Source organism: Coregonus clupeaformis, unplaced genomic scaffold (genome assembly GCF_020615455.1).
Source record: "Coregonus clupeaformis isolate EN_2021a unplaced genomic scaffold, ASM2061545v1 scaf0989, whole genome shotgun sequence".
Lineage (NCBI taxonomy): Eukaryota > Metazoa > Chordata > Actinopteri > Salmoniformes > Salmonidae > Coregonus > Coregonus clupeaformis.
In genome coordinates this window covers 87,501-200,552 of record NW_025534443.1, presented here as the reverse complement: position 1 = coordinate 200,552, position 113,052 = coordinate 87,501, and the positions used below count along the sequence as shown (strand labels likewise).

Genomic DNA, 113,052 nt, shown 5'->3' with positions numbered 1-113,052 from the left:
AAGTAGAATGGGTAAGAAAGGAATTGTAGACCTGCACAAGGCTGGGATGGGCTACAGGACAATAGGCAAGCAGCTTGGTGAGAAGGCAACAACTGTTGGCGCAATTATTAGAAAATGGAAGAAGTTCAAGATGACAGTCAATCACCCTCGGTCTGGGGCTCCATGCAAGATCTCACCTCGTGGGGCATCAATGATCATGAGGAAGGTGAGGGATCAGCCCAGAACTACACGGCAGGACCTGGTCAATGACCTAAAGAGAGCTGGGACCACAGTCTCAAAGAAAACCATTAGTAACACACTACGCCGTCATGGGTTAAAATCCTGTAGCGCACGCAAGGTCCCCCTGCTCAAGCCAGCGCATGTCCAGGCCCGTCTGAAGTTTGCCAATGACCATCTGGATGATCCAGAGGAGGAATGGGAGAAGGTCATGTGGTCTGATGAGACAAAAATAGAGCTTTTTGGTCTAAACTCCACTCGCCGTGTTTGGAGGAAGAAGAAGGATGAGTACAACCTCAAGAACACCATCCCAACCGTGAAGCATGGAGGTGGAAACATCATTCTTTGGGGATGCTTTTCTGCAAAGGGGACAGGACAACTGCACCGTATTGAGGGGAGGATGGATGGGGCCATGTATCGCAAGATCTTGGCCAACAACCTCCTTCCCTCAGTAAGAGCATTGAAGATGGGTCGTGGCTGGGTCTTCCAGCATGACAACGACCCGAAACACACAGCCAGGGCAACTAAGGAGTGGCTCCGTAAGAAGCATCTCAAGGTCCTGGAGTGGCCTAGCCAGTCTCCAGACCTTAACCCAATAGAAAATCTTTGGAGGGAGCTGAAAGTCCGTATTGCCCAGCGACAGCCCCGAAACCTGAAGGATCTGGAGAAGGTCTGTATGGAGGAGTGGGCCAAAATCCCTGCTGCAGTGTGTGCAAACCTGGTCAAGACCTACAGGAATCGTATGATCTCTGTAATTGCAAACAAAGGTTTCTGTAGCAAATATTAAGTTCTGCTTCCACTTAAAAATCATACAATGTGATTTTCTGGATTTCTGTTTTAGATTCCGTCTCTCACAGTTGAAGTGTACCTATGAAAAAAATTACAGACCTCTACATGCTTTGTAAATAGGAAAACCTGCAAAATCGGCAGTGTATCAAATACTTGTTCTCCCCACTGTATTTCCTTTAATTTGTTTTACTTAACAATTTTTTTATTTTACTTTTTTTCTTTAAGAAACTGCATTGTTGGTTAAGGGCTTGTAAGTAAGCATTTCACTGTAATGTCTACACCTGTTGTATTCGGCACATGTGGCAAAAAAAAATTGATTTAATTTGTTAGCTAGCTGGCTATGGCTATCCAACACTCCAACTCTTCCAAGTCAAAGTAAGCTTTTGGTTTTATTAATTTATTGCCACCGGGGCCCGGCGGTGTAACTGCTAAACTGATTGCTGCTGACTACATTATACTGCATGATTGTTTACTAACGCGTTAGTTATAGTAGCTATGTTGACTGTGACTTGACAAACAATGTAGGCTGTGTGTAGCAGTTAGCGGTCATGACATGACGGTTTGGCTTGGAACGTTTTTTCGCCTGGTCACACACACGCTGATGTGTTGTGCACTGAAGTCCACAAGCGAAGGGGAAAAGGTGAGAGAAGGAGAGAACGTAGATAGATGCGAAAGGAATGATATATACAACAAGCTGTTTGTATGTGTTTGGTTTGAAAGTGAACTGTGTTTGTGTGTGATCAGGGGTGTATTCATTACGCCAATTGTGTTGAAAAACATTTCTTAAATGGAAGCAAACGGAACAAAACAAGGATACACATACCTGAATTTGTTAAATAGAAACTCTCATTTGCAACTGTTGGACTAAAGATTACACCCTAGAGCAACTAGATGCAGGCAAGAGTGTGCAAGGCGGTATTGAATGTGTCACTGTCTGTCACCTTGATTACAAAAAATTCTGTTGACCTGTGCACCCACATACTGTAGTAAACTTTCATTCATATGCTAAGTTGTAGCAACCTCATGATGGGTACAGGGAACATTTTAGTATCATAGTAGTAGCCTAACCCTATCGATGTTACAGCTGGGTGAATGGAATATGAATGACAGTCATCCAATATGCTGTAATAGAAATAAGGCCATGTTCATTAAAAAAAGCATCATCCTCCCTCATCTTAAACGGCACCGACCGCCACTGCTAAATACTATATACTGTATGTGCCGTATCAATTCATAGTGCTGATTGAACAGATCGGAATGTTTAGCTTAAAATGTTGATAAACTATTATTTCTTCACATTTTAGGCACAGCAATGTACACATGGCAGTAGGCCTACACGTGAATGTTCCAAAATGCAATTTGCGGGAAAACACTGTTCTAAAATGCACACGCACATGCAAGTGATTTAATGGACAGAGACGGAAATACTGTTAGAAAGAAGGAGGAATTTAATGAAGTGATAATGCCCTCGAAGCCGGTGTTTGGAGGATATATTGGCACGGTTGTTTTTAGGCACGAAACGAAGTCGAGTGCCGGCAAACCGTGCCAATATATTCTACAAACACCGGCTTCGAAAGGCATTATCCCTTTTATACAACGGGCTACCAGCATATTAAAATAATGATTGACATATTTTCATTTGCATTTGTTTAAGCTGTTTTCTAGAGACATTTATTTGGATACATCCATAACAATGAGCTAATGAGGCGCGATTTCACCTGGCATAGAAAATGTGCTCACTCATCAGGACACTGTTGTTCAGAGGAGCTAGCCAATAACACAGCAAACGCAATCACTTCAAACTGAAGCTGGAAAGACTGCAAACTAGCTGCACTTAATTTCATTTTACCTTTTTTAAATTGACATTTCACACCCTGATCTGTTTCACCTGTCTTTGTGATTGTTGCCACCCCCCTCCAGGTGTCGCCCATCTTCCCCATTGTCCCCAGTGTATTTATACCTGTGTTCTCTGTTTGTCTGTTGCCAGTTTGTCTCATCTTGCCTACCAGCGGATTTCCCATTCCCATGGTTTTCTCTAGTTCCTGTTTTCCCAGTTTTGACCATTCTCCCTGCCCTGACCCTGAGCCTGCCTGCCGTTCTGTACCTTGTGACACTGCCTTGGAATACTGACCTCTGCCTGCCCTGACCCTGAGCCTGCCTGCCGTTCTGTACCTTTTGGACTCTGTTTTGGATTACTGACCTCTGCCTGCCCTTGACCTGTAGTTTGCCGGCCCCCCTGTTTTTGTAATAAACTTTTGTTACTTCGAAACTGTCTGCATCAGGGTCCTCCTGAGCCGTGATAGTATATATCCATAAAAATGATGCCAGCTGATTCATAATTTCGACTGGCTGAGAAATGCTGCCTGTCTGTCTGTCTCGTCCCGACTCCCGACACGTTCATTACTATGGGACAGCTGGAGATCGAATTTGAATATTGAAACAATGTTGCAAATGTCGGAGAGACAGACAGTAAGGTTTATACAAATCTCCGCTGTTGAAAACTAAATATTAGTCTAAAATAAATGTGAGAATGTCTAGATGCTTTTTATAGTGGAGATCAAGTTCATAAATTGCCTGGCTGGGCTGATGAGACAGTGGATTGCGCAGTCAGATGGAACAGAGTAAATAGGCATTTTAACTTCATAGATTTAGACAGTGGTAACTTGTGGAATAGACCGGCTGGAATGCGGTTTTAACCTATCAGCATTCAGGATTAGACCCACCCGTTGTATAAAGATGCAACAACTATCATGGTTTGCTAATATGATTAGGATAATGCCTTTGGCTGCTACACAATGAAAGAAAGTTCAAAGAAAACCAATAGAACAGGAGAACGCGTATGAGTAAGTCTTTATCAAAATAATTGCCTCCACGTTTCTATGGTGGGATTTTGCCTACAGGCTACGTTAAAGAAAGGTAAGACATGCCTCATAATATGAAATAAAACATCCAGGTTTCAAACAATTAAGGAACAGGACAAATATAGCGATGCTAATGATAGGCCTAAGTGTCTTCTGGTAGATGGAAAGGCTTTCCCAAAAACCTTCTCTATTAAATGTTAACTAGCTACAAAGTAGCCCATGCCTACCTGTCAGAATGATATCATGATGATTATTTGCATCAATCCAGTGCCCATTTCTTTTGCAAACTCCATCTCATGTGCTACAGAAATGCTAATCAAACAATACTGCTAGGTGCCTGCACAATTGAATTAAAGGGTAACTATCCTCAAAAATCTAAATTTCTTAGATTTTTCCCAGACCTCAAAAGTGGTCTCCTGATTTGGTTTAAGCATTGTTATGGACTTAGAAAATACAATTGTGTGTGTATGTATGTAGGTATGCACATGTATATATGTGTGTGTGTGGATGTGTATATGTGTATGTGTGCATATATGTATATATAAATCACTATTTTTTAAAATTATTTTAAAATAACTTATTATTATTTTATTTTAATTTTAATTTTTACATTTTTATTTTTTTGATTGGGTGGTACGTTCAATTTATCAAAATCCTTGTTCCCATCTCCTAACCCACAATATGTAACTGTACTGCTGTCTATGTCGGTTACTGATGGTTTATGTTTAGACCGTATTGCTTAGCAATAGAATATTGTGATGATACATCTTGCTTATCTCAGGGATTGACCCAAGATTAACCTTAAGTGCGCAAAATGTTTAAGTTGCAACTTATTCTGTTTAGGTTTATTAGATGCTAATTGAACACCTTAAGTGCGGGAGCCTCCTCAGTTCATATGTTAGTAGAAGTTCTCGGATAGTGAGAGGTGAGCGTATAGTTGGTATTTTATTTTAGTTTTACCTCTTGTTCGAGGTCGCGCCGTGCTTTTTTTGGCATCGGCCAGACAATGTGTTTGTTATTTTTATTTTCATATTTTTTTCTCTCCTATGTGTGTATGCTTGTTAAATGTGGGTTGATGGGGGGGGTAAAGGTTGGGGAAAGTAGGGGAACAGGGTGGAGAGTAAAGGTGCTTGCGGGGGGTGAGGGGTGGCTTGGATACTGCTCGGGTGTAGGTGCTACATATGCTGATCGTGATGGTTTGGTGCGCTTTCTTACCTTTTTAGTGAGTTACATGTTATGCAGGCCACCATAGGAACTACAAATGAGAGGAGGGCGGGACTTACATTCACTTCCTGGAATGTCAAGGGTTTAAACGAACCAATTAAGAGAGGCAGGGTCCTAGCCCACTTGAAAGCACTTTCGTCTGATATTATATTTTTGCAAGAAACCCATCTGAAAAACAAATCTCATAACAGACTTAAATGTAAGTGGGTGGGGCAAGTGTATCACTCTAACTTCTCTGCCAAAACGAAAGGAACAGCGATTCTTGTACGGAAAGGAATTCACTTTCTACATAAAACCACTATTGTGGATAAAGAGGGTCGTTATGTGATCGTAATAGGAGAGATCCATTCTACTTCTGTAACTCTACTAAATATCTATGGGCCAAACATTGATAACCCCTCTTTTTTCAAAAGAGTCCTTGCCCTGATTCCAGATATCTCCCATACTAATCTGGTCATTGGAGGGGACCTTAACTGTGTACTAGACCAATATTTGGATAGATCCTCTACCCGGCGAACCCCTACCTCCTATTCAAGCGAATTCCGAATACCTACATAAAAAATTCGAACATATTTGATATATGGAGGATCTCTAATCCTACGGGTAGGGAATACTCCTTTTACTCTCATGTTCACAATGTATATACTCAAATTGACTACTTTTGGTTGATGCTAAACTACTCCCCCTATACCTGTAATGTGAGATATCATGATATTATAATCTCTGACCACAGTCCACTCACCTTCTCCCTGAGATTGGGTGACATCGTACCAAACGAGAGGGTCTGGAGGTTGAATCCTCAGCTCCTCACAGAACCAACATTCTGTGAACATCTTAAAGACCAAATTACATTTTTCTTTGATACCAACGACAACACAGAGACTTCCCCAGCATTAGTGTGGGAAACGCTGAAGGCTTATTTGAGAGGCTGTATCATCTCCTTTCAGACTGCCAGGAGTAGGCAAAACAGAAAAAAATTGGTAGAACTGATTCACTTACTGGACAGGGAGAATGCTAGACATCCATCTATGGAGAAACATAAAATAATTATGTCTTTAAAATTTAAATACAATCAGATCCTCTCGGCTAAAATTGCTAAATCCTTTCTCTATGCCAAGCAAAAATATTTTGAGTTTGGTGACAAACCACACAAATTACTCGCCAGACAACTTCGAAAAGATGTGAGTGACCAAATGATTCACAAAGTTAAATCTGCATCTGGGGAATTACTCTCCTCCCCCAAAGACATCAATGACAGATTCCGTCAGTTTTATGAGACTCTATATACATCTAAAGCGGATCCTAACCCCTTAATTATGCAAAACTTTTTGGAGGACTGTAATCTTCCTGCCCTGAACCAGGAAGACTCTAACTTCCTGAATAAGGAAATATCTCTTGAAGAAATTAGAGAAACAATTACATCTCTAAAGAGTGGCAAGACCCCAGGCCCAGATGGATACCCTGGTGAATTCCTATAAAACATTCAGCAACATGCTCTCTCCCTACCTGCACAAAATGTTGGTTCGGGCCATACAGACCAATATCCCTCCTTAATACAGACCAAAAGATTTTAGCAAAAAACTCTGGCTAACAGGCTTAGCACTTTAATTGGCAAATTGGTCCATTCGGACCAGGCCGGCTTTATCCCTAATAGAAACTCATTCTTCAATCTCAGGCGCCTCTTCAACATTATGTATTCTCAGAGGTTACCTAACGTGGACCTTGCCGTTATATCTCTTGACGCCGAAAAGGCCTTTGACCAAGTTGAGTGGCCCTATCGATTCAAGGTCCTACAGAAATGTAATATTGGAGATGGGTTCATTACATTTACATTTTACATTTTAGTCATTTAGCAGACGCTCTTATCCAGAGCGACTTACAGGAGCATTTAGGGTTAAGTGCCTTGCTCAAGGGCACATTTACGTCATTTAGCAGACGCTCTTATCCAGAGCGACTACAAATTGGTGCATTCACCCCTATAGCCAGTGGGATAACCACTTTACAATTATACAAATTATTATTTTTTTTGGGGGGTAGAAGGATTACTTTATCCTATCCCAGGTGTTCCTTAAAGAGGTGGGGTTTCAAATGTCTCCGAAGGTGGTGAGTGACTCCGCTGTCCTGGCGTCGTGAGGGAGCTTGTTCCACCATTGGGGTGCCAGAGCAGCGAACAGCTTTGACTGGGCTGAGCGGGAACTATGCTTCCACAGAGGAAGGGAGCCAGCAGGCCAGAGGTGGATGAAACGCAATGCCCTCGCCTGGGTGTAGGGACTGATCAGAGCCTGAAGGTACGGAGGTGCCGTTCCCCTCACTGCTCCATAGGCAAGCACCATGGTCTTGTAACGGATGCGAGCTTCAACTGGAAGCCAGTGGAGTGTGCGGAGGAGGGGGTGACGTGAGAGAACTTGGGAAGGTTGAACACCAGACGGGCTGCGGCATTCTGGATGAGTTGTAGGGTTTAATGGCACAGCCAGGGAGCCCAGCCAACAGCGAGTTGCAGTAATCCAGACGGGAGATGACAAGTGCCTGGATTAGGACCTGTGCCGCTTCCTGTGTAAGGCAGGGTCGTACTCTCCGAATGTTGTAGAGCATGAACCTGCAGGATCGGGTCACCGCCTTGATGTTAGCGGAGAACGACAGGGTGTTGTCCAGGGTCACGCCAAGGCTCTTCGCACTCTGGGAGGAGGACACAACGGAGTTGTCAACCGTGATGGCGAGATCATGGAACGGGCAGTCCTTCCCCGGGAGGAAGAGCAGCTCCGTCTTGCCAGGGGTTCAGCTTGAGGTGGTGATCCGTCATCCATACTGATATGTCGGCCAGACATGCAGAGATGCGATTCGCCACCTGGTTATCAGAAGGGGGAAGGGTTCATAAATTGGATCCAGCTTTTATATAGGAACCCCTGTGCGAGAATACTCACTAACCAATCAATGTCGCCCGATTTAACCTTCACAGAGGGACAAGGCAGGGTTGTGCGCTGTCGCCCTATGCTCTTCGCCCTAATTATTGAACCTCTCGCTCAAGCGATCAGATCTCATTCAGCAATACACGGCTATAATACAAAAAGATACTCTAAATAAGATTTCCCTATACGCAGATGATATTCTCCTCTATGTAACAGAACCCCAAGCTAGTATTCCAGCTATTCTTGAGGTGAATAATTTGTTTGGTACCTTCTCGGGATACAGAATAAATTGGAACAAGAGTGAATTAATGCCCATATGGTTGCAAAACACCTCCTGGCTAGAACATCTTCCAGTTAAGTTATCTTCAGAAAAATGTATCTACCTTGGAATTGTAGTTACCAAACAATACTCCTTACTATTTAAAGATAATTTCCCTTCTCTGATGCAAAATCTCAAGGCAAACATACAATTTTGGAGAACTCTCCCAATTTCTCTGCTCGGAAGAATTAATGCCATTAAAATGGTCTTCCTCCCACAACTGCTTTATCTATACCAGAACATCCCAGTATTCATACCTAAATCCTTTCATAAACAACTGGACTCTATTATCAATCCTTTCATCTGGGATTATAAAACACACAAGATAGGTAAAAAACACCTATGTAAATCCAAGATGGAAGGAGGATTGTCTCTCCCAAATTTTATATTTTACTATTGGGCCGCTAACCTCCGCGCTGTTACGTTTTTGCTGGATGACACACCCCCGCCATCCAGCTGGCTTAGCATGGAGCGGGAGGAGTGTCACCCCTTCTCTATTGGTGCTGTGATTTTGTCACCTGTCAATCTGGAGATGTCACTTTACCGTAACATGCCTATTATACATAGCACAGTCCGAATCTGGAAGCAAATTAAAGTCCACTTTGAGCTTAGACCAATATCATTCATGCTCCCTGTTGCCAGGAATCCCTCCTTTGCCCCCTCTAACCTTGATAACACCTTTGAGCGATGGGGAGAGTTGGGGATAAGTACCATAGGGGATTTATATATAGGAGGGACCTTTGCTTCCTTTGAATCGCTGAGGGAAACTTATAACCTTCCCAGAAGTAACTTTTTCAGATACCTACAAATTAGAGACTATGTTAGAAAACACCTCCCAACATTTGAGAATGCTAAACCTTCCATGTTTGACGGATGCATAAAAATATGCCCCACCTCAGACAAACTGATATCTCGTCTATATGACGCTTTTCAATCTGTTAGCGCACCTTCTACTGATGCCATTAAGGCAAAATGGGAGGAAGAACTAGGGACTGATATTTCGGTGGCAGACTGGGAGGATAGCTTGGAGTATATCCACACCTGCTCCATTAACTCCAGACATCGTCTCATACAATTTAAGGTATTACACAGATTACACTATTCCAAAACTAAACTGCATAGGATATTTTCTGATACATCCCCTATGTGTGATAAATGTCAGGCTGAGCAGGGTACACTACTCCACTGCTTTGCCCTATGCTCTAGTCTGTATGGTTATTGGTGTGGAATTTTTGGGGTCCTCTCTGAAGTTCTGGAGACTTCAATAGACCCAGACCCGCTTCTGATAATCCTGGGAGTGTCCGATTCCCTAAACGGATTAACCAACTCCCAAAAACAACTAATCTCTTACAGTCTCATTTCGGCAAAAAAAATAATCTTGTTGTTTTGGAAAAGGAGGGAAGCGCCCTCTACCAAATTATGGCTCAGCGAATTGGCAAACACTGTACACTTAGAAATAATTAGATATATTCTGAACAATAAATTATCAACATTTGATCAAATCTGGCAGCCTTTCCTCTCTTACCTGGACCAGTCGGCGCTGTGAATTTGTACTTTTTAACGCACTCTCAATTGTCATATTGTAATCTACTTTTGGGCAGCGTGTGCTGGCCCCGACATTCGAGCAGTCAGGAGGGTAATAGGGTGGAATGGGGGGGGGGTAACGAGGAGTATAAGTGGGGGGGTTACATCTACCCTTTTTCTTTCTACCTGTCCCTGTTCTGTATGTCGTGTTTTGTAATATTTGTTTTGTGTCCAGAACTCTGGGTCTTGTTGTTCATGTCTGTTCTCTTATGTTTAGATAAGAACTGTACACATGTCTTTCATACCTATACACCATTCTTGTGTGTGTTCAATAAAAATATTTGAACAGAAAAGTGTGACTTTGAGAACAAAAACCTGAAGAAATTGAAACAATCAGAAACCTGTGAATTTCTGTTTCAATAGTAGGCCTACTATTAGCCTACTGCACAGTACAACTTGGGTTGGCCTGACTGTGAAAGACTAATATGGGATTTATCATTTTAGGTCATTCAGAGTGTATGTCACTGTTTCTCAAATAATTCTTCACACATGATGCCTTTCCTTCGCTGGGTGGGCCTTTTGGAAAAATGTTGGCAAAATTATACCCACTTCTCCAGGCACCACTACACCACTGGTAGCCCCAGATTCAACTAATTGAAGGGTTTGATGATTAGTTAACAAGTTGAATCCAGTGTTCTTGTCCAGGGCTTCAATACAAATGTATATTGTTTGTGGACTGGAGGACTGGAGTTAAGAAGCACTGCTCTAGATGCACTATGTGGTTGACCTTGGGCTGCTCTTGATTTAGTTTGCCCAGTACAGTAGAACCAACAGAATAGTCCCAGAAGTGCAGTGTGTGGTGGTGGTGGTGGTGGTGGTGGGATGGTCATGTGGTTATGTGTGTCTGGGCAGACAGACAGACTCCTCTATAGGCATTTCCCTCCCATCCTCCTCACCATGCTGTCCTGCATCATCGTGTTGCGGCCAGTTGAGATGGCGTCAGCGTCCTTATTTTAGCACCCCCGCCGTATCTGCCTTTCCAACTTGCCACTTAAACAAAGGGCTGGACTAGACTGGAGTCTGAGCCAGGTACCGCTGCCTGCTGGATGGGGCTTTCTGGGGGATTTGGACACTGGCACGCTGCTATTTTTAGCCCATTGAATATGAGGGAGCCGGAATTGCCTCTACTCTATAGGCCTACCTCTCATGTCATTATGTGTAGCTAGCTTAGAGCATGTATTAAGTTGTGTGTGTCCACGTCTCTCTCTGCAGTTGTACATGTACCAGCTGTGAGGGAAAAATCTCTGTTAAACTCTTTAAAATTACAAAGCAGATGTTCTTTGTTGCTTATGAGTCTAAAAAATACATTTGTACCCTGGGGGTGTGACGGACAGAATGTTCCAGGCCTGAACTTGACTGGAAGAAGAATACAACTGTGTGTTACATGCAAGCCAACTTACAACTAGTTCTCTTTAAGAACCACATTGTATCAGCAATACAATGACTGTCATGCTGTTTGCCATGTCTCTTTCTATAAAAGCTGAGACACAACTTAGTTATTTGGGTTGACCAGCTCCATTATTTCATTAATATTACTAAAGTTTGATTGTTTGAAAAAATGTAAAAGTCTCTCTCATTTGGTTAGAATTTCCATGGCAATACTTGGCGACGGGGATGGGATACCGACCTCCATTTGTTTTCTCCTAAAGACCAAGGTTAACTGTGTACGGGGCAGCATTAGATGCAGCTCGGGGAACCACACCACCAGATGGAGCAGATTGGACCAGACTGGCTGGGAGCTTCAGCTGATGGATACGGTATCCCGAACAAAGACAAATTGATTAGGGTGAGACTGAATTTCTTACAAACAATCATGTTAATGGATTAAATGAATGATGTGTTCTGTGTGAACACCTGACAAAATCTGTGTGAATTGTCAGTAGAGAAAAATTTGGTCAATGATTAAATCTGTGTGAATTGTCATATGGTAAAATCTGTGTGAATTGCCATAAATAGACCTGCTGTGTGAACTGGTCTGACCTGCTGTGTGAACTGGTCTGACCTGCTGTGTGAACTGGTCGTAAAACCTGCTGTGTGAACTGGTTATAAAGAAACCCAATAGGGATTGATATTCTGTATAGAATGTCCGACCAAATCTGTGTGAATGGTCATTAAACAAAGAATATGTTATGAATAATGATATGGTATATAATGTGTGGGTGATCATTAAGGTTCTGTGTGAGCCTGAGATAAATAATAATTAGTAGATAAGTTAATGATATGCGATGGTTTAAAATAGTTAGGTGCACATGTGAAAGCTATAAACCAACTCCACCTATAGAAGTAAGAAAATATTCCTACAGGTTATAAAAAATATTGTAGAAAACAACTAATTGATTATTGTGTTTTGGGAACAGTACTGTGTGAATGTGATATGAGAGTTGCTGAAGTTTGGATAATAAGATATAGAAATTTGCATAATAAGATTGAAATTTGGATAATAAGAGATTGGAATTTGAATATTAAGTTTCAATATATAATGTTATCTTGGGGTCAGTGGCGGCTCCTGAAAAAATTCTCAGGGGGGGCAATTTTTCTGATGATTTAGGTGACCTACACACATTTAAAAAAAGATATGTCCAGCAACAACATGAAGACAGGGGCAGCATATAAGTCAATACCAGAAGCATTTATTGACTGATCTCAAAAGTGTTGGCTTACCAGGGTTGGTGGAGCCCTCAGTTTCATCTTTGCCTCGCAAAGCTAACTCAAACACTCCGCAAAACTTCACACACTGGATTAGCCGGCTGAGGATGTGGCGGTTCTTGCTAATGTCGTAGTAAATATATTTGTTATAGTGAATATGGAATATGATATGTTGAGTAAAATGTTGTGCTAAGATCTATTTAGGTCAGGAGCTGGTTATAAGTTCTGTTCCTATCCAATAACAATGGACAAAAGGGTCCTATCTTGTCAGCCTTGTCAGTTTCAGTTCTCCAGTAAACTTGTGATTATCAACACTAACCTCATCGTTGTGGCGGCGGACAGCTAGCCTGTATCCCTCATCCAGTTGAGTAGCAATGTTCACTCTCCCCAAAGCAGACAATCTCAAACAGCTATCCATGTGGGTCTTTGACAGCTCATGTTTCTTAATCTTTCCTGAAAGATGGTGCATGTCCGTTACACACCAGTCGCTGTCCAAGCGGTGCTGTCTGCCGTGCCGCCTTCAGGGTGAAAGAGTAAGCAGGGGGTAGCAGAAGACTGCATTAGCTACATCGCAGCCTGCTAGCCAGGTTTTTCGTTCGTACCAATTTTTGGAAAATCCTTGGGTGTAGGACTTCCCCCCTTTAGTAGAAACCTGTTGAATTATTAAATTTGGTCTGGGAGGTCCTAATTGTTTCGTTGCCAATTTATCTTGATTTGTTCGCCGACAAAAAGTAACTTATTTCAAAGAGACAATCGAGTTGCACTGAACGCTATAGCCATCTTGATAGTAGTACGTGAATTGATTGATGAGGCTACCCGCTCTTTTCTTAGTTACGTTCATGGTTACGTTACGTATGACGAAAGCGCGTAAGTGCAAGCCCTCAGAAACCCATAGAGATTGTATTGAAAGCTCTGATATTTAAAAAAAATAGATTTTACATGGGAGTCTATGAGAGACTTCTGGGCGATTTTCAACCTGACTGAAATCGCCCCAAAAGGGGGGCATTTGAAGCACGACTTTAGCCTGATTGGACATTTAGTGGCACTGTGGCAGATCAGACGTCTAGATTACAACACTGATAACTACTGTTGCCGTGATATAATTGATTAGAAAAAAAAATCCCTTCCTTTTCCCCGTTTGGCAGTGCGTCGCCCATATCGCCCTATTGAACACACCGCCCCTGCTTGGGGTTCTGTCCACCAATGCCCATCATAGTCTGGGACTACTAGTAATATCACGGGGTAATATTTTATATGTATAGAAAATAGCGGCAAGTCTATGGGCATTTCTGTGAGGCTAGACTGTACTGTGGTTTCTGGGAGGCTAGAGTGCCGTTGAGGATAGTGTGGCACATTATTGACCAGCTGGGCAGCATCCAGGAAACCAAAGTCTTTGGGTTCCGGGGTGGAGTATGGTTGCAAAGTTGCTTTGTAGCAGCGGAGAGTCATTGGAGATGCACATGGAGTGGTGTTGACGTGAGTACCTAAGACTTATAACGTTATATATGGATTCTGTGAAGATATGAAAAAAAATTAGAAATGCTATGTGTGTATAATCGATTACTGGAGATTTGATGAATTAATAATGGAAATAATAATAATATACAAACTTGCACACCCAAACGTTGACGTACGTAAGGTGTGGGAAAAGTATTCTGAATGGTTCAGAGTGGTCCCTTTATGGATCATTTGATAAAGATAAGGTTAAGCATTGTATGACTGTCTAAAGGGTCTGGGAAATAGTCTCAGAAAAAGATTGGCGTATGTCCACTTTTGGTAAAAGTATGGGGAATTGGCTTACCCCTAACCAATAAAACTATAAATGCTTATGGGATTTTCTAGTTTGCTTAGATAGCCTGCAGTAGCCTGAGTAAGATGTCGGCGGGATGTGGCAGCTTGTTTAGTTCAAATTGACAGACTCATTTGTTCAACATGAGTGGTGAGGCGATTTAGAGGTAAGAAGTTCTTGTGTTGCCCAATAGCCTGCTGGAATAGGCTACTGAGAATGGGGTCGTAATTTCAATCACTGAACAAATATTAATAATATGGATATGAAATGAATATATGCTTGTCAACAACAGCCAGTGTTTGTTTTATTACCTGTAGCCTAATCTGACGAACTGTTACCTAAATCTAATGCATTCTAACAATAGCTGATCGGCAATTGCGATAGAGCTGTGACCATGATCACAATTGATAACTTCCAATTTAATTAACTAAACATGGCCAATTAATTGTTGCATAATAAAACAAGGCTACAACAACATTACATTGAAGTTATAAGCAGAAAGTAAGCTCCCTCCAAAGCTATTTTTTTCTGAATTGGCTGATGTATTTAATAAATGTGGCGCATTACATGTTAATCTTAAAATAATATTTTTCCTATTTTGTTGCCTTACAACCTGGAATTAAAATGGATTTTTTTTTGGGGGGGGGGTTGCATCCTTTGATTTACACAACATGCCTACCACTTTGAAGATGCAAAATATTTTTTATAGTGAAACAAACAAGAAATAAGACAAATAAACAGAAAACTTGAGCGTGCATAACTATTCACCCCCCCTAAAGTCAATACTTTGTAGAGCCACCTTTTGCAGCAATTACAGCTGCATGTCTCTTGGGGTATGTCTCTATAAGCTTGGCACATCTAGCCACTGGGATTTTTGCCCATTCTTCAAGGCAAAACTGCTCCAGCTCCTACAAGTTGGATGGGTTCCGCTGGTGTACAGCAATCTTTAAGTCATACCACAGATTCACAATTTGATTGAGGTCTGGGCTTTGACTAGGCCATTCCAAGACATTTAAATGTTTCTAATTAAACCACTCGAGTGTGGCTTTAGCAGTATGCTTAGGGTCATTGTCCTGCTGGAAGGTGAACCTTCGTCCCAGTCTCAAATCTCTGGAAGACTGAAACAGGTTTCCCTCAATAGTTTCCCTGTATTTAGCGCATCCATTATTCCTTCAATTCTGACCAGTTTCCCAGTCCCTGCCGATGAAAAACATGGTGTTCTCTGCTTGATGAGAGGTGCTGGGTTTGCGCCAGACATAGTGTTTTCCTTGATGGCCAAAAAAGCTCAATTTTAGTCTCATCTGACCAGCGTACCTTCTTCCATATGTTTGGGGAGTCTCCCACATGCCTTTTTGGCGAACACCAAACGTGTTTGCTTATTTTTTTCTTTAAGCAATGGCTTTTTTCTGGCCACTCTTCCGTAAAGCCCAGCTCTGTGGAGTGTACCGCTTAAAGTGGTCCTATGGACAGATACTCCAATCTCCGCTGTGGAGCTTTGCAGCTCCTTCAGGGTTATCTTTGGTGTTTTTATTGCCTCTCTGATCAATGCCCTCCTTACCTGGTCCATGAGTTTTGGTGGGCGGCCCTCTCTTGGCAGGTTTGTTGTGGTGCCATATTCTTTCAATTTTTTTATAATGGATTTAATGGTGCTCCGTGGGATGTTCAAAGTTTCTGATCTTTTTTTATAACAAAACCCTGATCTGTACTTCTCCACAACTTTGTACCTGACCTGTTTGGAGAGCTCCTTGGTCTTCATGGTGCCGCTTGCTTGGTGGTGCCCCTTGCTTAGTGGTGTTGCAGACTCTGGTGTCTTTCAGAACAGGTGTATATATACTGAGATCATTTGACAGATCATGTAAAACTTAGATTGCACACAGGTGTACTTTATTTAACTAATTATGTGACTTCTGAAGGTAATTGGTTGCACCAGATCTTATTTATGGGCTTCATAGCAAAGGGGGGAACACATATGCATGCACCACTTTTCCGTTATTTATTTTTAGAATTTTTTTAGTTTTTAGTTATTTCTTTCATTTCACTTCACCAATTTGGGCTATTTTGTGTATGTCCATTACATGAAATCCAAATAAAAATCATTTAAATTACAGGTTGTAATGCAACAAAATATTAAAAACGCCAAGGGGGGATGAATTTTGCAAGGCACTGTATCCTTTGCAAACAATGTATAAAATATAAAAAAATATTGATAACCAGGTGGCGAATCGCATCTCTGCATGTCTGGCAGACATATCAGTATGGATGACGGATCACCACCTCAAGCTGAACCTTGGCAAGACGGAGCTGATCTTCCTCCCGGGGAAGGACTGCCTGTTCCATGATCTCGCTATCACGTTTGACAACTCCGTTGTGTCCTCCTCCCAGAGTGCAAAGAGCCTTGGCGTGACCCTGGACAACACCCTGTCATTCTCCGCTAACATCAAGGTGGTGACCCGATCCTGTAGGTTCATGCTCTACAACATTCGGAGAGTACGACCCTGCCTTACACAGGAAGCGGCACAGGTCCTAATCCAGGCACTTGTCATCTCCCGTCTGGATTACTGCAACTCGCTGTTGGCTGGGCTCCCTGCCTGTGCCATTAAACCCCTACAACTCATCCAGAATGCCGCAGCCCGTCTGGTGTTCAACCTTCCCAAGTTCTCTCACGTCACCCCGCTCCTCCGCACACTCCACTGGCTTCCAGTTGAAGCTCGCATCTGCTACAAGACCATGGTGCTTGCCTACGGAGCTGTGAGGGGAACGGCACCTCCGTACCTTCAGGCTCTGATCAGTCCCTACACCCAAACGAGGGCATTGCGTTCATCCACCTCTGGCCTGCTGGCTCCCTACCTCTGCGGAAGCATAGTTCCCGCTCAGCCCAGTCAAAACTGTTCGCTGCTCTGGCACCCCAATGGTGGAACAAGCTCCCTCACGACGCCAGGACAGCGGAGTCACTCACCACCTTCCGGAGACATTTGAAACCCCACCTCTTTAAGGACTACCTGGGATAGGATAAAGTAATCCTTCTACCCCCCCCTTTACCCCAACCCAAACCCCAACCCAAAAAAAATTAATAAAAAAAAACATTGTAAAGTGGTGATCCCACTGGCTATAAGGTGAATGCACCTATTTGTAAGTCGCTCTGGATAAGAGTGTCTGCTAAATGACTTAAATGTAAAATGTAATGTTATTAAAGCCGCATACAAACATTCAAGCCCCTTGGGTGCTGTCATAGAGTTACATTAGAAGTGCCCATCCGAGAAGGCTCAAGTCATTGGCCACAGATAAAATCACGTTTTATGTACAGTGTGTTTTGATTGGACTGATCATGTCAACATCATACTTTCAAAATCTTAGCTAGCAGTCATCATCAGGAATCAAGTCGACAATCTACTCGCAAATCCTTTTTAATCTTTGTCATATGAAGAGAAATTATAGATAAAACATATCGGTGCTCATCAGCCATTGGACATAAACATTACACAACAAGTTGGAAATCGCAAATTCAACAATGAGTGGTTTGGAAGGAATCAGTGGCTAACTGCAAGCATTGCAAAGCAATCACTAGCCTGCTATTCAGTGGCGTGGCTGTGTGGTCCCAAGTCTGGGATTAAGGGTCTATTTTCCAAGCTTAAAATGATAAACATTCAACATTGGCCATGCTGTCAATGAAGCATGATTTGTGCCGCGCTCAAAACAACTGTTAACTCGGAACTGCGAAATCTGACTTCAGTGAGTTCAATACAACTGGGAACTCGGGGAAAAAACTAGCTCCGACTGGGAAAATACGTTTTGAAAGGTCATCCAACTCGGAATTGTAAATCGGGAACTCGGGCCTCTTTCTAGAACTACGACCTGAAGATCACTGACGTCATCATGATTCGACCTTGTTTTTTTTAAGAGTTCCCAGTTGTCTTGAAAGCACCATAAATCTAGAGAATGCCAGACTTTGATGACTAAGTTTGATGACAAAATTTGGCTGCCGTTTTACGGCTCCTAACCAAGTGTGCTATTTTGTTAGTTTTTTGCGTTGTTTGTAACTTATGTTTTAACTTATTGTGTATATAATGTTGCTGCTACCGTCTCTTATGACCGAAAATAACTCTGGACATCAGAACAGCGATTACTCACCTCGAACTGGATGAAGACTTTTTTTTTTATGAGTCTGACGCGAAGGATATACTGCTTTCTCGGGAACGGGCCCAAATCCCCGTCATTTGCATGAAGAAAAGACGGAGGAAAAGGGGGCAGAGGTCGGCTGCCTTCTGAGAATTCGTAGGCGAGTGAGTAAACCTCCACTACTATCCGTTCTATTGGCCAACGTGCAATCATTGGGAAACAAGGAGCGATGGGGTGAGGTTGTGTTCCTCTAAGCGGGGAGGTAAGCTTGGCTTCTTCTTTATATGTGTCGAGTTAAGCTTAAACCATGCATTTAGATTGTAGGTAGGTATTGTAGTTAGGTATTGTAGGTAGTTTATCCAGGTAGTTATTGTAGGTAGTTATTGGTAAGTATTGTAGTGTATTCGACTGAGCCAGGTGAAGCACGAGGCTAGCTAGCTAACCCACTACCTGGACCATTAAAGTTAGCTAGCTAGCGGGTAGCAACACCGCAGCCACTGCTAGCTGGCCAACTATACCAGCTAGCAGTACTGTAGCAACTAAATACATTTCAACGGAACGATTTGATTAGTGTAAAGTTAGCTAGCTACATAGTTGTCTTGGTATCAAAGACAAAGTTGTAGTATAGAGAAACTATCGAGGTTAGCTAGCCAGCTACATTTTCAAACAGTCAACACCGCAGCCACTGCTAGCTAGCCAACATTACCCGCTAGTAGTACTGTATCATTTTAGTCAATGAGAATTTTGCAACTTAAGCTTCACTTTCTGAACATTCGAGATGTGTAGTCCACTTGTGTAGCTAGCATGACTGACTTTGTGCTAGCTAGCCAACGTTTAATTACTTCTGCGTTATGAAAGGAACTAGACACGGACATGAATGATCCATTGGTAGTTTGTTGTAACCAAGTATTGGTGCTAAACCGTGTGTTATTGGATTCTAGCATGCTAGTTAGCTATGGCGTCATAGGATACGGTGCCCTGGGCGGTTTTCACAGAATAATATTGTACCAAGTTAGCTAGCTGAATAAACTAAGTTAGTCTATTCCTGGAAACATTGAACTACTGTACATTACAGCAATTATAATTTCTAAAGTGGAAGTTGGAAGAGTTGTATTTGAGTGTTTCAGTGAAAGGTTAGTGAGGGAGGCCCCGTTTCCCCAGATGTTTAGTTAATTTCATTCCAATCTCCTTTGCATTAGTGTAGCCTTTTCTGTAGCCTGTCAACTATGTGTCTGTCTATCCCTGTTCTCTCCTCTCCGCACAGGCCATACAAACGCCTCACACCGCGTGGCTGCTGCCTCTCTAACCTGGTGGTCCCTGCACGCACGACCCACGTGGAGTTCCAGGTCTCCGGCAGCCTCTGGAACTGCCGTTCTGTGGCCAACAAGGCAGAGTTAATCTCAGCCTATGCTACCCTCCAGTCCCTCGACTTCTTGGCGCTGACGGAAACATGGATTACCACAGAAAACACTGCTACTCCTACTGCTCTCTCCTCGTCTGACCATGTGTTCTCGCATACCCCGAGAGCATCTGGTCAGCGGGGCGGTGGCACAGGAATCCTCATCTCTCCCAAGTGGACATTCTCTCTTTCTCCCCTGGCCCATCTGTCTATCTCCTCATTTGAATTCCATGCTGTCACAGTCACTAGCCCATTCAAGCTTAACATCCTTATCATTTATCGCCCTCCAGGTTCCCTTGGAGAGTTCATCAATGAGCTTGACGCCTTGATAAGTTCCTTTCCTGAGGATGGCTCACCCCTCACAGTTCTGGGTGACTTTAACCTCCCCTACGTCTACCTTTGACTAATTTCTCTCTGCCTCCTTCTTTCCACTCCTCTCCTCTTTTGACCTCACCCTCTCACTGTCTCCCCCTACTCACAAGGCAGGCAACATCTTTACTAGATGCTGTTCTTCTACTAATCTCACTGCAACTCCCCTCCAAGTCTCCGACCACTACTTTGTATCCTTTTCTCTCTCGCTCTCCTCCAACAATACTCACTCTGCCCCTACTCAGATGGTAATGCGGCGTCGCGACCTTCGCTCTCTCTCTCCCGCTACTCTCTCCTCTTCCATCTTATCATCTCTTCCCTCTGCTCAAACCTTCTCCCTCCAATCTCCTGATTCTGCCTCCTCAACCCTCCTCTCTCCTCCCTTTCTGCATATTTTGACTCTCTATGTCCCCTATCCTCCCGGCCGGCTCGGTCCTCCACTCCTGCTCCGTGGCTTGACGACTCATTGCGAGCTCACAGAACAGGGCTGGAAATGGAGGAAAACTAGACTCCCTGCCGACCTGTCATCTTTTCACTCCCTCCTCTCTACATTTTCTTCCTCTGTTTCTGCTGCTAAAGCCACTTTCTACCACTCTCAATTTCAAGCCTCTGCCTCTAACACTAGGAAGCTCTTTGCCACCTTCTCCTCCCTGCTGAATCCTCCTCCTCCTCCCACTCCCTCCTCCCTCTCTGTGGATGACTTCGTCAACCATTTTGAAAAGAAGGATGACGACATCCGATCCTCATTTATTAAGTCAAATGACACCGCTGGTCCTGCTCACACTGCCCTACCCTATGCTTTGACTTCTTTCTCCCCTCTCTCTCCAGATGAAATCTTGCGACTTGTGACGGCCGGCCGCCCAACAACCTGCCCGCTTGACCCTATCCCCTCCTCTCTTCTCCAGACCATTTCCGGAGACCTTCTCCCTTACCTCACCTCGCTCATCAACTCATCCTTGACCACTGGCTATGTCCCTTCCGTCTTCAAGAGAGCGAGAGTAGCACCCATTCTCAAAAACCAACACTCGATCCCTCCGATGTCAACAACTACAGACCAGTATCCCTTCTTTCTTTTCTCTCCAAAACTCTTGAGCGTGCCGTCTTTAGCCAACTCTCTTGTTATCTCTCTCAGAATGACCTTCTTGATCCAAACCAGTCAGGTTTCAAGACTGGTCATTCAACTGAGACTGCTCTTCTCTGTGTCACGGAGGCTCTCCGCACTGCTAAAGCTAACTATCTCTCCTCTGCTCTCATCCTTCTAGACCTATCTGCTGCCTTTGATACTGTGAACCATCAGATCCTCCTCTCCATCCTCTCCGAGTTGGGCATCTCCGGCGCGGCTCACTCTTGGATTGCGTCCTACCTCACAGGTCGCTCCTACCAGGTGGCGTGGCGAGAATCTGTCTCCGCACCACGTGCTCTCACCACTGGTGTACCCCAGGGCTCAGTTCTAGGCCCTCTCCTATTCTCTCTATACACCAAGTCACTTGGCTCTGTCATATCCTCACATGGTCTCTCCTATCATTGCTACGCAGACGACACACAATTAATCTTCTCCTTTCCCCCTTCTGATAACCAGGTGGCGAATCGCATCTCTGCATGTCTGGCAGACATATCAGTGTGGATGACGGATCACCACCTCAACCTGAACCTTGGCAAGACGGAGCTGCTCTTCCTCCCAGGGAAGGACTGCCCGCTCCATGATCTCGCCATCACGGTTGACAACTCTGTTGTGTCCTCCTCCCAGAGTGCAAAGAACCTTGGCGTGACCCTGGACAACACCCTGTCGTTCTCCGCTAACATCAAAGCAGTGACCCGATCCTGTAGGTTCATGCTCTACAACATTCACAGAGTACGAACCTACCTTACACAGGAAGCGGCACAGGTCCTAATCCTGGCACTTGTCATCTCCCGTCTGGATTACTGCAACTCGCTGTTGGCTGGGCTCCCTGCCTGGGCCTCCCGAGTGGCGCAGTGGTCTAAGGCTCTGCATCGCAGTGCTAGCTGTGCCACTAGAGATCCTGATTCGAATCCAGGCTCTGTCGTAGCCGGCCGCGACCGGGAGACCCACGGGGCGGCGCACAATTGGCCCAGGGTAGGGGAGGGAATGGCCGGGAGGGATGTAGCTCAGTTGGTAGAGCATGGCGTTTGCAACGCCAGGGTTGTGGGTTCGTTTCCCACGGGGGGCCAGTATGAAAAAAAACTCACTAACTGTAAGTCGCTCTGGATAAGAGCGTCTGCTAAATGACTTAAATGTAAAATTAAACCCCTACAACTCATCCAGAACGCTGCAGCCCGTCTGGTGTTCAACCTTCCCAAGTTCTCTCACGTCACCCCGCTCCTCCGCACACTCCACTGGCTTCCAGTTGAAGCCCGCATCTGCTACAAGACCATGGTGCTTGTCTACGGAGCTGTGAGGGAAACGGCACCTCCGTACCTTCAGGCTCTGATCAGTCCCTACACCCAAACGAGGGCATTGCATTCATCCACCTCTGGCCTGCTGGCCCCCCTACCTCTGCGGAAGCACAGTTCCCGCTCAGCCCAGTCAAAACGGTTCGCTGCTCTGGCACCCCAATGGTAGAACAAGCTCCCTCACGACGCCAGGACAGCGGAGTCACTCACCACCTTCCGGAGACACTTGAAACCCCACCTCTTTAAGGAATACCTTTTTTTTTTATATATATTGTAAAGTGGTTGTCCCACTGGCTATCATAAGGTGAATGCACCAATTTGTAAGTCGCTCTGGATAAGAGCGTCTGCTAAATGACGAAAATGTAAATGTAAAAGCAGAGAGATATGTGATGCTGTAGCATATAGTAAATTATATATATATAAAAAAGTGATCTTGTACAATGTTGCAACTTGCATAGGGCACAGCACACAATGGCTAATATAGCCCATTGTTTTACAGGGCTACTGTGGCAAGTTATGTAAAGCATTTCAGTAAAGAAGTATTGGTGTATTGCGGTGTAAATTAGGCCTACACCAATACTTTTTTGATGGAACTGCTTTACATAACTTGCCACAATGGCCCTGTATCTGAGGATTTTTTCTATGTATAAGGATACTGAAAGTGTAAGACATGCTTATGTTCCAACCTTACATTGGATCCCTGTCAGATTCCCACCACCTAAGAGCCTCATGCTCACCTACAAGTTTCTCCAGGGCTTGCCCCCTCTGACCTGCTCTATGCACACACCCCCTCCTGCTGTCTCTGTTCCTCAGACTCTGGACTTCTCACCCTTCATATATAAAAGTTATGAGTTTGATAAAATTGCATGTGATTTTGTAGCAGTAAGGAAACACATCGAGGATCAGTCAATTGATACCGTACAGGCTTATAGTAGTCAAATCAGGTCGTGTAGGTGTTTCATTTGAGACAGCCCAAAAACCTTTGAGTTTCTCTTCGCACAAATACTTCACTGACCACCAAAACAGAGAACAGACACATTAAAACATAGGTATATTTATTTTCAAATGTATAATACATACATATGATTAGTTTAAATAATTAATCTGAATACAATCAGTGGTGCTGAACTCCAATGGAATAATTTACATCCACATTGAAAAATTTGATTTCAGTGACCCATGACTGTTCAAAGAAAAATAATCACCAGACAATTCCCAAAGTCATTATTTATTTGTGAGAGTGATTGATGCATCCGTCCCTTCCAGCTATTTGCCGTTAAATAATATATAAAAATAATAATAAGACAAAAATAAATACAGCTAAGATGTGTACATAGACGAGCACTGATATCACTAGTCTTCATATATCATAGTTTCTTATTTCATCGTTTTTCCAACCAGTTAGACACCCTCGCACACGCAGAGGACACGTGGATGTTGCAAAGACAGGCCCATGTTGCTGTAGGTTCGGGCATGTACGTTTTGTACGTGGAGTCTGATGGTTACGCTTTCATTAAGATGGCCAGACTGACGGAACTAGCCTTCTGCCTTTGGTCCTGGCGGTGAGCACTACATTCTGTTTGTGAGATTCTGCTTGGTACAAGCCCAGAGGTGGAGGAATACAGGACATGAGTATAGCTGGGTGGGTGTGCTTAGGCCTCAGGCCCAAAGCCCTCATAGGCCTCCAGTAGATACCTACCGACCGACCACCCGACCGACCAACCAACCAACCGACAGACACAGAGCAACAACCTGAACTTGCCTGGCAACAGTACAAAAATAGAGGTCAATGAACAAACATCGCATTTACACAAGCGAATTTCCCCTCCTTCTAAATTGTTGTTGTTTTTATTAAAGAATTGTGCCATGATAAAGTGCTGTTCCTGACACAGTTACCGTAGCAACAGCGAATGTCTGAGACAATAAAAAAGGTTGGACACCACATTTACTAAACATAGAATTTACCTGCTCAGCATTCAAGTAAACCACGAAGTCAGACAGAACAAATGATTGTAACACTTTGAACAGACGGTCACTTTCAGCCAAAAAGTATCTGAAAACAACCAAGTACAATTTCATCCCATTGTTCTCAGATTTCGCCAATACTTGAATAAGTCAATTTTGGTGAACCTTAAAACATAAACAAAAGAATAAGGCAAAAATAGGTCCTCTTCCAGAGCCAAAAGCATGTGTTCATTAGTACTCGGATTAAGTGCGCCTCACACCTGCTGGAAAACAAAAAGTATATTTTTCTCTAACATATTCCTTCGAGACAATTTGTTTTTGGTGCAGCCTTTGCACAGTCAGTCAGTACAGTGATTCCTCTGGAATAATATGTACTTATTGAACAGTTTGTACAGTGGCCAGAGGGTGGCGCTATGGCTATAGCAAAGGAAAGAGGATTCAGCAGGGTTTGGGGGCAAGGGGGCTGGAAGTGAGTGAGGTGGAAAAGTGGGGTAGATATTGCTAACACACACACACAGGATTAACTGGCCCCGCTCTTTCCCTTCATCCATCACAACTTGCCATGTCATGCACAGACAGTGACACACACGAACCAATACAAACACAACCACACACCGTTGCAACCCTGTCCAAACACACGTTAGTGTGTGCATGTGTGCCTCATACAGCAGGTTTTGTGTTGATGATCAGTGGAAACAGCAAGCAGATCACAGGTGTGTGGGGGTTCTAAGCAGAACAGTTCTGGGAACAGTTCTAAGTGGTTTACTGTGTCCACGGAGCAGGAACCAATAAGAGAGCTAGTTTTACAGGTACACCAAACCCTCTTCTCTGACAGTGGGGGAGGGGTATTTTCATATGAGAATTCAATGAATGCTGAAAAAGATTGACAAGAAGATAAAAATACAGCAGATGGATCTCTCAGGCCAGAACAGGAGCAGGGAGGAGGGCCAGTGGCCGGCCAGCAATGAGTCCTGAGAGGAGAGCCAGTGTCAGTTCCCTGCCGCCAGGCCATCTCCCGGTTCCAGAACCACAGCCAGGAACCAAACCACAGAGGTCCAGGCGTGGTGGGAGCACGGCAGGGGGAGCTGCAGTGGCCCACAGGGGTCATGTGATGTTAACCTCCATCACATGGTCGTCAGTAACAGGGAAGCACCAGCACCTGCCGCCCCCTGGCTCCAATTGAACACCTGTCCCGGACTGAAGGGTTCCAGGCGGGGCATGGGCAGACCCCTCTGCTGCTCCCCCGCTGCCCACCGAGTGGACACTGCCCCGGCTACGGATGCTGGCTGTGTCGCCCTGGTCGTCCAGGCCTTTGTCCAGCAGGGATATGTTGTCGTTCTCTAAGCAGCTGTCTGTGAGCGGCCAGAGAGAGAGAGGGAGATGAGTGTGAATGCATGTGACTGAGTGTGTGTGAGTGAGAGTACAACACGTGCTGTAATAATGCCTATGAGCAAATAATCTAAACTTGTTAAGTAATGGGAGACATGCCTACTGACTTAGCTTAAGTACCGTTCTGGAGCTGCGGGTTACATACCTGTGTCGGGCTGAATGGCTGGGACGGCACTGTGGGGCAGGTACTTGAACACTTTGATGTTGGGGAAGGGCAGGTGCCCGGCGAACAGGGGCATGACCTCCATCTGAACCCTGTGTGTGGCGCTGGAAGCCACGGGCATGGACACCACCCCCGAGCTCTTGCCACACACCGCCCAGTTACTGCTGTTGTCCACCACTGCAGACAACACACACCAGAGTAGACAGGTAAATAACGGACATGGGCACACACACACACACACACACACACACACACACCTTCCCGTGTCCTACCTTCATACATGAGCTTGGTGGTCCTCAGGCCCTCTATTTCTGTAGACTCCTCCTCCTCCCCTTCAGTCTCGCTGGGCTCCGCCTGCCGTGTGATGGACACCTCGAGGCCACAGAGGGCGCCGGTGCGACAGTGCTGGTCGCCGGACGGCGGCAAGATCTCGGCCTTCAAGCTGTAAAGGGTCTGGGGAGGAGGGTTGGCAGAGTCCACAGTTAGCAACATCGAGCGTAGTTCGAGCCCAGAACGGCGTTTGTTTGTGATGAGAACAGGGTTGTGTTAATTCGTTTTGCAACGGAAAACAAAAATATGCATTTTTTATTGGACCAAATCCCATCCTGTTTGAATGTGTTTTCTTCCACGTGGTCCCTAATGATGGGACCCAGAGGTGGGTCTTGAGTATACTCACAGAGACCCGGTCCAGCTGGAACTCGTAGCGATAGGGTTTGAAGGCTGTGCGTGTGTCCGAGGCGGAGACGGGCGCGAAGCTGGCGGAGAACACACACTGCAGGCACAGCGGCAGGTGTTTGGCCCACCGCATCTCCCACAGGCAGAACACCGACTGCTGACTGCACACCGGCTGAGGCAAAGAGGATCAGAACAGATGAGTGTGTGTGAGTGTGAGAGAGAGAGAGAGATGGAGTGTGTGTGTGTGTGTGTGTGTGTGTACGGTCAGCTACTCACCTGTTGTGTTTTAGCATTGAGTGAAAGTAGCTCCACGGAGGTTGTGGGCTGGCGCTCTGTGAGGACCGGGTCCGCCAGATGGAAGTTTGTGTCGGACACGTTCTGGAGACACACCTGTATGTACTTCCTGTGTGACCAGTCAGGAGTCAGATCAATATTTCGATTCTCAACATCGCCATAGATTCCTTGACTGAGCAGACACTTCACTGAATAGACACTGAGGGCAACGTTTTATTTGCATTTAAAATCCTATAGAGGAGAAGGCATATTACCCAATGCAGGTTCCAAATACTACAATTGGAATTTGCATTGCGTGCATCACTCAGTAAATAATTGCCTCCTTATAACACACATTTTTTAAGAAAAATTTCAAATTAAATCAAGCTGTATATTTCAAGTATTTTTTGCACACATCTGTGACTGTGCGTGACAAAAATGTCCCCCATACAGTAAAAGCAGATGGAGTGTGTCCCCCTACCTTTTCCCAGCAGAGAGTATTGAGTGCTTGGCTTTGAAGGGGACATAGAAGGTTAGGGATATGTGCGTGGAGTAGATGGACCAAGGACAGTCGATGGAAACCTACGAAGAGAGAAAGAACACACACACGGCTGTAAACATCTGATAGGCATGGTCATGTTCATTAGGGCACACCGTAACAAAATGCTTTCAAACATTGAGGCGGAATATTCATTGGACAAATCCAGGTAGTCCCTCCGTTTCAGTCTGTTGTCTTCCGTTGGGTGCCTAATGAACATGACCCTAATAAATTATATAAAAGGTGGTCCTGGGGCTAACTCTATAGGACAAGCGGTCTTCTAACCTTCTGGTCGATGTTGATCATGGCACTGTCTGAATGGCTGTGGCTCTTGGGCCGGTGGCGGACCTCGCCGTTGGTGAGACGCTCGCTGTCGGGCTTGAAGGGCGTGGAGGGGATGTGGCACAGCACCTCCAGCTGGAACTCCAGGGTGTGGTAGGGAGGGGTGGGGGGCAGGGAGATGCTGGTCACCTTCTCCGATGATTGGATGGAAAGACCACTCTCCCCCACGTGCTCTGAGGAGAGAAAATATAAAGGAAAAGAGTTAACACCAGATTTAGGGAAAGGCAGTAAGCATGGAAAGCTAAAGGTGTCTCCCCTTATGGACCCCGGAGGTCACTGATCTCTACGGTAACCATCAGACCTGCCTGGGTTCAAATAGTATTTGTTTTCTTTCCAAAAAAAGGTAACCAAGTCATTGAGCTACACAAATTTGTTAATTTGTCATTTGGTTGAACAATCCCTTTAACCTCTCTGACTCTTGACCTCTGACCCAGAGTGGATGGAAGGAAGGCTGACCTCCCGTGCTGGACAGGATGGTAGCAGAGCAGCAGCTTGAGTGGAGGATGGGCATGGAGTCTGTGTTGCTAAGCTGCAGCGCGTCACCCTTCTTCACACTGTAGTGGCCCGTTGCTATGGTGAACTTCACCTTCTGGGGAATGCCTGCCAACAGGTTGTCTGGGGGGCAAACACAGATACACACAGTTATACACACAAAAAACAAGGATCACCCGGTCCAACCATACGTCAATAAGCAGCGATTAGCATCCATTGTCTGTGGCTAAAGAGGGGGACAGAGGGCCAGACAGACGGACCTGAGAGGGGCTCGATGGTGAGCTGAGGCTCCTGGGAGTAGACCTCGTACTGCACCACAGGGTAGATGTGAGACTGGACAAACTGGACTCTCCCCACGCTCCCGCACAGCTGACGCAATGTGTACGAGCCCGGCTCTCCGGTCTAGAGAGAGAGGGAAGAGAAAAGGAGTGATAAAGTGACACTTGACATCCAATCGACAGCATTCCCCATTCTGTTTTACTGGAGAGGAGGCAAGGAGAGAACAGATTTCTTTAGACAAATTGAAAATGAGCCATGGGGTGGACTTGAACTCGAAACATGACTGTTGATGAGGTTGTAGGAGAGGCAGAAAAAACGGCGGCAGTCGTACCGGGGCCGTGAAGAGAATGCTGTTGTCGCCGGGCTGCAGCGTTATGTCGCGCGCCCTCAGCATTTGGGCCCCGTCGTCCACGGCGACCGCTGCCGGGAGGGCCCCGGCGGTGGGCGTGTCCAGGGAGGCTGAGCTGTCGTGGCGCCGCAGCAGCAGATGCATATTCTTACACACCACCCCCGTGGAGTTGAGCGAGCTGTCCGACGGGCTGCGGTCCTGCATTTCACAAAGCTCCAGGGCGGGGGGGAGCGTGGCGCCCATACCAGCCCCAGCAAGCAGGCTTCCCTGGGGGAACAGGATCACCCCGTCCCCCTGGCCTTGTGGTCCCTGGCCCGTCCTCCTCTGGGCACTGCCCGCCCGGCCTCTCGCCCCGCCCTGCTCCAGGCTGAAGTGGAGAGTGGCAGCCAGCTGCTCCACCTGCACGGCCACAGGCATCTGGCAGCGTAAGCACAGCTCCAGCTGCAGGGCAGCACCCACGTGCACCACGGCGCCAGGCGGGCTGAACTGCATCTGGCGCAGCTGAGCGAATGCCACCATGCTCAGAGCCACAGTTTGGTCTGGGGAGACGAGAGGAGGAAGAAGGGGGATGAGAGAGGGAGGAGACAGAGGGCCTGGCATTACATGGCAACATTGTGAAGTCAGAGTTATGTTGGACTAGCCTGGGTGCCAGTCTTTCTGTTCTCTTGCCAACTCCTTATGGAATTGTCAGGCTTGACAATGACAATGGAGTAGGCAAAAGCACAAACAGATCTGGGGACCAGGCTAATGTTGGTCAGTCTTGGGAGAAAAACTAGCCACTATTTACATGTTTGACCAGTTTAGTTGGCAAGTCTCTCAGAAGTTGAGACAACCAGACAAGGATCCTTGGATTTTTTAAATTGTGCAATAAGAAGCTTTCAACTTTTCTACCTGCATCAATGAGAACGAACAACTGTTCCAGCCATGTCTCGAGTGTACGTGGTGTGTTTGCGTCCTCACCTGAGGGTGCTGGGGGCTGGCTGGCGAAGGTAAGGATCTCCTGGCAGAAGTGCTTCCTCTCCTCCTCTGTCAGGTTGGCGTCGCCTGCCAGCAGGGCACTGGTCTGCAGGTAGCTGGCACAGTGAGTCAAGGAAACCTGAACTAGAAAATAGTCAAGCTACAGACACCTGGCTATTCCAATGCAATGGGAGAGTGAAGAAGAGAGATCCTTCAGAAAGGATTCCCTACCTAGCATGCAGATCGGATGGGGGTGAAACAGTAGCCTACCTTCCTTTGAGGTCATTATTCACTTAGCTACCCATGATGGAAATATTTAGTCCACCCACTAATTTAATGGACGACCTCTCAAACAAATGATAGCACAGAAGGCTGGGTTGTGTTCAGTAGACACAAAATGCGGGAGAAAAAAAAGAACATTTCGAAACGGTATGAACCAGGGAGTTACCATATGTCCAATAGGAGTCCCAAGTTTTGGTTTTCCATTGAAAAACATTGTTACGGTTGGCCCTATTGAACATGACCCTGGCTCATATAGAATGTACACCAATGAAGACATTGGCCATGTTCGAGAGCATCAAAACCGTGATGTATCATGGGTAAATTGTGGCTGACTGACCTACAAATAACATTGAGTATTATTTATGATGCAAGGTGATTTGTAGTCAGTCTCGACTCGCCTTTAAAATCAGTTGCAATGTCGAACGCGCCCATTGAGACTGATTGACACTTCGTCGAATACACTAGGCACCAAATGGAAGAAAGCAGACTGAAACAGGGAGGGATACTTTTTTTGTTTCCCGTTGCAAAACATTTAGCTACGGTGTGCTATAATGAATATGACCCCGTTGTGAGGTGGTCAGTGTGTAGACTCTTTGTGCGTTCAAGACAACTGGGAACTCTGAAAATACGAGGTCAAATCATGAGGTCAGTGATCTTCCGTCAGAAAGTCGGAGGTCAGTGATTTTCAGGTCAGAAAGTCGGAGCTCAACTCGGCCCGAGTTCCCGAGTTGGAATTCCGAGTTGGATGCCCATTCAAAACGATTTTTCCCAGTCCGAGCTCGCTTTTGTCGGAAGTCGGAGATATCCGAGTTCCCAAATGGTTTTGAACGCAGCATTTGTGGAGGATACTCCTCAGTCTGCTGCAGGAGCTTCTGACACTCAGCCATCTGCTTCCTGGTATGAGTCACCTGCAGGCTCCACCCCTCTGCCACGTATGACCTCAGAGAGTCCTCCAGAAGCCCTCTGCTCTCTCCGGTCACCTTTCTTCCTACGCACACAAACCACACACAGTCAACACAGTTTTTGTTCATTTAGCACCAATCAATTAGAGCAACCCTAAACTCTTTCATTCATTAGTCATTCGCAAATTTAGCTGACTGGGGCTAGTCATTTTTCCAGCAACCTTCATCTTTATAACACTTACAATACATTTGTACTAATCTAATCTAAATGATTCCCTCACTGGATACACCATCCAGATATGGAGAGTGAGAGGCAGAGGGCAGAGAGAACAAAAAGGATAGAAAGAGAGAATGAAAGGCTTACATGTAAAACTCAGCGAGACTCTTCCCAACGAGCCGGGCTGAACGCTTCCTGCCTATGGCTCTGTACATCTCCATAGCAGCATGAGACAGCTCCTGAAAAGAGAGAGGGAGGGAGAAAGGGTAAGAGAGCAGGAGGGAGAGAGAGAGAGAGAGAGAGAGGGATGGGGAGAGGATCGTCCGAGGACAAAGACAGCATTCACTAAATAAGAATGTTTTAGCTCTGTGATGGCTTTCTGCCCCAGTGCCTACAGAGAGTGGGCCTGGAGGGCAATGGGGCCCAATGAACTAGATACCAAGACTATAAACAGAGGCACTCTGTCTAGGGAGTGTCACACGCACACACACAAAATTACAAAGCATAATCAAGGCTCTTATCAAGGACTAGTGTAACTGGCTACACCATTATCCACTAAATCGACATGGCACTTACCAGATAGTGTTTTTCAAATGCCTCCACAGACGATAAGGCCTCATTGAGTTTTTTGTAAGGGCTCTGCAGGCTGTTGACTGTAAGAGAGAACACAGGAGAGACACTTAGACTTTCTGTAAAGACCATTTCAGCTTTTTCCTTAGAGCAAACTTCCCAGACCTCACAATGATGTGTTTGTGTTGACAGTAAAAGTACAGCCTCAAACAGAGAGTCATCTGCACGACAGAGGGCTACGCGATTATCAAATAACACCATCCAACATTATCCAGTCTAATGCAATGCTCCGGTCCTACTACTTTATAACTAAGGGCCTATCGGGAGCGAACTGGTTCGATCCATGTCTCCAGCACGCCTGCCTAGTGCATTAGTGTTAGTGTGTGTGTGTGTGTGTGTGTGTGTGTGTGTGTGTGTAATACCGGTCTCTGGTCTCTCTTCCCCAGGCCAGCCAGAAGGTCCACAGTGCGGTTTAGGTCCTCTGAGGTGGGGCCTTTCTTGCCACCAGGCCACACAGGTAGCCCAGAGACTTGAGCTGGGAACAACAACAACACATGCATCACAACATAAATAGGGCCACAGTGACAAACTGGAACTGGAGTCTTATATGATGATCACCAGAAAGTGTGTTATCAGAGTTTCTTGACCAGGTAAAACTCCTTGAGCCAGTTTCGCGGACACAGATTAAGCCTAGTCTTGGACAAGAAGCACTTTCAACAATGATTCTCCAATGTGGTGCTCTGTAGCTCAATTGGTAGAGCATGGCGCTTGTAACGCCAGGGTAGTGGGTTCGATCCCCGGGACCACCCATACGTAAAATGTATGCGCACATGACTGTAAGTCGCTTTGGATAAAAGCGTCTGCTAAATGTCATATTATTATTATTTATTGAGCATGCTTTTTGATAAAACAGGCCACTTGTGACTTCAGATAGTAGTAGGTCCCCAGGGCAGGGGCTAACACAGTGCACCAGCAGTGATGTGTGTTAGGCAGATGTGCAGTAGGTACAGTGCATTCGGAAAGTATTCAGACCTTGACTTTTTCCACATTTTGTTACGTTACAGCCTTATTCTAAAATTGATTAAATATTTTTTCCCCCTCATCAATCTACATACAATACCCCATAATGACAAAGCTAAAACAGGTTTTTAGAAATTTTAGCAAATTCATATATATATATATATATATATATATATATATATATATATATATATATATATATATATATATATATATATATATATATATATATATATTATTATTTTTTATTTTTTATCCCTAATTTACATAAGCATTCAGACCCTTTGCTATGAAACTCGAAATTGAGCTCAGGTGCATCCTGTTTCCATTGATCAACCTAGGAAATGTTTCTACAACTTGATTGGAGTCCACCTGTGGTAAATTCAATTGATTGGACATAATTTGGAAAGGCACACACCTATCTATATAAGGTCCCACAGTTGACAGTGCATGTCAGATCAAAAACCCAGCCATGAGGTCGAAGGAATTGTCCGTAGAGCTCCGAGACAGGATTGTGTCGAGGCACAGATCTGGGAAAGGGTACCAAAAATGTTTTGCAGCATTGAAGGTCCCCAAGAACACAGTGACCGCCATCATTCTTAAATGGAAGAAGTTTGGAACCACCAAGACTCTTCCTAGAGCTGGCCGCCCGGCCAAACTGAGCAATCGGAGGAGAAGGGCCTTGGTCAGGGAGGTGACCAAGAACCCAATGGTCACTCTGACAGAGCTCCTGAGTTCTTCTGTGGAGATGGGAGAACCTTCCAGAAGGACAACTATCTCTGCAGCACTCCACCAATCAGGCCTTTATGGTAGAATGGCCAGACGGAAGCCACTCCTCAGTAAAAAGGCACATGAAAGCCCGCTTGGAGTTTGGCAAAAGGCACCTAAAGACTCTCAGATCATGAGAAACCAGATTCTTTGGACTGATGAAACCAAGATTGAACTCTTTGGCCTGAATGCCATGCGTCATGTCTGGAGGAAACCTGGCACCATCCCTACGATGAAGCATGGGGGTGGCAGCATCATGCTGTGGGGATGTTTTTCAGCAGCAGGGACTGGGAGACTAGTCAGGATCGAGGGAAAGATGAATGGAGCAAAGTACAGAGAGATACTCGATGAAAACTCAGGACCTCAGACTGGGGCGAAGGTTCACCTTCCAACAAGACAACGACCCTAAGCACACAGCCAGGAGTGGCTTCGGGACAAGTCTCTGAATGTCCTTGAGTGGTACAGCCAGAGCCCGGACTTAAACCCGATCGAACATCTCTGGAGAGACCTGAAAATAGCTGTGCAGCGAAGCTCCCCATCCTACCTGAGAGAGCTTGAGAGGATCTGCAGAGAAGAATGCGAGAAACAAATACAGGTGTGCCAAGCTTGTAAAGCGTCATACCCAAGAAGACTCGATGCTGTTATCTCTGCCAAAGGTATTCAACAAAGTACTGAGTAAAGGGTCTGAATACTTATGTAAATGTGATATTTCCACAAAAAAAAATTATACATTTGCTAAAATGTTTAAAAACCTGTTTTTGCTTTGTCATTATGGGGTATTGTGTGTAGATTGACAATTTAATCAATTTTAGAATAAGGCTGTAACGTAACAAAATGTGGAAAAAGTCAAGGGGTCTGAATACTTTCCGAATGCACTGTATGTAGGTAGGTAGGGTACCTTCTCGGTGGCGTAGGTCCACAGGCCGACAGTGTGGGAGCAGTTGGCCTCCAGCTGGGCACGGTCGCAGCAGCCCTCGATCCTGTGCAGCACTTCCAGACAGCTGAGAAACACCCAGCAGTCCAACGCCCCCTGGACCACAGACACCTACACACAGAATGAGGATCTCTAGATTTACATTTTATATACTTTTTTGAATCCACAAATCAACTGTCACACCATGGACACCAGAAGCACCTTATCCACCCCCGCCACACACACAGACACACACAGCTCATGCACAAACCAAAGCCAATATATCCCACCAAATTTGACGTTTCCAACCAATAGAGGAAGCCAAACTCTTTTGGCGGGAGCCAACAGAGTTATACAATGGTAGCAGAAACACTGGAGTGTGTGTGGCCAGATTCAAAGTGTTTGAGGGGATCAGTTTGAGCAAGATGAGGTGCACTGCAGAATAGTTCATCTTCATCACATGCAACTCCCCTCCATGTCTCCGACCACTACTTTGTATCCTTTTCTCTCTCGCTCTCCTCCAACACTACTCACTCTGCCCCTACTCAGATGGTAATGCGCCGTCGCAACCTTCACTGTCTCTCTACCGCTACTCTCTCCTCTTCCATCCTATCATCTCTTCCCTCTGCTCAATCCTTCTCCCTCCAATCTCCTGATTCTGCCTCCTCAACCCTCCTCTCCTCCCTTTCTGCATCCTTTGACTCTCTATGTCCCCTATCCTCCCGGCCGGCTCGGTCCTCCCCTCCTGCTCCGTGGCTTGATGACTCATTGCGAGCTCACAGAACAGGGCTCCGGGCAGCCGAGCGGAAATGGAGGAAAACTAGACCTTGCATCTTTTCACTCCCTCCTCTCTACATTTTCTTCATCTGTTTCTGCTGCTAAAGCCACTTTCTACCACTCTAAATTCCAAGCATCTGCCTCTAACCATAGGAAGCTCTTTGCAACCTTCTCCTCCCAGCTGAATCCTCCTCCCCCTCCTTCTCCCTCTCTGTGGATGACTTCGTCAACCATTTTGAAAAGAAGGTTGACGACATCCGATCCTCGTTTGTTAAGTCAAATGACACTGCTGGTCCTGCTCACACTGCCCTACCCTATGCTTTGACTTCTTTCTCCAGATAAAATCTTGCGACTTGTGACGGCCGGCCGCCCAACAACCTGCCCGCTTGACCCTATCCCCTCCTCTCTTCTCCAGACCATCTCCGGTGACCTTCTCCCTTACCTCACCTCGCTCATCAACTCATCCTTGACCGCTGGCTATGTCCCTTCCGTCTTCAAGAGAGCGAGAGTTGCACCCCTTCTCAAAAAACCTACACTCGATCCCTCCGATGTCAACAACTACAGACCAGTATCCCTTCTTTCTTTTCTCTCCAAAACTATTGAGCGTGCCGTCTTTAGCCAACTCTCTTGCTATCTCTCTCAGAATGACCTTCTTGATCCAAACCAGTCAGGTTTCAAGACTGGTCATTCAACTGAGACTGCTCTTCTCTGTGTCACGGAGGCTCTCCGCGCACTGCTAAAGCTAACTCTCTCTCCTCTGCTTTTGTCCTTCTAGACCTGTCTGCTGCCTTTGATACTGTGAACCATCAGATCCTCCTCTCCACCCTCTCCGAGCTGGGCATCTCCGGCGCGGCTCACTCTTGGATTGCGTCCCTACCTGACCGGTCGCTCCTACCAAGTGGCGTGGCGAGAATCTGTCTCTGCACCACGTGCTCTCACCACTGGTGTCCCCCAGGGCTCAGTTCTAGGCCCTCTCCTATTCTCTCTATACACCAAGTCACTTGGCTCTGTCATATCCTCACATGGCCTCTCCTATCATTGCTACGCAGACGACACACAACTAATCCTCTCCTTTCCCCCTTCTGATAACCAGGTGGCGAATCGCATCTCTGCATGTCTGGCAGACATATCAGTGTGGATGACAGATCACCACCTCAAGCTGAACCTCGGCAAGACGGAGCTGCTCTTCCTCCCGGGGAAGGACTGCCCGTTCTATGATCTAGCCATCACGGTTGACAACTCCGTTGTGTCCTCCTCCCAGAGTGCGAAGAGCCTTGGCGTGACCCTGGACAACACCCTGTCGTTCTCCGCTAACATCAAGGCAGTGACCCAATCCTGTAGGTTCATGCTCTACAACATTCGGAGAGTACGACCCTGCCTTACACAGGAAGCGGCACAGGTCCTAATCCAGGCACTTGTCATCTCCCGTCTGGATTACTGCAACTCGCTGTTGGCTGGGCTCCCTGCCTGTGCCATTAAACCCCTACAACTCATCCAGAATGCCGCAGCCCGTCTGGTGTTCAACCTTCCCAAGTTCTCTCACGTCACCCCGCTCCTCTGCACACTCCACTGGCTTCCAGTTGAAGCTTGCATCTGCTACAAGACCATGGTGCTTGCCTACGGAGCTGTGAGGGGAACGGCACCTCCGTACCTTCAGGCTCTGATCAGTCCCTACACCCAGACGAGGGCATTGCGTTCATCCACCTCTGGCCTGCTGGCCCCACTACCTCTGCGGAAGCACAGTTTCCGCTCAGCCCAGTCAAAACTGTTCGCTGCTCTGGCACCCCAATGGTGGAACAAGCTCCCTCACGACGCCAGGACAGCGGAGTCACTCACCACCTTCCGGAGACACTTGAAACCCCACCTCTTTAAGGAATACCTGGGATAGGATAAAGTAATCCTTCTACCCTGCCTTACCCCACCCCCCAAAAAATAAAATAATAATAATAAAAATAAAACATATTGTAAAGTGGTTATCCCACTGGCTATAAGGTGAATGCACCAATTTGTAAGTCGCTCTGGATAAGAGCGTCTGCTAAATGACGTAAATGTAATGTAAAATAATGAGTAGTAATTTAGGATCGAAGGTGATTCGTATGTCAGCGGTTCGGCCCAGTCTGACTGCAATACAGTACTCAAAAACACACTATACCTCGAGCAGGCGCAGCTCCTGTACACAATTGTGCAGCAGCTCCAGGGCTCGCTGGGTGACCTCCCAAGGCCTCTGGAGGAAGATGAGCAGGGTGCACTGGCGGGAGAACAGGTAGCTGCGCAGGTCCAGCAGGCTGGCCTCGCCGCACTGGATCAGCTCGCGCTTCTCCATGTCGATGGGCCTTCGCAGGAGCAGCCCGTTCCAGCGCTTCACCGGGGCACAGAACGAGCCCAGCCAGTTGGCCCCGTCTGAAAGACACAGACGTAGACACAACAAAAACAGACCCAACAGATAGACGCAACAGACATTGACACAACAGACGCAGACATACAAAGACACAACATAGAAAAATACAACAGACATGGACACAAGAATAAGATATTGCCCTCAGTAGTACAGTACACATACACACAAATAGGCCTGTAGTAAAAGGTAGGCAGGTCTCTACGCTGACCTTTTTTACAAGGAGCACGTGTGCACCTAAGTTGAAAAATGTAGGCGCACACAAAGACATTTTGGAGCACAATGAAACATTTTTGGGGTAATAAAGCTGGAATCCTTAATTTTTTACATTTACAATTCCAGGTCACACAGCAAAATATTTAGGCGCATATGCAAGTAAAATGGTCACACTGCCATGGTAACAGTAGTAAACAATGCCGCTGTACCTCCAGCCCCAAAGTTGAGGACATACTGAGTGAAGAGAGCATCCAGCTCGTCATACTGGACCAGGGCATCCTCAAATTGCTGCAGCATCTCAAACACAAAGGCCAACTCCTCCTGCATAACACACACACCCATTGGTTAAATAGGTTACAACTGCATCCCCTGTAGTAGAGCATGGATGATTGACAGGTGGTGGGAGTGACCCACCTGCACCATGAAGTAGTCGCAGAAGCTCCAGCCGGGCTCAGTGCGTTTCTCGCGGAGTGTGCGCATGTCATCCTCGAAGCGGCCCAGGTTCTTGGTGAAGGACAAGAGCAGCAGGGTGCGCAGCTTGGTCAGGAAGGAGCTCCACGACTCCTGGGAGCGAGACGACTCCTTCAGAGGGTCCGACAGAACCACACACCTGAACCATGGGGAGGGGAGAGAGAAAGAGAGAGTAAGGGGGAGGTGGTGTTAGAGAGAAAAAGGTTCTGAGGTGAAATTGTAGAGCGACACTCCTGCAGGCTTTTGCTCCAACCCTCATCTAGCACATCTGATTCTACTAAATTAGTTGCCCAGGTCCTTGATAAGATGAATCCGGTGTGTTACACAACAGGACTGGATCAAAAGACTGCATGCCCAGTAGATCTCCAGGAGGAGGGTCCCTTGGTAGAAAAAAATAGCTCAAATTCTGTTATAACAAGAGATAAGAGAGGTGATGTTGCTGACCTGTCGCTCTGCTTGTTGCAGAAGTCGTTGCGGATCTTGTCCACGATGGAGGTGCGCGGCAGGATGTTGGTTTTGTTCTTCTTCTTGGCTTCGCTCTCCACCACCACGATGAGCCAGTCCACCGAGCCGTGCAGCCGCAGGGTGCTCTGCCACCGCAGCATGTCATCCTTCACCGACACCTTGTACATCTCTGTGTCCTGAGACACACACACACACACACTGAGTATACAAAACATTAAAAACACCTGCTCTTTCCATGACAGACTTACCAGGTGAAAGCTATGATCCCTTATTGATGTCACTTGTTAAATCCACTTCAATCAGTGTAGATAGGGGAGGAGGCAGTTTAAAGAACGATTTTTAAGCCTTGAGACATGGATTGTGTGCCATTCAGAGGGTGAATGGGCAAGACAAATGATTTAAGTGCCTTTGAACGGGGTATGCTAATAGGTGCCAGGCACACAGGTTTGTGTCAAGAACTGCAACGCTGCTGGGTTTCACGCTCAACAATTTCCTGTGTGTATCAAGAATGGTCCACCACCCAAAGGACATCCAGCCAACTTGACACAACTGTGGGAAGCATTGGAGTCAACATGGGCCAGCATCCCTGTGGAATGCTTTCGACACCTTGTAGAGTCCATGCTAAGGATGCACATTACGGTCAATTTTGCTGCTGACTAACTGACCCTCATTAACCGGTCAACAAACGGTTAAATTTTTTCCAAACACTAAAATGACGCGACAAACAGAAAACACTATCGGAAATCTGTATGTATTGACGAGATGCTTATGTTTCCGCCTAACAATGGGAGTCATCCCAAGGCGGGAAGGCAGGCAACAAGTTTAGGCCCAAAATAAACCCATAGAAACGCATTGGACTTATTTTGGACAGATTTTGACGAGTCCATGCATACAAGGACTGGACATTTTTTATGAAGAGCTTAATGGAAACATGCAACAATACCAAGCCTACGTCTTACAGTCAAAAGGCTATAGCCTATTATTGAACCTGCAACTCCTGTAATGAAGCAGCTAATAACACGTCATTTTCAAATATTTGCCAAAATGCAATTAGCTGAAAACAGTTCTAAACAGCGCACCTAATGTTCCATATGTGTCAGAAACTTAGAAAGAGGGGGATTCTAATAGCAACTACTATGATGGATTGCTATATGACTAAGATTGTGCCTTTGGCTTATGGACAACGAAATAAAGTTGATATGAAAACCAATAGAACATGAGAGAAATGCTGGTTAATGACATGAGGAATTATTTATAAAATAATTGCCTGCACGTTTCTATGGATGGAAACGCAGGCAAAGGTAAGACATGCCTCATTATTTGAAGTAAAACGTTCAGGTTTCAAATAATTATACTGCCTCAAGTTCACACTGCAAAGTGGTGGGTGACACGCTGATAGTCAATGGTAGGCAGGCTATAGCCTATGCATCCGAATGGCGAATGAGAGGCGCGCTTTACGTGTTGAGATTTAGAAATAAAATAGCATTAACACCCATATGAGACGAACACACACACACACACCCATTAGGGCTATTGGAGTTTTTTTCTTGTGAATCATAATACAGTGTTGAATGTTATGATACCAACAACAACGCCGGTCTGTCCAATATGTTCCTACCACATCAAATAGTGACTGTCTGACTACTCACACAACAGTCTGTCCAGTATATGTGTAGGAAGGGGAAGGTGAGCAGGGCTCTGTTTCCATCCTTGGGAAGCAGCTCCTCTTTGAACTGAACAAAGTTGGCCTCGAGGTGAATCATCTTTGGTGCGCGTCCGTAGGACCTTCAGACGAGGAGACATTGGCATTGAAAACAAAGGAACTTAAAACACAGTCAGCCACACACACTCAAACACGTACACTCACACATACACAAACGTTGCACAAACCACACAGTTGCGCATGGGTGCACACACACATCTGATAGCAAAGTGCAAACATCCCAATAGCTCACCTCCTCCACTCCATGGGCTCCCTGGGTAACTGCTGTGCCAGAGAGGTGTAGAGGGAAGTGAACAGGCTCTGGTCGCCAGCACCTATGTGTCGGGGTTGAGAGACCGAGTAGTGAAGAAGAGAGAGAGTAAGGGAGAGAGAGCAGATAGGCAAAATAGTTCAACCACTCTGCACCTCCAACCAGCATCTTATTCAATCTTCAGGGATCAATGAGATCTGTGACTCATTTGTTTCCGTTCCATTTTATTAGCTAGTTAGCTATATCTCACTGCACACCTTAGGCTACATCACCCATAGCAACAGTCAGGGTTTGCAACAGAGGCAACATAACAGCACTATTTTGTATTTTTGTTTTGAGATCATAGCGAACTACACTAGTTTGCTAGAGATGTTCTTGAAAGAGTGTCCTGTCAGGGTCTTGTCTAGCACTTGTCATTGATACATTGACAGTCCTTGAACAGTCAGCGCATAGTGTACTACTTGTAGCTCCTCTCATCCAGGCCTCGTTTGATTAGTAGCTTGTTAACTAGCTAGCTAAAACAGCACGAGCCGACTATGTAAAAGAAGACAGCGAGGGGATGCCGAAATGCTGCATGAGGAATAGGCTATTTTGTTGGCTAGTTAGCTACGAAGTGTAGCCTAGCAAGCTATGTTCTTGTAAAAATCGCCAATGTAGGACTTCCGCACTTCTGCAACAATCTTTAAAAACTGAATACAGCAGCTAGCTACCATGCCGGTTAGACAAAATAGATTAACTGCAGCGGCCACTGTATTGGTTGAGATGTCACTCAGATTCACACAACACAGCAACCACTGAGGTATAGCTAGCTACAGTAGCTAGCTAGCCAAGCAAGCTAACATTGATAGCTAACGTTAACGAGACAATTCAAAGGTTAACTAACATGTCACAATCGGCTTGTTTTCCATAGTGTAGATTATTGGCTTTTTCTTCATGGGCCTCCATGGATTCCGAGAGTCAACATTAGTCCGCCATTTCAAAGTGAACAATATCACTAGTGTTGTTATCAGAGCTGTACATTTCTGCTTGGATCGAATTAGGGCCTTTTTCCTATTCATTTCCTGTATGTCCCTGACACGATGACGATATCCGGCATGGAGTCAACGAGAATAATGCCACGTTCAAAACAACTGGGAACTCGCATTTCGGAAATCTCCGACTACAGTGCATTCAAGACAACTGTGAACTTGTGAAAAAACTAACTCCGACAGGCAAAATCGTTTTGAACGGTCATCCAACTCGGAATTCCAAGTTGGAAACTCGGGCATCCTTCTAGAATTCCGACTTTCCGACCTGATGATCACTGACTTCATGATTTGACCTAATTTTTTCACGAGTTCCCAGTTGTCGTAAAAGCACCATAACAATTGTGTATGAATGTGTGCCTGTGTGTATGTGTTATGTTTGCCTGTGTGTGTGTGTGTGTGTGTGTGTGTGTGTGTGTGTGTGTGTGGAGTGTCAGTGTAAGTATGTGTGAGTGTGTAAATCCAGTATGTGTGCATAGTCAAAACGAGTTAGTGCAAAAAGGGTCAATGCAGATAGTCCGGGTAGCTATTTAGTTAACTATACTGAACAAAAATATAAACGCAACATGCAACAATTTCTAAGATTTTACTGAGTTACAGTTCATATAAGGAATCAGTCAATTGAAATAAATTCATTATGCCTTAATCTATGGATTTCACATTACTGGGAATACAGATATGCATCTGTTGGTCACAAATACCTGAAAAAAAAATGGGCCTCACAATGGGCCTCAGGATCTCGTCACGGCATTCCAATTGCCATCCATAAAATGCAGTTGTGTTCATTGTCTGTAGCTATGGGCAGGCATAAGCTAAAGACAACGAACACAACTGCATACCATAACCACACCGCCACCATGGGGCACTCTGTTCACAACGTTGACATTAGCAAACCCCTCATCCACACAACGCCATACACGTAGTCTGCGGTTGTGAGGCCAGTTGAACGTACTGCCAAATTCTCTAAAACGACGTTGGAGGTGGCCTATGGTAGAGAAATTAACATTTAATTCTCTGGCAACAGCTCTGGTGGAAATTCCTGCAGTCAGCATGCCAATTGCATGCTCCCTCAAAACTTGAGACATCTGTGGCATTGTGTTGTGTGACAAAACTGCACATTTTAGAGTGGCCTTTTATTTTCCCCAGCGCAAGGTGCACCTGTGTAATGATCATGCTGTTTAATCAGCTTCTTGACATTCCACACCTGTCAGGTGGATGGATTATCTTGGCAAAGAATAAATGCTCACTAACAGGGACGTAAACACATTTGTGCGTTTGGAAAATTTCTGGGATCTTATATTTCAGCTCATTAAACATGGGATCAACACTTTACATGTTGCGTTTATATTTTTGTTCAGTGTATTTAGCAATCTTATTACTTGGGGGTAGAAGCTGTCCAATATTTACACGTGTTTTGGGGAAGGTGAGATTGGGGGCAAGTGTTTAAATTGTGCAGTATTTAGCAAAAATAATAAGAGTCTGGTAGCAGCAGTTGTGATGTGTGTGTGTAGCATGAATGTAGATGTGTGTGTGTGTTTGTGTGTGTGGATGAGTGTATATCTGTGTGTGGGTGTGTGTCAGTGAGTGTGTGCATGTGTGCTAAGGTGCGGAGAGTCAGTGCAGGTGGTCAGTCCAGTTCAAGTGTTAAGCAATCTGATGGCTTGTAGATAGAAATGGTCTCTAAGCCTTTTGTTATCAGACCTCATGTTCCGATACCATCTGCCCCGATGGTAAGGGAGTGAACATCTCGTAGCTGGGGTGTGTGGGTTCCTTGATGATACTGCTGGCCTTTCTCAATATACAGTCCTTGATGACTGGGAGCACAGCCTCAGTGATGTACTGGGCCGTCTTCACCACACACTGGAGGGCATGCTGAATTTCTTCAGCCACCATAGAAAGTAGAGACACTGTTGCGCCATCTTGACAAAAGTGGTAGTGTTGATGGTCCATGTCAAGTCCTCTGTGATGTGGACACAGATGAACTTAAAACTGCATCTTTCTACTGCAGTCCCAATGATGTGGATCAGAGCATGTTCCCTCTGCTTCCTGAAGTCAACAATCAACTCCTTTGTTTTGCTGATGTTGAGGGAGAGGTTGTTGTCCTGGCACCACAATGCCAGTTCACTTACTTCCTCCCTATAGGCTGACTCATCATTGTTGGTTATCAGGGCTACAACCGTGGTGTCGTCAGGAAACTTGACAATGGAGTTGGTGTCGTGCAAAGCCATGCAGTCGTGGGTGAACATGGAGTACAGCAGAGGCCTGAGGACACACCCCTGGGGGGCACCTGTGTTAAGAGTCAGTGTGGAGGAGGTGTTGTTGCCAATCCTCACAGCCTGTGGTCTACCCGTCAGGAATTCCAGGATCCAGTTGCAGAGGGTGGTGTCCAGACCCAGGGGTCTGAGCTTGGTGTTGAGCTTGGAGGGAACAATAGTGTTCAATGCTAAACTGTAGTTAATGAACAGCATTCTCACATGTGTTCCCTTGTCCAGATGTGTTAGGGCCTTGTGAATAGTGATGGAAATGGCATCTTCTGTGGATCTGTTGGAGCGGAAGGCAAATTGGTGTGGGTCCAGTGTGCCTGGTATGCTGGCCTTGATGTGGGCCATGACCAGTATCTCGAAGCACTTCATGATGACCACGGTGAGTATGACGGGGCGATAGTCATTTGGGCATGTCACCTTGTTTTTGTTGGGCATTGGGATGATTGTGGTCTCCTTGAAGCAGGTGGGGACTACGGCTTGGCACAGGGACAGGTTGAAGATGTCAGAGAAGACACCAGCCAGCTGGTCAGCACACACTCTGAGGACGCAGCCAGGGATGCCATCTGGGCTTGGGCTGGCGGCTTTGTGAGTGTTCACTCTTTTGAGAGTTTTTCCTCACGTCAGTCTCAGAGCGTGAAAGTACCTGGTCATCCGGAGTAGCAAGAGTCTTCCTGGATGGCTCGGTATTGTTTGCCTCGAAGCGAGCAAAGAATGTGTTAAACTCGTCTGGGAGGGAGGCTTCAGTGGGAACCACACAGCTGGATTTGCCTTTGTAGTCTGTGACAGTCTGTAGTCTTTGCCACGTGTCTCGAGTCTGAGTTGTCAAACATCAATTCAAGTTTGAGTTTGTATTGTCTTTTTGCGCCCCTAATGGATTTGCAGCGCTCTTACCTGCTTGCCTTGGACACGTCGCGCACAACCAAGTCATCAGGGTTTGTTCTGCTGGCATTGAATGACGTCTCCGTTCATCCAGTGTTTTTAGTTGTGTTATGTCCAGATTATTATTGACACTTGGGAAGATGGCGCCGTACTGTATGGCTGCCGTCTTGCGAGCTCCGACTCAACTTTGCTATTTTGTGATTATTTTGGCGTTTATCTTTACCTTTTTTGCACTAAATGTATCCGCTATCATTTCTTATGATCGACAATAACTTTTGACATCAGATCAGCAGTTACTAACCTCAATTCCGGCTTCAACTTCGACTTTGACTCATCTTCCCTGGGCTCTTTGTGTAATTCCGACACAATTTTCGGGCTATCTAAGAGTAAATGTTGGTGAAAAAGAGGCAGGAGAGGGGAAGCTATCAACGGGACTCTCGTAACTGCAATATTCTCTGCTTTTCTGAAACATGGCTTTCGGACAAGATACCCCCCATGGCTATCCAACTCGATGGATTCTCCATTCACTTAGTAGACAGGACATTGGATTCAGGGAAATCGAGAGGGGGAGGGGTATGCCTCTTCATCAACAGCAAATGGTGTGCTGACTCTAGCGCAGTGGACGCCTCAACCCATTGTTCACCCGTCTTGAAATACCTGATGCTCAAATGCCGATCCTTCTACCTCCCGAGAGAGTTTTCATCTGTTATCGTGACTGCTGGCACTTAATGGACTGTATGAGGCTATAAACAAGCAGGAAACCATGCACCCGGAGGCTGCTTTCTTTGTTGACAGTGATTTTAATTCCATGTCATTAAGACAAATAATGCCCAACTTTCATCAACACGTCTCCTTTGCCACTAGGGGTTTTAAAGTCCTAGACCATTGCTACTCTACCCACAAGCAAGCATACAAGGCCCTCCCTCGTCCCCTCTTCGGCAAATCAGATGACACTATATTCCTGCTTCCTGTTTACAAGCAGAAGCTCCAACAGGAAGTACACGTGATGCACTCTGTTGAGAAATGGTCATCCAAATCGGAGGCTATGCTACAAGACTACTTTGCTAGCACTGACTGGAATACTGTATGTGCAGGGACTCTGCCGTAGCATCGACAAGCTAACCACCTGAGTCACGGCTTCATTAGGAAATGCATCACTGATGTTGTCCCGACAGTGAATGTTTGCTGCTTCCCCAATCAAAAGCTCTGTATTAACACAGCGGTTGGCGCTAAGTTAAAGGACAGGGCTACTGCACGCGGCTATCGCTGCCAACCCTGAGGCTGGGGCTGAGGACACAAACAAGTACAAAAATTCCCGCTACAACCTCTGCAGAGCCATATAGGAACAAGGAGGAATCCTATTACACAGGCTCTGACGCATGTGGCAGGGGCTACAGTCCATTACAGATTACAAAGGAAGACCCAGCTGTGATCTGCCCAAAGATGCCTCTCTACCAAACGAACACAAGCTTTCACAAAAACAACACTGAGCCATGCAAGAGGGCCCCCGCTGACCCAGGGGACTGGGTGATCTATCCGAGGCCGATGTGAGTAAGGTTTTTAATCAGGTCAACACTCATAAGGCCGTGGGGCCGGACGGTATTCCACGGCACGTTCTCAGAGCATGCGCAGAACGGCTGGCAGTTATATTCATGATCATTTTCAACCTCTCCTTGTCCCAGTCTATAATCCCCACATGTCACAAGCTGAACACCATCATTCCTGTTCCCAAGAACTCTAAGGCTACCTGCCACAATGACTATCACCCTGTAGCACTCACATCTGTAATCATGAAGTGCTTTGAAGGGCTGGTTAGGGCGCACATTAATTCCATCATCCCAGACACCCTAGACCCACTCCAATTTGCATACCGCCCCAACAGATCCATAGACGATGCAATCTCTATTACACTCCACACTGCTCTCACCCACCTAGATAAGAGGAGTACATATGTGAGAATGCTGTTCATTGACTACAGCTCTGCGTTCAACACCATAGTCCACTCCAAGCTCTTCACCAAGCCTGGACTGAACACCTCCCTCTGCAACTGGATCCTGGACTTCCTGACGAGCCGACCCCAGGTGGTGTGGGTAGGCAACATCACCTCCGCCACGTTGACCCTCAACACAGGGGCCCCACAGTGGTGTGTGCTTAGTCCACTCCTGTAATGGCTAAGCTTCCATATACTAAAACGCCACTTCTATAAATGCCTAAATACAGGTTTGGTTCCTTACGCATTTCCATAGATAAAAGGAGATTTGTTGTTACAGTTCAAATGTATTTATTACTCTCAAGTTAATTTTCCATTGTTTGTCACACAGATTCCAGGTTGGTAAGTGGTAAAATAAAGCATTATAATCCAGATGAGGTTAAACAGGTTCCAAGTGTTATGAATGGCAAAAAGGTAAGTAGTAACACGCAAATTAAATCCCAAAGAATAGGTAGCAACAGCCAAATTCAATCCCGAAGAAATGGTAGCAACAGCCAAATTAAATCCCAAAGAAATGGTAGCAACAGCCAAATTAAATCCCAAAGAAATGGTAGGAAACTGTAGCTCTACTAGTCCTCTTCCATCAGGTGCAATCACCTGCCCTCATGAGTTACTGATACCAGCTTTTACCCATAACCCTTCATTCTCTATTTTACAGGTTAACCATAGGTGTCCACCAGGTGACACAATAGCATCCATAAAAGGCTTCTGATATACATATTTTTGTACACTAGAGGGTACTATATGTTGGGGTCATGGGTCACTTGTGTTTATAGGTAGCACAGGTGACCAGGAAGGGTTAGCACAGGTGAGAGGAGAGAGCGTACAGTTCTTACCGTATCACAGATACAGTTTATAGAATGCATCGCTCTGCACCTTTTGTATAGGAATATGTGTATTGGAGCTATTTATATTTTATATGCGCAATAAATTGGTTGAGAGCTTCATCGACAGGGCTGCAGTGGAGTTGGTCGAGAGCTTCAAGTTCCTCAGTGTCCATGTCACTAAATACTTTAAATGGTCCATACACACGCAATAAGTCATGAAGAAGGCACGACAGCGCCTCTTCCCCCTCAGGAGGTTGAAAATATTTTATTGAGTTACAGTTCATATGAGAAAATCAGTCAATTGAAATGAATTCATTAGACCCTAATCTATGGATTTCACATGACTGGGAATACAGATATACATATTTTGGTGACAGATACCGTTAAAAAAATGGGCCTCACAATGGACCTCAGGATCTTGTCACAGTATTTTTGTGCATTCAAATTGCGACCGATAAAATGGCGAAAACATGGAACAGTGGTGAACCTTCCCAGGAGTGGCTGGCCGACCAAAATTACCCCAAGAGCGCAGCGACGACTCATCCAAGAGGTCACAAAAGACCCCACAACAACATCCAAAGAGCTGCAGGCCTCACTTGCCTCAGTTAAGGTCAGTGTTCATGACTCCACCATAAGAAAGCGGCTGGGCAAAAATGGCCTGCATGGCAGAGTTCCAAGACGAAATCCACTGCTGAGCAAAAATAACATTAAGGCTCGTCTCATTTTTGCCAGAAAACATCTTGTTGATCCCCAAGACCTTTGGGAAAATACTCTGTGGACTGACGAGACAAAAGTTGAACTTTTTGGAAGGTGTGTGTCCCATTACATCTGGCGTAAAAGTAACACCGCATTTCAGAAAAAGAACATCATACTAACAGTAAAATATGGTGGTGGTAGTGTGATGGTCTGGGCCTGTTTTGCTGCTTCAGGACCTGGAAGACTTGCTGTGATAAATGGAACCATGAATTCTGCTGTCTACCAAAAAATCCTGAAGGAGAATGTCCGGCCATTTGTTCGTGACCTCAAGCTGAAGCGAACTTGGGTTCTGCAGCAGGACAATGATCCAAAACACAACAGCAAGTCCACCTCTGAATGGCTGAAGAAAAACAAAATGGTCCTCTGTAGCTCAGCTGGTAGAGCACGGTGCTTGTAACGCCAGGGTAGTGGGTTCGATCCCCGGGACCACCCATACACAAAAATGTATGCACGCATGACTGTAAGTCGCTTTGGATAAAAGCGTCTGCTAAATGGTATATTATTATTTTAAGACTTTGGAGTGGCCTAGTCAAAGTCCTGACCTGAATCCTATTGAGATGCTGTGGCATGACCTTAAAAAGGCAGTTCATGCTCGAAAACCCTCCAATGTGGCTGAATTACAACAATTCTGCAAAGATGAGTGGGCCAAAATTCCTCCACAGCGCTGTAAAAGACTCATTGCAAGTTATCGCAAATGCTTGATTGCAGTTGTTGCTGCTAAGGGTGGCCCAACCAGTTATTAGGTTATAGGGGGCAATCACTTTTTCACACAGGGCCATGTGGGTTTGGATTTTGTTTTCCCTTAATAATAATAACAACCTTCATTTCAAAACTGCATTTTGTGTTTACTTGTGTTATCTTTTACTAATATTTACATTTGTTTGATGATCTGAAACATTTAAGTGTGACAAACATGCAAACAAATAACAAATCAGGAAGGGGGCAAACACTTTTTCACACCACTGTATATTTAAGACCAAATACTTTTAGACTTTAACTCAAGTAGTATTTTACTGGGTGATTTTTACTTGAGTCATTTGTTATTAAGATATCTTTACTTTTACTCAGGTATGACAACTGGATACTTTTTCCACCACTGCTTGCTGGTGCTATAGTTATGAGACTATCACCACCTCAAGCTGAACCTTGGCAAGACGGAGCTGCTTCCTCCCAGGGAAGGACTGCCCGTTCCATGATCTCGCCATCACGGTTGACAACTCCATTGTGTCCTCCTCCCAGAGTGCGAAGAGCCTTGGCGTAACCCTGGACAACACCCTGTCGTTCTCCGCTAACATCAAGGCGGTGACCCGATCCTGTAGGTTCATGCTCTACAACATTCGGAGAGTACGACCCTGCCTTACACAGGAAGCGGCACAGGTCCTAATCCAGGCACTTGTCATCTCCCGTCTGGATTACTGCAACTCGCTGTTGGCTGGGCTCCCTGCCTGTGCCATTAAACCCCTACAACTCATCCAGAATGCCGCAGCCCGTCTGGTGTTCAACCTTCCCAAGTTCTCTCACGTCACCCCGCTCCTCCGCACACTCCACTGGCTTCCAGTTGAAGCTCGCATCTGCTACAAGACCATGGTGCTTGCCTACGGAGCTGTGAGGGGAACGGCACCTCCGTACCTTCAGGATCTGATCAGTCCCTACACCCAAACGAGGGCATTGCGTTCATCCACCTCTGGCCTGCTGACCCCCCTACCTCTGCGGAAGCACAGTTCCCGCTCAGCCCAGTCAAAACTGTTCGCTGCTCTGGCACCCCAATGGTGGAACAAGCTCCCTCACGACGCCAGAACAGCGGAGTCACTCACCACCTTCCGGAGACACTTGAAACCCCACCTCTTTAAGGAATACCTGGGATTGGATAAAGTAATCCTTCTACCCCCCCTTACCCCCCCCAAAAAAACACACATTGTAAAGTGGTTATCCCACTGGCTATAAGGTGAATGCACCAATTTGTAAGTCGCTCTGGATAAGAGCGTCTGCTAAATGACGTAAATGTAAAAAAAAATGTTAATGAGACAGTGAGCAAGACTGTGTTGAGCTCAGAACTTCAGTTATCATAGTGAATGAGTAAACATTATTTCAGGATTTATTCAATAGATTGTGAGGCAGGGTTACTATTTTATTACACATCAATGATTTGGCCTGATTTTCATTCTTGAACTTTGTCTGATTATTGTGATAATACACTTGAATGACATCTAAACTTTCAAATGGTTCACAATGGTAAGGATGTATGAACAGAAGGCTATGCAAAAGAGGGTATATTATTGTTGGGAATTACTGTACATACATTTCCGCAACATTTTCGTCCAGAGGAAATCCCATTCTATACATTATTTTGACAAGCAAGTTGTTATCAAGGTGGGTCCGCATGACATAATCATCATCTCAGTAGACCATTTCCTACACACTATCCATCATACGTTTTTATAATGTTTCTATAGTTAATTCTTAAGGTATCTGCGTCAACAATGAAGAAAGGTTTTCTTTTAGTTTGAAGAGAGTCGATATGCTTGTCAAAGGTAATATTCTTCAATATTGGGTCCAGATTGAGGATTGGTTTTGGACAACCACTGAAAGACATGGGACCCCGAACCATCCCTCACGGACTGACAATTTACATTTACATCATTTAGCAGATGCTCTTATCCAGAGCGACTTACAAATTGTCGCTATAAATGATAAAAATGTTTCTGCCATGTGTACATTCACTGTGTGTAAATAGAATGATTTGGCTCTACTTATTGAATAAAGTCAAGCAATCTTTTCATCAGTGTATGACCCATAATTGTTATAGTGATGCATGAAGATGAAACCTTAGACCCATTCAATGCTAAACGCTGCCAACTAGTGGTCTGTTTTCGGAACCAACATTATTAGGTAAAAACAATTTACAGATAATTTCAGATGGACAACATCACAATGACACATCACATTGAGCAGTCACTATACTTTATTTTAGGGGGAATAGCATACAATTTCTCTGTACAATATTTAACATCCACTTCCAACCAGGCATCTGAAAAAGTTTGTGAAATAACTTGCAAAGCATAAAAATTTCCACCTGCCAATAGAACAGTAATTTGTGCCAAGTCGCACCGTTTGACTATCGCCAAATACTGAACCAAAGCTAACCTAGGTTTAGCTTTAGGGTTGTTTTGAGAGGAAGTGTGTTACGAGAAAACACTGTCTGCTGGTCACATACAAGGGATAGCATTCTTGCAACACTGCTGGAATATTGTAGCAATGGTATCTCAATGTTGTAGTGTAACATCTGGGGTCTGAGCTAGGATGTCAGGTAAAACAATGACTGTTTTCACACTACTGAGCCAACCTGAACCATACTTTGCTGGCTCTGATATTTTCCGATCACATTGTAATTTTCAGCTTTCTTCCAGCAGCTATGGCGGATGCTTAACCAGGTCACCCCAGTACAACTCGGTTCGGCTTAGTTTGGCTCACCTCAGTAGTGTGAAAATGGTATAACTGTTGATTCAGGGTTCCATTTGAGGGAATTTTCATCAGACCACCTTAGAAAGAAATGAGTCTCATCTAGGGAAGGAAGAGTGACCGTTTCGGGCCATTTGGGCCATAAATTGATACAATTTAAAAACATAGATATACAAAATAAACAGGTAAAATCTTATTATGGAATAATTAATTGATCAGGGATTTTTCAGCTTCTTTGTGATATATTCTAAAAACAATAGAAACAACCTCATGCTACAATCTAAAAACGACATGTATATTTACATAATGTGCATTTCAATATTCCAGTCAATCTGAAGTCAAATGTTATTGGGCTTTCTGAAGTTTATCTGAAAGAAATCAACTCTCACAAGAAGGCCAAGGTCTGATCAACTAAGAAGATTGTAGTGTGGTTTGGGGTATAAAACGTCTGTACAGTGAAATCAGCCCTGTAAAAGTAGCTGTGGTTTAAAAATAAAATCAGGTACACAATTATACCCACAAAATATCAGAAATCATCAGGATCACATCATGGCTACATATATTTTTTCCGTCAGAAGCACATACGACAATCAAAATAATGCAGTAGTACTGTAGTGATTGTATATCTGACTGTTGGTTCACCGCAAACTGCTTGGAAACTGGTGCCCCTTCCACTCTTCCTCCAATGCCCTTTGCTTGGTAGTTGCTATTGCTGAGCACTACAGGGTTCCAGTGTGTGGGAGGGGATTCACAGTAATGGCCACCATTTTATGGCTTCTCAATTAATCTTTCCTTGAATTGTCGCATCCCCTCTCCTCACCTCCTCCTCAACCATATTAGGCGAGGAGATAGGATGTGTCAAGGAAAGACCAATTGAGATACAGCCTACATCCGCTGCGAGACCACTGGCCAACTACAGCCTTCACCCCCAAGAGTAAAGACACAATCTAGTAATGCAGTTGGGCCTTCCCTAAGTCCCTTCCACTGTCTTTCAGAAAGAGGTAAAGTAGTGTTATTGTTTGAGTTGGCACCTGCCCACCTGCTCTTTGTCTAATCCTCAAAAGCTCAGGTCTGCTCTGCAAAGAATTAAAACACCAATAGACAAGATTAACTGTTTAAAAAATGCTACAGTTTTGTGAAAGTTGCTCCTGCAGCAATGCAAGTATGTACGCACTTGGACCATTCAGCACTGGTTGCATATACTGTAGTAATTACTGAAAAGCATAGTATTGAATCCCTGAACGTTGTTGATGTTGTTGTTGTAGTTCCAGTTAAAACACTGACTAGGTGTGAAGAGAGATAATGCAAAGTGTCAATGTCGCATCAGTGTCAATGTCACTCAGAAGGCAAATCTGAGATCATACAACAAGCTATAAATGGAATACAGAACACATTCACAAATCAAATTCCGGAAGGACGACGAGAGACATCCTTGTTTTGCACAGGGTGGGTCTACAGTAGTAATGTTGTCACACTGATTAAAGGCTGAGGAGGAGGACAGAGTTGAGATGATAGAGATGCTAGAAATAGAGATGTTTTAGCTCTATGGTTGAGATGACACCAGGAAGAGAGAGTCAGTGTGAAAGGTCACTCGCGTCTCAAAGCAGAAGGGTAGTAGCAAGGGACAGGGAGAGACAGAAGGGTGGTAGCTAGGGACAGGGAGAGACATAAGGGTGGTAACTAGGGACAGGGAGAGACATAAGGGTGGTAACTAGGGACAGGGAGAGACATAAGGGTGGTAACTAGGGACAGGGAGAGACATAAGGGTAGTAACTAGGGACAGGGAGATACAGAAGGGTGTTAGCTAGGGACAGGGAGAGACAGAAGGATGTTAGCTTGGGACAGGGAGAGACAGAAGGGTGGTAGCTAGGGACAGGGAGAGACATAAGGGTGGTAGCTACGGACAGGGAGAGACAGATGGGTAATAACTAGGGAGTCGAGACAGAAGGATGTTAGCTTGGGACAGGGAGAGACAGAAGGGTGGTAGCTAGGGACAGGGAGATACAGATGGGTAATAACTAGGGAGTCGAGACAGAAGGATGTTAGCTTGGGACAGGGAGAGACAGAAGGGTCGTAGCTACGGACAGGGAGATACAGAAGGGTGGTAGCTACGGACAGGGAGATACTGATGGGTAATAACTAGGGAGTCGAGACAGAAGAGTAGCTTCCTGAGCTTATTTAAAAAGAAGACCAAAGGATAACCAAAAGGCATGCTCACATCATTAAATACTCGGTTGACACAGCAAATCAAAATAAGAAAGAAGTGCTTTTTTAAATCATTTTCAATGACTTAGGGGGTTATTGAAATACTTTTAAAATGTAGGATTAAAATGTTTTCATTAAAAACAAAGGAAGGAAGGACAAAATAATGCACAAAAAAAATCATACAAAGAAGAAAAACAAGAAGGCAGAAACACGTGTGTAAATGTATTGCCATACATTTCTTTGCGGACTAGTTTTAAAACTGTGGTGATAATTATTCTATTTGCCACAGCTGTACAGTATACAGTTCAATAATACCAAAGTAATGATGTCATCTGAATAGTTTACAGAGAGATTGTTGTAGTCATAGAAATATAATTAATAGAACTAGAAACAATAGTAGTTCTATTTCTATGGTTGTAGTGTTGTAATGAAGATGGAACTGAGGTATACCTTGTTGACTTGATGGAGGTCTATGGTTTTGCTTTCGAAGTAGTAATGCTTGGAAATGGATCCCCCCCTAAAATAAAACTTGATTACCATTGATTTGATACTATGTACAGCAGCAGTACACGTGACATTCAGAAGCTGTTTCTTATTGGCATTACAATTGTCATTATCATTATCATAACACAGAAAGAAAACAGCAAATGCATTTTGAAAACAAGTTGCCCTTTTTTTTTTACTGAGCTGTGAGAGTAATTCTTGGAGACTCCATCCTCTTCCTCTTCTTTTGCTTAGAAAATAGAACAGAAGTCTGTTAGGAGGTCCTAGTGTTTTCTTCGTATATATAAAAAGAAAATGTCCCTTTTGCCCAGCTCACAGGGTTTGTTATGACCTAGTGTTGTCCTTTTGAAGGATCCTTTTTTGCCCAGCTCAAAGAGGCTGCTGTTTTTCTTTTGAAGGACTCTGTTTTACAGTTTGAGGCTCGCAATGGGAGTCCAACACATCATGATAGTATAAAGTGGGTAGAAACCAAAGCAGTGTGGGAGGGCACAGCCAGGTATTTTCCTAAATGACAGTAGTGTAGCGCCCAGCACTAAAACACACCACGCCATGCCAGCACGCCAATCTGAGGGGATCAGGGGTCAGAGTTTAACCCAGGATCATCCAGAGTTCATGATCCTGAACGGGCCACTCTGATTGAACAATGTATACCTGAAAACATCAAATCAAAACCGCTCCATGTCCACCACCTGACACGTCCAGTCAATGTCCGTCCATTCATAGGCTGGACTCTTTGGGCGGGAAGTCCACGTTGGTCACCATGGTGACGACAGTGACGATCTCCTCGGGGGCGATGATGTTGGTCTGGCGTTGCATCTGGATGATGCGTTGCTCCACGCAGCCCGCCGAGAGGCGTGCCTCCGCCTCGTGATCCCAGCACTCATCGATGGTCTCACACAGCATCACCATGCCCTGGGACAAGCATAAGAGTATATATAGGGTCATTTAAGCAGAAGCAGAAGCTTGAACCCATAACCCTGATGTTGCTAGCTCTATGCTCTAACCCAGTGGTTTCCAACCTTTTCTGGTTACTGTACCACCAACTGAATTTTGCTACTTAAGTAGTTTTTTGTGGTATCTGTACTTTACTATTTCTATTTTTGCCAACTTTTATTTTACTTCACTACATTCTTGAAGAAAATAATGTACTTTTTACTCCATACATTTTCCCTGACACCCAAAAGTACTCGTTACATTTTGACAAGAAAATGGTCCAATTCATGCACTTGTCAAGAGAACATCCCTGGTCACCTCTACTGCCTCTGATCTGGTGGACTCACTAAACACAAATGTTTTGTTTGTAAATTATGTCTGAGTGTTGGAGTCTGCCCCTGGCTATCCGTCAATAAAAATAAATAAAATAGACAATTGTGCCGTCTGGTTTGCTTAATATAAGGAATGTGAAATGATTTCTACTTTTACTTTTAATACTTAAGTATATTTTAGCAATTCCATTTACTTTTGATATTTAAGTATATTTAAAACCAAATACTTTTAGACTTTTACTCAAGTAGTATTTTACTGGGTGACTTTCACTTTTACTTGAGTCATTTTCTTTAAAAGGTTTCTTTACTTTTACTCAAGTATGACAATTGAGTACTTTTCCCACCACTGGTCCTCACTCACCGCGTGTTTCTGCCAGCACTCTCTGAGGCTTGGCCGTAACTTCTTGTGGACCACCACCTCCTGCATGTCCTCTAGAGACGGGTGCTGTCCCACCTCCTCCTCGAAGGGCAGTGTGTACTCATCCACAGGACCTGCAACAAAACACACACACACACACAGCGTGAGATACAGAGAAAACACACACACCAGCAGAGAAACCACACACACACAGTGACTCCTTTTGGGATCACATTCGGCACCGTAGGTATTCTGGTCGCTTCCGTCAGCTCTACATGGAGTCAGCAGTCGGCCTTGTCCCCGAGTCATTGATCCTTACTGAGACGCACAAGGTCAACATACCCGTTGCAAACACACGAGGACACACACACGGTTTTCCTTCTCACCGTCTGCAGCGGTGCAGCGAGCGGCCAGCTCCCACAGCACCAGCCCCATGGCGTACATGTCTATCCTCAGGAAGGAGTCTCTCTGGAAGTTGATGGCCCCCTCCAGCACCTCAGGGGCCATGTAGCGCCTCGTGCCCACCTGGAGAAGCACAACACAAGGCTACAAGGTCACACTCTGTCTCATGTCAACAACACACTGCCTTAAGGTCATAGTTCACTCCGGAATCAACGTTTGTCCGATATTCACACACCTCTTACGGACCTCAATGTGGGATATTACACCGTTTTTTGAAGTCTGAAAATGTATTTGATTTTGAAGTGAACTACTGTATCACTACATTTGTGGATAATGTATTCACCGATTCTGCTCTTTCTGCAGGTTAATACAGCATCAGAATAACCAGCATCATTATTTTACCTGGCCGTGGGTATCTCCTGCTGACTTCCCAGCTTCAAACTTCAGGGCCAGGCCGAAGTCCGCTATGCAGGCTGTCAGGTTGTTCTTTAGAAGCACGTTCTTACTCTTGATGTCCCTGTTGGAGCCAGAGAGAGAGAGCGATAGAGAGAGAGAGGGAGATAAGAAAACAGCAGACAGAGGAACAAGCAATCGAGGAGTGGGCCTCAATTCTATTGATGTGATGGAATGTATTTGTTCTACCAGCTGTCAGCGCTCCGGTCAATGTGTTCTGTTGTATCATATTTGCCTGTGTGTCTGTTTTTGTCCCTGTGACCTATGCTGGTGACAAACCCAATTTTCCCCCTGTGGGGAACAATAAAGTTTTTTTGATTCAGGGTAGGACCGGGCCGGCCGATACCATCCTCCACCCACCTGTGTGCGACGGCGGGCTTGTGTCCGTCCTTCAGCCCGGGGATGTCCTCGTGGAGATAGGCCAGGCCACGGGCCAAGGTCTGGGAGATGTGGCACAGCTCGTTCCACGACACCACGTTGGCCTTCAGGTAATCAGTCAGAGAGCCCTGTGGGGGAAACACAATTAGTGTTAGTAGTTGTAGTAACACTGTCCAACCACTGGAGGGCAGACAACCCGCTTCAGGGGCTGACCCTGTGCTGCTTCCAGCCTCTTGGTATATGTGTAGCAGAGGAGGCTGGTGGGAGGAGCTATAAGGGGATGGGCTTATTGTAATGGCTGGAATGGAATTAATGGAATAGAGTCAGACAAGTGGTTTCCATTTGTTTGATGTGGAACCATTTATTCCATTTCAGTCATTACAATAGTCCATCCTATAGCTCCTCCCACCAGCCTCCTGTGGTGTGTGGTGTCTGGTCGGTTGTTGTTTTAAGAACAAATAGACCAGGGTTCCCCAAATGGCGGCCCGCGGGACAATTTTATTTGAGACGCGGTGTGGGTGAACGGATGTCTTCAATATTATTCTACAATGTAGAAAATAGTAAAAATAAAGGAAAACCCTTGTATGAGTAGGTGTGTCCAAACTTTTGACTGGTACCATATCTGTTTGGGCTTCTTGCGGTCAATTTGCAATCTACAAATTATTTGTAAATATGTTCCGGCCCACTGACCATCCGCTCAAGAAAAAATCATCCCGCCGCTGAATCTAGTTCATGATCCCTGAAATAGACAGATGTCAATTTGGATGGACAATGAAGTTGTATACGTACGTTGTCGTGATAGGCTGTGATGAGCCAGAGGTCTATGTCCATGTTGTTGTCTCTCTTCTCCACGCCGATGAAGTGGAGCAGGTTCTCGTGTTTCATCCCACTCAGGCTGTAGATCTCATACTCGTTCTGCCACGACAGCTTGTCCTGCAGGCCACACACCAACACACAACATTAGGTCCTCTGTAGCTCAGGTGGTAGAGCATGGCGCTTGCAACGGCAAGATTGTGGGTTCGACTCCCAGGACCACCCATATGTAAAATGTTTGCACACATGACTAAGTCGCTTTGGATAAAAGCGTCTGCTAAATGGCCTATATTATATTAGCTAATTCACCTTGTGTGATGTACAAATATGACATAAATCAAACACAATAACGTATACAGTGTTACCTATGACTCCCGAGAACAGTACTACAGTGTTTCACTTCAGTGTGCCATAAAACATGAGGATCAAGCCAACTTTCTAAAACAGAGCTAAATTGTAACCAAACGACCAATCTATCAAAATAATTTTTTATATCAACAGTATACCTCAACATCCAACTCATACCTGAATGGGGAAGACCTTGACAGCCACGTAGTCGTTGAGTAGCTGAGCCTTCCACACACAGCCGAAGCGCCCCCTGGCTTTGATCTCAATCAACTGCAACGGCTTCTGCCCCATGATGGGAGAGGGAGGGGTGTGTGGCCCCAGTGGGTCCTGTAGGAGAGGGCAGACAGGAAGACAGATAGACAGCAGGTTGGTACAGGGATCAATGAAAACACTAATACGCTCTGTACTACTGCTGTGCCATAGGGGCTACAACTCAGTGTTGGGCTCAATTCAATTTCAATTCAGTCAATTGATTCAGGAGGTAAATTGAAATGCCAATTCTAATTTCCACTATTGCTTCTCAGTTGAGAATAGTGGCGAAAGAACAGGTGCATGGCCTCACAGTATTCAGTCACCACATGAGGCTGATACACCGGATACAATTTTATTGTATCTAATTAGTTCCGTCATTGCGCTAGCAGGAACAGTCCTTTTAAACTCTAAAAGCTGTGTAATTGCTGGGCACACACTTGGGAAGACAGATCATTATTAAAAAGAGTCCAGACTAGATAAGACATTGATGGGAACCTGATGAGATTTATCTGAAAGATTTTTATCAAGGAAGCCTGTATTAATTAGAGTGGTGTGAGCGTTTAAAACACTGTCCGACGATGCCAAGGTTGTGGGTTCGATTCCCATGGGGGAACAGTACGAAAAACAAAGTATGAAAATGTATGCAGTCGATCTGGGTAAGAGTGTCTGATAAATGACTGAAACTATATAAGTTGAATGCAACGGTGGTAGAGGATGGCTCCCTATGTATAGGACTCTGGTCAAAAGTAGTGCACTATATAGGGAATAGGGTGCCTATTGGGGCGCACCCAGAGTCTTCTCAACGATATCTCAAGGACTTCACAGGGCATTAGCACGGTCAGTCCTACTGTCTTTTCAAAGAAATGGACTGACATCCGTTTTCAATTAGATCATTCCATGTTATTAAAGGCCTATTTGAAGACCAAGGGTATCTTTTACAAATCCTCCCACATAAAAGGTAGAGTAAATAAGAGACAGAGGAGAAGAGAGGAGAGGTCTGGGACTTAGATGAAGCTAGGTAATAAAGAGAGGGGCCTTAGATTGTTGGGATGTGTCCCAAATGTTTCTCCATTTTCGGAACTACTTTTGACCAAGGCCTACAGTGGCTTGCCAAAGTATTCACCCCCCTTGGCATTTTTCCTATTTTGTTCCCTTACAACCTGGAATGAAAAATGATTTTTTGGGGGGGTTTGTGTCTTTTGATTTACACAACATGCCTACCACTTTGAAGATGCAAAATATTTTTTCTTGTGAAACAAACTCTACCAAGTCAATACTTTGTAGAGCCACCTTTTGCAGCAATTACAGCTGCAAGTCTCTTGGGGTATGTCTCTATAAGCTTGGCACATCTAGCCACTGGGATTTTTGCCCATTCTTCAAGGCAAAACTGCTCCAGCTCCTTCAAGTTGGATGGGTTCCGCTGGTGTACAGCAATCTTTAAGTCATACCACAGATTCTCAATTGGATTGAGGTCTGGGCTTTGACTAGGCCATTCCAAGACATTTAAATGTTTCTAATTAAACCACTCGAGTGTGGCTTTAGCAGTATGCTTAGGGTCATTGTCCTGTTGAAAGGTGAACCTCCGTCCCAGTCTCAAATCTCTGGAAGACTGAAACAGGTTTCCCTCAAGAATTTCCCTGTATTTAGCACCATCCATCATTCCTTCAATTCTGACCAGTTTCCCAGTCCCTGCCGATGAAAAACATCCCCACAGCATGATGCTGCCACCACCATGCTTCACTGTGGGGATGGTGTTCTCGGGGTGATGAGAGGTGTTGGGTTTGCGCCAGACATAGCGTTTTCCTTGATGGCCAAAAAGCTCAATTTTAGTCTCATCTGACCAGAGTACCTTCCATATGTTTGGGGAGTCTCCCACATGCCTTTTGGCGAACACCAAACGTGTTTGCTTATTTATTTTTTTAAGCAATGGCTTTTTTCTGGCCACTCTTCCGTAAAGCCCAGCTCTGTGGAGTGTATGGCTTAAAGTGGTCCTATGGACAGATACTCCAATCTCCGCTGTGGAGCTTTGCATCTCCTTCAGGGTTATCTTTGGTCTCTTTGTTGCCTCTGATTAATGCCCTGCTTGCCAGGTCTGTGAGTTTTGGTGGGCGGCCCTCTCTTGGCAGGTTTGTTGTGGTGCCATATTCTTTCCATTTTTTTATAATCTATGTAATTGTGCTCCGTGGGATGTTCAAAGTTTCGGATATTGTTTTATAACCCAACCCTGATCTGTACTCCTCCACAACTTTGTCCCTGACCTGTCTGGAGAGCTCCTTGGTCTTCATGGTGCCGCTTGCTTGGTGGTGCCCCTTGCTTAGTGGTGTTGCAGACTCTGGGGCCTTTCAGAACAGGTGTATATATACTGAGATCATGTGACAGATCATGTGACACTTAGATTGCACACAGGTGGACTTTATTTAACTAATTATGTGACTTCTGAAGGTAATTGGTTGCACCAGATCTTATTTAGGGGCTTCATAGCAAAGGGGGTGAATACATATGCACGCACCACTTTTCTGTTATTTATTTTTTATAATTTTTTGAAACAAGTAATTTCTTTTCATTTAACTTCACCAATTTGGACTATTTTGTGTATGTCACATGAAATCCAAATAAAAATCAATTTAAATTACAGGTTGTAATGCAACAAAATAGGAAAAACGCCAAGGGGGATGAATACTTTTTCAAAGCACTGTATATGGCTCTTGTCAAAAGTAGTGCACTATATAAGCTAGAGGGTGCCATTTGGGATGCAGACGTGATCTGCAGGGTTGAAAACAAGGAGGGTGTGGCAGTGGCTGCTGTCAGATGTAATGCCATGTATATAGCATATTTATATCTGGGTACTGTATCGCATGAAGAGCAACCTGATATGAGTGGCCTGGATGGGTCATGCCTCTCCCTCTGTGGGGTGGTGGCTTAGGGCAGGGTAAGTCTCATATCAACAAAGTGGTAGAGGGAGCAAGTGTTACAAATTGTGTGTGTGTTCCAAATATAAAATGGGTCAAGTCAGCTGGTCCTCTGGATTAAACTAATCACTTCCATGTGTGACTTTCGAGAGAGAGTAAGATGTCACCATCAATGTGGCGCCCCAAAACAGAACAATACGTAGTGGCTGGTTCAATGTCCACTGGAGGGCATGGCCACCATTGACGGAGAGAGGAACAAGTGAGCGGGTGGGAGGGGAGGTTGGGGCAAACTCTCGCCGCCATCAACAGCCAGCCAGGCAACAGCTCTGACATTGGCCACGGTCTCTGTAAACACATCAGACGCCTGCCTGCCCTACATACTTACGCTTGACTTTTCCTCCCCATAGTTTCAATAATTCATCAGACGCTTGAATGCTGAGTCGTAAAAAGCAGGATTGAAAACCATATTGTGTTTAATGGAGAGACGCCCTGGGCGCTAATAAAAGGCCCTCAATAGAATTCCACCCCGTTTATGATGTTTTGAAAAAGGAGATAAAAAAACAAAACAATTGTGTTGTTTATTTACGGGCGATTTACGATCTGGTCCGTCCTTGGTGGTGGTAAGAGGGTTATGAATCTTGGTGTGTGTCCTGATTGAAACCCTATTCGCTATATAGTGGACTACTGTTGACCAGAGCCCTATGGACCCTGGTGAAAAGTAGGGCACAGTATATGGGATAGGGTGCCATTTGGGAGGCAACCTTGGCTAGCAATGTAGCAATACACGTGACAAGGAGTGATCGCATTGAAGGACTGTTTTGTTTCTAAAAGCCTAAGTCCTCAGGAACCATGACACAGCCAAGGAGGCTAAGGAGCATTCATAATAGATACCAGCTGTACCACAGGACAATTGGGAGGAGGTCAGCCTAGGTAACCCTGTTGATGAGGTGAGGGCAATTCTATCAGATCCACTGACTGTCTAAAGACCTAGGCTGAGTCTCAAATGGCACCATATTCTCTATATAGTGCACTACTTTTGACTGGGGCCCATGAGCTCTGGTCAAAAGTAGAGCACTATTTAGGGAATAGGGTGCCAATTGGGACGCACCCCTAGACCTGCGTCAGTGGCAGACAGTTCAAGTAAAGCACTACAAAAGCAGGAGCAGCATCTCTTTCTCTAGAACTGTTATGATCTGGGCTGTGTACAGTAACCAGTCAGTCAGTGTCACCTGACCCAGGCGCCGTTCACGAGTTGGTTGGGCGGCTGAATGGCGTGCATTACACTTTGTCAGCACACCACACTGTACCACAGGAAATAAAATAAAAAATCTGACGTCATCTGCACACACCCACCCACCCTGATGTATGAGGCCTTCAAACAATCAAACATCTCAGCTACTTCAATTACAGCAATTGACTTATGACATTGAAAGCGCCACATGCTGCTGGGGGTTAACAATAGTCCTTTGTTGCGAAACGTTGGCTAAATGTTGACCAGTGCCACATCAAAGGCCATATTTGTATTTAAATTGGTCCAATGCCTCTTTCATCCATGTATTAGCACAAGACATGGACTGCGTCCCAAATGTCACTGTATTCCCTACATAGTACACTACTTTTGACTAGAACCCTATGGGCCCTGGGCAAAAGTAGTGCACTATATAGAGAATAAGGTTTCATTTCAGAGGCAGCCTTTCCATATTCAATGGATTCCAACCCCTCTTTCATTTATATGTTGGCACAAGACATCTTAGTAGCTACCCTTGGTTGCATTGCAACAGACAAAATGTGCAAAATATTATCATCAAATGTAGACATCCATGCTAATAGAATGCATTTAGTACATTGACTGATTCATGCACTTTGTTTGGTCATTGGTTGATTCCAGTGTATTTTGCATTACGAAGGATAAAATAATACATGACGTCCATGCAAAAATATAATTAAAAACATCCATAAAAGCAATGATGACTCACATATAAAGAGGACATTTAAAAAAAATAGACAAAATAAAGCCATCCCAAATAAATAAAACAACAATCGGGAAGCAGTCAGAAATTAAATGGGCCCAGTTATCAAGCTCCCTCCCAACCAAAACCCACTGAAATTGAAAAGTGTTGGAGTTTAATTAAACTTATCTTACCTCTATCATTATATGAAAGGCGTGCTTGTTATAGGATAGAAAAGAGGCAAAAAAAAAATTATTGTTTTCAGTGAGGGAGGTGAATCCAGGTGAATCCAGGTGAAAGCTATGATCCCTTATTGATGTCACCTGTTAAATCCACTTCAATCAGTGTAGATAAAGGGGAGAAGACAGGTTAAACGGGGTACGGTAGTAGGTGCCAGGCGCACCGGTTTGTGTCAAGAACTGCAACGCTGCTGGGTTTTTCACTCTCAACAGTTTCCCGTGTATCAAGAATGGTCCACCACCCAAAGGACATCCAGCCAACTTGACAACTTTGGGAAGCATTGGAGTCAAAATGGGCCAGCATTCCTGTGGAACGCTTTTGACACCTTGTAGAGTCAATGCCCCGACGAATTGAGGCTGTTCTGAGGGCAAAAGGGGGGAGCTGCAACTCAATAATAGGAAGGTATTCTTAATGTTTGTACACTCAGTGTAGGCTAGTATAGAAGTTAAAAGTATAGAGTACTAATAGAGTACTAATAGAGTACTAATAGAGCAGCCATCTCCTTTTTTTTTATACTCAACTGTCTTTATACAGATGTAGGATCTTAATTTGATCACCCTGTTGCACGAGAATTTTCAAATTAAAACTTGATTTTCTCTCACGAAAAATGTATCAACCCCTACAAAAATGTCCTTTAATTATAATCCACATTTCCTGTTGCTACAGGATTATTTTCCTGCTGTAGCAAACTGGCTCAAATTAAGATACTACATCTGTGCGCGATCGTGATTGTGATTGTGGTGACCCTTGAAAGGTTGCCAATCCCTTCTTGGCCACTCTCACTCTGTAACAAAGCACAGTAAGTGTTTACCTTTAAAAAGGCTCATTAATAATGCAGAGGCCTCAGCTCAAGTTCTATACAGTAAGACGGGTGGTTAGGAGAGTGGCTGCTGTGCCCAAGCAGGACAGTCCTAATTGACGCCCCTGTCAGAACTAGCCCTGGGCCTGTGTATGTATGTACTGCTTCTAGACTCTCTGGCAACCTCTAGGACACGGGCTAACGGTGTCCTAGCATTTCCTACATTCCATTGTTCTGTTCATAACAAATAGATGGATGCTCTTAATATACAGTGCTATGAAAAAGTATTTGCCCCCTTTCTAATTTTCTCTACTTTTGCATATTTGTGATACTGAATGTTATCAGATCTTCAACCAAAACCTAATATTAGATAAAGGGAACATAAGTGAACAAATAACACAACAATTACATATTTATTTCATTAATTTCATAAACAAAGTTATGCAACACCCAATTCCCCTGTGTGAAAAAGTAATTGCCCCCTTACATTCAATAACTGGTTGTGCCACCTTTAGCTGCAATGACTCCAACCAAATGCTTCTTGTAGTTGTTGATCAGTCTCTCACGTCGCTGTGGAGGAATTTTGGCCCACTCTTCCATGCAGAACTGCTTTAACTCAGTGACGTGTGGGTTTTCAAGCCTGAACTGCTCGTTTCAAGTCCTGCTACAACATCTCAATTGGGATTACGTCTGGACTTTGACTAGGCCATTCCAAAACCTCAAATGTGTTGCTTTTTAGCAATTTTCATGTAGACTTGATTGTGTGTTTTGGATCATTGTCTTGCTGCATGACCCAGCTACGCTTCAGCTTCAGCTCACAGACGGATGGTCTGACATTCTCCTGTAGAATTCTCTGATACAGAGCAGAATTCATGGTTCCTTCTATTAAGGCAAGTCGTCCAGGTCCTGAGGCAGCAAAGCATCCCCAAACCATCACACCACCACCACCATGCTTGACCTTTGGTATGATGTTCTTACTGTGGAATGCAGTGTTTGGTTTTCGCCAGGCATAATGGGACCCATCTCGTCCAAAATGTTGACTCAAGTTTGCCAAAAAGCACCTGGATGATCATCAAGACTCTTGGAATAACGTTCTATGGACAGATGATTCAAAAGTATAACTTTTTGGACGACATGGTTCCAGTAATGCCTGGCGAAAACCAAACTCTGCATTCCACAGTAAGAACATCATACCAAAGGTCAAGCATGGTGGTGGTGGTGTGATGGTTTGGGGATGCTTTGCTGCCTCAGGACCTGGACGACTTGCCTTAATAGAAGGAACCATGAATTCTGCTCTGTATCAGAGAATTCTACAGGAGAATGTCAGACCATCCGTCTGTGAGCTGAAGCTGAAGCGTAGCTGGGTCATGCAGCAAGACAATGATCCAAAACACACAATCAAGTCTACATGAAAATTGCTAAAAAGCAACACATTTGAGGTTTTGGAATGGCCTAGTCAAAGTCCAGACGTAATCCCAATTGAGATGTTGTAGCAGGACTTGAAACGAGCAGTTCAGGCTTGAAAACCCACACGTCACTGAGTTAAAGCAGTTCTGCATGGAAGAGTGGGCCAAAATTCCTCCACAGCGACGTGAGAGACTGATCAACAACTACAGGAAGCATTTGGTTGGAGTCATTGCAGCTAAAGGTGGCACAACCAGTTATTGAGTGTAAGGGGGCAATTACTTTTTCACATAGGGGAATTGGGTGTTGCATATCTTTGTTTATGAAATGAATTAAATAAATATGTAATTGTTGGGTTATTTGTTCACTTATGTTCCCTTTCTCTAATATTAGGTTTTAGTTGAAGATCTGATAACATTCAGTATCACAAATATGCAAAAGTAGAGAAAATTTGAAAGGGGGCAAATACTTTTTCATAGCACTGTACATTCTCCAGGCTCACCTCACCTGTGTGTCACGGCTGCTTGTCTGGCTACAGCAGAGCTTTAAATGAACCCACATAGGGCAAATGATACGGAGGGACGCTTTTTGGAACAAATCAGACATGACAAAGTGATTAAGAGTCGAAGTGGGCGAGTTTAGTCCGGTGTCAGAGATCAGCTGCTCACAAGGCACGGCAATCAGCACTTCTGTTCAAAGGAGATGTGTTATGGATTAAACATGGATGCTTTAAGGGCCCATGGTTAGAGCCAGCCTCCAGGGGAGGGAGAGAGAGAGGGGAAGGGGGGAGACGGGGGAGAGAGGGAGAGAGAGCCTGACTGCATTATTTATTTGTTTGTGTTTTCCCCCTCACTCTCCCTTTCAGGCCTAAACCTCACCCTGGGTGCTCTCCTCCATGGCATCGTGGCCATGTATTGCTGGGCTAGGGAGGCCAGAATAGTCCCAGCTCACCCCAGAAATAGATGACAAACACAGGGAGCCTGCCTGGCCCTGGGGTGGAAATGGAGGCCGAGGAGTGGGGTTAGGACACACTGTTCTGTATGACACAGTAACCAAGCACAGCAACCAAACACTTCCCGGCATTGTGGGCTCCCTCTCAAACACACTGCAAAGGGCAACAAGCGGAGGGAAGGCAGTGGCAGTGTTCTGGTGACATTTGTGTTTATTGAACGGTTTACAAAGAGCTGTACAGGAGCAAGCTTGAGGGAGCCACCCTTGTCCGACCTATGAGCACAGAGCCCTGTCCTCAGTGAGCTTAACCAGGGTGAACAAACGACAGCTTTGTGTGTGTCCGTCGTGTGCCTGTGTGTGTGTCCACAGTAAGGACTTCGAGTGCTGAGCAGATACACATTTCACAGTGTTAGTGGCAGGCTGTGCCCACATACACTGCACGGACCACACGCACACACACACACTACCGCACACAGTCTGAGTTGGGGCTAGGCTTCCTGTCACTCTCCAGCTAATCACATTTGTGTTCAGTTCAGATCAGCAAGTTCCAATGTTCTCTTCTGCCATCCATTGTTTTGCATCCGTTTTTCTTGGAAATGTTAGTGAGTCACTCCTATATCAACATTAAAATACCAAGCACCGAGGAGTGCGTCTTCCATTTATTCTGTACAGCCGAGACAAGTATGACGAATCATCGGACATCACACGCACACACACACACACTCTTCAGTCTTACCTGTGTTGGCACCAGGACGGGCGGGTATGCCAGCTTGTGATGACGGTACATCCAGAAGGAGAAGAGGACGATGGCGGCGATGCCCATAATGGGCACCAGGGAGTACAGCAGGGTGTTGAACAGTTGAGGCTTCTGGGTAAACGGGTTGGAGGTCGCTGTGGACGGGGGACGAAAATGAGAGGTAAGGGGGACATAAAGGCGCGGGAAGGGGGAGGATGGTGGAAAGAGAGGGAAGGGGGGTTGGCGAGGAGAAGGCAGGAAGAAGGAGGGAGAGAGAATACACCTTAATACAGGTATGCAAATGTACTTTGTTCCCCTCACATTTTCATCACGCCATACAAAATGGTATCAGAAGACTAGTAGTGCAACACTCTAAAAATAGTTCCAACACAGCACAACACATCTGGGAGGCTTCAACAAAATCCTCTAAATAGTGAGATTAATAGTAAAATGCAGTTCATGAGAATTTAAGCCAGCAGCCAAAAATAACCGCCTAAACAACCAAGTGACCCAAAAAACCAATAGCTAAGCCTTACTGTGCAGTACACCCACTTCTCATATCACAAAGATGTAGTATTCAATGTGATCAGCCACTCCTATGCTTTCACAGTTCTCTGCCATCACAGTTCTCTGCCATCACAGTTCTCTCCAGCACAGACACAGACTGTGGATTGCATTATTGTTGCGGTTTCCCTTCCTGTGACATTGAGGATGTCTGAGGCTGGGCTGGGTGGCCCCAATGGGCCACACTAGCTGCTACTGGCCCCCGTAGAGGGGGGGACAGTGGCTAGCCTGGACACAAAGTTTCTAATTAAAGCAGTAGACCTATGGGCCCTGGTAAAGTAGAAGACCTTGTGTCTATAGTGTTTGTTGGGGAATTTGCCCCAGTGCCTCTTGGGTTAGGTTGGGTTATTCTTACTGACTTATTGTCTGTGTTTGGCTGAAAAACTGACAGAGGATGTGACATTACACCAGCTTCCTGTGTGTGAACTTACATGATGACTTACTTTGGACAGCCTGTGTATCGGGGCTGTATAAGAACTTCTCGTTACACATGTTGCCTTCGCAGCAGCAGAAGAAGACGTCCGGACTCTCTTTCGTCTCCACACATTCACTACTGCAGCAGAGAGAAAGAAAGACAGAAAAAGAAACAAAAGAACACCTCTGTTACAAAGGTAGAGAGCTGAGTGCTGGCAGCCCTCCACTGAACCGATCCCTCTCTTTCTCTCGCTCTTTCTCTCTCTGGAGAGGAAGAACTACATCTTTACAGGAAGAGACAGACAACCACTCTGACAAGTGCTGTAGTAGAAATGAGAAATAAAAGACAGGCCCTAAGCAGAGCTTTATGCACTATACTAAAAGCCAATTTAGGCTTGATCAAAAAATGTGGTCGGAGGCGCCGTATGGATGGTGTGACTCAATTGCGGAGCCTCCGGAGGCATGCAGAGCCCAAATTGAGCTCCGTACCGCATCGCCGTCCGCCTCTCAAATTTTGCAAATAGTGCCGCATTGACATGATTGGTTGACGGTAGGTGAGGGCGGGAGGTCCTGTATAAACCCAAACTCACTTCCTTGACAACTTCCTTCACAACAGCTTTGTGCTGCTTCGCGAAGCGCAAGAAGTATGAATTCCCTGACTTCTGCAGAGGCCGTATCACCGTAAATTCTGCACGGCCAATGCAGACGTCGGAATGACCATGCAGCGCCTTTAAAGATGTACTAAGTCAACCGTCATACAAAGGACAGTATGACCTAAACTAATAAGTGTTAGTCACCATCTGCAGGAAAGGACTGAAGTACAGTGCTTCAGACCACCAACCCTTACACTTAACCACTAGCCCTAAGTCTAAGAAGAATATATTCCATTTAGCAAATGCTTTTATCCAAAGCGACTGTTTTCGTGCATACATTTTCACGTATCGGAGGTCCCGGGAATCAAACCCACTATCCAGGCATTACAAGCGCCATGCTCTACTAACTGAGCTACAGAGGACCACTAAGGACCACTAAGCCCTAAGTCTACCGTCTTGCCTCAGAATAAGACACTACCTAACCTGTCATAGCAGTTGACATCGTCCAGCCAGCAGCCCTGCTTGACGATCTCGATGGTTCCCGAGGTGTTCTTCCAGGTGGCGAAGCAATGGAGCCTCTTGTCCTTGTCTCCGTAGCAAGGCTCGATGCCACTGCGGTTGGTTCGCTCCTTCTCCCAGCTAGAGTTGTAGTAAACGCACTCCTGTGTCTCCGAGCGACCCAGGATTGCACCTACAGGACAGAGCAGGAGATACACAAGAAGAACAGGTCACTCACAGCCTGTATTCTACATACAGTGCATTCGGAAAGCATTCAGACCCCTTCACTTTTTCCACATTTTGTTGAGTTACAGCCTTATTCTAAAATTGATTAAAATAAATACAAATCCTCATCAATCTACACACAATACCCCATAATGGCAAGGCAAAAACCATTTTAGAAATTGTTGCTAATTATTAAAAAATATATATAAAAAATACCTTATTTAGTGCATTCGGACGCCTTGATTTTTTCACATTTTGTTACGTTACAACCTTATTCTAAAATTGATTAAATTACATTTTCCCTCAATCTACACCCAATACCACATAATGACAAAAAAAAAAAAAAAAGGATTCAGAACTTTTGCTATGAGTCTCGAAATTGAGCTCAGGTGTATCCTGTTTCCATTGATCATCCTTGAGATGTTTCTACAACTTAATTGGAGTCCACCTATGGTAAATTCAATTGATTGGACATGATTTGGAAAGGCACACACCTGTCTATATAAGGTCCCACAGTTGACAGTGCATGTCAGAGAAAAAACCAAGCCATGAGGTCGAAGGAATTGTCCGTCGAGCTCCGAGACAGGATTGTGTCGAGGCACAGATCTGGGGAAGGGTACCAAAAACTTTCTGCAGCATTGAAGGTCCCCAAGAACACAGTGGCCTCCATCATTCTTAAATGGAAGTTTGGAACCAACAAGACTCTTCCTAGAGCTGGCAGCCCGGCCAAACTGAGCAATCGGGGGAGAAGGACCTTGGTCAGGGAGGTGACCAAGAATCCGATGGTCACTCTGACAGAGCTCCAGAGTTCCTCTGTGGAGATGGGAGAACCTTCCAAATGGTCAACCATCTCTGCAGCACTCCAACAATCGGCCTGTATGGTAGAGTGGCCAGACGGAAGCCACTCCTCAGTAAAAGACACATGACAGCCCGCTTGTTTGCCAAAAGGTACCTAAAGGACTCTCAGACCATGAGAAACAAGATTGGTCTCTGGTCTGATGAAACCAAGATTGAACTCTTTGGCCTGAATGCCAAGCGTCACGTCTGGAGGAAACCTGGCACCATCCCTACGGTGAAACATGGTGGTGGCAGCATCATGCCGTGGGGGTGTTTTTCAGCGGCAGGGACTGGGAGACTAGTCAGGATTGAGGGAAAAATGAACGGAGCAAAGTACAGAGAGATCCTTGATGAAAACCTGCTCCAGAGCGCTCAGGACCTCAGACTGGGGCGAAGGCTTACGTTCCAACAGGACAACGACCCTAAGCACACAGCCAAGACAGTGCAGGAGTGGCTCTGGGACAAGTCTCTGAATGTCCTTGAGTGGCCCAGCCAGAGCTCGGACTTGAACCCGATTGAACATCTCTGGCGAGACCTGAAAATAGCTGTGCAGCGACGCTCCCCATCCAACCTGACAGAGCTTGAGAGGATCTGCAGAGAAGAATGGGAGAAACTCCCCAAATACAGGTGTGCCAAGCTTGTAGGGTCATACCCAAGAAGATTTGAGGCTGTAATCGCTGCCAAAGGTGCTTCAACAAAGTACTGAGTAAAGGGTCTGAATATTTATGTGAATGTGATATTTAAGTTTTTTTAAATTTTGAATACATTTGCAAAAAAATCTAAAAACCTGTTTTTGCTTTGTCATTATGGGGTATTGTGTGTAGATTGATGAGGAAAAAACTAACAAATTCATTCATTTTAGAATAAGGCTGTAACTTAACAAAATGTGGAAAAAGTCAAGGGGTCTGAATACTTTCCGAATGCACTGTACAACATAGGCTAACAGAGCTCATAACAGAGCAGAAATTGCCTCAACTAGTGTTCATCATATCATTTGTTCAGTTCACTGGACAGTAGTGTACGGATGCCAAATAGCTTTTACTATCTGACTGATTGATTAACTGACGGGGGCTAATTGTGGTATTCTGGTTATAGCCTATGTGTCCTTAAAAGACACAGACAGATGCAGTGCACACACAGGAAAACAACACGTGCAATTTCAAATAGAACAGCTAGGCTATTGATGTGTACAGCAGCTTCCATGTATCTGAGGTAGGGGCCTAACTTTAGCTACGTCATGTATTTTTAAGCAGGGCACTGACTGAATCAGTCAGGCTGAAATAAACGGGCTACAGAAGTCAAGTGCTTTTGGCCTGAGCCAGAGTCGGGCTGCAGCAGTAGGTCGTTTTCAACAACAACGTAAACAGCATGCAGGCTGAGGGCGCACTCTACCAAAATGGTGGTGGATAAGGAGAGTTTCCCCCTTACTATGTAAAGCGCTTTGGGTACCTCAGTTGGTAGAAAGGATCTATATAAATCCAATCCTCACCTTTGGTGTGCTTTGCACTTGCCTCACACAGTTAGAGAACTGCACACACAGGGAGGGCCAAAGTCCAGCAATAATCATGAAGGAAGGAGCTTTGCCCCTGATGCATGGGGGATTTGTTAATTCGATTTATAAGGGGTCAAGAAAAGATTATTCCATACAAACAGACCTCAGTTTCCACCTATTAAACAGGCGAAACATAATTTTCCCAGATGGTAAGAGAAGGAGCACCATCTCAATGCTCTGTCCTACTGCTCTTAGCTACCATTCTTCCAGTGGGAACCCTCTAATTCCCACCTCACAACCCTGAGAAGACCCATGTTTGGGAACCAGACTCCAAGCCCTCTCTCCCTTGCCTTGGCCCAGCCTGAAACTGGCCCGGCCCTGGTCCTCCTGCTGCTTCAGCTTGCTCTGGTTGGTTCTCTCACTCAGGAACTAAGAACAGATCTGGCAGCGGGCTGTGCTGCTCTGTGCCCAGGCTGTAGGCTGTTGTAGGGCCGTTTGTATCACCTGGCAGCCTGCCCCTCTGGTTTCTCATACCCTGGCTTGGCTTGGCAGACCTGGGCTCAACAACACCACGTCACTGCCTTACTCACTGCCTGCCAGGGCTGCTATGTGTGGGTGGGAGGCCAAACTCTCCTCACAGGAGCAAAAGGCAATGCTGGGAATCAGATGCAGGTGGTTATCTTCTTGTATACAAGAATATGCTGTTTTATGGAAGCCTTTGGGCAATTCCACGGTAACGGAATTACGCTTGGACTCAGAGTTTTCACTTAAAATGTATGGAAAACAAAAACCATTGATTTAAAAGTTTAACAAACCATACCTATGCACAATGACTACTTTTTACAATTTCCACAGAATTATTTCACAAAAACTCATTTACTGTTAAGAATGATGCAAAGTTTGGTAAGATAATTACGGTAAAATCTCCCTCTGTTTATGCAACTCTTAAATATCTGCTCTGAATTAAGATTGAAAAATGTCTGCAGAAAGAATGGGGTGTCAGCTATGACATGACACCTTGAGTTTGAAAACATTTATTTTGGTTATTGAACTACAGTAGGTAGTAAGTGGATTTACATCTGGTAACAGAGTTACGAGAGAGAGAGAGTGAGAGTGAGTGTGGGAGGTTTTCCAGACGGTTTTCACAGTCTTGCTTTGACCACCAGACGACAGAAGAAGAAAACCATGTATGAGCTGAACATAACAGTATGCCAATGGAAGGGAGAACAGAAGCAGGTGAGCCAACTGTGGTTTGTGACTACTATGATTTCTATTAATTCTCCTACCGATTTGGTAACAAAATTACCTGTTTTAATCACTTAGCCTAATAATTAATAAATAAACTTGATATCAGCTCCCCATTCAACCTGACAGAGCTTGAGAGGATCTGCAGAGAAGAACCCAAGAAGACTCAACGCTGTAATCGCTGCCAAAGCTGCTTCAACAAAGTACTGAGTAAAGGGTCTGAATACTTATGTAAATGTGATAATTTTTAATATATGTGCAAAAAATATGTATAACCTGTTTTTGCTTTGTCATTATGGGGTATTGTGTGTAGATTGACTATGTTTTTAAAAATGTTTTATCCATTTTAGAATAAGGCTGTAACGTAACAAAACTAGGAAAAAGTAAAGGGGTCTGAATACTTTCCGAATGCACTGTACACTGGGGTTGCTGACCAAGAAGACATGTAATGTTCCTGAGTGACCTAGTTACAGTTTTGACTTAAATCAGCTTGAAAATATATGGCAAGACTTGGCTGTCTAGCAATGATCAACAACCAACTTGACAGAGCTTGAAGAATTTTTAAAAGAATAATGTGCAAATATTGTAAAATCCAGGTGTGCAAAGCTTAGACTTAACCAAAAAAGGTGATTCTAACATGTATTGACTCAGGGTGTGAATACTTATGTAAATTAGATATTTCTGTATTTCATTTTCAATAAATCTGCAAACATTTCTAAAAACATGTTTCACTTTGTCATTATGGGGTGTAGATGGGTGCGGAAAAAAAATATTTCAACCATTTAGAATTCAGGCTGTAACAACAAAATGTGGAATAAGTGATTGTTTTCAAGTAAAATGATAATTAAAATAAAAATAGCTTCTCAGCAAAGAGCAATTTCTCAAGCAAGAATTATGCTAGGACTGTCGGAGTGGTTTGAGTGGGAGGGGAAAACAAAAAGTAGCTGTTCTTGGCAGAGAGGTTTGGGACTCCTTGTTGGCCTATTAACTCATTTAACGCATGGTGATGTCACCATGGAAGGACAAAACTCCCTTCCACCAAAACAGGCTGAATTTCAGCAGTGTTTTCAAACAGCTCTTACACAAAAAAGGGCCTCATTGTCATTTTCACAATTCACAATATTATTTCAACCTCATAGTGTGGAAATATACAGTGAGGGAAAAAAGTATTTGATCCCCTGCTGATTTTGTACGTTTGCCCACTGACAAAGAAATGATCAGTCTATAATTTTAATGGTAGGTTTATTTGAACAGTGAGAGGCAGAATAACAACAACAAAATTTAGAAAAACACATGTCAAAAATTTTATAAATTGATTTGCATTTTAATGAGGGAAATAAGTATTTGACCCCCTTTCAATCAGAAAGATTTCTGGCTCCCAGGTGTCTTTTATGCAGGTAACGAGCTGAAATTAGGAGCACACTCTTAAAGGGAGTGCTCTTAATCTCATCTTGTTACCTGTATAAAAGACACCTGTCCACAGAAGCAATCAATCAATCACATTCCAAACTCTCCACCATGGCCAAGACCAAAGAGCTCTCCAAGGATGTCAGGGACAAGATTGTAGACCTACACAAGGCTGGAATGGGCTACAAGACCATCGCCAAGCAGCTTGGTGAGAAGGTGACAACAGTTGGTGCGATTATTCGCAAATGGAAGAAACACAAAATAACTGTAAATCTCCCTCGGCCTGGGGCTCCATGCAAGATCTCACCTCGTGGAGTTGCAATGATCATGAGAACCGTGAGGAATCAGCCCAGAACTACACGGGAGGATCTTGTCAATGATCTCAAGGCAGCTGGGACCATAGTCACCAAGAAAACAATTGGTAACACACTACGCCGTGAAGGACTAAAAATCCTGCAGCGCCCGCAAGGTCCCCCTGCTCAAGAAAGCACATATACAGGGCCGTCTGAAGTTTGCCAATGAACATCTGAATGATTCAGAGGAGAACTGGGTGAAAGTGTTGTGGTCAGATGAGACCAAAATCGAGCTCTTTGGCATCAACTTAACTCGCCGTGTTTGGAGGAGGAGGAATGCTGCCTATGACCCCAAGAACACCATCCCCACCATCAAACATGGAGGTGGAAACATTATGCTTTGGGGGTGTTTTTCTGCTAAGGGGACAGGACAACTTCACCGCATCAAAGGGACGATGGACGGGGCCATGTACCGTCAAATCTTGGGTGAGAACCTCCTTCCCTCAGCCAGGGCATTGAAAATGGGTCGTGGATGGGTATTCCAGCATGACAATGACCCAAAACACACGGCCAAGGCAACAAAGGAGTGGCTCAAGAAGAAGCACATTAAGGTCCTGGAGTGGCCTAGACAGTCTCCAGACCTTAATCCCATAGAAAATTGGTGGAGGGAGCTGAAGGTTCGAGTTGCCAAACGTCAGCCTCGAAACCATAATGACTTGGAGAAGATCTGCAAAGACGAGTGGGACAAAATCCCTCCTGAGATGTGTGCAAACCTGGTGGCCAACTACAAAAAACGTCTGACCTCTGGGTTTTGCCACCAAGTACTAAGTAATGTTTTGCAGAGGGGTCAAATACTTATTTCCCTCATTAAAATGCAAATCATTTTATTACATTTTTGACATGCGTCTTTCTGGATTTTTTTGTTGTTATTCTGTCTCTCACTGTTCAAATAAACCTACCAATGTAATTAAAATTATAGACTGATCATATCTTTGTCAGTGGGCAAACTTACAAAATCAGCAGGGGATCAAATACTTTTTTCCCTCACTGTATATAAAACACAGGAAAATCACATTTTCGACTGCACTGGGCCTTTAAAGATATGTGGGTTTTTGGTAACGGAATTACAAGGCAATGTTTCTTAAACTTATAGGAGGCAAGTAATTTCTACAAAACTAAATACAAGTGTTGATATTAGTTGGCAGGGGTCTTTACTTCAACATGATTGTGTTTTGACGTATTTCTAATAGCCTACCTTTTTCTGGTAGATGTCATCTAAGACTCCTATTTCATAGGTTTGACCAGAAATCAAAGCCTTTGCTTATTCCACATTTTTAGGATAGAAAAATGCTTGACAAATGTATACATGCCTCAACTTCTCAAATATAGACTAGTTTCATTTCACACCCAATTTGACATGCTCCTATGAACTTCACGTTGGTCCTCATGGGTCCTTTTTAGATGGAAATTCTCCTTTACATAAATTAGCCACTGTAGCTCTACAGTATATACTAAGAATTGCTCAATTCATCTTCTGACTTGATCGCTAGTTACTGCTCCTTCAGATACCAATCAGGGTGAGTGCATAGCATAGCCCACACAAAGTGTCAGATATGCCTTAAGAACACATTCCCTCCAACGCAACAGCACACAGCAGCTATGGCACCCTATTCCCTACATAGTGCACTACTATGGCACCCTATTCCCTACATAGTGCACTACTTTTAACCAGGGCCTCTGGTCAAACGTAGTGCACTATGTAAGGAATAGGGTGCCATTTGGGACACATTTTAGCTTTATGGTACAAAACAACTCTTTGTTTGAACCACATCAAATGTATTGAAAAGGAATGATTTATTTGTTTGCAGAGAGATGATATATGGGTGAGAGATTTCAATATGAATCAATTAGTTATTTGTTGTAGTGATTTGTGAGATTCAGGTTAAAATCTAGATTAAATAAATGATGGGTGGATGTTTGTAGCGTCATGCCATTTCCTTACGAAATACTGCAATGAGGATTTCTGGGCAGGCGTGGATATGAATAACTATTAAATAGAATAAACAGGCGCAATAAAACAAAACAGCCTGAAAACAAACAAAATAGCTTAGAAACCTAATATCCAGATATTGAAGTTCAGAAGCAGAACTAAAGCATGACTGCAGTCCAGGCTCACTGCTCAAAACCAAACCATTCCTAACCACAAGCATCTGTTAAACACAACAGATACGTGTGACATATTTTCAATGAAAGTAGTTCATCCTTCTGTTTAACAAAAGTAATCCGCCGGAATTAATGTAATCCACAAAGCATGTAACAAAATAGTCACAACACTTAGCTAAACTAGCCTGGAGGATCCATATGGTTTCAAGCCCCATCATAAATCGGAGCTGTTTTTTGTGGTTCGCCAAAACAACACTCAAGAGCCAGGCATTCAGACTTAACAAAAACATCCCTCACCACAGGTTTACAATGAGCTAACCCGCACACTTCTGTCAACTCATGATCCCTTGTTAGAAGGAGCTGTAGTTGTAGCGTTAAGATAACACAATGTCGGAGGAAATGTCAATATCCAGAGGTCTTTGCGCTACAGAAGACATGGTGGTACTACTACTGTACATGGAGAGAGAGCAGTGCAGCGCACAGCAATGCTTACTCTGATCTGCCCCCTGCTCAGAGTGTAGCCTAACTATCACCCTGCCCAGAGTGCCCTCCATTTCTATCTCAGAGAACATCTTTGTCCTTAGATGTACTGAAAAATGCCCACAGTGTAAGCATCAACTAAGGTTGAGTGAACATTAATTGGCTACTTTCAGTACAAGCAGATGTAAAGTGAACATTGTCCACCAGACGACCTCCCATTCCCCACAGGCTGGTGGACTACAGTACAGGGAGTAAGTCTGAACTTGGCAGCCTCACCAAAGGCTCCCCGACTCCCTGCCTGACTCGCTACCTGTCCAGAAGCCAAAAGGTGATGCTGGGACTGAGAAGGTAATCATGTGAGCTAGAGCCTGAGGCCCGGAGCCTTTCAGAGCTAAAGGGCTACGCTCAGTCCAGTGGCTCTGGCACGGGTCTGAGACAGACAGGCAGCATGGATGGATGATGGGCGAGGGAGAGAAGAGACAGAGAAGAGCGTGAGAGAGAGAGCAGCATCTGAAGGAGCTACTGTTGTTTCCTCGTTTCGCTGGGGCTGGGAATGAAAGATTAGAGGCAATTCTACACATTTTGTAATTACTTATTAATTATCTGAGTGAGAATGACTAACAAAATCGATGTGGCCTAGAGGTCAGGGCCCCTGGGCAAGTGTCAGGTCGGGTATTCAGCCATGATTAATACAAGTTTGGATAGCTGGCTAGATTAACTACCAATCATAGCTGACATGGCTAATTGAGTGACTGACATAACAAGAGAAACTGCCAGTCAACCTTACATTCGAAATTGCACTTTGTGTATTCTATTATTCTTACTCTCAACAGTAAGTTGAGACCCAGACTGAGTTCCTTAACCCCCCAAAAATGTAACTTACAGTGGGGGAAAAAAGTATTTAGTCAGCCACCAATTGTGCAAGTTCTCCCACTTAAAAAGATGAGAGAGGCCTGTAATTTTCATCATAGGTACACGTCAACTATGACAGACAAAATGAGAAAGAAAATCCAGAAAATCACATTGTAGGATATTTAATTTATTTATTTGCAAATTATGGTGGAAAATAAGTATTTGGTCAATAACAAAAGTTTCTCAATACTTTGTTATATACCCTTTGTTGGCAATGACACAGGTCAAACGTTTTCTGTAAGTCTTCACAAGGTTTTCACACACTGTTGCTGGTATTTTGGCACATTCCTCCATGCAGATCTCCTCTAGAGCAGTGATGTTTTGGGGCTGTCGCTGGGCAACACAGACTTTCAACTCCCTCCAAAGATTTTCTATGGGGTTGAGATCTGGAGACTGGCTAGGCCACTCCAGGACCTTGAAATGCTTCTTACGAAGCCACTCCTTCGTTGCCCGGGCGGTGTGTTTGGGATAATTGTCATGCTGAAAGACCCAGCCACGTTTCATCTTCAATGCCCTTGCTGATGGAAGGAGGTTTTCACTCAAAATCTCACGATACATGGCCCCATTCATTCTTTCCTTTACACGGATCAGTCGTCCTGGTCCCTTTGCAGAAAAACAGCCCCAAAGCATGATGTTTCCACCCCCATGCTTCACAGTAGGTATGGTGTTCTTTGGATGCAACTCAGCATTCTTTGTCCTCCAAACACGACGAGTTGAGTTTTTACCAAAAAGTTCTATTTTGGTTTCATCTGACCATATGACATTCTCCCAATCCTCTTCTGGATCATCCAAATGCACTCTAGCAAACTTCAGACGGGCCTGGACATGTACTGGCTTAAGCAGGGGGACACGTCTGGCACTGCAGGATTTGAGTCCCTGGCGGCGTAGTGTGTTACTGATGGTAGGCTTTGTTACTTTGGTCCCAGCTCTCTGCAGGTCATTCACTAGGTCCCCCCGTGTGGTTATTGGATTTTTGCTCACCGTTCTTGTGATCATTTTGACCCCACGGGGTGAGATCTTGCGTGGAGCCCCAGATCGAGGGAGATTATCAGTGGTCTTGTACGTCTTCCATTTCCTAATAATTGCTCCCACAGTTGATTTCTTCAAACCAAGCTGCTTACCTATTGCAGATTCAGTCTTCCCAGCCTGGTGCAGGTCTACAATTTTGTTTCTGGTGTCCTTTGACAGCTCTTTGGTCTTGGCCATAGTGGAGTTTCGAGTGTGACTGTTTGAAGTTGTGGACAGGTGTCTTTTATACTGATAACAAGTTCAAACAGGTGCCATTAATACAGGTAACGAGTGGAGGACAGAGGAGCCTCTTAAAGAAGAAGTTACAGGTCTGTGAGAGACAGAAATCTTGCTTGTTTGTAGGTGACCAAATACTTATTTTCCACCATAATTTGCAAATAAATTCATAAAAAATCCTACAATGTGATTTTCTGGATTTTTTTCCCTCAATTTGTCTGTCATAGTTGACGTGTACCTATGATGAAAATTACAGGCCTCTCTCATCTTTTTAAGTGGGAGAACTTGCACAATTGGTGGCTGACTAAATACTTTTTTTCTCTCTTATGCCTGGAACCGGCCCTGCATGGGGGACCTGCTGCACTGCTGTGTGTGTGTAAACAAAACTATTCATTAAAGACTTGGCATAGTCATAGCAGAGGGTGGAATTGCGCACGTCTTTCATTAAATAAAATTAATAATTTACTAACTGCCTTAAGCAGAGATGAAAATAATTAGTTGGGATGCGTTTGTTCAGAGACAGTAGATTACGATGTTGGAATCTTGCAAGAATATTAAAATCGGCACAAAGACACAGAGCAAATATCCTAATGAACAATGATTATTGATGATTCGCTTGTTGATTTTGTGAGAGATAAGGCCTACAGAATTCAAATTAACTCCACACATAATTGCTTCAAGCTGGGTGCATCTTCACCTAAAAAAAATAATAATCCCTGTCCTCGTGATGATACCCAGAGCCAAGATGGAGTGAAAGGGAATTCATTTGAGAAATCGCCAGTCATTCATTCAGTCGCTCCCCGAGTTCAACATTACACCAGCCTTTACAATGGACTGATTTCAGAGGTCACTCCAGGATAAACTGAAGTGAAGAAAAGATGTAACAGAGTACTGGCTGCTGTCTTTACCTAACCTTTCCTTTGTGATTTAAAAGTTATTGACTGAGGAAGCCATAACTCAGATGGAACTGAGAGACGAGAGAAGTTAAGAGCCTCATCATCAGGGGCTTAGTGTCTTGCACGTACCACTCTGTGAGGGACTGGCAGGGGGGACAGTCCCTACAACACAGGTTTTGCGATCGGAGATATGGTTCTCTTGAAAAGAGAGGTACTACAGGTAGGCATCCCAGGCTAGCCAGATATCAAGGTTTCTGCAGCGTGACTAATGTTTCTCAGTAGCTGGAGTGTAGATCAGTCCTGAATCCATCTCACGTTCAGCTTACTAAGCCTTCAGGAAACCTACCCTCAGGAAATGCTGCTAGGATCTAGCCAAAGGCAAGTGTGCAGAGGTCTCACGAGACTCTTACCACTGGCTTGGTGAGGAGAGTGGTGGACATGGGTTGAGAATTTGTTATTGGACAAGTTCAGATACTACCTCCATGTTTCACTCAGTTTCTTTGGATAGTTTTCTACCGTTTTGTTCCTACTGAATACGACCCAGGTTCTCTGCAGTTGGGACCAGGAACATCTTTTACTACAACTAATCTAGCTGGAAGAGTGACTTGTTTCGGTCTGTCAAACTGCAAAATTGGGTCAATTACAGTCAGCTGTTTGTCTGACTGGAAGCACAGCAGCTGCCGAGGCTCGTAGCTAATAAGTAGGAAGCGTCCCAATTGGCACCTTATTCCCTATATAGTGCACTACTTTTGACCAGGCCCCATAGATCTGCATGGTGAAACACTGCTTACTTCTGCAGAGCTGAGATCCTACGGAGTCAGCACTAATTGTAATGACATAATTATACATAGCCTAATGTTTCTTTTTCCAGGACCATTATGCTTTCACGTGACGTTAGGAAAACCCTTTACGTCAGGCATTTTAGCGTCCAGTTTAGATAATTCAAGCAGTGTCAAGAAGCAGAGTAGCAGGCGCCTGCAGAAATCGTTTTTCTTTCTCTTCTCGGCTATGTCGAGAGTACCGGGGCATCATATTACATCACCAACAACAACTGGCAGGAAAATATATGGTGTGTAGAGAGGGGTCCCTTAAACAGCTAACAGCTCTACTGACACCGGGGAGTGTTTGACTTCTAGAACCCCTTATTACTACTCAGTTACACTCAATTGACTCCTTCAATCTAACAACTGCATTGCACAATTACAACCAGCTTGAGTATGAAGCTGCAGCGTTATCTGATTTACAAAAACCTTTGGTTCTGTTCTATGCATTACAGATCTACCCACAGCCACTGTGGAGCACCCGAGTCTGGCGAGCGAGACTACAGATATACCTACCATGTCCTGGACATTGCACCCACTGAATACCATGCCCGTGTTCTGCCATGATCAACGACATAGGGCCTGGTTTCTCTGTCTGTGATGTGGCTGAGGGACAGGGGTGGTTAGCTATACTGCTGCAGTGTAGGGTTGCTGCTGACTATCAGCCAGCTTGCATTATGCAATGAGTAGAGAGACAGGAGACTGACTCACTGCAGGCGGAATCATGTGGTTGTGCACCCTGCTGCTGCTGCAACACACACACACACACACACAAACACGGCCCCTATGCGGCTGGATTCCAGGGATTGGGTTACAGTTATATAATATACAGTAGAAGTGCCACTGTAGCCCATCAGGAGGACTATTGCTCTCCACTCTCTGCCTGCCTGGTGTAATCACCTTACTGTGACAGGGTGAGGGATGCTGGACCCTTGGAATCAGCCACTTATGGCCAAACGTCGAGCAGCATCTCTTGTGACTGTTAAGTAGCAACTAGCAATACTTGGAAATGGCTTGTGTATCCTTACTGGCTATTCAATATAAATAATTTCTCTATTCATAGTAAGTTGATACTGATTTCAAACAAAGCACACTGAACCGGTTAGTCGTTAGCCGGACCCGTTCACAAAGCCTGCAGTCTTTCCATACAGGCGTTAAAACCACCAAACTCAGCAACAAGCATCCAATCCCCTTAATCCTCGCTGGAATGTCCAACAGCCTATCAGCCTCCACTTCAATTATACTGCTGATGGCCAGTCGCTTTGCTTACGGCCAAGGCTACAGCATTCAGGGCACCCAATGAACTAGTCTACTGTACAGATACCCATATTCCAGTGCCCTGCGCCAGCCTAATAGGTTACAGCCAGCTCTATGCACAGTGTACATTCTTACAGTTTATTCTACAGGAAGGAAATAACATTTTTAAACTGCTAATTATCCACAGCAGTGTTGGGTGTAGGGGCAGGGGGTTGGGGGCAGGGGTAAGGGCACTGACCCCAGCTAGCTAAATTGTCTGGAATTATCTTGAGGAGGAAAATTGTGGTAAGCCTCATTTATGACCGTAAGGGAAAGGGGAAAGCATAATTCAATGCTTATCTTCAGAGCAACTCAACCACGTAAAAGCAAATGACTGCTCACAACCACCTATAGCTGTCCTCGCAGTGCTAGCTGTGCCACTAGAGATCCTGGTTCGAATCCAGGCTCTGTCGTAGCCGGCCGCGACTGGAAGACCCATGGGGCGGCGCACAATTGGCCCAGCGTCGTCCAGGGTAGGGGAGGGAATGGCCGGCAGGGATGTAGCTCAGTTGGTAGAGCATGGCGTTTGCAACGCCAGGGTTGTGGGTTCGATTCCCACGGGGGGCCAGTATGAAAAATTGTTTTATATAATGTATGCACTCACTAACTGTAAGTCGCTCTGGATAAGAGCGTCTGCTAAATGACTAAAATGTAAAAAAAAAAAAATGCAAAATGACTACTTAGCTGAAAGGACCATTTCAGGCCTACTTAATAAAAGCATCTCTTAATACACTATTGTACTCTGTGTTCTTTCTTTCATCCACAGGGCTTGAAAAGACCTAACTGCACATTGCTCATGTTCTACAAGAAAAGCCTACATTTGCAAATAGGCATTTAAATAGCCCATGATTATTAGTAGTTGGTCCCCCTCTAACCATTTAGTGTGCATTAGCATAATGGAAGCAAATCAACCCGTCTGTTCACCAAGCAGCAGACACAGATAACCCATCTCCTTAAAACAGACTTCCCTTTGTGCTTTGGGAAAACCTGATGACAGCAAGGCATGAAACATTTTATCGGGAGTAAAAAGAGCAAGGAGAAAGAGATAGTCTTGAGAGACTTGAAACAAGAACATGATAAATGTAGAACAACCAGTTTGAATCAGTCTGGATCTAAGCAAGGCCATACACTGAGCAGCCAGTCTGTCTAGACTACTGCAGTCCTGTGAAGCATAAGGCAACATCTGCAGGACATATTAATTACACTTAGGACTAGGCCTTTTCTTTGGGCCTCCCGAGTCCTGGGCACTGAGAAAATTGCATTGTGCTGAAAGTGAAACCAATGGTTTACTAACGGTAACCTTAGCCTAATATGCACACGTCTTACCATAGACATCATACCTTTGTGTACAGTACATAAGTGGGTGTATATCCGCAAATTGACAGAATATGGGATGTGCATCTTATCCCTTCAAGACGATTCGATACGTATCTATACTGAACCACAATATAAATGCAACAAAGTGTTGGTCCCATGTTTCAAGAGCTGAAATAAAAGATCACAGCAATGTTCCATACGCACAAAAAGCCTACTTCTCTTAAATTTTGTGCACAAATTTGTTTACATCCCTGTTAGTGAGCATTTCTCCTGCCAAGATAAGCCATCCACCTGACAGGTGTGACATATCAAGAAGCTGATTAAACAGCATGATCATTACACAAGTGCACCTTGTGCTGGGGACAATAAAAGGCCACTCTAAAACGTGCAGTTTTGTCACACAACACAATGCCACAGATGTCTCGGGTTTTGAGGGGAGCGTGCATTTCTCTACCATACGCCGCCTCCAAAGTCGTTTTAGAGAATTTGGCAGTACGTCCAACCGGCCTCACAACCGCAGACCACATGTAACCACGCCAGCCCAGGACCTCCACATCTGGCTTTTTCAGCTGTGGGATCGTCTGAGACCAGCCACCCAGACAGCTGATGAAACGAAGGAGTATTTCTGTCTGTAATAAAGCTGTTTTGTGGAGAAAAACTCATTCTGACCTTGCTCCCAAGTGGGTGGATGTTCTAAGTCCCCAACTAAAAATCTAAGAGATTTAAATTTTTTGGATGTTAAGATACCCTTTAATTCAAGTGCACACCAGCAGACTTGTTTGGGTAGCAGTGTTTCTGTAGCGCACATCTGGTTGCAGAGTTCGCTAAACAAATGGCCACTGGATTGATTAAACATTTAATTTAGAAGGTTTTTGGGAAAGCCTTTCCATCTACCAAAAGACGGTTATCATTAGCATCATCATTAACAGCTATACAAAGTCGACAAACGCACACACACAGATGGGAATTCCCGCGTTGCCTCTTCAAAAAGTTATAGGAAAATACAAAATCACTGATGCATTTAAAATCAAATCTAATTTTATTTGTCACATGCGCGAATACAACAGGTGTAGACTTTACCGTGAAATGCTTACTTACGAACCCTAAAAAGTAAGAAAAATGTGCACTAAAAAACAACTATCAATAGAATAACGAGGCTATATACAAGGAGGGCCAGTACCGAGTCAATGTGCAGGGGTACGAGGTAGTAGAGGTAATATGTACATATGAGTAGTGGTAAAAGTGACTAGGCAATCAGGATAGATAATAAACAGAGTAGCAGCAGCGTATGTGAAGAGTGTGAAAGTGTGTCTGTGTGAGTGCGTGGCGTCAATATGCATGTGTGTGTTTTGTGGGTGTGTGTATGTGTGTGTTGGAGTGCCACTGATGTATGTGTGAGTGCGTGGGCAGAGTTCAGTGAGTGTGCATAGAGCTAGTGCAAGAATCAGTGCAACAAAAAAATATATTGGGGTCAATGCAAATAGTCCGGGTAGTCATTTGATTAACTGTTCAGCAGTCTTATGGCTTGGGGGGGTAGAAGCTGTTCAGGAGCCTTTTGGTCCCAGACTTGGCGCTCGGTACCGCCTGCCGGGGCGGCAGCAGAGAGAACAGTCTATGACATGGGTGGCTGACAATTTTTAGGGCCTTCCTCTGACACCGCCTGGTATAGAGGTCCTGGATGGCAGGGAGCTCAGCCCCAGTTATGTGCTGGGCAGTACACACTACCCTTTAAAGTGCTTTGCAGTCAGATGCCAAGCAGTTGCCATACCATGCGGTAGTGCTGAGCAATTAGTGCTTTTTGAGGTCGGTTCGGTTTCGGTTCGATTATTAAAAAAGAATTGCGGTTTTCTATTTGGATGATTTCTTTTGACATTAAATGCACTCTGCATTATGTGGATGAATGCTTTAACACTGAATAAAACAATAAAAGTCCCATGATGGTAGTGACTGCCCATTACTGCTTATCACTTATTAACCATCATTTATTCACATTACTTTAATAAAATATTTGTTTTATTTGATGAGCAATGCTCCCTCGGGACTGCCTCGCAGAAATATCAGCCCACAGAGAGAAGCACGAGATTGAACTTAAGTCAACTTTCTAGAGCAGTGATCACCAACCGGTCGATCGCAATCGACTGGTTGATCTCCAAGGCATTCCTAGTCGATCGCCAAATATCTGTAAAAAAAAAACAATGATAAAGCCGTGTGTTCCTATTTTGGTTTTATTCTTCTCGGGCTGTTGGCGGTAGGTGTACCTGATTCAGCTGCCCTGCGCGCTGGATAGGCGAACTGTTGCCATTTTGAACCATTTCATGTGTCTGAAGGTACAAACTCTGCCTTCCCGCACTATAGGTCTACGGCTGGCCAATGAGCATGTCTGTAGTAATGTAGCAGGCATAAAAGAAAGCTACAGCAAAGTTGATATTGTGAGATTTCAAAATCATGACTAGAGAGAGACTGTCAATGAATACAGCAAAGAGATGCTGTTTTTATGAGTGAGTTCATGTTTAAGTTCTTACTCAGCACTGTCAACACTTTGTATTCAACACTTTTATAAGCCATAAAATGCGCATTCTTCCTATTTCCACTCAGTGCTACCACAAGCACTGCAGCAGTAATGAACGCGTAAGAAAGTGTATCTATACGTTTACGTTGTTGTTATTATTAGTGGCTTGGGTCTTTGTTAATATCGAGGATTTCTCTGTCCATAGGAGTAACATGAATTTGTGCATGAGGCAGAAATAATGTGGTGCGACTCGAATTTCGCCATCATCTGGAAGACGGTGTCCCTTTTTGGTCAGTGTCAGCGGAGGAAAGGGAGAGCGGAGGGACGTTGAGAGGCGGACCCTCAGTCTGAGACTGAGGGGTCCGCCTCAGCTGAGACTCACCATCAGATGCAGGCACCATCAGCCCAGTAAAATAAAAAGCAAATGATTTAAAATGTATGCTCACTCAGCTGTGCAATACAACAACATATATATTACCGGTGTGATCATATAGCCTACCTCAAATATATATATATATATATTTTTAAATGGCCCGAACAACAATGCATTGGCAGGGCAATTCAAGCAAAGCAAATACGCGGTGATAATGTATTGGGCCTATAGCTTACTGCACAAACCTCATCGCTAATGTACTGTTTTTAATATCTTCATGTTGCATAGGCTTACATTTTTTAAGTCGTGTAAAAAAATAATCTGAGTGGTAGATCTCGACTTGCATTTAGTTGATTTCCTACTAAATTCAATTCATTTTTAAATATTGTTGAATTCCGTTTGAATGTCTGGATTCCGTGATTCTGTCCGCATCACAGATTTTATAGGACCCTAATTATTCAGGACGGACACAAGAAGGAAACTGGGACACAGTGCCAGCCAACTCCAGCAGCTCCTGTAAGCAACCAAAATATTGCAGCTGAGAGAAATAGTTTAACCCAAATAAACTGTAAAAGTTCGGAACGAGTCCAACATTTTGGACATGTGAAGAGCTATAGTGCAACTCCCCTCGCTTCTTGAAAACTGTGATAGCCAAAATTAAGGAGATGTTCTCCAGCTGTGCCATCAATCCATCCATCCACCCTGAAGCCTGGACCTAGTGGAGCCTGTGAGAGGAAGGGGGGGGGGTCGAGGCCTGCAACATCTGTCTGGCTTCTTCATCTCTCTGGTCTTGTCTGGTTTGGGTTGCTGGTGGTTGACAGTGTCAACATGAGCCCTGGTGGGGGTGGGAGTATGCTCTTTTTCACTGACTGACACGGTGAGGAATGCCTGGGCTTTGCTCTGGGGCCTCCAGGTTTCCCAGGAGACTATCGACTCAAGAGTGACACTAGCAGACCTGGGTTCAAATAGTATTTGGCCTCTTTCAAATACTTTAAGTGTTTGCTTGAGCCTGCCTGGAGTATAAGAAAAGGAGTGGAGTTTGCACTTATGGGACTATTTCATTGGCCCTGATGTGCCAGGCAAGCTCAAACACAGCTTACCCTTGAATGATTTCAAATACTATTTGTACCCAGATCCAGACTCTAGAGAGCGAGGCAGCGGGTAACCTGAACCGGATCCAAAGCCTGGAAAGGAATGGGCCGTGGGCAGGCGAGCGACAGCATTTGAGCTGTTTATTATCCCACACCGTGGACACCAAACCTCAACCACTTCAGTCAGTCAGAGCAGAGTTTGATTTCAGTTTTAGTAGCAAATCTACAGTCCAGCAGAGCATGTCTGTATTACTGTACATGACATGTCAAGATGAGTGTGATTCAAATATAGTGCCGTTGCTTGGCTTTGGTGAAGCCAACATGTCATTACACATTTTTGAGCTGAGGATTTAAGCGGCTGGGCTAGAGCTACTTTACCCTCAGCATATGGCTGTGTAGCCTAACCTCTTTAGCCTTGTATCAAAGAGGATCAAACTCCACATGGGCCTTTGTCCCAAATCAGAGTCAAAGGACTGTTTGAGGCTACACATTTTAATTATTTATTGAGCATCATACTGTAGTACTTTCTTCAGGGTCTATGGTAAGCATATTTACTGTCCTCATAATTCCTACTCACTTCACACCCACGTTTAGTGACAGATATTCAGGCTTAACACAGAATGAAAGATGTAGAAGAAACAATGTAAATGTGTAACGTGGCCAGAGTGCATCTAGCTAATACTATTACGTGTCATCAAACCTTGAAAAGATAACCTTGACAGTGTTTCCCCTAGGATTTTTTTCAGCAGTGGTGACAAAGGTAGCAGAGGTAGGTGTTCCCATAGACTTCCAGTCATTGAGCCAATGACTATCCATTTAAAAACACGTCTCAGCTGCTAAATGAACACTGCTTGACCGACCAACTGTTAGGGCAGCAGCAGCTTTCAAAAGCAGAAAGCAGAAAGGATTATCTAGACAGCTTGCTCCCCAAAAGTGAGGATTTGATTTAATTCCAGATAGTCTCAAGTCAGCAAGTTGTAGTCTTTATTAATAAGACCAAGACAAAGATGCATGAGGGCCACCACTACCAGACAAAAACATATAGACCCCACTGAAATGAGGACCAACAGAAAATAACTTCACATGAAGAACGTTACTGTATGGCACCTTTTCTCATTGATGGTTTTATTTTGCATTTCCTGTATAGGCCTAGAGGTTATGTGATGCCACAGTATGACACAACACTCAAATGAAAACAGTACAGGTCAGGATGGTATGTCCCCAATGATTTCCCATCTAAGATAGCAACTATTGACAGTGGGTACTCAGCTGGCAAAATGTAGGGTGTTAGATGACACAAACAACACTGGACGCTATGCATGATCAAATACATTTTTGCAAAATGTGGTCCTTAAAATACATAAAACCATTTGAAAACATTAATGTGGAAGTTGTTAACCATGTCTAAAAAATCCCAATAGTGTACCTTAGGATATTTACGCGGTATGAGCCCAAATGTAAAGGGCCGTGCTAAAAACGTAGAAACCTGCGAAATTTATGAAACCCGCCGAAATCGGTGTGCTCATATTTGTTTTTTGCGATTGGTATTACTCACTCTACCAGAGTAAGATTGATGTGACATTGTATTGCCAACAAGTATGGGAACATCCTGAGGGTGTTTATTGGTCGTCATAAGTCCTTGGACTGAAATATAAGGTAAAACGTTTTTCCTTCGCTTCAGTCATTCAGATGTTTTCAGAGACACAAAAAAAAACATAACAGGTTACAAAATAGAGACATCAGGGATTAGTCCAAATTCACATTGCCACCTGTTTTCATGACAATATGCTAGCTAGCGGTGTGAGGGAGTATATGTTGGCTTGACACCGTTCGCTGAGGTAACGCTCTGGGTGAGAGGCAGCGCTGCTCTGCAGTGGCTGTATCAGGGTTTTGGTTTGGAAAATGTGGCGCCGGACAACGTGACTGGGAAGATTTTAATTTACCGGCCACTGGGTGCATAACCCAATAGGGCGTCCATCCACGGTGCTCAGAATGACAGAAATCTAATTTAAATTATGGTAATGCATCTTAATAGAACATGCAACTCATGTAATGAAGCAATTTGTGAGAAAACACCATTCTAAACAGCGCACCTGATGGCGGTTCCATATGGTGACAGAGATGAAAATATCTGTTAGAAACTTATAAAGACGGGGAATCTAAAGATGCAATAACTTTTGACTGCAAGGCACTACAGAGGGTAGTGGGTAGTGCGTACGGCCCAGTACATCACTGGGGCCAAGCTTCCTGCCATCTAGGACCAGGCGGTGTCAGAGGAAGGCCCTCAAAATTGTCAAAGACTCATGCCACCCTAGTCATAGACTGTTCTCTCTGCTACCGCACGGCAAGCGGTACCGGAGCGCCAATTCTAGGTCGAAAAGGCTTCTTAACAGCTTCTACCCCCAAGCCATAAGACTCCTGAACAGCTAATCATGGCTACCCAGACTATTTGCATTGTCCACCCCACCCCCTCTATTACGCTGCTGCTACACTGTTTATTATCTATGCATAGTCACTTTAACTCCACCCACATGTACATATTACCTCGATTACCTAGACTAACCGGTGCCCCCGCACATCGACTCTGTATCGGTACCCCCTGTATATAGCCTCCCTAATGTTATTTTATTGCTGCTCTTTAATTATTTGTTATTTTTATTTCTTACTTATCTGTTTTTTACTTAACTTTTTTTTCTTAAAACTGCATTGTTGGTTAAGGGCTTGTAAGTAAGCATTTCACTGTAAGGTAGACACCGATTGTATTCAGCGCATGTGGCAAATAAAATGTGATATGCTAATATGACTAGGATTGTGCCTTTGGCTTCTGGACAACAAAATAAAGTTGTTGATATGAAAACCCAATAGAACAGGAGAGAAATGGCATAGCGGTGGGTCCTATAGGGAAGTAAATGGAAATAAATGTGCCAAAATTATATAATTACTCCTATCTATACAGAAATTAATAATATCATTCATAATACTTCACCAGAAAGAATGACTTAGCCACAGAGGAATCAAGAATCATTAGCTTCTTTTTTTTTTTAATTGCTGTGTATTGTCACAAATCACAAGCTCCTAGGCCTATGCCTATTTGGGAAGCCTGCAACTTAGGCAGCTCACATGGAAATAGGCCTAGCTGATTATTGAGTTTCAGCTGTCAGTGAAAATAATCTAAGATGTGAAAACAATGTGTCTTGAGAATAATTTAAAAGGTGCACTATACAGAAATCACGTCGCCATTTCCTGGTTGCTAAAATTCGAGTAGTTCGTCTAATTTCAGTTTGTGTGACAAAACAAGTATAGAGAATGTAGAGAAACAGTGTACCATCTAAACCGCTGTGAAATATATTTTCAATAACCAAAAATATTGCATTTTCAGCTGGTGCACAAAACTGAAAGTAAAAGACGCAAAAATGTAAAATAAACGGGAAGCATAGAAATAGTACACATAGAACAGATCTGCTTCTTAGACTTGCCTTCAATGAGTGACAAATCTATAACTTACAGTTCTATGTGAATTTGGTCGGGTCGCCCAAATAGTTACATATTGCAGCTTTGAAATGTTGCGACAAGAAGAAGGGGAGGGGTGTGTGGCGAAGATATAGGCGATGATTTGTTCAACGAAAATGCGCATATGAAAATCATAACTGGCACGCAGAACAGTGGAAATGGTAGGATAAATTGTAAGCTTCCTCAAACTTTATAAAATAGTCTTCATAAAATATGTCTTTAAAATCATTGCCTTCACATTTCCATGGTCAGACTTTGCCTATTGGCTCCTTTGAAGCAAGGTAAGACATGCCTCGTAACATGAAATAAAACATTCAGGTTTCAAACAAGTAAGTATGTTTTCAAAATGCATACTGCCTCCAGCTCACATTGTTAAGTGGTTGGTGACGCACTGATAGCCTGTTGCCTGCACTTGAATGGTGAATAGGAGCGCTTAAATTACTAGTTGAGAAACAAAAACAGCTCTTAAATAGCGCACAAAAACAGTTAACTAAAATCTGTATTTAGAATTGTTGCGCAATGAATGGTTTTATAAAAGCGTGTTTTATTTCAGCAGCAACCAGCTGAGGAGCTACAGGAGAAATCCCACTCAAAATAGGCTCTGTATGCTGTGCGCGTGTGATAGTTGTGTTGGATAAATTCAGACCCCTTCATATTTTTGTTACAGCCTTATTCTAAAATATATATGTATTTTTTAAATGTACTCATCAATCTACACACAATACCCCATAATGACAAAGTGAAAACAGGATTAGACATTTTTGCAAATGTATTACAAATAAAAACCAGAAATATACAGTGGGGAAAACAAGTATTTGATACACTGCTGATTTTGCAGGTTTTCCTACTTACAAAGCATGTAGAGGTCTGTAATTTTTATCATAGGTACATTTCAACTGTGAGAGACGGAATCTAAAACAAAAATCCAGAAAATCACATTGTATGATTTTTAAGTAATTAATTTGAATGACATAAGTATTTGATACATCAGAAAAGCAGAACTTAATATTTGGTACAGAAACCTTTGTTTGCAATTACAGAGATCATATGTTTCCTGTAGGTCTTGACCAGGTTTGCACACACTGCAGCAGGGATTTTGGCCCACTCCTCCATACAGACCTTCTCCAGATCCTTCAAGTTTCGGGGCTGTCGCTGGGCAATACGGACTTTCAGCTCCCTCCAAATATTTTCTATTGGGTTCAGGTCTGGAGACTGGCTAGGCCACTCCAGGACCTTGAGATGCTTCTTACGGAGCCACTCCTTAGTTGCCCTGGCTGTGTGTTTCGGGTCGTTGTCATGCTGGAAGACCCACCCACGACCCATCTTCAATGCTCTTACTGAGGGAAGGAGGTTGTTGGCCAAGATCTCGCGATACATGGCCCCATCCATCCTCCCCTCAATATGGTGCAGTCATCCTGTCCCCTTTGCAGAAAAGCATCCCCAAAGAATGATGTTTCCACCTCCATGCTTCACGGTTGGGATGGTGTTCTTGGGGTTGTACTCATCCTTCTTCTTCCTCCAAACACGGCGAGTGGAGTTTAGACCAAAAAGCTCTATTTTTGTCTCATCAGACCACATGACCTTCTCCCATTCCTCCTCTGGATCATCCAGATGGTCATTGGCAAACTTCAGATGGGCCTGGACATGCGCTGACTTGAGCAGGGGGACCTTGCGTGTGCTGCAGGATTTTAATCCATGACGGCGTAGTGTGTTACTAATGGTTTTCTTTGAGACTGTGGTCCCAGCTCTCTTCAGGTCATTGACCAGGTCCTGCCGTGTAGTTCTGGGCTGATCCCTCACCTTCCTCATGATCATTGATGCCCCACGAGGTGAGATCTTGCATGGAGCCACAGACCGAGGGTGATTGACCGTCATCTTGAACTTCTTCCATTTTCTAATAATTGCGCCAACAGTTGTTCCCTTCTCACCAAGCTGCTTGCCTATTGTCCTGTAGCCCATCCCAGCCTTGTGCAGGTCTACAATTTTATCCCTGATGTCCTTACACAGCTCTCTGGTCTTGGCCATTGTGGAGAGGTTGGAGTCTGTTTGATTGAGTGTGTGGACAGGTGTCTTTTATACAGGTAACAAGTTCAAACAGGTGCAGTTAATACAGGTAATTAGTGGAGAACAGGAGGGCTTCTTAAACAAAAACTAACAGGTCTGTGAGAGCCGGAATTCTTACTGGTTGGTAGGTGATCAAATACTTATGTCATGCAATAAAATGCAAATTCATTACTTAAAAATCATACAATGTGATTTTCTGGATTTTTGTTTTAGATTCCGTCTCTCACAGTTGAAGTGTACCTATAATAAAAATTACAGACCTCTACATGCTTTGTAAGTAGGAAAACCTGCAAAATCGCCAGTGTATCAAATACTTGTTCTCCCCACTGTATCTTATTGAAATGTATTACAAATAAAAAATAGAAATACCTTATTTACATAAGTATTCAGACACTTTGCTATGAGACTCGAAATTGAGCTCAGGTGCATCCTGTTTCCATTAATCATCCTTGAGATGTTTCTATAACTTAATTGGGAGTCCACCTGTGGTAAATTCTATTGATTGGACATGATTTGGAAAGGCACACACCAGTCTATAGCAAAAACCAAGCCATGAGGTCGAAGTAACTGTCCGTAGAGCTCCGAGACAGGATAGTGTCGAGGCACAGATCTGGGGAAGGGTACCAAAAATTTCTGCAGCATTGAATGTCCCTAAGAACACAGTGGCCTCCATCATTCTTAAAATGGAAGACATTTGGAACCACCAAGACTCTTCCTAGAGCTGGCCGCCCAGCCAAAACTGAGCAATCGGGGAGAAGGGCCTTAGTAAGGGAGGTGACCAAGAACCCGATGGTCACTCTGACAGAGCTCCAGAGTTCCTCTGTGGAGATGGGAGAACCATCCAGAAGGACAACCATCTCTGCAGCACTCAACAAATCAGGCCTTTATGGTAGAGTGGCCAGACGGAAGCCACTTCTCAGTAAAAAGGCACATGACAGCCCGCTGGAGTTTGCCAAAAGGCACCTAAAGGACTCTCAGACCATGAGAAACAAGATTCTCTGGTCTGATGAAACCAAGATTGAACTCTTTGGCCTGAATGCCAAGCGTCACGTCTGGAGGAACCTGGCACCATCCCGACGGTGAAGCATGGTGGTGGCAGCATCATGCTGTGGGGATGTTTTTCAGCGGCAGGTACTGGGAGACTAGTCAGGGTTGAGGGAAAGATGAACGGAGCAAAGTACAGACAGATCCTTGATGAAAACCTGCTCCAGAGTGCTCAGGACCTCAGACTGGGGCGAAGGTTCACCTTCCAACAGGACAACAACCCTAAGCACACAGCCAAGACAACGCAGGAGTGGCTTCGGGACAAGTGGCCCAGCCAGAGCCCAAACTTGAACCAGATCAAACATATGTAAATTTGATTTCAGCTTTTTTTTAATATATATATATACATTTGCAAAAATATCTAAAAACCTGTTTTGCTTTGTCATTATGGGGTAATGTGTGTAGATTGATGAGGGGATTTTTTATTTTTTTTTAATCAATTTTAAAATATGGCTTCAATCTTAACAGAATGTGGAAAAAGTCAAGGGGTCTGAATACTTTCCGAATGCACTATATTATTTTCCCCTAATCCTACCACCCCAGCCCTAATTGGAGTAAACTAATGGACAACAATACTTAGGCTTCTACTTCCAACTTATACATACATACATACATACATACATACTATATACACATTTTACGGACACAGTATATTTTACAATAGTTATATTTTTTGTTTGTTTTAGTCCCACCCTTCAGCTACCCTCAACCCCTCCCATCCATCTATGAAGACCATCCAGTTTTGATTTCTAATTGCCATATATTTTCCCATTGTGCTGTGATGTTTCACAAAAGTTCTGAACCTTTCTATTCTTATAGTTTCTTCAGATTGTAAATTAAAACAAACATTTTTGCTAAGAGTATTATTATATTATTGATTGATTGACTTTTCAAATGTTGCGAATTTTGTGATTGATGGTTTTAAACCACCAGAGTTCAGCGGCTACAGCCGTTCAATCGATAAAAACAAAGCCAAAAACCAGTGAATTGAAAATGTGTCCCATCTATCTTGCTATGCAGGTGGCTAGCAAGCAGCTCACAGTCTCAGATTAGGGTAATTATTTGCTGGAAACGGTGCAGTTTATCCTCCCATCACTAGAGTAACTAATCAACACCAAACATAACATTACAATGTAACCCAACTCAGGTGTAGGCCTACCTTAGAAGTTAGCTATGTTCTTAGACTAGTGTAGCTTTCTGTGTTACAGTTCAGACTTAGTGAGAAGTCTGTGTCAGGCTGTGTGTTTGTGTGTGTTAGGCTGTGTGTGTGTGTGTGTTGGTGGGGATGCGGTGTGAGTGTGTTAGGATGTGTCTGGGTTGTGTGGTGTGTGTTTTTATGCAGGTGGCATGGGCACAGGTTTGGGTGTATTATTTGGCACTCTAGGTCTAATCACCCTGCTCTTTGTTCATGATTATGTAACCCCAATTATATGTACTCTTATCACCCCTGGTGTGTTTATGGGTGGCACCTTACTCCACAGTGTAAACATGAATCGTTGAAGCAAACAGCACTGTACACTTTGTTGTATTCTATGTTCTTCTTTATTATCCTGTACATATGTACAGTGCATTCGGAAAGTATTCAGACCCCTTGACTTTTTCCACATTTTGTTACGTTACAGCCTTATTCTAAAATGTATTAAATTGTTTTTTTCCCTTATCAATCTACACACAATACCCTAAAACGACAAAGCAAAAATAGGTTTTTAGAAATGTTTGCTCATTTATATTTATTAAAAATGTACATTTACACTATTCAGTGCCTTTGAAAAACATCCCTACAGCATGATGCTGCCACAACCATGCTTCACCGTAAGGATGGTGCCAGGTTTCCTCCAGACGAGACATTTGGCATTCCGTCGACACAATCCTGTCTCGGAGCCTTGAGGACAATTCCTTTGACCTCAAGGCTTGGTTTTGCTCTGACATACAGTCAACTGTGGACCTTATATAGACAGGTGTGTGCCTTTCCAAATCATGTCCAATCAATTGAATTTACCACAGGTGGACTTCAATCAAGTTGTAGAAACATCTCAAGGATGATCAATGGAAACAGGATGCACCCGAGCTCAATTTCGAGTCTCATAGCAAAGGGTCTGAATACTTATGTAAATAAGGTATCTCTTTTCACTTTGTCATTATGGGGTATTGTGTGTAGATTGCTTAGGATTTTTATTGTATTTAATCAATTTTAGAATAAGGCTGTAACGTAACAAAATGTGGAAAAAGTAAAGGGGTCTGAGTACTTTCTGAAGGCATTGAATATAACCTGTTACCAATGATGCTGCTGCTCGTCATGTTTGCGCTGTTACGGTCCACTTATGACCATATAAGTTACCTTTGCTGCACCGAGTACCATATTAATGCACCTACAATGTTGAATGTAAGAATCCAGACAGGTGATTTGGTGCCATTATTGACTACGGATTAACATTGACCAGTCCGCAACCATTTGACCTTTTCCGATCACTTGAAAATAAGATCTCAGTCCCATCCTCATGAAATAAAGTGTTGCGTGTTCCTGAGAAGCTTCTACTTGACATGGAATACAAAGTATAACACCTCAACCACAGTTTCATTTTGACCCCTAACACCCTACAAAATGGTAGATGGCGTAGGTGATTTATGGCAAGTTCCCCTCAGATGATAGCATCATGGATGCTTCTTTGTGATTTGTTTGTTTTGTCAGTGGTCTTGGTGCACTGGAAATGTAATCCTGCACACAGAGGAATATTCCAGGTAGATCCACACACAGAGATTCCTCTCTTACATTATGAATCAACAGATACCTGCCCACTTATAAAAGGCCCTGACTGAGAAGACACCCAAGTGCATTCAAGTATTCAATCATTGCTGCTGTTGCACAGAATGTTTGCCATGCAACAGATTGCCTTTGTTTTGTTTTTTTACATTACAGGAGGTATCAGTAGACTTGTTAATGAAAAAGGCAAAACAAAATCGGGATCTCTGTTCAAGCAAAGTGTAATAAACTTTAAAACGAGGCGAGTTTCACTGTCAAAGGCCAAGACGCATTGTATCACTGACCGTGTACAATACTACAGTACAATATTTCTAACAACCATACATACAAAAGACAGTTATTTTACCAACAACAGATATCCACCCACCTGAGGAAAACGAGATGAGAAAAACAGCAAACGCAAGCTCGCTAGCGGCTCCCATTTTCAATCCAATTGAAATCCTTTTATTTCCGGGAAATAAACACAACACACAGTTGCAAAGGTTTGCTCCTCCACTGTGTGTTGTGAAGGTCTGTGCAAAAAATGACAAATGTAACTAGCCAGCTAGTTTGCAAGCTAGTATTGTCAACATAGTGCAGTATTGACACGGACTTTCCAGTTGGCAGGTGTTTGTTGAGAAGACCCACTCCAAAATATCCACTGCACTGGCCAGCCAATAGGCTTGCTACTACACAGTTTAAGGTCCTGAAGAATTATGTCCAAAAATGTGGAAGAGGTGAGGGATACTTGTGTAGCTAACTAGAGGCTACAAAATGGTTAAAATCATAGCTGACTGACTTGTTGCAGGTTGGTCTAACTATCCATCTAGTTAGCTGGTAGCATGTTACAGTAGCAGCTAGCAAGATTACTAGGCAACTATTCTACTGTGCGTAAGATTAATGTTAGCTTACTTTACATTCATTTTTGTTAACTTACCTAGTTAGACTAATACCAGGTAAAGTATCTAAGCAGTCAAATTAGCAACAATATCATGGAACATAGCTAATTAACCCTCAATCTTGAGATATGCACGTTAGCTAGTTAGCTGGTTAGCTAGCTTCAGGTAGTTTAAATCGCTACTTAGTTTGCTAGCTATCGTAAATGACCTAGCTAACTAGCTAGATAAGAAAGAGTTCCACATCTCGAAGACGTTTCGATGCACCACATTTCGTGGACTAACATTATATTTGATAAATCTCATATGTTGGTCCTCACAACGTTGTCATCTTCCAAAATGTAACGCACATAATCCGATTCCGAACAGAAACATTGTATTTCCCATTCCCGATGGATTGCAATGTGTTCTGTGAGTTGGCTTTAGCGAGCTAGTTGAGCACACCGTAAAAGCTGGCAACCAGTGTCTGTAAAAATCTTATCCAATTGCAGTTTTGGAGCAACCAAGATTTCATCAGAAACGTCGTTGGGAAACGCACGTTAGATCAACAGCGAATTCGTTTTGTCAACACGCTGCTGTCAAGTCATGAGTGTATCCAAGACAAGAACGGCAGTACAGTATTTTCCCAAGCGTGCGATGTCCTCAACGTTTTCCTCTTCTGTGACCAGTGCCACATTTTCAAGATGGCGTTTGGTGAGGATTGTCTTTGTTTTTTTCTTTACTCCACCCTCAGACCCCTCCCCTCCGTTTACTCGAACCCCCTCTCGTCAAATTGAAAGCGAGCTCAGCAGCCTAAAGATGACTGGAATCCAATCAGAGAGGAAGAGAACCTTTCATAAATTTGGGGTACATCTCAATAGTCTTCGTGGATTCCTCCTTTTATGTAATCGCGTAAAGGCGAAATAAATATGATGGATTCTTATAGGAAGTTGTTTTACCTGTCCTGTTCCGTTTCAGATCAACCCATGAAGGAAGAGAGACAATGCCAAAAAGCCATAGCTGACTAAACTCAACTCCATGAAGGAAGTTTCCCAGTAAGCAAAATGACATCAGGTGCATTTTAGGGGTTGAATGAAAGGTGAAAATATGTATTTTCCTGACGTTGATTCTATGGCCAAATTTCAACTGCAGAAAGTATTCAGACCCCTTTACTTTTTCCATATTTTGTTAGGTTACAGCCTCATTCTAAAATTGATTTTAAACATGATTTTCTCATTAACACACATTACCCCATAATGACAAAGCATAAACAGGTTTTTAGAATTTTTTGCACATTTATTAAAGTATAAACCTGAAATATCACATTTACATAAGTATTCAGACCCTTTACTCAGTACTTTGTTGAAGCACCTTTGGCAGCGATTACAGCGCATCAAGTCTTCTTGGGTATGATGCTACAAGCTTGGCACACCTGTATTTGGGGAGTTTCTCCCATTCTTCTCTGCAGATCCTCTCAAGCACTGTCAGGTTGGATGGGGAGCGTTGCTGCTCAGATATTTTCAGGTCTCTCCAGAGATGTTAGATTGGGTTCAAGTCCGGGTTCTGGCTGGGCCACTCAAGGACATTCAGAGCCACTCCTGCGCTGTCTTGGCTGTGTGCTTAGGGTCGTTGTCCTGTTGGAAGGTGAACCTTCACCCCAGTCTGAGGTCCTGAGCGCTCTGGAGCAGGTTTTCATCAAGGATCTCTCTGTACTTTGCTCCGTTAATCTTTTCCTCGATCCTGACAAGTCTCCCAGACCCTGCCGCTGAAAAACATCCCTACAGCATGATACTGCCACCACCATGCTTCACCGTAGGGATGGTGCCAGGTTTCCTCCAGACGTGACGCTTGGCATTCAGGCCAAAGAGTTCAATCTTGGTTTCATCAGACCAGAGAGTCTTTAGGTACCGTTTATGTAAATAAAATGTGGAAAAAGTGAACGGGTCTGAATACTTTCAGAATTCAGAAAGTATCCAGACCCGTTCAGTTTTTCCACATTGTGTTATGTTACAGCCTTATTCTAAAATGAATTAAATTATTTTCCCCCCCCCTCATCAATCTACACACAATACCCCATAATGAAAAAGTGAAAATAGGTTCTTAGACATTTTTGCAAATATATTAAAAATAAAAAACTTAAATACGGTATTTACATACAGTACCAGTCAAATGTTTGGACACACCTAATCATTCCAGGGTTTTTCTTAATTTTTTACTATTTTCTACATTGTATGAGTAGGTGTGTCCAAGCTTTTGACTGGTAGTGTAAGTATTCAGACCCTTTGCTATGTGACTCGAAATTGAGCTCAGGTGTATCCTGTTTCCAATGATCGTCCTTGAGATGTTTCTACAACTGATTGGAGTCCACCTGTGGTAAATTCAATTGATTGGACATGATTTGGAAAGGCACACACCTGTGTATATAAGGTCCCACAGTTGACAGTGCGTGTCAGAGCGAAAACCAAGCCATGAGGTTGAAGGAATTGTCCGTAGAACTCCAAGACAGGATTGTGTCGAGGTACAGATCTGGGGAAGGGTACCAAAAAATATCTGCAGCACTGAAGGTCCCCAAGAACACAGTGGCCTCCATCATTCTTAAATGGAAGAAGTTTGGAACTACCAAGAGTCTTCCTAGAGCTGGCCGCCCGGCCAAACGGAGCAATCGGGGGAGAAGGGCCTTGGTCAGGGAGGTGACCAAGAACCCGAGGGTCACTCTGACAGAGCTCAAGAGTTCCTCTGTGGAGATGGGAGAACTCCCAATAATTTATTGGGTAAAACACCAACGTTTGTTATCAGTGTGCCTTCTTCAGCCTTCTTCAGGGAATCCAATTTGTGCAATATGTTACATATTTGTTGTTCTTAAGATCTCGGAGCACATCTTTAATATAGGAAAGCGGAGTCAACTGAAGATTGCAACAGCATATTTATTATTGCTCCCATGCCACATGCACTTATGTTATCTTTTTCAAAAGCTTTAAAACTGGCAGCAATGATGTTCAAAGTAGTCCAACCTACAGAATAAACCAACAGACCACTTCAACTACAATAACATTCTCAATAACAGTTACAATATTGTTTTTATTGCTATGACTGTTATAATTTTACAAAATAATTTTTATTGCTATGACTGTTATATTTTTGTTTGTGTACTGTAGCTGAATGCACGTACTAAATAACAGCATCTGCTGAATGACCAAAATGTAAACACTTGCAAAGCATGCTGGTATTATCCTAATGAACTCTGCCCTCAAAGTACAGATTTGCTCGGTGCAGACCAGATCCAAATCTGAACGAATCATAGACGTCTAGCCTATGTTTCACAAGTTTGAACATCACAGTATAGTACGGCACAGTAGAGCACATTAGAGTTTTATTCAGTAAACTAAATTATAGTAGAGTAGAGTAGAGTACGGTACAATACAGTATGGTAAAGTACTCTACAGTTTAATTTAGTACAGTACAATAGAGTAAAGTAGGGTACAATACAGTACACTATACTTTTCTTTACTATGCTCTACTGTATTGTACTGTACTATACTCTACTTTTCTTTACTGTACTGTACTGTGCTCTACTGTATTGTACTGTACAATACCCTACTTTTCTTTACCGTACTGTGTACTGTACTGTGATGTACTGTACTCTGCTGTGCTCTACTCTACAGTATTGTGCTGTACTGTGCTGTTCAAACTTGTGAAACATAGATGTCTATGATTGGTTCAGATTTGGTCTGGTCTGGACTGGGCCAAATCTGAACCAATTATAGACGTCTATGTTTGGGCCAAATAACGTCTGTAGACGTTGAAATCAAGGCCGGTCCAGACAGGACAAAATCTGAACCAAACATAGCCGTCTCCTTGGACGTTGAAATCAAGGCCTATCTGGACTACACCAAAAAAAAGACGTCTGGTAAAAAAAGACTTCCAAAAGATGTTGCTGTCAGTAAATGCTTAGTGGGTTTTGATTAACTCCACCAACGGAGTGGAACAGAGATAAAGATTGTCTATTATATTGACAAGATATTTGAGTGACCGCTCTAACAATGGAAATACATGTCCTCATAGATGGAAAGCAAGCAGGAGGAGGCGAGATCAGGTGGGACCATTCTAGCCAATTAGAGGGCAGATACGCATGTGAACAACAGGCCATAGAGCTAGATAGAGGAATCATCTTTGTATCTGTGCCATTATAGCATATGTGACAGCATGGGCAATGCCATTGAGGCAATCTCCATTTTAAAGTAGTCCATTTTACTCTTCATCATTGGCTGATTGCTCCCAACTCATAGGAATCCCTACCCAAATGACTACTTTAAAATGGTGGAAGCCCTCAATGGCAATGTCCATGCTAAATCAGGTTATATCCATGATGAGACCTCTATCTATATGACAACAAGCAAAACTCAGATATAAAGTAGGTTTTTTTTCTTCAAAGTTGCCGAAATGCCACGTGTGTCCACTTATATCAGTGCATTCGCCTCACGTAGCAAATTAGCAATTACATTTTTTGTTGACCAAATTCGACACTCTCTCATTGACCTCCATATAAAAAATCCTCACTTCTTCTTCTTCTTTTATGGCAGATGGCATCCAAATGATGCATTAAAGCACCCAACTGAACTATAGTATAAATCCATTACACTTTATGATACAAAAAGGGGAAATGGGAAAAATTAAATAAGAAATAAAAAATGTAACATATTTTTCATTAACCTACCAACTAACCCTACACTCATTTAAACCCACCACCTTATTCCACTACTTTAACCCTATCTGATCCTACCCCAGGCCAACGACCTGAGAGGACGGGACACTACCACTCAACACACCCTGTAACTCTTCTGAAGTCAAATCTCGTAACCCCAAGTACTTCTCTGCAGCTGCCACCAGAACATCTATTTTCTGTGACTTACGTTCCATCTCTGCGGTACAGTTGATAACGATTGCTATGAATGCTAAGAAGCCAAACTTACTGTATCACTCATTGGCCTATCCCTCTGTTCTGGCACATATCTACTATTCACAGGGATCCTCTCAGAATCCCTCACCCTTGATCCACCCTCCTCTACATTCTTCACTGCCTCAGAATACGACATCTTCTGCACTACTCTGACCCTGACCCTGGCCACCTCAACCTGCCTCTAACGCACCGGACACCTCCGATCCCTAGTAACATGGGCACCCTTACAGTTGAGACACACAACTTTTCCACCGAAACTACACATTCCTCTGTCCCATGTCCTCCTGCACACTTCCCACATCTTGGAATCTCCCTCCTACACACTTCTGCGACATGCCCATAAACGAGACACCTATAACACCGCAGTGTATTCAGCACAAAAGCTCTAACAGCATAACTCATATATCTTAACATGACTTTGTTAAGTAAAGATTCTGAATCAAAGCAAAAAAAACGGACTGTGTCACCTCTGTTTCACCATGCGCCCCCACCGGAGCTACGTCGCACCAAACAGCGAGCGTCACAAACACCAGGAATCTTCTACTTAAATTGCTCCACCTCCACACAACGCTACCCCAGAAATCACTCCCTTCAATGATGCCCTGTACTTAAGCACAAAGCAAGATACAGGTCTTTCCCCGAGTTGCGTCGCATGGAGCGCCTGCTTCTTCTGATCTGAAGAAACACAAACAAACATCACAAGTCTACTTAAGGTTACCTTCACCAACTCAACAGCACCCACCATCTTTTCCACCCGTCTTTTCCACCCATGGATCAGCCAAAAGGCCTGGTTCACCCTCTTCAAAAATCTCACTCCCACTGGACAAAACATAACTTTATCATAACCATTTCCATCAATGCAAGGCTCGGCTCCAAGCTCCTCACAACACCTTCTACCCCTTCCATTTCACCTCCAGAACTCAAACTAGCGTCCGGCCCACTGTGTTTGAACTTGACAACCATCTTCCTCGACATACCCTCTCCCTTGTTATTGCTAGCTTCAACAGATTCAAACCTTTCCTCTGCCTCCCTCAGTCTTTTCAACCTCCTCTCTCTTTCCCTCCAATCCTCCTCCCTTAACCAATTACCTGACCAATTACCTGACAATATTACACTTTTCCAAGCCAAAATCTATTTTTAGCATCCTCAAGAGACATGCTAAACCCCGTACTCCCTCCACTTCAAACTAAGTAAAGCCTTCGGTCAAGAAGCCAGCCTCTCAAAACCATGTTGTTTATAAACCCTCCATCTTGGGCTTATTTTCATGGACAGATTTTGGGCAGAGTAAAACCTCTCGCTTCCGACTACATCAGTTCACCCAAGGTCAATACTTCAATTTTTTTTAGTGATGAAACTGTCACGGTTTCGGCCGAGGCTGCCTCTCTCCCTTGTTCGGGCAGGCTTCGGCGTTCGTCGTCTCCGGAATTCTAGCTGCCACCGTTGTATGTTTCATGTTCGTTTGCTTTTGTCTGTTTGTTTTCACACCTGTTTCTAGTTTGGGCGTAATTAGTGTCCTATAAGTTTCTCGTTGTGTTTGTCTAGTGTTGTGTGTAATTGATTTTCGTCAGTCGTGTGTTTCGCTCGGTTGAGCTTCTCTCCACTGTGCTGGAGTATTTTCGCACCTGTTTGTGCGCTGTTACTATTTCGCCCGTGCGTATTTTCGCCCTTCGGGACAGTTGTCCTTTTGCCTTGGTTTTGGCTTTAATACAAGTCTTTGGATTATCGTTCTGAGTCCTGCGTTTGATTCCACCACTACACCTACAGCACGCCCTGACAGAATTACACACCAACCATTGAATCAGCAGGAGCCGAAGCAGGACAGACGAGACTGGAGGCCCAGGTTCGGGAACAACAGGACCAAATCCTGCAGATGGGGACCGCCCTGCAGGAGGTGATCACCACCCTCCGAGGCTGGGGTACGCCTCCACCGCCTCCCTCCCTGCCAGCACCATCGGCCAGTCCGCCCATTCCAGCGCCGGAACCTCGAGGAGTCCGACTCTCTCTCCCGAGGGCCTACGACGGAACCGCGGCTGGGTGTCAGGGATTCCTCCTCCAGGTGGAGCTATACCTGGCCACCGTGCACCCGGCACCTTCGGGGCATGAGAGCGTGTCCGCCCTGATCTACTGCCTGGCCGGGAGGGCGTTGGAGTGGGCCAACGCGGAGTGGAGGAAGATCGACGCCACGACTATTACCTACGACGAGTTCTCCCGCCGCTTCAGGGCGGTGTTTGACCATCCCCCGGAGGGGAGAGCGGCGGGGGAGCGTCTGGTCTTCCTCCGGCAGGGGAGGAGGAGTGCCCAGGAATTCGCGCTCGAATTCCGTACTCTAGCGGCAGATGCAGGGTGGAATGATCGGGCCCTCGTCGATCTATACAGATGTAGCCTACGAGAGGACGTCCGTCGGGAGCTGGCTTGTAGGGACACCAGCCTCTCTTTCGACCAGCTGGTCGACATGTCCATCAGGCTGGATAACCTACTGGCTACCCGCGGACGTCCTGCGGAGGGTCCGTCCATTTCACCCTCCAGCGCCTCCGAGCCGTGTCCCATGGAGCTCGGGGGCGCTGGCGCTAGAGAGAGGAGGAGTCGGCAGGCTAGGGGGTCCATCCACTGCACCAACTGTGGTCGGGGAGGACACACCGCGGCTAGGTGCTGGGGATGGCCTCCTAGGGGAGATGACGACAGGTTCCGCCCTGGGGATTCCCTCCAGGTGAGTAGGCGCCCCACTCACCCAGAGCTCACTGTTGCCCATTTTTGTATGCCTGTGCGTTTTCCACAGGTAGCACCTCATTCCCAGCATAAGGCGCTGGTAGATTCAGGCGCGGCTGGGAATTTTATTGATAAGAAGTTTTGTTTAGCGTTAGGGATTCCCCTTATTCCTGTTGATGTTCCTTTCCCCGTTCATGCCCTAGATAGCCGTCCGTTGGGTACGGGCTTAATCAGGGAGGTCACGGCGCCACTTAGGATGTGTGCGCAGGGGGGTCATCAGGAGATGATTCAGCTGTTCCTGATTGACTCTCCTGCGTATCCGGTGGTGCTGGGCATGCCCTGGTTGAGTACCCATAACCCAGCTATTTCGTGGCAGGAGAGGGCTCTGATGGAGTGGTCTGCTCAGTGTGTGGGTAGATGTTTGGGCGTTTCCGTAGGGGCTACCTCGGTGGAGAGTCCAAACCAGGTGCCCGCATTGCACGTTCCTCCTGAGTATGGGGATTTGGCTATTGCGTTTAGTAAGGCGAGGGTGACGCAGTTGCCACCCCATAGGCAGGGAGATTGTGCGATAGACCTCCAGGCAGGAGCTGCGCTCCCACGGAGCCATGTGTATCCTCTGTCTCAGGAGGAGAAGAAAGCTATGGAGATTTACATAGACGAGTCTCTGAGACAAGGATACATACGGCCTTCCACTTCCCCTGCGTCCTCGAGTTTCTTTTTTGTGAAGAAAAAGGATGGTGGGTTGCGTCCGTGCATCGATTACCGTGGTCTCAATCAGATTACGGTGAAGTACAGTTATCCACTCCCGCTGATTGCGACCATGACTGAGTCGTTGCATGGGGCGCGTTTCTTCACGAAATTAGATCTCAGGAGTGCGTACAACTTGGTGCGCATCAGGGAGGGTGATGAATGGAAGACAGCCTTTAGTACCACCTCGGGCCATTACGAGTATCTGGTCATGCCATACGGGTTGATGAACGCTCCGTCAGTTTTCCAATCATTCGTGGATGAGATCTTCAGGGACATGCAGGGGCAGGGGGTGGTTGTGTACATTGATGACATTCTCGTGTACTCGCCTACCCGTGTCGAGCATGTGGCCCTGGTGCGTAGAGTGTTGCGGAGGCTGGTGGAGCACGACCTGTATGTGAAGGCAGAGAAGTGTCTGTTTTTCCAGGAGTCGGTCTCCCTTTTTGGGTTATCAGTTGTCTGCGTCAGGGGTTAAGATGGAGGTAGACCGGGTGTCGGCCGTGCGTAATTGGCAAACACCAACCACTGTGAAAGAGGTGCAGCAGTTTTTGGGGGTTTGCAAATTACTACAGGAGGTTTATCCGGGGTTTTGGACAGGTGGCAGCTCCCATCACGTCTCTGTTGAAGGGGGGTCCGGTGCGTCTGCAGTGGTCGGCCGAGGCGGACAGGGCGTTTGGGAGGCTGAAGGACCTGTTTACCTCAGCCCCGGTGCTGGCACATCCGGATCCCTCTTTGCCGTTCCAGGTAGAGGTGGACGCGTCAGAGGCCGGCCACTGCAGATGCACCGGACCCCCCTTCAACAGAGACGTGAACTCCGCCCCTGTGCTTTTTATTCTAAGAAGATCAGTCCGGCGGAGCGGAACTATGACGTAGGGGACAGGGAGCTGTTAGCCGTGGTACAGGCTCTAAAGGTGTGGAGGCACTGGCTTGAGGGGGCTCAACACCCTTTCCTCATTTTGACGGACCACCGTAACCTGGAGTACATCCGGGCGGCGAGGAGGCTGAACCCTCGCCAGGCAAGATGGAGTATGTTCTTGACCAGGTTTACTTTTAAAATCACGTACATCCCTGGGTCACAGAATGGCAAGGCAGATGCGCTGTCTCGGCGGTATGACACGGAGGAGAGGTCCGTGGAGCCCACTCCCATACTGCCTGAGTCGTGTCTGGTGGCACCGGTAGTGTGGGAGGTCGATACTGAACTCGAGCGGGCGTTACGCACCGACCCTAGTCCACCACAGTGCCCGGAGGGTCGGAAGTACGTTCCGCTCGAGGTTCGGGATCGATTGATCTATTGGGCTCACACGTCACCCTCCTCTGGACATCCGGGTATCGGCCGGACAGTGCACTGTCTTAGTGCCAAGTACTGGTGGCCCACGTTGGCAAGGGATGTGAGGGTTTATGTTTCCTCCTGCTCGGTGTGCGCCCAGTGTAAGGCGCCTAGACATCTGCCTAGGGGTAAGTTGCTGCCCCTGCCCGTTCCACAACGACCATGGTCCCACCTCTCTGTGGACTTTATAACAGACCTTCCCCTCTCCCAAGGGAATACTACTATCCTGGTCGTTGTGGACCGGTTCTCTAAGACCTGTCGTTTGCTCCCCATGCCGGGTCTTCCTACTGCCCTACAAACTGCCGAGGCACTGTTCACCCATGTGTTCCGGCACTACGGGGTACCCGAGGACATTGTGGCTGATCGGGGTCCCCAATTCACCTCCAGAGTCTGGAGAGCGTTTATGGAGCGGTTGGGGGGTCTCGGTGAGCCACACCTCGGGGTACCACCCGGAGAGTAATGGGCAGGTGGAACGCGTAAACCAGGATGTGGGTAGGTTTCTCAGAACATACTGCCGGGACCGGCCGGAGGAGTGGTCAAGGTACGTTCCCTGGGCCGAGATGGCCCAGAATTCCCTACGCCATTCCTCCACTAACCTAACTCCATTTCAATGTGTGTTGGGTTACCAGCCGGTTCTGGCACCCTGGCAGCAGAGCCAGATCGAGGCTCCTGCGGTGGATGAGTGGGCGCGGCGCTCGGAGGAGACGTGGAACGCTGCACACGTCCACCTGCAGCGGGCCCTCCGACGTCAGAAGGCGAGCGCTGATCTCCACCGCAGTGAGGGACCGGTGTACGCACCTGGTGATCGAGTCTGGCTCTCTACCAGAAACCTGCCCCTCCGCCTGCCCTGTCGGAAACTGGGTCGGCGGTTTGTAGGGCCATTTAAAGTCCTGAGAAGGTTGAACGAGGTATGTTATAGATTACAGCTACCTGTGGAGTATAAGTGTATTAACCCCTCGTTCCATGTGTCCCTTCTCAGGCCGGTGGTAGCGGGCCCACTCCAAGAAAATGAGATCTTGGAGACTCCTCCGCCCCCGTTGGACATCGAGGGGGCACCGGCGTACTCTGTGAGGTCCATCTTGGATTCGAGACGTCGGATGGGCGGTCTCCAGTATCTAGTGGAGTGGGAGGGGTACGGTCCGGAGGAGCGGTGCTGGGTGCCGAGGAGAGACATTTTGGACCCGTCGCTCCTGACGGAATTCCATCGGGGGGCATCCGACGCGCCCTGCTCCGCGTCCTCCTGGTCGTCCCGAGGCCGGAGTCGGCGCACGTCTGGAGCCGCGGCGTCAAGGGGGGTACTGTCACGGTTTCGGCCGAGGCTGCCTCTCTCCCTTGTTCGGGCAGGCTTCGGCGTTCGTCGTCTCCGGAATTCTAGCTGCCACCGTTGTATGTTTCATGTTCGTTTGCTTTTGTCTGTTTGTTTTCACACCTGTTTCTAGTTTGGGCGTAATTAGTGTCCTATAAGTTTCTCGTTGTGTTTGTCTAGTGTTGTGTGTAATTGATTTTCGTCAGTCGTGTGTTTCGCTCGGTTGAGCTTCTCTCCACTGTGCTGGAGTATTTTCGCACCTGTTTGTGCGCTGTTACTATTTCGCCTTCGTGCGTATTTTCGCCTTCGGGCCAGTTGTCCTTTTGCCTTGGTTTTGGCTTTAATACAAGTCTTTGGATTATCGTTCTGAGTCCTGCGTTTGATTCCACCACTACACCTACAGCACGCCCTGACAGAAACACTTACCTTGTAACTATGTTTGTCCTATGTAGTTGCGTGCCTTGTTTTGTTTGCTGAAATCCATACTTTTTCAATAAATGTTAATCAAATACAACCCCTGACTGTTTCCTTGTTGAGATTCAATTTTCACATGCACATTTGCGCTGAGTTGCGCCTAGAGTCTTAGAGCAACAGCAATGAGAAAACAGTCGGTGGTTGTATTTGATTAACATTTATTGAAAAAGTATGGATTCAGCAAACAAGGAAAGGCACGCAACTACAGAGGACAAACATAGGTACAAGTTAAGCATTTCATAATTATTATTTTTGAAGTACTGACCTTGGGCGAATTGATGTAGTCGGAGCTGAATTCCACAAAGCCTGGTCTCCGCTCCACTCCATTGGAGGAGTTCATCATAAACTTCCTTCACCATGGAGTGGAGTTTAGTCAGCTAACCCCCCTGGAGTTGATTGAAATGTCAATGGTAAGTGGAGCAAGGAAAGGTGTAGGCCTACCACATGCAGGATCATGGTTTTTACAATTTCATTATGGTGGACTGGTGGATAATGATTTGGGTGAAAGAAGTAATCAGAGCCGGATGTGCTGTGCTTGCATGAACGTTTGTCTCATGATCACAGCCTCCCGAGGCTTATTGTAGTGTTCCCATTGTATTTTCAAATCCAAATCAAATTGTATTTGTCACGTACCCAGTTTACAGCAGGTATAAACAATGCATTGAAATGCTTACTTATTCACATACAGTGTATGTGAGTAATATGGGAAGAGGAAAGGATTGTCTTTATCTCCTCTCTACCTCATTGTGTATGACTGAGTTCATTTACTCTGAGACGTGTCTCAGGGCAATAAATGTATTTGCCTCCTGCATGTTGGTAGCTGAAGGATTTCTCTGCCTGCACAAGTTGATCTATCAGGCTAAATTGGTTTTGATGGATGAGGCTATGATGAATGTACTCAGGCAACAGTGCCCCCCCCCCCCCCCTTTCTCTCCTCCTCTCCCCTTCTCTCTCTCTCTCCCTCAGCACACAAAGGCATCTGCTGTGTCGTACCCATTCTACTTGCATGCTACTGTAACACATAAGGCTCAGTGTCTGGGATAGTTGGAATTCTTTGATGTCAACAGTGATTTGTCATACTGTAGTGTTTTTCCAAGCTACACTGATGTTGTCATACCTACACAAATATAACACCACTGTGTGTTAGGTACTTTGTTGCCAGGCAAAATACAGTAGCATTGTGTTGTAGGAGCGCTGCAGTAGCCAGTAGAAATACCTTTTAACATGAAGTGTTTGGATTATTATGGATTATTGCTCAAGTGTTTATTGTTCTGGATAAAAAAATTCTGACCCAATAGGTCATAGGCACACGCATACACTTAAACGTGGGATGTGTTCTCACTCCCAATCCCTATCTCTGGCTGCATTAGAAACGGTAATTGGACTAGAGCAGAGTATCCTAATTACATGAGGAGTAGTGCTTAGTTAAAAAGGCCAAGAGGTCACACAGGATTTCAACTAAGACCCAACTGGGCAGCCATGTCCTCCTGCTGTTACGTAGCTTGCTAAGAGTACAATGTGAGGTGACTAGATTAGGGATGTCCTCCTGCCAATGTTACAGTAGGCACACTGGTTTGAGGACCACCATTGTACACCTAGAACAATATGTATTTTTTGTACTTTTTACCCCTTTCTCTCCAATTGGTAGTTACAGTCTTGTCCCATCGCTGCAACTCCCGTACGGACTCGGGAGAGGCGAAGGTCAAGAGCCATGTGTCCTCCGAAACACGACCCGCCAAGCCGCACTGCTTCTTGACGCACTGCTCGCTTAACCCGGAAGCCAGCCGCACCAATGTGTCGGATGAAACCTGAAGTCAGCGTGCATGCGTCCGGCTGCCACAAGGAGTCACTAGAGCGCGATGGGACAAGTATATCCCAGCCGGCCAAACCCTCCCCTAACCCGGACGACGCTGGGCCAATTGTGCACTGTCTCATGGGTCTCCCGGTCGGCTGCGACACAGCCCGGGATCGCCTTGCCTTAGACCGCTGCACCACTCTGGAGGCCCTCTAGAACACTTTCTTTGTCAGTTGTAGTCAAGCAGCAGTCTATATAAATGTATGTCAAGAGCACAGCAGCAACCAACAATTTAAGATTTGAAACAATTCCACATGCCAAATGGGCCAACCGCCAAACAAGGCCAGGGATCTTGGCACAGGAGAGATTACAGAATGCCACTAAGATATATTCTCTCCCACCGCACACACACACACACACGCTTGTTAACAATTATTGCGGGGACCAAACAATTGATTCCCATTCACTATTTCCCCTAACCCCTAACCCTAAACCTAACCCCTAACCCTAATTGTAACCCTAACCCTAATTGTAACCCTAACCCTAAACCTAACCCCTAAGCATAAAATAGCCTTTTTCCTTGCAGGGACTGGTGAAATGTCCCCACTTGTCTGAATTCTCCTTGTTTTAATATCTTTGTGAGGACTTC

General features: G+C 44.8%; 2 protein-coding genes across 6 annotated transcripts; both read right to left on the bottom strand.

The window, feature by feature from the left end:
* Positions 1-25,699: 25,699 nt before the first annotated feature.
* On the bottom strand, positions 25,700-41,956 carry LOC123486066 (trafficking protein particle complex subunit 10-like). Its single transcript, XM_045217277.1, is given in 27 exon segments — positions 25,700-25,756; positions 25,759-25,848; positions 25,850-25,947; positions 26,130-26,324; positions 26,420-26,600; positions 26,824-26,994; positions 27,099-27,225; positions 27,577-27,677; positions 27,919-28,148; positions 28,432-28,590; positions 28,728-28,869; positions 29,078-29,634; positions 30,056-30,168; positions 31,184-31,318; positions 31,601-31,692; positions 32,030-32,106; positions 32,446-32,463; positions 32,466-32,525; positions 32,528-32,558; positions 34,710-34,856; positions 37,654-37,901; positions 38,322-38,433; positions 38,527-38,722; positions 39,028-39,224; positions 40,698-40,833; positions 41,004-41,085; positions 41,905-41,956. Coding segments are annotated over 27 exon segments (3,804 nt in total).
* A 13,028-nt stretch (positions 41,957-54,984) lies between these two features.
* LOC123486065 (activin receptor type-2A) lies at positions 54,985-99,804 on the bottom strand. 5 transcript variants are annotated; one of them, XM_045217272.1, is made up of 12 exons: positions 98,605-99,804; positions 70,242-70,449; positions 69,183-69,304; positions 68,188-68,342; positions 64,252-64,275; positions 59,125-59,274; positions 58,576-58,719; positions 57,769-57,914; positions 57,358-57,472; positions 56,940-57,078; positions 56,557-56,687; positions 54,985-55,842 (listed from the first exon to the last, which is right to left on the bottom strand). In XM_045217272.1, exons 1-12 carry the CDS (start codon positions 98,657-98,659, stop codon positions 55,648-55,650), a joined length of 1,584 nt encoding a protein of 527 aa, XP_045073207.1. In that variant the 5' UTR covers positions 98,660-99,804; the 3' UTR covers positions 54,985-55,647. The 5 variants fall into 5 exon arrangements, with proteins under 5 accessions (XP_045073207.1, XP_045073209.1, XP_045073208.1 ...); XM_045217274.1 differs by having other exon boundaries at positions 69,195-69,304; XM_045217273.1 differs by having other exon boundaries at positions 69,183-69,301.
* Between the last annotated feature and the right edge of the window lie 13,248 nt (positions 99,805-113,052).

Bases quoted from the DNA above. Each gene is read 5' to 3' on its own strand.
- LOC123486065 (XM_045217272.1), bottom strand. From the start codon at position 98,659: ATGGGAGCCGCTAGCGAGCTTGCGTTTGCTGTTTTTCTCATCTCGTTT. The intron at 57,473-57,768 runs GTGGGTGGAGGA...TGGCTCCAACAG, and splicing joins AAGCCCGCCGTCGCACACAG to GGACATCAAGAGTAAGAACG. The intron at 56,688-56,939 runs GTGAGAAGGAAA...GTTTTGTTGCAG, and splicing joins TCGCTGCACCGCTGCAGACG to GTCCTGTGGATGAGTACACA.